The sequence below is a fragment of the Aulonocara stuartgranti genome (assembly GCF_965226115.1).
Source record: "Aulonocara stuartgranti genome assembly, chromosome: 3".
NCBI lineage: Eukaryota > Metazoa > Chordata > Actinopteri > Cichliformes > Cichlidae > Aulonocara > Aulonocara stuartgranti.
This window is the reverse complement of record NC_138941.1, coordinates 46,461,244-46,605,422: the sequence shown is the minus strand read 5'-3', so window position 1 is coordinate 46,605,422 and position 144,179 is coordinate 46,461,244. Positions and strand designations below refer to the sequence as shown.

General features: G+C 42.1%; 5 protein-coding genes and 2 long non-coding RNA genes across 9 annotated transcripts; 3 read left to right on the top strand and 4 right to left on the bottom strand.

Moving 5' to 3' along the window:
- Positions 1 to 17,586: 17,586 nt before the first annotated feature.
- On the top strand, positions 17,587 to 33,050 carry LOC309703094 (uncharacterized protein; the record flags this gene model as incomplete). Its single annotated transcript, XM_082527797.1, has 5 exons — positions 17,587 to 17,660; positions 17,874 to 18,010; positions 18,155 to 18,449; positions 32,516 to 32,667; positions 32,755 to 33,050. The coding sequence occupies 5 exons, from the start codon at positions 17,587 to 17,589 to the stop codon at positions 33,048 to 33,050; spliced, it is 954 nt and encodes a 317-aa protein (XP_082383923.1).
- Positions 33,051 to 56,201: 23,151 nt separating this feature from the next.
- LOC309704013 (ras-related protein Rab-38) lies at positions 56,202 to 72,147 on the bottom strand. The gene is made up of 4 exons (XM_082528964.1): positions 71,370 to 72,147; positions 66,474 to 66,604; positions 61,017 to 61,166; positions 56,202 to 57,881 (listed from the first exon to the last, which is right to left on the bottom strand). Exons 1-4 carry the CDS (start codon positions 71,560 to 71,562, stop codon positions 57,663 to 57,665), a joined length of 693 nt encoding a protein of 230 aa, XP_082385090.1. The 5' UTR covers positions 71,563 to 72,147; the 3' UTR covers positions 56,202 to 57,662.
- Positions 72,148 to 74,397: 2,250 nt separating this feature from the next.
- Positions 74,398 to 90,547, top strand: rab39bb (RAB39B, member RAS oncogene family b). Its single transcript, XM_082519928.1, has 4 exons — positions 74,398 to 74,879; positions 77,598 to 77,879; positions 84,241 to 84,421; positions 85,334 to 90,547. Exons 2-4 carry the CDS (start codon positions 77,665 to 77,667, stop codon positions 85,577 to 85,579), a joined length of 642 nt encoding a protein of 213 aa, XP_082376054.1. The 5' UTR covers positions 74,398 to 74,879; positions 77,598 to 77,664; the 3' UTR covers positions 85,580 to 90,547.
- A 10,240-nt stretch (positions 90,548 to 100,787) lies between these two features.
- On the top strand, positions 100,788 to 101,629 carry LOC309697426. Its single transcript, XR_014273825.1, has 3 exons — positions 100,788 to 100,950; positions 101,066 to 101,158; positions 101,333 to 101,629. It is a non-coding gene; the product is annotated as an uncharacterized lncRNA (long non-coding RNA).
- Positions 101,630 to 109,628: 7,999 nt separating this feature from the next.
- LOC309697794 (uncharacterized protein) lies at positions 109,629 to 125,289 on the bottom strand. Of its 3 annotated transcripts, XM_082519944.1 has the most exons (6): positions 125,219 to 125,289; positions 111,024 to 111,520; positions 110,601 to 110,809; positions 110,253 to 110,373; positions 109,929 to 110,112; positions 109,629 to 109,853 (listed from the first exon to the last, which is right to left on the bottom strand). In XM_082519944.1, the coding sequence occupies exons 3-6, from the start codon at positions 110,783 to 110,785 to the stop codon at positions 109,807 to 109,809; spliced, it is 537 nt and encodes a 178-aa protein (XP_082376070.1). In that variant the 5' UTR covers positions 110,786 to 110,809; positions 111,024 to 111,520; positions 125,219 to 125,289; the 3' UTR covers positions 109,629 to 109,806. The 3 variants fall into 3 exon arrangements, with proteins under 3 accessions (XP_082376070.1, XP_082376071.1, XP_082376072.1); XM_082519945.1 differs by lacking the exons at positions 111,024 to 111,520; positions 125,219 to 125,289 and adding an exon at positions 112,520 to 112,532 and having other exon boundaries at positions 110,601 to 110,645; XM_082519946.1 differs by lacking the exons at positions 111,024 to 111,520; positions 125,219 to 125,289 and adding an exon at positions 112,320 to 112,328 and having other exon boundaries at positions 110,601 to 110,645.
- A 205-nt stretch (positions 125,290 to 125,494) lies between these two features.
- Positions 125,495 to 127,162, bottom strand: LOC309703934. Its single transcript, XR_014276089.1, has 3 exons — positions 126,945 to 127,162; positions 126,079 to 126,243; positions 125,495 to 126,001 (listed from the first exon to the last, which is right to left on the bottom strand). It is a non-coding gene; the product is annotated as an uncharacterized lncRNA (long non-coding RNA).
- Positions 127,163 to 134,074: 6,912 nt separating this feature from the next.
- Positions 134,075 to 142,436, bottom strand: vbp1 (von Hippel-Lindau binding protein 1). Its single transcript, XM_082528970.1, has 6 exons — positions 142,311 to 142,436; positions 139,058 to 139,182; positions 138,733 to 138,799; positions 136,561 to 136,659; positions 136,275 to 136,413; positions 134,075 to 134,916 (listed from the first exon to the last, which is right to left on the bottom strand). Exons 1-6 carry the CDS (start codon positions 142,389 to 142,391, stop codon positions 134,840 to 134,842), a joined length of 588 nt encoding a protein of 195 aa, XP_082385096.1. The 5' UTR covers positions 142,392 to 142,436; the 3' UTR covers positions 134,075 to 134,839.
- Positions 142,437 to 144,179: the final 1,743 nt, after the last annotated feature.

The following is a 144,179-nucleotide window of genomic DNA, read 5'->3' as shown; positions in this document are numbered from 1 at the left end:
CATCTACTTCCCTTTGCAAAATGTATGACAAGTCTGATAGGCCGTGTCTTTTACCTGTAAATGTCCCGTGTGACTTGGTATCAGCCCAACTCAATCAGACAGGGGCTGATGACTTCACACCATCCCTGCCAGGGATTCTGACTCAACGCCGACTGCGATGGGCTGGCAGCAGCCGATGCAGACGTATCTGAGGATCCAGAGATAGACGCCGCCGAACACGACGACGGTCAGGCCCAGCAGCAGGAAGCTGATGTAGGATTGGGGACTGACGCTGAACAGCACAGGAGGGTGGGGGGTGTTGATGGAGTCATCAGTGATTTTCTGGGCTGGATAAACCCGCAGGAGAGATGAGAAAATAGAGAGAAACTAGTCACGGAAAAGATGATTTCTGTGGAGTGAAACAAGGAACAGTGTCTCACAATGATGCCAAAACAATGATGTCAACAGGACTAAGAGTCCACAGCAGGGCTGGTAATCTGAAAGACAACCAATCACCAATTAACCTACCCAACTTACTGCATGTCTCTGGGACTGTGGGAGGAAACCACAGCACCCAGAGAGAACAAACTGCAAACAAACTCCACACAGAGTGGAACCCAGGACCTTCTTGCTGTGAGCAAACAGTGGTAACCTCCCATGATTTTGCACTATACAAATAAAATTAAACTGAATGGGTCAGATGCTGATAGCCAGACTGATAAACCATGAGTTAGCTTAGAGTTGATAACCAGCTTTGTGTGACCGCTCATCCTTATTCCAGATGTTAGGCTAAGTGAGTCCTGACAACGGAAAGGTAACCTGGGTGTGTTGAAGTCATTTTGTGGGTCCTGAAAACGATGCCATGTGATCATGAAAGCTAATAAAATCATCCTGAGTGGAACATGAATGCTTTCATCAAAGCTCACGGCCACCTATAGAGACCAGCCATTGTAGCACTGACTGTCAGAGCTTCAGGAAGCAGTCGACACATCTATTAAAATCTTTCACCAATTTATCTTGTGTGAACTTTGATATTCAGGGGAAAACACACCTGGTGACAGAACATTATTACAGTGAATCCTGAGAAGGCTATGAGTATTCATTCACCATTTCCTCTATATATATAAAAAAAGAAACTGTCAGCCTCCTAATGCTGTTGAAGGCACTGGGTATTTAGAGGAATTTCATCCCTGTGGACCGTCATTTTAGAACCACTACGATCTCTCAAACCACACTGCTGCAGCATTTTACCGAGGAGTTGCAAGAAAGATGGCGAGGAGGAGGAAACAGAACAAAGGAAAACAGTGATGAGGGAAGAAAAATAGATTGTTTTTGTTATTGTTGTTGTTTTTCAATGCAGCAGTCTTGATGTATGCTTCTGTCTAATCAAGACTAATTAAAATTCCTGGTGTTCTAGCACGGAGTAACTCGATCACCGCACCTCAAGGGTAACTGAAGACGACAGGGTGCAGAGGGTTGGATTTTCCCCGACAGGTACTCTCCAGAAATTCAGCCTCCTTTAATTTGAAATTGAATCTATTTAGCTGGACGTCACAATTTAAAGGTTAAACCTGAAAACACCAAAACATTTGATGGATTTTTGCAATTTATACATGTACATATATATAAATCATATATAGATCTCAACATAAATATTAATTCTTGATTAGGAGTAGAAAAGTAATTGTAATGTGATAAGAAGCATTTTGTATTTGATTCCTTAGAATGTCGTTTAAATTTGACTTAATTTTTATGGAGTTCTGTATCTTTTTTTGTTGTAGGAACTACTCGCAGTCGGTCCCACTCTAGCTCTTTGTCAGAAAGAAATCTGCTGGGCAAATCTTACTCACCAAGCCTTGTGGATTTTTGTGTCACAAGGAGAATTAATGCACTTTTTGCTCAAAGGCTTTTCACTCATGTGGCACCTGCAAAGTGTTGTTAAGCATATGAGCCTCTCAAAAGCACACACACAGAAATAAAAACTATTCAGAGCTCATGATTATCAGCAGGGCTTTCAGATCACCTGATGGGCAACTGTCTAGACAATAAACCGCTCACTCACCTCTGCTGAAGTGTGTGATTAGCAGCAGACTAAAGAAGCTCCTAACGCCAGCATTCATTTCGACAGTGCAGCAGATTTACTGTGAAGACAAGAAACACTTGGCATTTTTGCATCCACACATCTACATGTGGTCTTAGAGGAGCTCACGCAGCAGGAATCGCCACAGAGGTGGACTTCAAAGCCAGAGGAAATGAAATTCATACTGTAAGCACACATTTTCCTGCACATTGAGTTTAGCTGAACACAGAAAAACTGACATACAGTGTAATCTAAACATAGAGCACTGACACAGGGAAGAGATTCAACACAGATGTACTTTCGATTGGATTTTTGGAGCAGACAGGTGGCTTATTTATAATTCACAAGAAGCTTTTACATGAGAAAAGCAGAGTTATGAATAAATTTAAGCAAACAAGGCCAGACTCTCAGGTACTAACCTGGAAAACATCTTGCTTACTTTTCATGTGGAAGGGAAACAGCTGCATCAGGGATGTGATTAGAACTAAAAGCCAGAAATGTGCAAATGAGGGGGAGGAAATACATTTTTTAAGGGAAGAAAAAGCCTACCTTTTGTTCCAAATATTTTACATAACAGAGAACACTCCATATGGAGGGCTACAAATGGACTAAAGATGCCAAAAGCCTGTGTGACAGGGGCATATAGCAGAATGGGGTCATAAGCCCTCGGACCCTTTCTTGTGACTTCTTTCATTCAGTTTCTAACACATCAGATTCATTTCAATTCAATTCAATTTTATTTATATAGCGCCGAATCACAACAAAAGTTGCCTCAAGGCGCTTCATAGATACAGAGAAAAACCCAACAATCAAATGACCCCCTATGAGCAAGCACTTTGGCGACAGTGGGAAGGAAAAACTCCCTTTTAACAGGAAGAAACCTCCGGCAGAACCAGGCTCAGGGAGGGGCGGCCATCTGCTGCGACCGGTTGGGGTGAGAGAAGGAAGACAGGATAAAAGACATGCTGTGGAAGAGAGACAGAGGTTAATAACAGATATGATTCAATGCAGAGAGGTCTGTTAATACACAGTGAGTGAGAAAGGTGACTGGAAAGGAAAAACTCAATGCATCATGGGAATCCCCCGGCAGCCTACGTCTATTGCAGCATAACTAAGGGAGGATTCAGGGTCACCTGGTCCAACCCTAACTATATGCTTTAGCAAAAAGGAAAGTTTTAAGCCTAATCTTGAAAGTAGAGATAGTGTCTGTCTCCTGAATCCAAACTGGAAGCTGGTTCCACAGAAGAGGGGCCTGAAAACTGAAGGCTCTGCCTCCCATTCTACTTTTAAATACTCTAGGAACAACAAGTAGGCCTGCAGAGCGAGAGCGAAGTGCTCTAATAGGGTGATATTAGAGCACTAACTAGATTAGATCCTAACTATAAACCTGTAAAGTTTGTGTCTGTGTCTTGGCTCAGTTTTAACACAGTTGTGTTGACAAAATCTTCCCACAAAGAGCCCAGCCATGCAAACACCTGCCGAAGAGCTCACAGCAGCTGTCTGCAGGGGCGCTCTGTGCCACAATGACTCACACACAGAAACAATAATCTCGCTTGTAAACAATAATGCATTCCTGCTCTGCAAGGAGTGAAGGAAAAACAACTTCGATTCAGCCAATGAGATTTTCCCGCCCCCACACGCTCAGGCAAATAAGCCGATACCTCTGTTACTGATGCGGCGCGGAGATCTGAGGAGACCCCTGCCTCGCCTCCGTCACTCACCGTTGATGCTTCCTTGCTTCTTCCTTGCACCAATTCTGGATGGTTTTGCTTTGCAGCAGAGTGAGAATGTGAATCAATAACAGTGACAAAGCAGCAAGAGAGCGACAGCAAGTGAGAGGAGAGGACATAGATCCAAATATAGAAGCCAGTGGGGCAATTATCGAGAAAGGAACAGATTCCCCTCCTACGCCGGCAGGAGGTGGGGACTGAGAGAACAGACAGTCCTGGAGAATGAACAAAAAATTATAGCAAAAATGGAAATTATTCTGTACAAACAACACAATAAAATAACTGAAAAAAATAGAACAGCTTGCTGCCCCCTAGTGGCACTTTTAAGGCACAGCAATCTACCTCAATAACATGCACATGATTTCATGTACAACCCCTTTCATTAAGGTTTAATGAAAATAATTAAAATTGAAATCTGGTCATTAAAACGAGATAAATAAAACCTGAGATGAACACACGACATATTTCACACAGTCATTATTTATTTAATAATTTAATACACACACACACACACACACACACACACACACACACACACACACACACACACACAGATATATACAAAGAATTTCACATGAAGGTTTTTAATTTAAATCTATGAGTATAAGTGTAAGGGAAGCCCATCTCTCCCTCTCCATTTCCCCGCAGATGCAGCAAAGCTCCTTCCTCAGGCATGTCCAACCCTGCTGCTCGTAACAGTTGATATTATTGTAATACAGTGCATCACCACATGGTGGCGCCTACAACAGCTCTCATTTTTGTGTTTCAACCTCAGTGATAGTGGCGTGGAGCGGTGTCTTACAGAGGTCGACTCACATGATCAGCAGAGGGCCAACAATCCCTGTGACCACCTTCAAGAGACAACCCTCACTAAGAGGTGACCCTTGTGGTGTCCTCGGGATTCCCATATACTTGTTTGCCATTCACCTATAGGGACCATTTTTGAGCCGAGGACGACACAATTTCTTTGGATGGTGAAATGTCATTACAAACCTAAAGAACACCAGTTTCTTCCTTTTCAATCAATCGAGACAGTGACTCAGTGTGGAAGTATCGCTCAGGCCTCTTACTTATTGGATAATTCTCACCTGCCTACTTACCTCACCTGTCATCCATCACAGTGATCCCTTCACAGTGCGCCTGCCTCTCCCACTGTCATCCCGCTGAAAGAAACTCACCTGTCTCAAAGCTTGTGGAAGCTGGAATCAGACCAGACCCTGAACTAAATCCTTTGAACATTATGTGAATTTAATTTCTGATCTGACTGCAAATACTAAGCAGCTGTAATGAGTCGCTAATTAAAAATGTGGAACTTTCTCTAGCAGCCTCCCGCCGTTCAGTCTTTTGACATGAACAATAACAGATTGGATTCAACGAACAAACTGGTAGATGATGTCACATGCCCATCTTTTCTATAAAGTCTGTGGGATGGACTGTAGTACTGGAGCGATGTGGTTAAAAACTTCAATTAATGGGATATTGGTGGCATTTGTTCAACAGTCTCTACCATTTGACCTTAGAACTGAAGAAGCTTCTCGGATGAGAGGTGAAACGTCTTCAAGCAACTTAAAGAAGTCCAGACGCTTTTCTTTCCACGCTCCTTAGGCTACGAGGACCTGGATGACTGAGAACCTTCACAGACATATTCAACAGTCTTTGTTGCTTCTACCAGCTGAAAACTATACATCTAATGACCCAGCATGAGGATGAAATAAAACACTATTTTCCAGAAGGAGATTTAAAAAACAAAGCAACCAAAACCAATTACAAATGTTGGCCATTAGTGTAAAATCAGGGCAGAATTTAGTTAAATTATCTGAAGATAATTTGAATGTTTTCAGTGCCACAGCAGGAGATCAAACATCAAGTGATCTCCTGCTGTGACGTTGAAGAGAGGACACAATAGCACAGCAATAAACAAGTCATTCATTTGTGTTTTGCAAAGCGTTTTCTCCACTCTTAAAGGGAAGCTGTTGGTTTAACTGTGAATGCATACTGCTGAATGAACATAACAGGGCAGAAAAAAAAAACATTTTCCCCACAGGCTATCATACACAATCTGGCACAATGAACGGTAACAATCACATGGGTGAGCACAACAATATATTGCATTACCTGTCAGGCAGAACAACGGGGAGACTAGCAGAGCTGAACAAAACACACACACACACACACTGCATTTGTGGCAATCTCTCTGTAGAGCTGATTGTCAAGCTTTTACAGCAAAAGAAAGAGAAAGTGAAGCAAAAATGGTGAAAACAAATATGAATTCATGCTATTACATTGTACTCTGAAAAGAGACAAATGCAGTGATGTTTAACTGTGTGCAACTTCTGTAATTACCATCAAAATATTTATTATTAGACATGTTTTTAGAAGCATTCCTGTAAAAGTAGCAACAAAACACTATGAACATGCCTCGGAGCACAGAGGATGCAGTCTCCATCGCACTGCACTCTGTCCTCTCACACCTGGACAACAACAACACCTACGCCAGAATGCTGTTTATAGACTTCAGTTCAGCATTCAATACAATCCACCCCTCACAACTCATCAGGAAACTGACAGACCTGGGCATCAGTTCCCTCATCTGCAAATGGTTACTGGACTTCCTGACCAACCGCCCCCAACATGTCCGGCTGGATAACCACTGCTCATCTACCATCACAATGAACACCGGTGTACCACAAGGCTGTGTGATGAGCCCTTTCCTCTACTCCCTCTTCACCCACGACTGCAGACCTGCTGATGATTCCAACACCATCATTAAGTTTGCAGATGACACCACGGTGATTGGCCTCATCAGTGACAACGATGAGGCCGCCTACAGGGAGGAGGTGGATCGTCTGGCTGAGTGGTGCGACAGAAACAACCTGCTGCTTAACACCGAGAAGACCAAGGAGCTCATCGTGGACTACAGGAGGAATGCTGACCCACATCCACCCATCCACATTAAGGGGACGGCTGTGGAGCGTGTGAGCAGCTTCAAGTTCCTGGGAGTCCACATCTCCGAGGATCTCACCTGGACGACCAACTGCTCCAAGCTGGTCAAGAAGGCTCACCAGCGCCTCTTCTTCTTGAGGACTCTGAGGAAGAACCACCTGTCCTCAGACATCCTGGTGAACTTCTATCGTTGCACCATCGAGAGCATCCTGACCAACTGTATAACAGTCTGGTACGGGAACTGCTCTGCCTCGGACCGGAAGGCGTTGCAGAGGGTCGTGAAAACTGCCCAGCGCATCGCCGGAGCACCACTTCCTGCCATAAAAGACATCTACAGGAAGCGGTGTCTGAAAAGGGCTGGGAAAATCATCAAAGACCCCAGTCACCCATCACATGGACTCTTCACCCTCCTGCCCTCTGGGAGGCGCCACAGGAGCCTCCGGACTAAGACCACCAGGTACCGGAACAGCTTCTTCCCCACAGCTGTCAGACTCCTGAACTCTGCCTCCTGACATCTGACCCACGTTAAACTCATGGACTGAACATACACACACCCACAATGGACAACTGTACCCTCAAACACAATAATAACATGGACTGAACCACCACTCACAACCACTAGCACTTTATATAGCCTCTGTAGAAACTATCTACACCCTCACTTATCTTAACTGCACTACTGTATAGCTCTGTGTAAATAATCATTCTGTACATTCAATAATCTTTAATCCTACAACTGTTTACAACTTGCATAGTTCCCATTTCTGTATAGCTGTATATCCCAGATTCTGTAAAGTTATTTATTTCATATTCTGTATAGTTTTTCATATTTATATCCTGTTCATATCCTGTACATAGCTTGTACTCACTACAGCCTGTACATACTTATAGTTATAGAATATTCACAACATACTTCATACCGTGTACATTATAACATACCATAATAGACCCATTTCTGTAATATACTTTCATATCTATACTATTGCTAATATATATTGTAATATACCTATATCACTAAAGCACTTCTGGATGGATGCAAACTGCATTTCGTTGCCCTGTACCTGTGCAATGACAATAAAGTTGAATTCTATTCTATTCTATTCTATTCTATTCTATTCTATTCTATACTCATTAAAGTGCTTTATGCAAAATGACCAGACTGTACATAAAGTATTCAAAGCAAAAGTAATGTTCCCCATTGGTGCATGGATCAACGCCACTATCTAATCTATCAAATCATCTGTTTGTGAGTAATGAGCTCAGAAACATGAGTACACATGTTCATTTTAAATTCTGTGTCAGAACAACCGACTCAGCCGTGGGCAAAGATGATAACCAATACAATTCTAAGAGATTATTTATTAGTACAATGATAAAACAAACAAACAAAGGGATAAGACAGTCCAGTGTCCCACTTACAAAAGGGATCAAACACACAATCCAAGGTCAGAGCCGACCACGCCACAAGTCATTTACACTTTACATGTTGACCACTTTAACAGGGATCAGCAGTTGTCCTCCAACACCCACCATCCTGTAAGTGGAAGGCCGGTGATCACGCCGGCCTCAGCAACTCTGCCTTTAGGCTGCAGCATGTAGTAAGCATCTTCGCTCTAAAAAGAACACGGGAGCACAGCTTCAGTTTCTAAAGCCCCAATGACTTGTTGGATATTCCAGTGGCTCATCATCATCTGATGGTTCATCCTCATTCAGTGGCTTAAGAGAGTATGCAAAATAACCATTGTCATTGGGGCTTTGGAAACAATGTCATTTGGAAAGACCAGAACAAAGTGGAGATATCTGGCTGTAATGCACAGTGTAAAACTGGGAGGAACGGTGGTGGAAGGGTGATGGATTGAGCTTGTTTAGGCTGAAAAAGGTCACAAAAGTCTATTTTATGATGTCCAATGAAAGCAAAGTTTTAAAAGTGCGTGCAAGGCTTTGTGTGTTTTCCTAAGGGGTTCCAATCCTTATACAAATACAAAGCAATTTGAATAGAAAATCTTATGCAAACATTAATGCTTGAATAAATGTACAGTCTCGGTCGTTGTGTCCTTGGGCAAGACACTTCACCCGTTGCCTACTGGTGGTGGTCAGAGGGCCCGGTGGCGCCAGTGTCCGGCAGCCTCGCCTCTGTCAGTGTGCCCCAGGGTGGCTGTGGCTACAATGTAGCTTGCCATCACCAGTGTGTGAATGTGTGTGTGAATGGGTGGATGACTGGATATGTAAAGCGCTTTGGGGTCCTTAGGGACTAGTAAAAGCGCTATATAAATACAGGCCATTTACCATTTACCATTTACATATTTCAACCAAAAGATTTAAGATACAGCGTCCTTAATTTAACCTACAGTGGGGCAAAAAAGTATTTAGTCAGCCACCGATTGTGCAAGTTCCCCCACTTAAAATGATGACAGAGGTCAGTAATTTGCACCAGAGGTACACTTCAACTGTGAGAGACAGAATGTGAAAAAAAAAATCCATGAATCCACATGGTAGGATTTGTAAAGAATTTATTCGTAAATCAGGGTGGAAAATAAGTATTTGGTCACCTCAAACAAGGAAAATCTCTGGCTCTCACAGACCTGTAACGTCTTCTGTAAGAAGCTTTTCTGTCCCCCACTCGTTACCTGTATGAATGGCACCTGTTTGAACTCATCATCTGTATAAAAGACACCTGTCCACAGCCTCAAACAGTCAGACTCCAAACTCCGCCATGGCCAAGACCAAAGAGCTTTGGAAGGACACCAGGAAAAGTATTGTAGACCTGCACCAGACTGGGAAGAGTGAATCTACAATAGGCAGGCAGCTTGGTGTGAAAAAATCAACTGTGGGAGCAATCATCAGAAAATGGAAGACATACAAGACCACTGTTAATCTCCCTCGATCTGGGGCTCCACGCAAGATCTCATCCCGTGGGGTCAAAATGATCATGAGAACGGTGAGCAAAGATCCCAGAACCACACGGGGGGACCTGGTGAATGACCTGCAGAGAGCTGGGACCAAAGTAACAAAGGTCACCATCATCATCATCACCATGTAAGTGCGCATGCGCCAACCAGCGTGCAGCCTGTTACAGTCGCTCCTGCTTTTCTCTTAGTTTAGCTCTTTTTTCTTACGTATTCTTTTTTTTTCTGACTTGTATTTTCCTCCGTTTTCTATCTCTTACTCAATCATGTGGATTGAGAGAGTTTTTGTTCTTCTGGTGGCCGTGGAACTGTTACTTTTATCATGGAACGGGACCGCGGCACATCTCCTACACGCACGGACTGTTTACTCCAGAGATCAGCTGATCGCCCTGATGCCGGCCGGCTCGCTGGCCAGGCCCGCAGAAGTGCCCGCAGAAGTACCAGCTGAAATATGGAGGAAAACACATCGGGGATGCAGAGGTCAAGGACAGAAGAGAAGAAAAAAGGTGACGGTGAGACAGCGGAGGCTCGAAGCGAGGAGGAGGTTTAAACCGTGTCTGCCGTCTATCGTGATGGGAAATGTGCGATCGTTGGCAAGTAAAATCGACGAGCTCTCAGCACTGGTACGGAGTCAGAGGGAATACCGAGAGTGTAGCCTGATGTGTTTCACCGAATCATGGCTGCACCAGGTCATTCCCGATGAGAATGCTTCCGTGGAAGGCTTCCACACTGTTCGGGCGGACAGGGACAGCATCGCTAGCGGTAAGCGTAAAGGAGGTGGGCTTGCTGTTTTAGTTAACAACCGGTGGTGTAACCCTGCCAACATAACAATCAAAGAAAGGATTTGTTGCCCGGACACTGAACTGTGTGCTGTTGGACTCAGGCCGTATTATTTACCCAGGGAATTCTCTCACGTCATCTTGGTGGCTGTTTATGTTCCCCCCTCTGCTAACCCCACAGCTGCATGTGACACTATCCACTCTGCCATAGCTCGGCTACAGACTCAGCACCCGAGTGCCTTTATTGTGATCTCGGGTGACTTCAACCATGTATCACTGGACAATACACTACCAACATTCAAACAATATGTGGACTGTCCCACCAGGGGAGAGAAAACTTTAGATTTACTGTATGCTAACGTCAAGGATGCATACAGCTCCTCCTCCCTCCCCCCACTTGGTAGGTCAGATCATAACCTGATTCACCTCACCCCCCGCTATGTGCCAATTGTGAGGAGGGAACCTGTGACCACCAGGACTGTTAGGAGGTGGTCAGAGGAGGCAATAGCGGAACTACAGGGCTGTTTCGAGGTGACCGACTGGGAAACACTCTGTGAGCCTCACGCCGAGGACATCAATGGGCTTACTGAGTCTATCACAGACTACATAACTTTCTGCACCGACTCCATTGTTCCAGCTCAGACTGTTCATTGTTACCCAAATAACAAGCCGTGGGTGACTAAGGACATCAAAGCCCTCCTCAACAACAAGAAGAGGGCTTTCAGAGGGGGCAACAAAGAGGAGGTGAGGAAGGTCCAGGTGTTACTAAAGGACAAGATCAGAGAGGCTAAGGACAATTACAGGAGGAAGCTGGAGTGGAAACTCCAGCAGAACAGCATGAGAGAGGTGTGGAGGGGCATGGAGGTCAGTGGTGTTGTTGTAGGTGGCAGCCTGCTTAAACATGTTCCAGTCTGTGGTGTTAAAGCAGTCCTGTAAAGCCTCTGAAGACCCCTCTGGCCACACTTGTATCTGCTTACGAACCGGTTTGGTGGCTTTAACGAGCGGTCTGTAAGCAGGCATTAGCATGACAGTGATGTGGTCTGAGGCGCCGAGGTGGGGGAGGGGAAAAGCTTTGTAAGCTCCTCTCTGGGTGGTGTAAACAAAGTCCAGTGTGTTATTTCCCCTTGTTGGAAAGTCTATGTGTTGTTGTATTTTTGGAAAAACGCACTTTAAGTCTGCATGATTGAAATCCCCAGCCAGGATGAGAAAAGCATCAGGATGGGCTGTCTGCTGCTCACTGACAACTCACAACTGAGTTATTTTTACACATCTGCCAGCATCTGGCCAATCCACCACCTTTCATTGTTTATACCGTTACAAAAAAATAAAAGATAAAAAATAAAAATCATCGGGCATACCGAGCAAATGCCTGGTGGTAGCTCTGTTTTGGAAGTTCAAAGCTAGAAATGTGTTTTGGAATTTGTACGTGCTTTGTCTCTAGGGGCCACCGCATATATTTATATATAAACATATATAAATAAAACCACTTTTTTTTACATCAGTAATTCCTTTTGTGCATAATTTATTATTGTTAATAATAAATTAATTAAAGCAACAAAACAACCTGAAGAGCCGGTTCGGAGCTGAAAGAGATGGCTCTTTTTAGTGAGCCGAGCCTAAAGAGCCTAAAAAGAGCCGGAAATCTCATCACTAGAATAAAACAAACAATGTGGGCTTCATAGATAATTGGCAAACCTTCTGGAGGAAACCTGGTCTTGTTAGGAGAGACGGCATCCATCCCAATTTGGATGGAGCAGCTCTCATTTCTAGGAATTGCTGTCAGTCATTTCCAGTCACGGTCATGGCTCCTGGTGTCTGTGCTGTTTACGGAGTCATAATTCCATCACTGATCTCTCTGCGCGCTGTCAGTTTTAGCTGGGCATGCTCTCTTCATCCCTCAGTTTTCGTTTCAATGCAGCTGTAGGTTTAAAGGGCAGAGCATGTTGTACACCCCTGCAGTCTTCCTCAACGTCACCGTAGGGTCACTTTCCACCTTTTTGGATTTCACTGTTGTTCAAACTCTCCTCATGACGATTTCTAGGAAGCCAAGTTTTACAACCATCTGCTTTAACTCCTCTCAGGGTTGTCAGCTGTGCTGGAAATGGTCCCTGCTTCTCGCTGGTCCTCTTGAAGCCCTCTCTCCCACTCTCAGTCTGCATCTTATGCATGATCTCCTTCCGCCACACTCCACCTGTAATTTAAAAAATGAAAGCTCCCCCGGAAAACCGTTTTTTTGCCGCATGGTCCTTGCCATGTGTCAACTCAGAGAAGCACAAGAAAAATGTACATTGTCTCTTAACAAAATTCCAGGGCTTCTCCCCTGGAGTAGCTCCACTCCAGGCCTGTAACCGTGTGTAAAGGGGGGGAAAAAACACAAGCCAGTGGTGTGTTCTGCTGTAAACGATTAAATCACATGATTGACTCTCTGCTGCGGAAATAGTGATGTAGATGTTAGCACAGTGCATTTGTATGCATACTTTCTCACAGCAACCTTTGCATTGTAAGCAATACAAGGTCATGAATAACACACCGCTGGTAAATTCACACAGACACAGAAAGTGTCAATTAAAAGGTGAAGTTGGCATGGCCCAAAAGCTCTTGCAAACCTAGGATTTTGCTGTCACCTTTCTGCTCCTGCAAAAAAAGCATACATACATACATCCACCCTTTTGTCACGTCTGGGTGGAGGTAGGTGCAATCTTGCGTATTGGTATCAAGTCAGTCAAGCCAGTCAAGCTTTTGTCAGTTCCCCATTTTTTTTATTGCTGATAGTGGAATCTCTCCTGTCGCATTGAGTTTCTACTGCCAGCAATTTGACGTAATTTCAAAAAAGAAAAAGAAGAATTTAGACTGGATTACTTTGCTGAATCCTTTAAAACACTCACTATCTGATTACGTTCCAAATAAGTGGCTTTCTCCAGAGCCCACTGTACTGTGGAGAAGTTTAGTTTACGATCGTTCCCGACAAAATGTTTTGTAGCGCTTTCAGTTCCAATCGTGGAGGCCTGCTCAGAGAAGAGAGATTACCAAACAAGACTCTCAGTGCACTGTGAAAGTGAAAAATAAAAAGGTCGAGGGAAGTCATGAAGCGTGCTCTTCATCTTAGGTGGGTAAATCAAAACTAATTGTTAGGTTCACCTTGGTATCAGGAGAAAATGCATCAGCCAGATTAATCTCAAAAACATTAATCCGTCAGCCACACACACACCACACAAGCCTAATGTCCTATTAGATATTGAGTTTCTTCCCATGTAACCAGGTGCTAATCCACTAGTTTACATATCACTTCTCATTCCACTAAGTGAACTGGACAAGATAGTAAAACAGAATCACATGCTTAAGATGCTGTCTGGTCTTCATGAGCTTTATTGCGTGTGCGCGTGTGTGTGTGTCTGCTAGTAGGATTAATGCATTTTCTTGTTTGTGTGTGTGATTTTGTGTACCTGTCCTATTTTGTGGTGTTCCACTTAAACAATCAGTTTTCCTCCCCAGGTTCCTTATCCCATTTTGATTTCCCACACTAAACAACAGCGTCCCTGCATGTGTCGCCCTCCTCCTTTCCCTGTGGTCTCCTCTCCCCTTTGCAGCAGTTAGTTGCAGTAAGTTCTCTTCAGCTTTGTGTTGTGTATTACCACTGTCTCTTCCCATTGCCATTTCACCCCAAACGTGGCAAATGTCAAACTCAGACAGTCTTCTCAAAGGTCCGGTCACATTCAGTGAAGTTGCAGCTTGTTGGAAATGCATCTCCATCAATCCAGCCATGATGATGGTGTTTTCTCCTTGCTGATGCCGTTTGCACATGCTGCTGCTGGACCTATCACTGCTCAGGACACTGCTGTTGTCTCTTGACCTGCCATGTTGTTGCTTTTGGAACTGTGTTTCTTGTCTTCAGGGAGAGGTTAATGTCCTTGGAGCTTGCTTTTCAGGATGAGGAACACATGGAAGTGAAGCTGCAAGACAATTCAGCCAAAACTCGGCCTGGGTGTTTCTAATAATGTTAACCTATAATTTTCTTCTGAGTGCTGCCAGTGGAGATTGATCCAGGTCTGTTTCCCCACCTGCAACTGACAGACTGAGACATTTTGATCATTCTCATCGTTGCTTAAACAACACATCATCCCTCTCTGGTTTTGAATTATCCTTTCTTAAAAACCCAGAAAGTGAGATTGTAGTTGTTCTAGGCTGAGAAACACAAAAACCTCTTACTATTACTATTATATTTTCATCAACAACACTCCTATTCTCTTTTAACCTGCAATACCACCTTCTCCCACTAGTTGGAGACAATTCTTGTCACGCACATTTCTACGCTCCACTCTTTCTTTCTTTTCTTTTGTTTTTGTTCCCCGCCCCCCCCCCCCCCATTGTTTTTACAGTTTAACACCCACAAACTAACCTAGTAACTCACTTGTTCAACATTTCTGTTCATTTCCCTCCAGCTGCTCTTCTAACTTTCAACTGGCTCATGCTGAGTGAACTCTTTGTCACACAGCCATTCTACCTTCTCTGCCATCTCGCACTACCCATCTCACTTTTACCCATAGTTCTTACCATACAGTCACATATTGAGTTCTGTCCCTGGCCGCCCGATGGCTTTACTGGATCCAGCTTCCCTTTACATTCAGAGCGTCCTCTGCAATGGCCTTCTTCCCTTCTTGGCAGAAAAGTGCTAAAGCACCGTCAATCTGGTATTTATTATTTATTTATGGTGCTTTACGCTGCACCATAAATAAATAAGCATATTGCAACCCTGTCTGTGTTGATCCTTGGGTCCTGTGCTACATCTGCGCTATCTACTCCATGTCATGTCACAGTTATCCCCTTGAACCTTCCCACATTTTGTCACATTACAGCCACAAACATGAATCAATTTTATTGGAATTCCACGTGAAAGACCAACACAAAGTGGTGTACACGTGATACATGATTCCACACATTTTTTTTTACAAATAAATAACTGCAAAGTGGGGATATTTGCAGTTCTGAACCGTAGTAAAGGGACCTCTGGCTAATACGTCGGGTTCCGTGTCGGGCTCGTAGTCGAAAACTAGCATTACTTTGTTGTCTGGGTCAACTTTGCTAGGGAGAGACAGAGAGAGGCGTTGAAAGGCTGCTCCAATGAAATCATTGTTTTGGAGAAAAACCTTTTCACTCTAACATATGAAACAGGAAAAGACTGTCGTGTAATCCCTTTATTTCAACAAAGTAACTGTATTCTGAACACCACCTTTTAAAACGGTAACTGTAACGGAATACAGTTACTCATATTTTGTATCTTAAATACGTAACGGCGGTACATGTATTCCGTTACTCCCCAACACTGTCCATAATTAACCTAATTAACCTGACTGAAACTGCTTCAGGTAATATTTAAGTTATGACATGATCAGATGAGTGTGAAACACAGAGAGACAACACAAAAGATAGGTGAACTGTACATAAATGACTGAGCGAACAGGGCACACAAACATGAGGACGAGACGATGATGTGACCAGAAGCAGAAACAAACTGAGGGCTTAAATAGACAGGATAATGGAAGAAAAGGAAACAAACCTAACTAATGAAGCAGAGGAAGTAAAACTGAACATAATGCACACAGGACAAAAAAGACTATCACAATAAAACAGGAAAAGACACAGAAAAACAAAACAATGACAAAAAGTCTAAAGTCAGAACACTGGGTCAACAATCCAGGTACCATGACAAATTGATTCAACAGTCATTAAAGTTCTTGTACTTAATGACACTTGTCATCTTGGCTAATACTGAAAACACATAAGGGGTGTTACCATGCAAAATGTTTTTTTTTAGAAAAGTGCAAAGTAATTTCTTTGGAAAATGCAAATATCCACTTGGATGTCTTGTCATTTATGCAAACCCTCACTAGTGCTGCGGGAATGTTCAGACTAAACGAACTAGTACAGTGTGATATTAGAAGTACTCTGAAGAAACTACAGAGGAAGTAAGCCGATCTACAAGTCAGCAGGGATATACCAGTAACTAGCGTAATTTCTTTAATGTGGTAATGATGTGAGAATTTTTTACTAGACAATAGTGGAATGGATTATATTTGGATCTTCACTGGTAAGCCAAATTGTCTTCAACTAAATGTATTACTTATAAATAATCAGTTCCAGATATTTTGTACTTTTTCATCTTTAAAACAAAACCCAGACCAAATACCAAAGCTATGTTGTGAAAACACACAATTAACAGACTTCCTCCTCCTTTAATCATATCCTGGCTTACACAGAGAAAACGAGGAAACACACATTGGACCTTGTATTAAATGTATTAGAAGCAGTGATGGGGAAGAGCTGACTCATGCTCATGCAGATCAGTCAGTCAACAAAAATAACAGTGAGATAAATAATGCTAAAAGACTCGCTCAGCAGAGATAATTAAGGAATATTTACTTCTTTAAATAATAGTTGATGTTCATTTCACCGTCTATATGATTTTTAGAATCACTGCATATGTTTACAGGAACTTTCTTCATGATGACAACTGCAGCATTTCCAGGTAAAGATTTTTTTCTCCTCTTTTGAAAACAATCTTTTTTTTTTAAATAATAGTTACTCAATTTTATTATTACAAAACCTCCATTACTTAGCGCTGAATCAAAACACTATCCCGTCTTCAGTCAGTGTCAATTTGTGATTTGTGGAAAGGCAAAAGTAATTTGACTGCTTGCTTTAAATACCCAAAACAGGATGTATCCCTGGGTGTGTAACATACTGGAATTCTTCCTGACCTTTACGCTTAACATGCTCTGTTCCATGCTGCTCATTTACCATGTTACAATCCAACTGCTGGAATGTAGACCTAGAAATAGTGGATTGGTGCTCCAGTGATAACCAGTAGAGTGGAATTGAAAAATGTATGGTGCTGAAATCTGGATCAGAAATGTAAAAAAAAAAAAGTGACCCTGATATAGATCCATATAATATAATCAATAATAATGGTATCGGGTCATCTTGCACATTTGCGGTGCGCAAATAAATGAATGAATCTTGAGTAACCCCAAGCCCCCAGTGCAATCTATGAATTTTGACTAATTATGTCTGTTTTTCCCATTGAGGTCATCTTCTTCATAACCTGGCACTAAAGAAGACAGCTGTGCAGTCTTCAAACGGAGACAACATCGGACTTGCTTTCAAGGCCGTCGATGGCAATAGAGATGAGAACTATCAGAAATCGTCCTGCACACTTACTTTACCACAGTCTGATCCGTGGTGGAGGGTAGACCTGGGAAGAGTGTATACAATTGGTGCTGTTGCGATAACCAATATAGCAGGATTTGAAAACAGGTTGAATGGTGCAGAAATCTGGATTGGAAACTCGACAAACTTCAGTGACCCTGAGCGTGTGAGGTGAAACAGCGTGATACAGACTAACATTATAAATTTGCAGTCAGTTATAGTTCCATCAATTTCTTTTCTTGTTCATACACAGGTGTGCGGTCATCTCTCACATTCCCAGCGGACAGACGTTTTACTTTCCATGTAGCTCTATTGAGGGACGCTATATCACTGTGTTCCTCCCAGGAAGCGGGAAGGTCCTAAATCTCTGCGAGGTTGAAGTGTACTACGGTAATCACATTTTTATTCTGAAGCTGATACAGAAGCCTGGTAGTTCACAGACTCCCCGGCTATGTTGACAGCCAAATGCGATCTTTAAAATCACCACACAGGGCACCTTCTAGAGAAACTGACTAATACTGGTTTTCCTCCAAGGATACCCATTACCCAATGTGGCACTCAAAGGAGAAGCTGCCCAGTCATCTACACTCTCCTTTGCCACTGCGTCCAAAGCCATCGATGGCAGACGGAACTCGTTCTATAGCAATGGGTTCTGTAGCCACACGGCTGAAGACGAGACCAACCCCTGGTGGAGGGTGGACCTGCAGCGAAGCTTTACAATCACTGCTGTAAAAGTCACCAACAGAGGAGACTGCTGTGCTGAAAGACTGGATGGAGCTGAGATCAGAATAGGAAACTCACTGGAGAACAATGGAAACAATAATCCCAGGTAATGATTAGAAGTTAGTTAATTTTAGAATAATAGAACAGCAATATGTTAAAGTTTACAAGATATATACTATGTGCAGCATGACAACTAACATACTGAGGGCTAATTTTAAACCCCTGCTAAAATTAACAGTCTCCAGTTTATGGTAGTTTCATTTTAATGACAGTGGACAAAATATCCATAAAAAACCTATTATATAAAAGTTACAAATTGTTTTGGTATTTGATCCCCTACAAACCAGTCAGATTTCTGGCTTTCATAGATTGACTCAGTTCCTATTAGGCACTAATCAGTTACAGATAAAACTGATCTTAGTTAAGTATAAAGCACACCTGTCCAGAAAATCAATTTCGTCCAGTCCAACCTTTCCACCACAATGGGCAAGAGCAAAGAGCTTTTAAAGGGACAAGACTGCAAAAGGCTGGAAAGAGCTACAGGAGCATCAGCAATAATCTTGTCGAGAACACCAGACATACGGCCAAATCAACAAACTAGTAATTGTCCGAGCCAGTCTCCAGATAGAAAATCTGTGGAAGGAGCTGAGGCTTTGAGTTGATGTAAAACTAAACCTAAGAAACCTAAAAATCAACTCCTGACATGCTAACGTTCCTCCTTAGCAGGAACTTGAGGAAAATTGAAAACACCCTGTTGTTTACGCTTCACTGCTGATCGCTTGTAGATGGCACAGTCTCGCTCTGCAAACCACCTAGTTGGGCTGGAGCTTGGCACTCTCATTGAAGCTCTCATTGAAGGAGGACAGTTTTTCACCTTTCACTCTTACTTTGTGTTCCAACATAGTTGTAGGTGATAAGGACAGCACATCCTACACCCTTGTTGTCTTCCTCAGTGTTAGTGTGGAGATCTTTTTACTTATTTGGGTAATCACTGTGATTCTGGAAATAACCCAAAGAACACATGTCAGGGAATGGAATGTCGCCATGGCAACAGATGAAGATACTGGATATCCTAAAGGCTGCTGGTACCAGCCTTGATGTGGGTTTGGAGGGTTTTGCTTGTTCACCTGGAGGTTTCTCAGACAGTTGTCACTCACTGCAGCAGCAGAGGATTTTAGTGTTTTAACGTCTGTTTCAGCTGATCTAAGCAGTTATCAGTATCATCACTGCCATTCGGGACCCCCTCGGTGCAGCAGATCTTGCTTTTGCAGTCTGTGTCAGCCACTTCCTCCTTCAATACCTTGCCTGAATTGATTCCCTAGATGTGCTCCTGTGTAACAGAATCCCAGCTGCTGCTGCTCTCCTCTCTCTGTGCAGTTAGTCTGTGTGGTGAGGGATGGGTCCATGCTCTCCTGGTTCTGTGGAGAATGCAGGGTCCTTCTTTTGCCTTATCCTCAAACTGAGGTGCTCACATTTCTCCTGAGAGGGTTTGCATCCGTCATGCGATGGAGCCACTGCAGCGGGGCATGATCCGAACAGAGGGTGATAACGAAGGGAGTGGATCACCTGCTGTATCGCGAGACACTCTTTCTCTTTTTCTGGCACAACTGGGCCGCTGGCCCAACTTATCTGCTGGGTCAAAACTGCCCCCAGCCCACTATTCCAGGTGCTGGTGTGCACAAAAGGGAGGGAAAAATTAGGCATTATTTTTTAATTAATTAATTAATTAGGCAAAATTAGCATTATACAGCAGTTGTTTTGTTTGCTCTCAATTTTGACAGCCCTATTAAAGATTAATATCAGTCTGTACATTCTCCAGATAGCTTTTCTTCGAATTCTTTAATCCTCACTCACTTTTGCAACTTTGTACTTTTGTGTTACTCGCAGCAACAACTCCACCTCATTGTTAGTTCCTTTAAAAAACTCAGTGCTTTTCCTCAACATTTTGTCCATAATTAACCTGCATTACTGTAATCCAATTGTTTTTTTTTTTTTTTTAAAGTAAGGAGTAAAGTAAGGGATTACTATTGCAAAAAAGGTAATTAGATTACTGTTGCTTTCCTGTAAGCACGCTGCGTTACTGCATTACTGCATTACTAAACCGTGATTTTGTTAGTGAGAGTGTCTCACAACAATGATGTAAGCGCGTGTGATGTCCCTGGTATCAGCCTGCAGATCAACAATGGATGACATGGAGTGCAGGAGGGAGTACAACCATGTAGCATTTAAAGTGTAGAAGTACTGACCTTACTTTGAGTTCTAAACTGGTGAAAATAAAGTGACAGGACGTGTTGATTTTATTTATTTTCTGCTGTTATTTTACTTGCATTTATTTGAAAGAGTGAGTGTACACACTGTTATAGACAGTGTTGTTGTTAATGTATGTTTGGGGGCGTTGCACCCCTGAACCTTCAGAGGTTTTTCAGGGTTTTCCCTGCCGGAATGTTATGTGAGAAACAGTTTCCTGTATGTGTTGCGACTAGCTGTGGTTGTTTCTGAAAGCGATCAGTAAACGTCCTAAAATTGGCACTTGAGTTTCTGAACATTTTTATCCTGAGGTTATAACACACACTAAAAAATATTTTATATGCTAGAATATGCAGAAAATAGGTTTAGAGGTTAAACAAATTTCTTCAAGTCAAAGACAGTTGCATATAGTTGATTTTTTTCTTGATGGAATGTGCATAAAATCAAAAGATTAAAACTAACAAAACAAGTTTTTAAAAGAGACTTTTCATTTGATTCAATTTTATATGATGTATTATGCAGAAAAATAGAATTGGGCTGAAAGGTCTATTGCTTCATTATGTATTCAGGTTGTGCATCATGTTTTTAAAAAGTAACTAAGCAACTAAGTAATAAATAATAATAACTACGGGGCGATCGTGGCTCAAGAGTTGGCAGTTCGTCTTGTGATTGGAAGGTTGCCGATTCGAGCCCCGGCTCAGACAGTCTCGGTCGTTGTGTCCTTGGGCAAGACACTTCACCCACAGCCTACTGGTGTTGGCCAGAGGGGCCGATGGTGTGATATGGCAGCCTCGCTTCTGTCAGTCTCCTCCAGGGCAGCTGTGGCTACAACTGTAGCTGCCTCCACCAGTGTGTGAATGTGAGAGTGACTGAATAGTGGAATTGTAAAGTGCTTTGAGGGTCTCGAAAAGCGCTATATAAATGCAATCCATTATTGCACAGCTGATTTAAATGGCTGAATTACCTCCTCAGCATGTCTGGAATTTCACCAGAGGCCTGGTAATGAACTAATCATTTGATTCAGGTGTGTTGACCCAGGGTTATAGCTAGATCCTGCAAGACACCGGCCCTCGAGGCCTGAAGTTGTCCACCCCTGCAGCAGAGCCTGTCTTTCATCAATATGAACTGCGGGTAGGTCCATGAAACTTAAGGGTGCACCAAGTGACAATCGGTTTCTTTCACTTGGTCAAAGGCTGAGCATAGGGTGTCATCACGAGACTGCTCTAATGGAAAATCTACTGACCAAATCACCGGAGCCAGCGGTCCTCATACACTGCCCTGTCAGGTGTCCTGGTTGCCTGCACTCCTGCTTCAGTGTTTGTGCAGCCCTCTGTGGGTCGGGTGCCGCCTTTAGGACCCGGGGAGGCAGATCAGAAAAAAAAGGTTAGTGGGCAACAGCTGCAACTGGAAAGCCTTCAAGAACACCTCGGTTTAGAGTTAGGGTTAGGGGATTGTCACTGATAACAGAGGAGGGGCAGAGCCACAGTGACCCTGAACAGCCTCTCCAACACCTGCGTCTGGTGTTTGGCCTGGTCCTGTAGTCTGTTTAATTGCTGTCTCTGTGCCAATGCCTGTTCCCTGTGCATAGCTGCCATCCCTGCTAGCATCTCCTGCCATCTCTGTTAGCATCTGCACGGGCAATTGCACCGGCTAGGGAGGTAGCGCAGGTTGCAGGTCCGACATGATGACACTGGTTTCTGCACGACTTTGTTATCGCAGTCACGACTCTGGACACTTTGGTGTGATTTTTAATGGTCTTTACAAAGAACAGAGAATTTGTCTTGCGCCATTGTACAGTCTATGGCTGGAAAGCTTACCAGCTTACCTCTCTTCAGGTCCCGGCATCACTGAAAAGAGTGAGAGAATCATCACAAACTGAGGTGCAGCTGCCCTGCCAAGCTCTCTGGCACTACACCTCAAGCCTGCTACTCCTCCTGTGTAATGGAGCCACAGACCACACCTCTGCCACAACAGCATTTAATCTATTATTAGACTCAATTGCCTTCTTTCAAACTGTAAAAGAGCACTAGCCAGCACTTTAATCATGGTTTCCAGCATAGAGCATAGAAACTGAACATTTAACAGTATTTCCTGAAATTCTTTTGGGGCTGATCAATTCCTAACAACGTTTAAATTTTCAGCAATTGATTACACAACAGTGGTCAGTAGATTTCATCACAGTAGATGTCTTTCTGAAACTGAAAGTGCTGTAACTAAATGTAAGTATATTTGACTCACTATTGTCTTATTTGACACCTTGTGCCAACACAGAGCAGCACTTATGCTACTTCAACAGAGGCCGATTATCTTGTTAATAACTTTACTTTTTCCACTCTGTGTGACCTTGGATACTGTAGCTCCTCTGAAAAAGAGAGCCTCAAATCACAGGGACTTGAACCCTGGTATAATTCTCAAATTGCGCACCTTAAAGAAGATAACTCGTAAGCTGGACAGGAGGCATTTACACACACACACACACACACACACACACACACACACACACACGCGCACACAAACACAAACAAACTAAGAAGATTGTTGATTTATGTATCTGTGTTTTTCCAATTTTTGTGTTCTAGGTGCTGAATGTTTGTTTTGGGATTTTTTTGTGTCTCACAGGTGAAGGAAATTGCCGTCCCGGGTTTCCTCCGTGGCGTGAGCGATAAGCAGAGTTCTGTCCTTTCCTTCTAAGATTCCTAATTATTTAAAGTAACACTCAGGTATGCCATTCAGCGTGTTAGTACGAGCTCGGGAGCAGCTTGGGAGAACAAGAAAACAGAGACTGCTTTAGGTTGCCTTCCCAATCGACTCAAAGGTTTATTTGATACACAGCAGTTTATATAGAGGAAAAAAGGTTCGTGTGTCAGCTTTCCCAGTTCAAACCGGTACAGACTAAATAAGGAAACGTCTTCCTGCCTTCTGAGCAAAGTATCCCTTGTGTAGTTTATCAGTTCAGCTGTAATTTATGATCATCCCAGCAAAATACACTCCTAGACATAAAATACAGAGTTCTTTCATTAGTGAATTCTGAAACGAACCACCTAGCCTTTAACGAGCCTTTTCCAGGAGATAAAGAAAAGGGAGGATGGGAGTAAAGAAGTGGTCTCATCTCTGTGGTGTTTTCGACCTTCTGGTACCAGCTTGTGAGTCCTACACATTAATTCTTGGGTCATAGAGAAAGAGAAAAACAACTAGTATATGGGCCTTATTGAGTAACAGTTTTCCTGTATAAAACAATATCCTGTAAATGCTACTATGGTATCAAAATATCATAACAGTTCTCCCCTTTTATCATGAAATGATAACATAATATAAAGACAAATCATAAATGTGAAACAAATCATAAATGTAACTAGTCCTTTGAGGAAGCTTAATATCAAAATTTTAAAAAGAAGAAAAGAAAGAGAAGAAAACGTCATTCTTTTCTTAGACAATCGAGTAATTTACAATCTAATGCTCAATACATACATCAGGATCATCATCGATGACATCTGACACATAATCTGGGTCAATTTGTGCCAATTGCAAATACATTGAAGTAGCTGTACTAGTAGCTATACGGGTTATCATTGAACGTACACAGGGTACCACACAACAGACAATAATCATCAAAAACATGCTGCAACGGTTACAAAGGCTACAATTAGTTCCTTCCATCTTCCAAACGTGTCCTGTAGCCACTTATGTAGCCACTGACCGTGACCTGTATTGGCAATTAGTTCTATCTGCAATGCTTCAAGTCTATTCATAGCTTGTGTGAATGGACCGTTAGGGGCGGTGTTATTGGGAATGAAAGTACAGCATACATCAACGGTCACTAGACCACAGGTACCGGTCCAATTAACAGGTAAAGCTAATCTAAGAGTATTATTGCACATCCAATAAGCGTGTGGGATTGGTCTGGTCAGGCGCGTGACCATGTGTGATTTAACTAACTCCCCCCAGTCAGTATCATTTAAGACACCCTCTGGGGGAACAATGATCGATTCTCTGCTCGAACTTGAACTGTGTGTGTGTTCCTCCAGATATGATACAACTTCAGCCACAGAGACAGCTAGCCATGTCTCATTACAGCGTGCACCTGGGGAGTCAGAGAAGAATGTATAGTTATCCTTTGTATAATCTATGTGTGTGTCTGGGCCAGTTAACTTTAGTCTGCGCAGACATATCATACTAGTATTAAAATGGAGAGGGATCTGTCTTAATGGCAGTGAGGGTTTTAACCTATTCTTAGGGCGTTTCATTGGGGCGCAGGTCCCTGCGGTGTCATCAGATAACTTCAATAATTCGCCTAATGGAGTCTCAGGGTTAGTTGGTGTGTGTGTGTGTCTAAGTAGTCAGTCGAGAGGGCTCAGAGTCAACTGTAAAGCGTCTTTAAAGAGAGCATTATCTCCGCTGATTTTCTCTAGTCCCTCAGTCAGGGGGAAACCGGATATGGGGTATCCTATATCCTACTATTACCTGTTCTGGATTAGCCTTTGAACAGACATAACAGTTACTGTTTCCTAAATCACGAGCGGCTGTTCTGGCATTTTCATACCAGGCGTTAGCTCCTGTTCTAGAGGGTGCATAAAATGGTTTATTAGTGGCGTCTATGTTGCTATTTACTGATTTTAGGGAACGTAATGAGTGCATTAAGTAGGTGTCTTGCAAAATAGAGCATGAGGTATCGTCAGCAAAATACGACCTGCAGAAATGTGAACATGGTTGCAGTCTACAATACAAAATAGCAAAGAGAAATCCTAAGGTTAATGCGATAGATATGATAAATAACCTAAATATATAAGACAATATATAAGAAAAACAGTTCTTCAGTTGTCTCCTGGCCTGGTCCCAGGTTCGAGAGACACAGAATAAGCGTCGTATGATGACAATGGGCATTTCATTTTTTCCATTATCAGGATGAAATGAGTCTGGCTTTATCAGGTTAGACATCATGTGGTACTTTTGGCTTTCTGTTCCTGCTGGATGTTTGAGTACCTTGTTGTTGTTCTTTCAGACGTTGTGTGTTAATCAGTGATTGTGTGTGTGTATGTACATTGGATCCTGGCGCTGGCTCGCCTGAGATGTCATCTACCCGTGTGTTTATTTGCTCTGGATCCGGGCGCTGGCTCGCCGGAGATGTCGTCTGCTTGATCCGACGCCTGAGATGGTCCGATTGGGCTGGTCTTAACCCTGCTGGCATGAATCCACTGAGGTTGTCCATCTGTGAGGATGCTGGTTCTTCGTCACTGCCAGTAAAGCCTGGGGGCTGGAACACGCGCGGCCTCCCAGAGTGTCCTTGGGTTTAGTGACTTCTCCAACATGCATCTCCTTGTCTCCACTGGTGGAACTGTGGAGGGGAAAGGCTGAGAGAGACAAACTTTCTGATAGTTATTATTCAGTTTTTCTACCAGGTTGTGAACATCAGTGGACAATGCAATATACATCACCTTCTACTAGCGGTGCCCCTCTGGAAGCTGACCATGGTGTTGGAAATAATCTTATTTCAAATGGAGATAATTTGGTTACTGCAGATGGAGTCATTCCAATCTCACAGAGGACTTGAGGAAGTAATTTGACCCAGGTCATTAAAGTTTTAGCACACTTTTGAATTACTTCTAATGTGAATGAAGATCCTCTATCACTGTTAATCTGGTGAGGTATTCCGAATCTGGGTATTATTTCATTGCTCAACTTTTGACAGACTACTTCTGCAGTTTCTTTTGAGGTTGGATAAGCTTCTACTCATTTACTAAATTGATCCACTATTACCAGTAAGTACTTGATGCTTCCTTGTACTGGCATGTGTGTAAAATCAATTTGTAATGTATGAAATGGAAAATCTGGTTGTGGTAAATGCTGATGTTTTGCTTTTGAGCTACCTACATTAGTTCGTGCACATGTTAGACAGGTTGCTAATATGCTTTTTACTGCATGCAATGTTTTCTCAATTACAAATCTTGATTTTATTGCCCCTATTACCCCTCTTTGTCCGACATGACTCACACCGTGAAAATGTCGGACAAGGACTGGCATCAGGGAATATGGGAGGGCAATCAAACGCTTAAGATTTTGTATAAGCCATCTCTGTCATCTAAGGTACAGTCATTATTCTCCCAATAGGTGTAATCAGATGCAGAGGCTTGCTCTTGTATGAATTTTAAATCAACATTTGTTTCTAAACAGTCTGGGAGTGTAACAAGTGGCAGCTGTAGGGGCACAGATAATACTTCCTGCGGAGGTGGGAGCTGTGATGCAGCTGCAGCCTTGGCTGTCACGTCTGCTAAGGCATTACCTGTTGCTTCGTCTGTGTCAGCTGTACTGTGTCCCTTCGTTTTTACAACTGCAATGGCCGATGGCAGCTGTATAGCCTGAAAAAGTCTTTGAACAAAATCAGAATTTAGCAATTTATTTTCCATCAGCAGATCTAAATCCTCTCTGTCTCCACAATGTGCCAAAGTCATGCACAACGCCAAATGCATAGCGGCTGTCTGTGTAAATCGTCACATGCTTATCCAAATGTAGCTCACAGGCGCGTATTAAAGCCATGAGCTCTGCTTTTTGTGCTGAGTGAAATGGTAATGAGTGAGCCTCTAGTATGATGTCAGGCAATGTCACCACTGAATAGCCACAAAGAAATGAGTTGTCATTCGGCCTTGAACAGGACCCGTCCACATAAACCGTGGCTGAGTCTGAGATAGGTGTTTGCTCTAAATCTGGACGTGGTGCTGTGGATTCCTGTATACGTGTCATGCAGTCATGATCGTCAAGCCTGTCTGAGCCATCCTGTCGGTCAGAAGAACACAGCATAGGATCAATAAATGTGCTGGCGAATTGGGTGTGCTGCTCGCTTTTATAGTGAGATTTGCATATGTTGTGTAGTTATGTTTGCTAGAATGGTCGTGACCTGGTGATTGGTGTGTAGAATAGTGTCATGTGAGAGTGTGAGCTTCTCGCAGTCCCTTATCATGATAGAGCAAGCTGCTACTGCCCTCAGGCAGGCCGGCATTCCTGAACAATTCAGGCAGCACCTTTGAGTGGCGGAGGTCAGCACTCCCTGTAATGCATTGAAAGAGGCAGTCATTTCTGTGGACCACAGTATTCGAGGAGGCTTGTCTTTTTTACAACAGTCACGCAGAATGTGGTCATGAAAAGAACAGTCTGGTATCCACTGTCTGCAATAGTTCACCATGCCCAGGAAGGACAACATTTCCTTCTGTGTAGTGGGCCGAGGGACGGAGGTCACAGCTTTGACCCTGTCTGCAGTCATGGAACGTTTTCCGTGAGACAGTGTGAATCCCAAATATTGAACAGAAGTCTGACAATACTGCATTTTCTTTGCTGATGCTTTGTGGCCAGTCTTTTGGAGGTGCTGGAGAAGCATGTGTGTAGCAGTTTGACATAGTTTTTCACTTTCAGCACAGAGGAGGAGGTCATCCACATGTGGATCAGGGTGCAGCCCTGGAGGAGTGAAGCACCATTGAGAAAGCAGCAGAGCTGTCTATCATGCCTTGGGGCAAACGAGTCCAAGTGTACTGCTTATTTCTATGTGTGAATGCAAATAACGGCTGTGTGTCTTCATGCACAGGTACTGAAATCCACCACGGTAAAGTGTGTATGCAATGCATGTCAATATGCTGTGAACATCTGAAACGAGAGGTGGCAGAGGAATGTTGACTGCATTAATTTGCCTTAAGTCTTGTATGAAACGCCATACGCCAGGTTTGTTAGGCTTTGGCACAGGATTGACAGGAGTGTGGGCTTTATTGCTCCTGTAGTCAATAAATCTCCTATCATGACATCTAGGGCTGCGGCTTTTTCGGCAGAAATGGGATGTTGCTTGACATATACTGGCTTGTTGTGTTTTAATAGGTGTACGTGATAAAGTGTACAGTCAATAAATCCTATATCATTCTCACTTTTAGACCACAATGTCATATTCTGGTATTCAGCTGGCAATGTAACTGCAGAAATAGTACAGTGGATAGGGTAGGTTAGATGTATGTGACGACATGGTGTAGTTATGTCATAAACTATGTCTGAGTTATGTGACAAAATCACTGTTTGACCTTCACTTGTGTGAGCAGTTATCATGTTGTTGAACAGTGTGAGAGAAACAAAAGTGTGGCTCCCAGTCATGGGATTACCTGTTAGTGGCGTCTGTACACGTTTTTTTTGGCACAGTGTGTGACATAGAGTACCGGACAAAAAGGATGTTGAGTTCATTCTCTGCTGAGGGTCCAGCTGACACAGAGGATGTTCCTTCTCCATCATGTCGGTACATAGGGCAGAGAAAACATAAGCTGTTATCAGTGTCAGCAAACATTTCACCCTTTATGTTAAATGAAATACACAAATTCATTTTTGCTCTGGGTGTCTGCGGCTGCTGGAAAACTGAGCTAAATTTGCACCTCTAGCTTGTCCAACAGTGCATAAAGCGTTTTATGAATACTAGGATAGATTCATCAGGCTTCTGTTTACACATAGTTACTGCATTTAAGTCAATTTTGTCTCTGGACATTGTTAGCAGGAATTTCTTTAGATTCTTAAAGAAATTGGTGATTTTGTCATTATTTACCCACAAAAACTCTGCAGTTGTGGATGCTTTATCATGCTTTGGGTCTGTTTGTTTACTACCGCGAGTGTTGGCGTGAGGACCTTTGTCATTCCGGCTTTGTTTTTCCTTTTTTCCTTTTAGATAAGTCTTTATTAAAGTTCGGGTAACAGGTATTTCTTTAGCTACCTCTAAACCTCTAGCTACGATATCGTGGCGTTTCATGTGGGTGTCTATTGTGGACACTGCCTGATGCAAAAGTTTTTCTTCATAGTCGTCTAAATTGTTTTTCATAAGTTCCTCACATTCTTCTTTCAAAAGTTTTTCTCCTTTTTTATGTTCTGCTAATTCTTCCTTGCGGCGTATATATTGTTTTTCCTGATCCTGTTTAAAGAGATGGCTAAGATCCGTTGCATGTGATTCAGATTTTTCGTCGCTTTCTTTTGAGCTGGTTGGATCAGAATGCTGACATTGTTTGCGTGCAGCTGCGGCAGCAACTATTAATTCGGTCTCATCTTCGTAAGGCGGCGGGGCTGTAGGCTGAATGGCTGAGCATGCAAGACTAGCTTTTCCCGCAGTAGATTTATTTTCTTTGCTAGAGCCTGCACTAGTTTTATTTGATGTTAAAGCATCTACACCTGGTTCCGGTCCCTTTTTCCATAGTGGTAACATTTGATGTATCACGTCGCGGCATTCTGTCATATATTTTCTACAGGACTTTTTAAGCAGACTACTTTTCTTATCACAAATGATATTCAACATTTCTACTGACCTGTTTTCTGGCGATAATCGTTCGGGATAAGGCTCCGGAAATAAATTAGAATGCATTGAACTTCTTAAGTTGTAAACAAAGTCAGTCACATAAGCACTCCCGCATGTTCTGGATACGTGATCATGGACGTCTTCACCGATTCGCGGACGTAGGTTACACGTAACCGGAAATGGGAGTTGTACTGAGCCGTTATTTGAGACTTTATTTTGTATTTTATTAATTTTTTGGTTTTACAGGTACTTTAGATTTTTTATCGGACCTGTCTGTGGTCTTTGAATAATTCTGACCCATGTTCAGTGATTTCCAGAGGGGTTTACACGCTAGGAGGATTTAGGTTAGTATTTTCGCTGCGGCACAGCTGAGGTCACTTTAAATTTATTGCTAGCAATTTTTTGTTTGTGTGAGCAACTCTCACTTAGCGAGCAACTTCCCGCTTAACGAGCAACTTCTCGTAAAACAACAGGCAACTTCCTGTGTCTTTCTGCTTTTAATTTACTGCTTTTAACCCTTGTATGGTAATCGGGTCTGTGAGACCCGTTTTCAGTTTTCTTTCGTTTTTTTTTTTTTTTTTTTTTTAACAAAATTAAATTAAATTATTTACTAGCTTTCTCTGAGGGGAAAACTTCTCACTTTTTAACGTGCGTTTCAAGACAACAGGCAACTTCCTGTGTCACTCTTTGGTGAGCAACTTCTCACTTAACGAGAAGTATTTAAGACAACAGGCAACTTCCTGTGTCACTCTTTCTGAGCAACTTCTCACTTAACGAGAAGTATTTAAGACAACAGGCAACTTCCTGTGTCACTCTTTTTGAGTGAGCAACTTCTCACTTTTTAACGTACGTTTAATTAAACAATTAATTATTATTATTATTATTTTTTTTTAAACAAAATTAAAATATTCAAGACAACAGGCAACTTCCTGTGTCCACCAACACCACACAAGGGTTAATTTACTTTATTCGGGGACTGAGGAAGTCGTCAGTGTATCTCTCTGGATCACTAAGTGAAACTTCGTCAGCATATCCCGTTTTTTTATGGATCGATCACTGAGAGAGGTATAATAGGTCTTTATATAAATATGAAAGACGCATATTTACCTTCTGTCAGTCATCCCACTTCTGACACCAAAATTGAAGGAAATTGCCGTCCCGGGTTTCCTCCGTGGCGTGAGCGATAAGCAGAGTTCTGTCCTTTCCTTCTAAGATTCCTAATTATTTAAAGTAACACTCAGGTATGCCATTCAGCGTGTTAGTACGAGCTCGGGAGCAGCTTGGGAGAACAAGAAAACAGAGACTGCTTTAGGTTGCCTTCCCAATCGACTCAAAGGTTTATTTGATACACAGCAGTTTATATAGATGAAAAAAAAAGGTTCGTGTGTCAGCTTTCCCAGTTCAAACCGGTACAGACTAAATAAGGAAACGTCTTCCTGCCTTCTGAGCAAAGTATCCCTTGTGTAGTTTATCAGTTCAGCTGTAATTTATGATCATCCCAGCAAAATACACTCCTAGACATAAAATACAGAGTTCTTTCATTAGTGAATTCTGAAACGAACCACCTAGCCTTTAACGAGCCTTTTCCAGGAGATAAAGAAAAGGGAGGATGGGAGTAAAGAAGTGGTCTCATCTCTGTGGTGTTTTCGACCTTCTGGTACCAGCTTGTGAGTCCTACACATTAATTCTTGGGTCATAGAGAAAGAGAAAAACAACTAGTATATGGGCCTTATTGAGTAACAGTTTTCCTGTATAAAACAATATCCTGTAAATGCTACTATGGTATCAAAATATCATAACAACAGGTGCAACAGTTGGCAATACATAATGCATTTCTATTTGTTTCTATCCCCCAGCTCTATTTCTATCCTCTTTTTTCTCAAATTGCCTGTCTTGCCTTAGACATTGTCATACTGGTCTACAAATAATGTAATATCTGAAATAATACAAAAAGAAACAAATACATAAACAGATGTAAGATTCTCATGAACAAGAGGAACACATAGAAAATAGCATTACATTAGAATATTCAGTTACGTATAAATATGCTTCACTTTGGTGTTTTATTCAGTTTATCTTTCTTCTATTAGATTTTATTATTCTCACCTTTAAATTTAATCCAGTTATATAGACATACTTCTGTTTCCTTTTTTGCTGTAAAATTCTGTTTTTGTCCATCACAGTTTTCTCAATACAGCTTCTTTGACTGAATCGTACATCATAAAGAGTAAGAGAAAAGAATAAAAATGATTCACTATTTACCAATATAAAATATAAATATATATAAAGCTCTGTTATAGCACCCTGTGTCATTTTAAACATAAAATGCTGGGTTTAATAGCTGGGGGGACTTCAATGTCTTTCAATCCCACCTTTTTCAACAGTTAAATAAAAAACAAAGAAACTTTTCTGTGGAGGGAGCTGAAGCTTTGAGTTGCCCAGCAGAAGCTAAGAAACTGCAAGGAGGGGTTTGAAAACCTATAAGAACTTATAAGAACCCAGTGTGTTCATTTTGGCCATCAAGAATGAAGAGAGAAGAAGAAGATTTTCTAGTCCTTGAGTCATGTTATTTCAACATGAGGCCCATAATACTAACATAATGCTGCCCCCACACTCTCTGCTGTCAGGTGTGCTTCCATCTCACATATCAATGCTGGTAAAACCTACACATACCGGTGTGATGGAGGCAGCATGGAGGGTCGCTTTGTGAACGTGTTTCTTCCTGGACAGCAGAAGACTCTCACCCTGTGTGAAGTGGAGGTGTATGCTGCCCCAGCAGGTAGAGCTTTAAGTGACTGGATCTGATCTACTGAAACACATCTGCCTGATACTGATTCGTACTTGTTTGTTCTTTTTAACACTTTAGTGGAGCCGCTTTCAAACGTGGCCTTAAGCAAGCCAACAGTACAGTCATCGACTTCGTCACCATATCTGTCTTCCAAAGCTGTTGATGGGTACAAAAATGGAAACATCTACGGTGCAGGCTTTACCCACACTTTAGAAGAAACAAATCCCTGGTGGAGAGTAGACTTGTTAGCCGTGTATAAAGTCAGTGCTGTCACCATCATCAACAGAGAGGACTGTTGTTCTCAAAGGATTCTTGGGGCAGAGATTCGGATCGGGGACTCACTGGATCAAAATGGAAATCAAAACCCGAGGTGAGACATGATTTCTGACAGGAATATTTATTATTATTATTATTCATTTTTTCTCCCATTTAAACAACACATTGTTTGAATAGATATTAGCTTTTTTCCCTTTAGTAAGTAAAACTGACACATTTCTCTTTGATGTTTCTACAACTCCATCAGGTGTGGCATTATTGAATCATTGGCTGGTACACCAACATACACATTCCATTGTCATGAAATGGAAGGTCGCTACATCAATGTGATCATACCAGCACTTCTGAGAGTTCTGACGCTGTGTGAAGTGCAAGTGTTTGCTTCTCTGCCTGGTATAGCCCTTGTTTTCTAGTGGTATATGTGGAAGCTGCTTGTTTCTTTTTCTTTTTTATATGATTTCTCATATTTATTATTGTACAGTCAAGAAATTGAACTGACTTTCTAGCTTTCAATGTTCGTGTTTTTTTTTTTTGGGGGGGGGGATTCAGAGCTGATTGCAACATTACAATTTAACCTGTTAAACTAAAATAAAAACAAACAGTCATGGATGAAACAAACAGAAACCTAACAAACTTCTCTCCAGCACCAGAAGCTGTTACTCCTTCACCCACTCCTCCCACCCCTCCTCCGCCTGTGAGCCTGCAGTTTGGTGGCAGGAACGTGACGGCGGTGGGAGAGAGGCTCTGCTGGTCCGATGCTCTGATGTACTGTAGACGTTATTACTGGGACCTGCTCAGCCTTCACAGCCAACAGGAGCAAAGCGAGTTGGAGCAGCTGCTGGGCCTCGTTCCTTTCTCTCTCACAGACCACGTCTGGCTGGGACTGCGCAGGTACTGATACAGAAGATACTTCTAACAACTCAGTGAATGAACAGGGAGGACACAGAGTCATCCAGTATTCAAAAGGTCATAGTTCAAGTTTTCTTGTGCAAGTTAAGAACGTGTGTGTGCGTGTTAATGAGATCAGAATAACATTTAGACAGGAGAAGTGGAGTCGAATGGTAACAAAGAGAGTGACGATTGTCAGTACTGAGTAGGACTGGGTGATATGACCCAAAATTCATATCTCGATATTTTTTTTAGCTGGATGGCGATATAAGATATATATGTCGATATTTTTTTAGCTGGATGGCGATATAAGATATATATGTCGATATTTTTTAAAGCCATAAAGTAAGAACAAGAAGAGTTCTTAGTCAAAGCTGTGTCCCAGATGTCACACAGGCACTTTTATTAACATACAGCATATATGGAAATGAAAAAAACTACTCAAAAGTAAATTATGAGCATTTATTAAATAATAATGCTCCATAAATAAAAGAAAACAATGTTGTTTTTGTGCATAACAAAAAGCTCACAATTGTGCAGTCAAAATGTAAACTAAAAGACGATGAGCATAATAACAAAGACAGATTTCACAGCTGCTCTGTTCCCAACTTGTACTGCGTGACTGACAGCCTGGAGTTTGAAATCCGCTTCGTAACCATGTCTCTTAACAGCTGCCATTTATGGTCCTTTTACACACACAATACGGTAATATTACGTTGAAGCACAGTACGTATCACTCCGCGAGGCTCCTCGGTAGCCGTAATGCTCCGACAATCCATCAAGCAGTGCAGCTCCGTAGCTTACCAAAGTCATACCAAAACATTTTTTGACAGATTGCTGAGCGCTGTGTTCCACATAAAACCAGTTCGCAGTCATCAAGCACAACCAGAATTCATACATAAGGCGCACTGTCAACTTTTGACATAATGAACGGATTTTAGGCTGTGCAGCCCCTGTGGACTGCATGGTGTTAGCGTGGTTAGCTTTTTAACACGTTGATGCTGTCCAGCCCCACATACGGGGTAATGCGCAGTAACTCGTTAACGGAAATTTGCCGTGTCCATCTTGTCGCTGCCTGCAGGTGAAGCGATGGGGAAGGAGGGGGAGTTGTCTTCAGTGAAGGAGAGGCGAGGTCAAGTAACGTTGCGTAAAGACAAAAGTGGACGAAAGAGAGGCAAACTTGTGGCTCCACAACTATAACTATAACGTAACATAGACTATATCGATATAAAGGATATTGTCACATCTTATATCTCGTATAAAAATATATCGATATTTAAAAAAAAAACAACTTTATATATCGCCCAGCACTAGTACTGAGGTATAATACAAACAGAAGGCAACTTTACATCAAGGATAGTTGCAAGCACCAAGGAATCCACTGGTAAATGGAAGTATGAAGAGGCCGCTAGGACAGCTGCAACCATGCAAAACATTCAGACAGTAAGGTAAGTCATGAGAAGTCTGCTGAATGGGAAGATCAAGATTCAGGCAATCAACTCGTGTGCTTTGAGGGTCTTCAAATACCCTGCTGGGATAATAAGCAGGCCAAAAGAAGAGGTAAAACCTACTTACATCAAGACAAAGAGCTCTTTACCAGGCATTAAGTGTTCATCTTAGTCCAGCACCCTGAGACGCCGAGGACTAGTGAGTGTCAGAACCACTGTCCAGGATGAGACAACAAACATCCATGAGTAAATCAGGAAGATGTCCACAACTGATCATGTAAGGCAGGGGTCCCCAATCCCAGTCCATGAGGGCCGGTGTCCCTGCAGGTTTCAGATCTCACCCAGGGTCAACACACCTGAATCACATGATTAGTTCATTACCAGGTGTTATATTTCCACTGTAGTGTCAGTACACTATTAGAGCTTATGCCGAGTCAGACTGCACACACAATAGTTTGTTTACAAGTTGACTTCTTCTTTATTGGGATTGGCGATGGCTTGCATAGCACACAATAATTCTTGGTTCATACATAACATCTCCTCCCCACTAAGCTATGCGACCGTGGCACCACCCGCAGAAACATTTCCCATAACCAAAGTAGTACCCTTTTTTTTATTATTACCACATTCATGAAAACTGGAACTAATGTTGCTTTCTGTATGAATTTCCTTTTAGTTGAGAATAATGTCTCTGAACGCCAACATTCTCACTGAACTACTTAATACGCTCACCCATCACGATAACGAGCGGGTGGCTTAGTGACTCTCACTGGGTAACGTCTTACAGACTCTGTAACCTGTGTACAGTCAGTCGGTGATGATTTAAGAGACTGGGGTGTTTCTGGAGGTACGGTGGTCCCCATAACTTGTTCAACAGTCTCTTCCTGCAGAGTTGTACAAGGGTGAAGCATGGTGTCACTACCACTCTGGGCTGGTGACATCTGAGAGCTTGTCGGAGGATCCACTGTGACCTGCTGAGATACTGACTCAGGTCGTGTCAGCATTTGATCCACATGACGTTTCCACACTCCTTGGGCTCCAACATTCACCTTGTATGACACTGGCCCAGTCTTCTCCAGTACGACACCGTGCGTCCACTTGTCCTCTCCCTTCCTATAATCGCGCACCAAGACAGGCTCGCCAACAGTGAACCGTCTGTCCCTGGAGTGTTGCTGTCGGCATTGTTGTTGCGCATCTTGTGACCGACGCACGGCTCCGGCCACACTGGGCTTCAAACAATCCAGTCGAGAGCGCAGCTTGCGTCCAATGAACAATATAGCTGGCGTTTCTCTAGTTGTTGCATGGGGAGTGTTGCGATATGTCAAGAGGAACGTGTCAAGGCGTTGTTGCACAGGTGCTGTACCCCTGGAAGCTTTCAGTGCATGTTTGAATGTCTGCACAAAACGCTCAGCCAAACCATTAGTGGCAGGATGGTACGGCGCGGAGCGGATGTGTTTGACTCCATTAGCTTTCAGGAACACCCTGAATTCCTCAGAACAGAACTGCGGTCCGTTATCACTCACCAGGACGTGGGGAATGCCGTGGCGACTAAAGAGACCCCGTAGCACTTGTATGGTTTTACCAGCTGTGGTGCTATCCATAATATGCACTTCAGGCCACTTGGAATGTGCATCTACCACCACCAGGTACATGTGACTTTCAAATGGACCCGCAAAATCCACATGGATCCGTTCCCACGGACAGGAAGGCCACAGCCAAGGGTGTAAAGGTGCTAACCCAGGCTCTTTTTGCACACGCTGACAAGAGTGGCAGGCTTTAGCTTGAAGCTCAATTTGAGAATCAATGCCAGGCCACCAAACATAGCTGCGAGCTAAGCTCTTCATCCTCACCATCCCTGGATGTGGAGTGTGGAGCTCTTTCAGGACATGAGAGCGCAGCTTAGGTGGCACAACCACCCTCACGCCCCACATAAGGCATCCCTGCTGTATTGTGAGTTCATGTCTGCGCAGCAGATAGGGTGACAGCTCTTGATCTGTGTCCTTTGGTGCTGGAAAACATCCAGTTGTTACCATTTCCAGCACACGAGACAAAGTGACATCAGACAAAGTGTCACGTCTGATCTCGGCGACACTGACTGGTAATGTGTCCAGCTGAGATGCGTAGAATACCTCAACCACTCCCTGTTTCTCTTTCTGTGCAAGGGGCAGAGGTAAACGTGACAGACCGTCAGCATTGGCGTGATGTGCCCCCTTCCGATACTGTAAGGTGTAATTATGTGCTGACAGAAGGAGCGCCCAACGCTGCATTCGCGCAGCTGCCATTGATGGTGTACCTTTTACTGGACTCAGAATTGAGGTCAGTGGGCGATGATCAGTGAGCAAGGTGAACTTGTTACCATGGAGATACTGGTGAAACTTGCGCACTCCAAAAACAATTGCCAACGCCTCCCTCTCGATCTGAGCATAGTTTCGTTCTGCTTTGCTGAGGGTTCGTGAAGCATGAGCAATTGGCCGTTCTTGGCCATCAGGCATGACATGTGAGAGCACGGCTCCAACGCCATATGGTGAAGCGTCACATGCCAAACGGAGAGGCAGTTCAGGATTGTAGTGGGTGAGTATTTTTGGTGAGGCCAGACGTTCTTTAGCTTTCTGGAAAGCTGACTCGCAGGCTGATGTCCACTGCCATTTCTTCTCTTTAATGAGTAGCTCATTCAGCGGCTTCAGGACTGTAGCTAAATCAGGTATGAAACGTCCATAATAGTTGAGCATTCCCAGAAAAGAACGTAACTGGCTGACATCAGCTGGTGCTGGAGCTTCCATAACGGCACGCACCTTTTCTGGTGATTTGTGTAACCCTGCCGCATCAATTATGTGGCCCAGGTATTCCACTGATTCTTGGAAAAACAGGCACTTCTCCTGTTTGAGACGCAGGCCATAGTCCTCCAGCCTGCCCAAAACTGCCTTAAGGGTTCTCAGGTGTGTCTGTTTATCTGGACCACTGACGAGGATGTCATCCAGATAACAATGGGTGTATGGTAGGCCGAGAAGCACTTGATCCATAGCCTTCTGAAACAATGCAGGTGAGGACGCCACTCCAAAAGGCAAGCAATTGAAACGGAGCAGCCCTTTTTGTGTCGAAATAGTCAGCAGCTTCTTAGACTCCTCTTCTACCTCCATCTGTAGGTAAGCATTTGCTAAGTCTAGCTTACTGAAATGCTGACCTCCTGCTAGAGAGCAAACAGATCCTCAATGCGTGGAAGTGGGTACTTATCCACACAGAGCTGCGAATTGAGAGTGACCTTGAAATCATCACAGAGTCTCACTGAGCCATCCTTCTTGTTGACAGGGACCACGGGCGTAGCCCAATCACTATGCTCCACTGGTGTGATCACCCCAAGCTCAGTCAGGCGTTTCAGTTCTGCCTCCACCCCAGGGCGGAGAGCATAAGGCACGTTACGTGATGGACAGAATTTGGGGACACTATCAGGCCTAAAAGTCAATCTGGCTTTAATTCCTTTCATTGTGCCCAGCTCCTTAGAGAAAACGGCAGAGTGTTTCTTTAGCACAGCCTCCAGATTGTCATTTCCGCTTTGCTCTCTGGCATGGACCATCTTTAAGTCTTTCCAGTTCAGCTTAATCACTCTCAGCCACTCCCTACCAAACAGTGGTGGAGCATCCACCTTTACCACGTACAAGGGTAGAGTTGCACGCTGCTTATTCAGTTCAACTTGCACCTTGATGACCCCTTCTGGTGCCAGCGGCTCCCCAGTGTACGTTTTCAGCATGATGTCAGTGGGTTGCAGCGGCAACTGACTCAGCATACTTTTATATTGTTCCCATGGAATCAAAGACACAGCAGCCCCTGTATCCATCTCCATCTCCATTTTCTTCCCGTTAACTACAGGCATTAGGGAGATACGTGAATATTTCTCTTTTTGTGACAAAGAATACAGCTCCAACTCACTATCAGTGTCGGGTCTGGTTCCTTCACTTTCTCTCTCCTCTGCAGCAACATGATGAATTCTCCTCTTTTTGTCCTTTGCTCTGTTTTTAACTGCATTGCCTTTCAGCTCAGGTTTCCCCTCTTTCTCTTTCCTATTCCAATCTTGGCTGCTTCTGGCTCTACCTTTACACATGCGTTTCGTGTGGCCCTTCCTTCCACACTGGTGACAGTCACGGTCTTTGTACCAGCAGTCATCATCAGTATGATTAATTTTCCTGCAGCGGCGGCATTTATCACCTTTTTGTGACAGCACCGCATTCAGTTTAAGGGAACCACTCAACTGCTGCACTTCACGTGTTGCTGTCTCTGCCGACACAGCATAATCAACTGCTTTGCGAAACGTGAGATCCTTTTCAGTCAAAAGACGCTTCTGCACAGTTTCACACTTTAATCCACACACAAATCTGTCTCGTAGAGCATCTTCCAGATACGCACCAAACTCGCAATGTTCTGACAGTCTTTTCAGCACCGCCACATACTGTGCGACCGTTTCTTCTTCCCCCTGATTCCTCTTGTGGAACCGGAACCTTTCAGCTATTACCAGCGGTTTGGGAGCAAAATGAGCTTGCAAAACACCCACAATATTGTTATACTGCATTGTCCCAGGCTTGCTTGGAGCTACTAGATTACGCAGCAGACCGTACGTCTTGGGACCCATCACACTCAACAGCACCGGGACCCGTTTCTCAGGCTGAATGTCATTAGCAAGGATGTAATGCTCAAAACGTTCAATATACGTCGCCCATTGCTCACCAGCATCATCAAAGGGGTCCATCTGTCCAATCATTCCAGCCATGATGTATCCGCTGTCCACAGCCAACACTGTCGTTTCTGACTCGTCGGCGAAAAAGCAGCTAGCAGCTAGCTCCGATGCTAATTCACCACGCGATCGTCCGTTTTCCGTCCAAACTCGGCCATGCAGTCAGTTCATGCTCAGTAGACGGCCAAGTCTTCCAGACGTCAAAACTCGTCGCCAATTTATGTTATATTTCCACTGTAGTGTCAGTATGTAGCCGCTAAGACTGGTGGACCTAAATCTTCACCACCACGTCTGTATACATACAAGCAGAAAGGGGAGCGAGCGGGTCAGCGCTCAGGGCACAGAAACTAAGCTGGCTTCAAACACCATTTATTTCCATAAAAAAAACACAGCCAGAGTCACAAATACAAGATAAAATTCCCCGTATACAATAAAAATAGTGTTGCAACCCGCTAAAAACCCTGCCGGCAGAAATAACTATACACTATTAAAACAAGGCTAAAACATGTTTTCCATATGCTAAAATTACCCTCCCATAGTCCCATAATCCCACAGTCCAGCCACACATGGGCGAATGGTCCTTATATGAAAGAGACAGGAGAGGAACTTCTCTTCCGGTATGGTAAAACTCGTCAGCAGCAGACCAGGGAGGAGACTCCTATCGCAGACCTGTCTCCTCCTGACAGCGCGTCGCCGCACAGTCCCGCCCCGCTCCACACCTGAACACGGCCTCCCTCGTCTCACCGTCAGATGCAGGCAGAAGGGCATCCCTGCCCTGTTGTGCATTGCAGCCATCGCCACCCACTGTTGCTGTTCCTGCGTTGGGAGTGGATTGCCGAACGACTCGCGGCACCCCACAGTCAGGCAGCAGTTCCTTCCACACACGTGCGGGCTTGCACGCGTTCCTTTTTCTCCTGCTCACCTTTCGTGCGACACTCCTCTTTTTGTCTCTGCGCTCACTATCCCCTTTAACAGGTCAACCTGGCGGCTGATAGGCCACCTTGGGGAACGCCCCCACCTCACAGGTGCCTACAATTGTCTGTTTAGTCCACAGTGGATTAAAGGAACATGGTACAACATTAACACACATAATATAAATATGAGGATAAAACCATGCCGTATAAATATCAATAAACAAACATGCAATATAAATATCACAATAAAATCATGCAAATAAAATCAACACTATGTACCAATACACAGATTGATAAAACATAAAAACACAAATTTCCACTGTGTGACAAGTACACTATTAGTGTCATGGTTGCAGTGTTGGGAAGGTTACTTTTAAAATGTATTCCATTACAGAATAAAGAATACATGCCCCAAAATGTATTCTGTAACGTATTCCGTTACGTTACTCAATGACAGTAACGTATTCTGAATACTTTGGAATACTTAATATATTGTGGCGAGTTCAGACAAGGAGGAGACGGAGGTATCGTTTGGTCTTGCTTCCCGTGAGCTAGCCAGGGAGCACAGCCGTTTATTACATTTGCAGAAGAACACACTGCCGCTAGCTAACTGCTCAGCGCGGCAACCACAACACACATAGGGCGCCCTCTGACCCCGGAAGGACACACCGTCGCAGCGAGAGGGCGTCACCCGTCACCATGGTAACATACACAAAACATAACTGTACAAACAGAACCCCGAACAGCCCTGACCCGCTACAATATTATCATGCTTTTTATAACAACGTGAATGTACTATTGCTGTGTGATTTATTACTATTACTGAAGGTCCGCGACTCCGAACTGTAGTAAAGGGACCTCTGACTAATACGGCGGGGTCCCTGTCGGCTGGTAGCCGAAAAATAGCTCTACTTTGTTGTGTGGGTCAACTTTTCTTGCGAGAGACAGAGAGAGGCGTTGAAAGACTGCTCCAACGGAACTTAATGTTTTCGGAGGAAAACACGAACACAGCGTACAGTCGAGTCTTAATAGCGTACTTACAACTGGGCTCATCAGGCTCTCTTCTTGGCTGCAGTGGTTATTATTATATTTACATGCTTCCAGCTCCCGTTTTTGCTCGATGACTGCTCCTACCTTTCCACTCCCCTTTTTCTCCCTCCTCGCGCTCACAGACACATAATGTGTATGGCAGTCCATTCTCCCTGCAACACGGACTACACTGCCCATGAGGCTACATTCTTTAGAGCTATGCTTGTAGCATTCTGCCTGTTAGCTTAGCACAACAACAACAACAACGAAAAGGCGCTCTCTCACCCAGGAAACACACAGTCGCAGAGAGAGAGAGAGAGCGTCGCCCTGTAACCATGGCAACCGTAATGCTGCCGCCTGGAACAAAAGAACGTAGCTGTCAAACAAAACCCAAACAGTCCTGACCCGCGACAATATGAAACAGGAAAGTACCCCAGTGTAATCCATTTATTTCAACAAAGTAACTGTATTCTGAATACCACCTTTTTAAACGGTAACTGTAACGGAATACAGTTACTCATATTTTGTATTTTAAATACGTAACGGCGGTACATGTATTCCGTTACTCCCCAACACTGCATGGTTGGCTGTGTGGCAGGCAAGCAGAAGTGGTGGACCCAAAATTGCAGGACTCTTGGAGATGGGAATAAACTGAAAACGCAGCTTTATTGCTGGAAGAATGACTCACGAAATACAACTTACAAAAACAAAACTCTAAACCGAGGTGCTGGAGGACAGGACATTACAAACACACAGCAAGTTGAGGGTACGAAGCGACACTGACACAGAGAAACACAGGGCTTAAATACACAGATGGCAGTAATCAAGGGATGAGAGACAGGAGGGGAACACACCTGGCAGAAATCACAGCTGACGAGACAGGGGAAACGTAAACTGAGCACACTCACATACGACACAGACCTTCACAATAAAACAGGAAACTCAGACACATGGAACCAGACAAGACATTGAACTAAACAGACAGATTCACAAACAGACGGGGTGACACCATAGACAGACAGATACAGACGCAGACTCAGAGGCAGACCGAATATAACACGTAGAACTCAAACAATAATAATAATCATGATAATAAATTGGAAAATGATAATAATAAACTTAAAGCGCTGGGTCACCGACCCAGGACCATGACAGTACCCCCCCCTCAAGGGCTGGCCCCCGACAGCCCCAAAAGACAAACAGACCACCAAGCCAGGGTGGGCGGCGGGAGGCACAGGACGGAAGGCCCAGAACAGAACAAAAGAAGAGCCCCCCCAGAAAACCAAAAAAAAATGTCCAAAGACCACACAGGGGATCAGAGTACAAAACGTAGGTCAGGAGGTCGGCCTGGGGACTGATAGGTCAGAAGGCCAGCACAGTTCATTTCGGGAGGCCGACCGTGCGAAAGGCAGCAGCAGCGGGGCAGGTTCGGAGGCCGGCCGTGCGGACGGCAACGGCGGTGACGGGCAAACAGTTCTGGGGGCCGACCGTGCGGACGGCAACGGCGGAGGCGTAGAAACAGTTCTCGGGGCCGACCGTGCGCATGGCAGCGGTGGCAACAGAGCAAGTCTGGAGGCCGACCGTGCGCATGGCAGCGGTGGCAACAGAGCAAGTCCGGGGGCCGGCCACGCGGAGGGCAGTGGCGGCGTTCAGGAGGTCGTCCACAGCAGCGACAATGCCCAACTAGAGGCCAGGAAAGCGGCCGGCAGAGATGAGGTGGAACAGGACGAGCTGGAACTGATGATGGTGTGACAACCGCAGGACCAGACGAGGCAGGACCAGACGAGGCAGGACCAGACACTGAACCCGGACCTGGCGTGGAAGAAGCCACTGCGGCTGGACCAGGCGAGGCTGAAACCGGAGCTGGACCAGGCGAGGGTGAAACCGGAGCTGGACCAGGTGAGGGTGAAGCAGAAGCTGGACCAGGCGACGGCGTGGGTGAAGCAGAAGCTGGACCAAGCGACGGCGTGGGTGGTGAAGCTGAAGCTGGACCAGGTGACGGCGTGGGTGAAGCTGAAGCTGGACCAGGCGACGGCGTGGGTGAAGACACAGAGGCTGCAGCTGGCGAGGATGAAGACACAGAGGCTTCAGCTGGTGAGGATGTAGACACAGAGGCTGCAGCTGGCGGCGGCGTGGAAGCCGGAGACGGAGGCGCTGCAGCAGGCGGCAGCGTGGACGAAACTGTGGATCCAGCTGCTGCTGCAGGTGTGGATGAGGCTGCTGGTGGAGCAGCTGGTGGCTGGACGGGCTCCTCAGGCCCCCCAGCTGACGAGGAAGGTTGCTGGACGGGCTCCTCGGGCCCCCCAGCTGGCGAAGCAGGAGGCTGGACGGGCTCCTCGGGCCCTCCAGCTGGCGAAGCAGGAGGCTGGACGGGCTCCTCGGGCCCTCCAGCGAAAACAGTCTCAGGACCAGTGGGCACAGGGGCCCCTGGAACACACAGGACAAAACCAGCAGGCGCAGGGACCTCTGGCAGGGACAGAACAGAACCAGCAGGCACACGGGCCTCTGGCAGGGACAGATCGGAACCAGCAGGTACACGGGCCTCTGGCAGGCACAGAACGGAACCAGCAGGCACACGGGCCTCTGGCAGGCACAGAACACGGGCCTCTGGCAGGCACAGAACGGAACCAGCAGGCGCACGGGCCTCTGGCAGGGACAGATCGGAACCAGCAGGCGCACGGGCCTCTGGCAGAGACAGATCAGAACCAGTAGGTGCACGGGCCTCTGGCAGTAACAGAACAGGACCAGCAGGCCCACGGGCCTCTAGCAGGAGCAAAACAGAACCAGCAGGCACGCGGGCCTCTGGCAGGGACGAAACAGGTTGCGCTGGCTTCTTTATGTCCAGGGGTCCAGAGTTAACTGAATGCTGATATTTAACCTCTGGGGAGGCCCCGGAGAGAGTAAAAGTCTCAAATTTAGCCAGGTCTTGAGGAGCAACGAAAGTCTGTGTGGGGGCATCCTCCTCCTGAAAACGAGTGGGTGGAGATGGTGGCTGAATAGACGGTGGAGCTGGCGGCTGAGGTGCAGGCCGTGCTAAAGGCTGAGGCGCTGGAAATACAAGAGAGTGCACTGAGGTCGACTGAGCTGCGAGTGACTGGAGAACCGGAGGAGACTGAGCTGCAGAGGACTGAACTGGGGACCGCTGGGCAGCTAAGTGAGCTTCTGGCTGGGCAGCTAAGCAAACTGAGGGCTGCTGGACTGCGAATTGTGATGACTGCTGGGCAGCTGACTGCACTACCTCAGTGGAGTTTTTAAAAGACTCGGGAAATGCTGGCTCTTCAGCCTCTAGCGGTCCAGAGTCTGCTGAGGGAGGACACGCAGACTCTGGGGAGGCCCTGGAGATTGTGTCAATATCTACAACATTACCACTTGAAGTCTTTAAATGAGTGTCAGTAGCCCAAGAAACGAAACATTCGGGCGCACACTGAACAGTCTCTTGAGGTGGCAGTTCAGAGAATAAAACAGTCTTAATGTTCTCAGAGCTGAGGTTAATTGTCTCCGGGGTGGAAGCCGCAGCTTTAGCTGATACGGGGTTAACAGGGTCAGATGGAGCAGAAGAAACATAATCCTTTTTATTGACATTCCCAGAAGGAGTGCGGGAAAAACTGTCGTGGTTACTCACAGCTGCTGCTTGCTCTGGGAAGGGGCTGGAGTGCGGCTGTAGCGAGGACTGGTAATGGCGCCGGTGCCGTTTCCTCCTGGAAGTGGGAGTGGAAACTGCAGAGGAGAATGGCGATGGCGGAGAGGCCGACTCCTCATCCTGCGCCCACATGGCCGCAAGGAAAGAGGCTGGCGAGCGACAGTCGGAGCAGACCGGAGTCGGTAGTTCGCTCGGTGGCAGCGGCAAGGGGTTGATATCCTGCCGCGGCGATCGCTGTGGTGTCGCAGAAGGCTCCGTGTTCGGCCGCTGCTGTGTTGCAGGGAGCTTACGCTGCTTCGCAGTGCGCTCCGTCAGTTGCTGCTGTTGCTGCGGAGGCCTCGGAGTGGAGTACTGCGAACGAGCAAAGGCCGCTAGCTCCTGAGCCTGAAGAACCTCCTGGGCTTCGTGCATCTCGTCAATTAAGCTCATGAATCCCTTGAGTTGGCAGAGATGTGGATTCCCCTCGAGGATTGTTCCAATAGCGTTTAATCCGATCGCCATCGCCTTAGTATCCTTTGTGTGGGAAATCCGCTCCATTAGGGCCATGACGTGGGCGAGATCGCGCTCCCGGGATGAGTCCGCTGGGTCCATGTACTGGTCGCGTCGTTCTGTCATGGTTGGCTGTGTGGACAGACCACTGTACAGTATGCATATAGTATGTTGTGATAGAAGTAGCTATACCTAGTGATACCAGGAAGAAGGATCATGGGAAGCTTGAGAAGTACCAAGGACTGAGAGTGAAGCTAGAGAAGATTTGAAGGGTAAAGACAACAGTGGTCCTCATGGTAACTCAGTTCTTGATGTACCAGCATTGGGGTCGTAGTGAATAGTGATGATGCTGAACTGGGTAAGAGGAAGAAAATGAATGAAGGCTTGGAGTGATTTGGGGTTTTTGTTTATCCCATCATAAAGACCACATAGCTTGAAAATGTGAAAAAGCAGTTAAAATCCATAGGCTACATAAATGGCAGTATTTTGATTCACTATGTCCAACAGATCCTTGAATAGAGATGACTGGTTCTGGATGTCCGGACACTCCATGAATTTCTTCAACTGGCCACAAGATTTTGTCCCTTACTATTACTCCAGCATGTGTGGAGCCATGAGCAATGGAGAGCACTTCATGTGGCAGGACCTGCACTGTGGGGAACACGTCAACTTCATCTGCCAATCAGGTCGGGCTGAGATGACGCTAATGCATGTGTGCACTGTTGTTCCTCAGAAAGTTTTGTGCTTCTGAGGACTGATTACTCTACCTTCTGTTCATTTAGGTGCTGGGGACAATGTGCAAAGAGTGGATTTCTACAGCACCAAGAATGTCACAACTGTAAAGTAAAGTTCCCTGGGTGGGACGCCAGGTGGGCATATATACAGTGGGGCAAAAAAGTATTTAGTCAGCCACCGATTGTGCAAGTTCCCCCACTTAAAATGATGACAGAGGTCAGTAATTTGCACCAGAGGTACACTTCAACTGTGAGAGACAGAATGTGAAAAAAAAATCCATGAATTCACATGGTAGGATTTGTAAAGAATTTATTCGTAAATCAGGGTGGAAAATAAGTATTTGGTCACCTCAAACAAGGAAAATCTCTGGCTCTCACAGACCTGCAACGTCTTCTGTAAGACGCTTTTCTGTCCCCCACTCGTTACCTGTATGAATGGCACCTGTTTGAACTCATCATCTGTATAAAAGACACCTGTCCACAGCCTCAAACAGTCAGACTCCAAACTCCGCCATGGCCAAAACCAAAGAGCTTTCGAAGGACACCAGGAAAAGTATTGTAGACCTGCACCAGACTGGGAAGAGTGAATCTACAATAGGCAAGCAGCTTGGTGTGAAAAAATCAACTGTGGGAGCAATCATCAGAAAATGGAAGACATACAAGACCACTGATAATCCCCCTCGATCTGGGGCTCCACGCAAGATCTCATCCCGTGGGGTCAAAATGAGAGCGGTGAGCAAAGATCCCAGAACCACACGGGGGGACCTGGTGAATGACCTGCAGAGAGCTGGGACCAAAGTAACAAAGGTCACCATCAGTAACACACTACAACGGCAGGGAATCAAATCCCGCAGTGCCAGACGTGTTCCGCTGCTGAAGCCAGTGCATGTCCAGGCCCGTCTGAAGTTTGCCAGAGAGCACATGGATGATACAGCAGAGGATTGGGAGAATGTCATGTGGTCAGATGAAACCAAAGTAGAACTTTTTGCTATAAACTCAACTCGTCGTGTTTGGAGGACGAAGAATACTGAGTTGCATCCCAAGAACACTATACCTACTGTGAAGCATGGGGGTGGAAACATCATGCTATGGGGCTGTTTTTCTGCCAAGGGGACAGGACGACTGATCCATGTTAAGGACAGAATGAATGGGGCCATGTATCGTGAGATTTTGAGCCAAAACCTCCTTCCATCAGTGAGAACTTTGAAGATGAAACGAGGCTGGGTCTTCCAACATGACAATGATCCAAAACACACCGCCCGGGCAACAAAGGAGTGGCTCCGTAAGAAGCATTTGAAAGTCCTGGAGTGGCCTAGCCAGTCTCCAGACCTCAACCCCATAGAAAATCTGTGGCGGGAGTTGAAAGTCCGTGTTGCTCGGCGACAGCCCCAAAACATCACTGCTCTCGAGAAGATCTGCATGGAGGAATGGGCCAAAATACCAGCTACTGTGTGTGCAAACCTGGTAAAGACCTATAGTAAACGTTTGACCTCTGTTATTGCCAACAAAGGTTATGTTACAAAGTATTGAGTTGTATTTTTGTTATTGACCAAATACTTATTTGCCACCCTGATTTACGAATAAATTCTTTACAAATCCTACCATGTGGATTCATGGATTTTTTTTTTCACATTCTGTCTCTCACAGTTGAAGTGTACCTCTGGTGCAAATTACTGACCTCTGTCATCATTTTATGTGGGGGAACTTGCACAATCGGTGGCTGACTAAATACTTTTTTGCCCCACTGTATATATATAAGGGGTGCAACGATACTCGTATCAATATCGAACCGTTCGATACAGTGCTTTTGGTTCAGTACTCATATGTATCGAACAATACAAAATGTTTTATTTATTTTATCAACTTTTCTTCTGACGATGCTGTCTGTGTTGAGCGCTCAGTGGATCTGTGTTCAACTACTCCACTGAGCGTAGCGCAAGCTAGCAAGACAGAAGCTAAGCTCGTTGCAACATGGCAACTGCCTCAACGCTCCCCGAAATTGAACCTCCCCCACCCTCATTCAGATCTGGCGTTTGGAAATATCTTGGTTTTCATGTGACGTATGACCCTGATGGTAAGCGCGTCATGGACAAAAGTAAAACAGTATGTCGGATGTGCCACGCAATGCTCAATTACATTGGTGGGAACTAGTGCGTTAGCGCAGTTAGCTTGTTAACGTGTTGACGCCTCCAGGCCCACACATGGGGAGATCCGCGGTAACGGAGATTTGCTGCATTATGGCGTTAATGTCATTTTAACGAGATTAACGCTGACAGCACTAGTGGCAACACAACGAATATGACTGCACATTTACTCCGACATCATCCTAGTGCAAAGACAAGTGGAAACAGACAAAAACAACAAGCACGCATGCTACAAACTTTACCCGAGTCATTTAGACAGCCGTTAGCACATGATTCTCCTTATGGGGACCTGACATGTTTAATATGCTGCTGAGAATATAGCCCAGAAGAAGCGGATAGTATAGCTTTTATTTTGGAAAGAGACATTTCTCTGTAATAAACTCTCTTTTCCAAAGATGAGTGATTTCTCGATCAGATAGATTTATTTTCTTATTACTTTGTTGTTTCAGCAACATTAAATTTAAAAACTGTACTTTTGAGTTAAAATATATATTTATAATTTTAATAAATGCCAAATTAAAAAGGCATGACACCAAAGTATCGAACTGAATCGTTGCACCCCTAATGTGTGTGTGTGTATGTATGTATGTATGTATGTGTGTGTATATATATATATATATATATATATATATATATATATATGTGTATATGTGTATAGCATCAAATGGAGCGTCATAGTCTACAACTAAATTGCAATATCTGAATTGCTTGTCACTATATATTGTTTTGCAGCGTCCTATATAGTATATACTATACCATACTATAATGATCATAGCATATGTACCCATGTTTCCTGTTTGCTAGCTTAATAGAAACAGTAATTAATATTCATGAACCTCATTCAATTAAAACATGTAACTCTGAAGATGGTTCTGGATTATATGAAAAACGTTAGCAATTAAATGTAGATTACAATAAAAAAAACAAACACAGAACTAAACTCAAAATTCACCAAGTGAATTGAATTTGCATTAAAAAAAAACTATACAAGTAGGGCCCTGTGGTGCTTTTAGGCTCCTACATTCACTTGTAGGTTTGTGTGGCTTGTAGTGAAGCAGCTTATTTAGAGTAATAGTTGCATCTTGGTTAATATATGCTACCAGTCTATGCCTCTCTCTTTCTTTTGCTCTCTTTCAAGTCATTTGGGTTTATTTGTTGTTTGCTTGCTTTATCTGTTGATTTACTTACAATTTATGACATGTTCAACTTTTGGGTTTTAATAAATTTGCCTCTCATACAAGTTATGTCATTTTACCAAATGAACAAACACAAACACTACAGGGAGTGCAGAATTATTAGGCAAATGAGTATTTTGTCCACTTCATCGTCTTCATGCATGTTGTCTTACTCCAAGCTGTATAGGCTCGAAAGCCTACTACCAATTAAGCATATTAGGTGATGTGCATCTCTGTAATGAGAAGGGGTGTGGTCTAATGACATCAACACCCTATATCAGGTGTGCATAATTATTAGGCAACGTCCTTTCCTTTGGCAAAATGGGTCAAAAGAAGGACTTGACAGGCTCAGAAAAGTCAAAAATAGTGAGATATCTTGCAGAGGGATGCAGCAGTCTCAAAATTGCAAAGCTTCTGAAGCGTGATCATCGAACAATCAAGCGTTTCATTCAAAATAGTCAACAGGGTCGCAAGTAGCATGTGGAAAAGCCAAGGCGCAAAATAACTGCCCATGACCTGAGAAAAGTCAAGCGTGCAGCTGCCAAGATGCCACTTGCCACCAGTTTGGCCATATTTCAGAGCTGCAACATCACTGGAGTGCCCAAAAGCACAAGGTGTGCAATACTTAGAGACATGGCCAAGGTAAGAAAGGCTGAAAGACGACCACCACTGAACAAGACACACACGCTGAAACGTCAAGACTGGGCCAAGAAATATCTCAAGACTGGTTTTTCTAAGGTTTTATGGACTGATGAAATGAGAGTGAGTCTTGATGGGCCAGATGGATGGGCCCGTGGCTGGATTGGTAAAGGGCAGAGAGCTCCAGTCCGACTCAGACGCCAGCAAGGTGGAGGTGGAGTACTGGTTTGGGCTGGTATCATCAAAGATGAGCTTGTGGGGCCTTTTCGGGTTGAGGATGGAGTCAAGCTCAACTCCCAGTCCTACTGCCAGTTCCTGGAAGACACCTTCTTCAAGCAGTGGTACAGGAAGAAGTCTGCATCCTTCAAGAAAAACATGATTTTCATGCAGGACAATGCTCCATCACACGCGTCCAAGTACTCCACAGTGTGGCTGGCAAGAAAGGGTATAAAAGAAGAAAAACTAATGACATGGCCTCCTTGTTCACCTGATCTGAACCCCATTGAGAACCTGTGGTCCATCATCAAATGTGAGATTTACAAGGAGGGAAAACAGTACACCTCTCTGAACAGTGTCTGGGAGGCTGTGGTTGCTGCTGCACGCAATGTTGATGGTGAACAGATCAAAACACTGACAGAATCCATGGATGGCAGGCTTTTGAGTGTCCTTGCAAAGAAAGGTGGCTATATTGGTCGCTGATTTGTTTTTGTTTTGTTTTTGAATGTCAGAAATGTATATTTGTGAATGTGGAGATGTTATATTGGTTTCACTGGTAAAAATAAATAATTGAAATGGGTATATATTTGTTTTTTGTTAAGTTGCCTAATAATTATGCACAGTAATAGTCACCTGCACACACAGATATCCCCCTAAAATAGCTAAAACTAAAAACAAACTAAAAACTACTTCCACAAACATTCAGCTTTGATATTAATGAGTTTTTTGGGTTCATTGAGAACATGGTTGTTGTTCAATAATAAAATTATTCCTCAAAAATACAACTTGCCTAATAATTCTGCACTCCCTGTACATTTCTTTCCTCTATAATGCCACTTTTGATTTAGCTACATGACAAAACTCTTTCAGTATGTAAAAGTTTCATCTTATTTGTTATTTTTAGTTAATTATAATGATCCTGATAGTGACAAGTCTAAACTTTGTTCTTTTTCACTCATTTTTTAGTTTCTAACATTGCAATACAGCAGCTACCCATATTAAATTTTCAGGGTCGAAAAAGACTCATACACCCAAGTTTTGTCTTTATTTAAATTTTGATCTAGAATAATAAGAATAATGTCTGAAAATGTATAATAATAAATAACAATCAAACATAATCTGTGAGATTAAAATGTGTTTTATGGCTGGCTTTAAAGATTAAAGGGACAGAACCAATATTGTGAATTTCAATTTAGTTTTATTTATAGTGTCAAATCACAACAACGGTCAGCTCAAGGTGCTTTATATTGTAAGGCAGACCCTACAATAATACATACAGAGAAAAACCCAACAATCATATGACCCCTATGAGCAAACACTTTGGCGACAGTGGGAAGGTAAAACAGGAAGAAACCTTCGGCAGAACCAGGTTAAGAGCGGGATGGAAGATGTGGAAGAGAGACAGAGATAAATAACAGGTATGATTCAATGCAGAGAGGTTTATTAACACATAGTGAGTGAGAAAGGTGACTGGAAAGGAAAAACTCAATGCATCATGGGAATCCCCCATTGCAGCATAAGTAAGGGAGGATTCAGGGTCACCTGATCCAGCCCTAACTATATGCTTTAGCAGAAAGGAAATGTGGTGTGGGAAAGAGTAAAATAGGAGGATGATCTCAGAGTACAGAAAGGAGTGGAGATGTGCAGAATATTAGAGAGATTATGGAGACTTGAAAATACGAAGCAGAATCTTAAAATCATTGCCGTATTTTAGCTGCTGAAGGAAGGGGGTCCTATGAAAGCTGTTCTAATAAAAACACAACAGCTGCATTTTGAATCTGCTGAAATCTGTGTGGTAAGGCAGGAAGGATAGAATTACTTGATTGATATGAGATCAAACCAGAGCCTGTACTAGTATAGCATTACTGTTAGCTGTGAGGGAAGGGCATAGCCTATAGCCAGCTTTGTGCTTCAGTGTCACTGGCCATATAGTTTCAGCAGTAAACATGCAGCACTGTTATGTCTGTGCGGACATGTAGAGTAACAGGAACTCTGATGGTTTCTATGTAATTTCACAAGTATTCGTCTGGAAAGACATAAAAGTAAAGAATGGAAAAGAAATAAAAGTAAAAACTGCAAAAATGTTCAAGCTGTTCTATTTTTAACTGACACAATTATTATTTACAAGATTATATCAAGGAGAAAAAAGCAGCTGATGCTGATTAAATGGTACACTGTACCATGTACACAGTGCTCCTTGTTATTGTTTCCTGCTCCATAATTGTAACATCACAAGTTAAACACCAGGGGGCGCCATTGGGGTGTTTAAGGCTAGACTATCATAGGTAGCGCTCACTTTAGTTAAGTGGGCTGAAACAGTAAAACTTGCCTCTCTGCCAGCGTCAAGAAGTTTAACTGCACGTTTGAACTCTGAGATATCTTAATATGAGAAAAAGAAGCACAATTTCAACAGTGCGCCTCGTTTTTTCTACATGGTAAAGAAATGCTGCCGTAGTAAAAGAGAAATCTGTCAGCATGACTCTAACTTTAAGAAATTAATGTGTAAAATTACAGAAAACGTTCTGGTCATTACTGATAATGTCCTTAAATTATAAAACAGAAACTTCCCATTTTATTTTATTACTATTGTATTTTCTTTTTTTAAAAATGATTATGTTACACGTTGTAAAAAAACCTCAAACTTTAACCATAAAAACAATAGAAGAAATTGCAGTTAGAAGTCCAAAATGTTTGCCCTCATTCACATTGTCCAAAGCTGTCCAGTGGGCCAGATTGGAGTCATTGTGGGTCTGACTCTGGCCCCTGTGCCTTATATTTGACACCCTTGGTTTAAGACCAATAGTGAGGCCACTCCTTAATGCAACCCCTGACGGTTAAATTTAACATCAATAAATGAACCATAGTGTAAATCAAATTTGCTTATAATGGCTCTAGAATTGAGTAAAGAGTGGTTGTGATTCATGTAACATCAAGCACCGACTCAAAACCATCTTCAATCTGACTTTAATTTAGCTGCTCCGTGATTTAAATTTTACATCAATAATTCAGTTATCATTGAAAATTCACCAGGATCAGGATGTGAGAGATATATCTGGCCTTTCAGCTGATCACTGAAGCCTCATCAATGGTCAGTGAAAGGGTGGCTGTCAAGAAATTATTTTAAAGGTAGAGAAAAGGCTGAGGTATGGAAATTACTGGGAAAAAAAACCCTGTTGTCTGATGAGCTGATTAATAAAAATTTGACATTTTTGTCAAAGTCTGGAGGAGGCCAGGAGAGAAGTACGATTATACAAACTCTGGTTTGCGCTTTATATACTACACTTTTCCAACTAAATATACAGAAATGAGTTGTGGCCAAAGATGTTTAGACAGTACCAGGATCTATTGCACATTGCCCATTTTGTGCACATTAATAGCGGTGCAATTGTTTTAAATAAACTATAATTCCCAACAAACAGGAACAGTTCCTGCTGAAGATTAAAGCGTATACCTGTATACACTGGTTGCTTTGTGCACCACCTGCCATGTCCATTTTTGCTTGTTGTTACAGTGCTGGTAATTGCTGCAGTTTTCTCCTGAACGAGTAATAAAAACAAAAACAAATGCACGGTTATTACGTGTACCATAAAAGCACTATTCAGTTAATTATCTTAAAACAATACAAATCTTTACATCATCAAGGCTGGAGATCAAACATTAAGCGATCTCCTGCTGTGGTGCTGAGAAGAGCGCCAATAAACAGTCAGACTGTGTGCACACATTAATATGACAGGCTGGTTGCAGAAAGAAACGTTTTCTTCGCAGACTCATATATAATCTGACACAATCACCACTGTTCAAAGCATGCACATTGAAAAAGCATGACTATTGTGCTTCTACTGAAGCACTGTAGTGTGATGAGATTGCTTAAAGTTTTAAGTTTTGACATGTGTTAAATAACACAAATGTAAAAAAAACGTTTATTGTTAGTAAAGAAGAAACAGAAGAAGAAACAGGGACAGTTGACAGCAACGGCGGTGGTTCTCCTTTGTTTACATACCAATGCTCACTATCCGTTTACAGTGTCATGTAGCACAATTACATTTTAATTCGGTGGAAAATTAAAAACGGCTCATCAAATATGAACATTTGGTTGGATTGCCTTTGGTTTATAGTATTTTAGGGAAAATGGTGAGACCCCAGAGACAATGGAGATTAAATAGGGTGACCAACCGTCCTCTTTTTTTTGTGCACTTGTTGACTTGTAAAACCTATATGACAGTTTTTATTTTACCGTTCATTAACCACACAGAGAAGGCATAGTTTAAATATGTTAAAGTTTTCTTTAAGTAAACAGTATTATTAAAGTTCTTTATGACTGGCACAAGTGTCCTCTTTTTTTGGAAATCAAAATATGGCCACCCTAGGTTAAATAACCCAACTTTGCTTAAATTAAACCAAAGAAAATAAATAAAAATGTGGCGACCATGGCAGTGATGCAGTAGTTTGTGGTGACTTTAGCAGACAGACGAGCAGAGACGCCGACACCTGAAGAAATCACTTGGATGAGCGACGTTTCTCACACTGAAAATGCTACGAATCAACTTTGTGGACTTTCCTTAATTGGATAATTGAGCGCTCACAAGACCTGCTGCAAGAGCCGATGTCTCCCCTGCACCAGCAAGGCTTTCTTTGCTTATGTACTAAAGGAGATATTGAAAATGTTTCCACACTGCATGATGTTTAGCAAGAGGAAACTTATCTGTTACGAGGATGAATCCCAGAGGGCTTGATTACTCGCCAGTGCTCTGCCTCCACACAAAGCGCAGATGGTAACTGATCTCAGAGCAGTGGAACCTGAGCCAGCCAGCAGCAGCTTGTCTGATTTATCAACAATACACAACCAGAAACATTTGTCGGTTTCTCAGCTTGCCAACCCACATCCCCATGAAATTAACGGGTGCTACATATTTCAGTGGGGTTCAAGTCAAGCAGAGTCCAGCGTGCTTCTGCAGAGAACAGCCACTGAAGCCACAAGATAGCAGTAATTTAAAGGATGGATGCAAACAAGGGAAAATCTTTAGAATGGAACAGTGTTAGGGATTAAAACCTTGGTAAGACTTGTACCTTTTGCCTTAGACAAACACAACCGTGTTGCAGGGACACGATACTTTCTTGTGTATGATGTATAAAACAGTGCAGTTTATTTCTCATCAAACAAATTCAAACCTGCATAGATCATTAGTATTAAAGTGAAGTGGACACCAAACTCAAAAACTGCCAGTCTATTTCAGTTTTTGGGCTCCAGGTTTGCATTCATGTTGCACATATATAAACATTATGCTTCCTTGCTGGTCTCAGACGAGCTGGGGAGGTCTGACAACTCAAAGATTCAAAATTCACACCATCAATAATAATTATCAACAGTCTGGTGTTTGACATGGAAAATGCTATTTTGTTGCAGTATTGTGGACGATCATGGCAGAAAAATTGTCAGTACAGATGAACCCTATTCCACTCTTAATATGTCTGTGGCTCCTTAAGCTCCATAAAAAGTCACAGTTTGGTATATTTCTTGGCTAATAATATGCTATACATTACAGCTTACATGAAAAGCACACTTCAAATAACCCTCCTCAATCTCAGACAGACAGGATCTTGAGATATAAAAAGAAAGAAAACCACTGATCTATAGCACCACTAGTGGTCAAAAGCATATACAACGGCCTTTAAACTCCTCTCCTTTAGCTGAACACAACTTCCCCCTATAAACATTAAGAAATACTCCATCTTATACATAAAGTTGTTTTTTTAACAAATAAAGATCAAATACAGAACAACAAATCTTTTTAATTAAATATTAAAAATGAACAATAAGGAGCTACTTGGCACTGCTCTAAGGCAGCGGTCCCCAACCTTTTTTGCACCACGGACCGGTTTATGCCCGACAATATTTTCACGGACCGGCCTTTAAGGTGTCGCGGATAAATACAACGAAATAAAACTAGTACCGGTACCGAAAAAAAGAAGATTTATTCATAACATACCTGAAAAGACCCAGGAAAACCGAGTTAACGATAAAAATGATAACAAAATAACGCTGAAAACCGATAAAAACCCTGAAAACCATACATTTCACACCTGAGCCTCAACTCTCGCAGCCCGGTACCAAACAACTCACGTGTCCGAGGCCCGGGGGTTGGGGACCGCTGCTCTAAGGCAAACAGTAGTAACTTACAAAGCAGTCATAACTCAAAGCAATTTAAAGACTAAAAACTAAAAAACACTTGTTGGACAAAGTTGCAAATTTCACACACCTACTGTCTCTGCTACAATAGAAGCATCAATGCAAAAAAGAACAAAAAAAAAACAAAACTTAAAAATAGCAGACAAGATAAATACAAATTTTGGGAAAACATTATTTTGACAAATTTCCTTTAAAAGCCATAAAAAGTGCTATTGGTCACATTCTCCAAATAAGAGATTGCTGCAATGACTGAACTCATTTTGAATCAGAGTCCGATATAAAAACACAACAACTTAATTATTTGGTTAAAAATATTAGATGGATTTTTTTTCCTGAAAAATCTAAAAAAAAAACCCCAAAAACCCAGAAACATCAATTCTATTAAATTCTCTCAGGAAAGGTCAGTGAGGAGAAAGTGATGGAGAGTAGAGTCATCCACACCATCCTCTGCATGTTCCTGCAGTCTTTTGGTTCAGACAGTCCTTCAGTCCTGGTCTTGTTTTGGTTTAATTGACAGGCACCCCGAACATCCACCGAGTCCCTTCTCCTTTGTGTTGTAGTCAAAGCGAGGCAGAACAAGAACGCTGCCATCTGGATCGCCCTTACAGGCGCCACTGGTGGCTTCAGCCAGCGCTCTCTCCTCTTCCACAGACATGATGCTTTTCACCAAGCATGTGATGGCAGCGTCGATGTTGGTGTTGTCCTGGGGAGAGAAAGAGAGAGAGATAGGATGAAGCTGAAGGGTTGAAGAAGGTCGATGGAGGTAGAAATAGTGAAATGTCTTAACAGTAAAATCCACCATATTGTCCATTTAAGTATTTAAGGGTTGTCTTTAGGTGCTTAATCACTCAGGAAAAACTTGGACGAATGACTAAAACTCGTCTTGTTTGGATTTAAAAGAGCTCTGGGTAATGACCCAAAGAAAGAGATAATGGACACAAGCAGCAGGAACAAGCTTTCTCTGAAGGGTGGCTGGGCTCAGCTTATTGATAGAGTTAGGAACTTGGTCATTTCATTTTGGTCAAAGGGAGCCAGCTAAGTGAGCCACTTCCTGTATGTCCCGGGGTAGACCTAGGACACACTGGTGTCCTAGGTCTACCCCAGGACCGGCTTGGGAATGTCTCAGTGCTTTGTCTCTAAGAGCTGGAGGAGGTGGCTGAGGACAGGGAGGTTTGGGCATCTCTGCGCACATGTCTGCAGAGTCCAGAACAGCTGGAAAAGGGTGCATTTTCAATAGAATGGTGACCTACTGGGAACCACAGCTTCAACTTCATTTTGTCCTAAATTTGCTTTGCATGATTTACAGTTGCCTTGGTGCAGCAAAGATTATCTAACAAGGAAGAGACACATTAGCAGTCACAAAGAAAACACAGATATACTTCCTGCAGACCCGAACAACAACAACAACAAACAATGCAAAGATGTGCAATAGAGAACGTGTTCATTTAAGCCATCACCACGTGGCTTCTTTTTTTAAAACGCAGCTTTCTTGAGTTCGAGAGATACCGCTTACCCAGTATGTTCTCTGTTCACAACTTTCCCTCTAACAGTACAAAATCCTAACACTATTGTGGGTTAAATCAGTCTACACAAAATCATGTGATTGCTTTAACAAGTTGCCACACTGTTCCTCTTATGCCAACTCATTTTGTTATTATTTATTACCAATTTGCTTTTTTTGAGTTTGTATTGCAGCCCTTTAGCAGCAATTCCTATTTTCTTGTGCGTGTTGTGAACTGTAGGGGGATGAAATATTTCTGTATGCTCGTTCATTTAATGGCAATAAAGATCTTCTCGTTCTAATCATTTAACTCCTTTCTCTTTCAGGCCACCGTCTCTTTAAGGCAACTTTTTTCTGATTGGGTGCCCACTGGAAACAAAGGGTTTGAACAGCAGGGGGTGGAGCTTATGTGTGCCTGTGATGACCGTATTAGGGATTTCAGCTATTGCTGATGTTGAGTAAAAGAGTAAACAAACATTAAAATGGAGCATTCACGGTTGTCTGAATCCTGAGCTTTTGGCACGTACACTGAAACTTCATTACCTGAAACTCTGATAATCTTTAATGGGAGCAGCTACAGCTGAACATCTATATTAATCATTTTTCCATCGTAAAGGTGAAATATTTCAAATATTAACGTCTTTAAATAACTGATCAAATATTCTTTTTGTCTACAACATCTACTAAAAAAGGAAACTCACTAAAGTCTACTAGAGCGCTCCTCATTTCCTGAGGTGGTGTGTGTGTGTGTGTGTCTCAACTTGTTTCTGTTATGTAACGGGTAAAAAGAGGACATGAGGCTTTGAAGGTTCTGTAAGGTGAAGAATGAAAAGCTGTGCTTCCAGCCTTCCACCTTTAATTTAAATAAATTGGATCAACAGATGAGCCACAGTAAGCGCCGTGTTCTCACTTTTTTTTCCTTTTAAGATTTAACTGAATTCCAAGTTTTTCTGTTGGTACTTTTAGCCGATACGAACTAATTGAATTCTGCGAGTTGGCAGCTACGAGAGCCAGCTGTGACTGAATCATGAAAACTTATATAACTGGATATTATGTGAACATGGCATTCACTATAACCTGATGTACCTAACTTCTTTTCTTCTAACAGCCTAGAAGAAGACATGCTTTATATTTGTAAGGGGCCAGTATGTAAATGAGACGGTGCTGACAACACTGTTTTCAACCCTGTACCCTCTGGGTGTCATCACCCCAGGTCAGACTGTGGGCTTTTGAAGCTTTGGGGTTGAATTGTTTCTTTGGTTGATAGATAATTTTTTAATCCCAATTGTTCAATTGTTACAGCAGCACATGCGTATTAAGCTTAATATTTTCTAGAGTATTTTAGTATTTTGTTTTTTCTTAATTAATTAAATATATTCCTCAGTTTTATTCATTCTGAATGTTTCCTGGATAACACAGCGAAGTTCTTCTAATTGTCGGTGGTTCTCCATTTAGTTACAGTTCTCACTTCTTGTTTTATATTAATAGTTGTCTTGTCTCTAGAGTGTGTTTAGTTTTACTTCCCCTTCTGTCTCATTGTCTTAGATTACTGTCACCTGCCTCTTGTCACCCTTGCGAATACATAACAGTCTTCCTCTTAGTCTTTGTTAGCTTCCTCTATGCGCATTTTCCACTAAGTTTTGGATCGTGTTTGTGTTTCTGGTGGACTTTTCTGGTGGAAATTCAACAATACAAAATAAAGCTTTACCTAAAACCAACCTCCATTTGGGTTCCAAACACTCATTTGATTCATGACACCAGGGCTAAGAAAAAATGAAGCCATCGCAGGCGTGCTATATGCTGCAGTTCCTGTAGTGGCCACTTGAGGCTGCCTCTAAAAGCGAGTCGGTCCCCATTGACTCCCATGGTAAAATGCACATGCGTGCAGCAGAAATAAACATTTTTACAGCCTTACATTACTAGCTGCCTACAACATTTTTTAAATTTCTCATTCAGTATTTATTGGTCAAAAAACAAAATTTTCCCCTGGATACAAACTTTGGTGACCGTTAAGTTACAAATGGGGACATACGCTGATCGTGGAAATCTGAAGAATTGGGATATAAGAAAACATTTTTTTCCTTTCTTTTTAAAAAAAACTTGATCATAATCATCAGAATGATAATGAGAATAATAACTGTATATGTGATGATAATCATACAAAGTTTTGTTAAGATTGGCACACCAGTTGTGGAAGCGATACACACAGACATATATACACATGCTAAACTATAAGCTTTACAGTAAGACAGGGGGTGTGGCTTGTTTATTGTGACCAAATCTAACACCCATTAAATGCTGACAGGAAGACAGAAACAGAAAATAATCTCATCTTGCCTTGGCAGAGGTTTCATACCAGTCGACAAATCCGTACTCTTTGGAGAAGTTCTCCAGTTTGGGCAGCTTGGGGCACAAACCATGACGCCGCTGGTCACATTTGTTGGCCAACAGAACAGCTGGAACTGGCCTCCCATTGCTGAGGGCAACCTAATGAATCCCAGAGGAAGATGGAAAAAGAAATGCAATGAAAATTTACGAAAATAATTCATGATGAAGCAACAAAGACCTGTCGAAGCTTCCAGTAGATGAGCCTCAATTTGAAGTGCTTCACTGTAATCTGCAGTTTGTGAAGGGATACAGCAGCATCAAGTGATGGCATCTGTCTGTTATGTTATGCCTATTTATTTATCTATATTGATATCAGAGAGGCATCAGGCTTGTAATACAGTGATAAAAAAAATAAATACTGATTTGGCTATCTATTACATAGTTGATAGGCAGAGGGCACTGAGAGTAAGATGACAATATAAAACGGATTGCTTGCAGGGATGGGCCTCTGTCTGCAGCCCCTGCTGAGCATTACAGTTTCAGCTCAATGTTTCAATGTTAAGCTGTAATGTATGCAAATGTGCTTTTCGTCAATCTTACAGCCCTCAAAGCATAATTTGTATTTGTTAAGAAGAAGCTCTAAGCCTCACCGAAGATCTTTGAACATAGTTAGCATCAAGCTGGAAAAACACTGTCGGTAATAAAGGAGACATTTCTCACAAGGAAACACACATATGCACACACTATATATAGCCTTGACTTGTGGTCTTTGTTTTATACTTGTTTTTCTTCTCCTTAATGTCTTTATTGAGGTCTCTTCTTTTTCAGTGAAAAGTATTTTAAAAATAAGATTAAAAAAAGAAATACACCTCCAAATATAACTCTTTAACTGCTGGATGTGTAAAAGAAAACAAAACAACTTCACTTTTGTGTAAAGTACTTCTACTGCTTTGAAGTGGCAAATGAAATCAGTCAGTCAGTCAGCTGTCTGTCATTTGATACTAAGCTGACAGTAAGCTGGTCATTTGAGGACTGCTTCCTCATGACCAAACTGGAAAATAGCCCAGATTAGCAAACGGGGATTCTGGGGATTAGAGGAAATCAAGAAAAAACTAAATAAAAAATGAACACACAAAAATGTACAAAAGTTTATTTCCCATTATTTTTAGATCTTGAATACATATATTATCAAAACATATATATCGTAACAAAATGATATGTGTAGAATACAACTGTCTTTATCCCACCTGCTGCGTTCTCCCTGACATTGCTGAGTCACAAACTAGGCTAGCTATCCTGAATACAGTACTTCCAAAATGAATTAAACAAGGAAAAGTGAGGTAAAAAACAAAACAAAAAAAACCTCCACCACCAACAACAGGAAAACAGAAAAGGGGATGCACAACTATTGAGAAACCACTTTTTTTTTTTTTTTTTGGCTAAATCAGGATGAAAACACAACATTTAACTTTAAGCAGTGGCTTTCCACCAACACAAACAAGGCAGGCAATTGTTCAGTAAAATATAAAAATAGACATCAATTAAAGCCAAAGTAAAGTGACCACTCTTCTATCTCAGACAGTGCTCTGTCATAAAGCTTCTCCTGTCGCTTGTTTGCATCTATCGTTTAAATTGTTGACATCTTGTTGGCACAGTTGACCACAGTCTCTGGAAGCAGGCTCAACTCTGCTTGGCTTAGGTTCCACTGAAATATGAAATATGCAGTGCATCAGTTTTACAGGCATAGGTATCCTGCCAACAATGGCTAGAGGTTTTCAAGCTGCGAGACAAAGCACATGCATACTGTGGAGAAATGTTGGTCTTTCACTTTGACCTGATATGCTGCCTCTAACTCTGCTTTCACTGATCTAAGATCAGTTACAATCTGCAAAGTGAAATAGAACCAAGACTAGCAAGTAAACAAGCTTCTGTGATTTATCATCTTAAGTTAAAAGAAAAACATGAAAAAATTTTTTTTCTTATTTATTTTTCATATAATATAAGCTTCTAGTGAAAGCTATAAGGTGCCTTTTTTTAAGTAAGGTCTCTCCAGTGTGCATGATTGTGCGCATTCCAGTATCACATGTTTAATTATTAGAGAAAGAGGAAACAAAGCCTAGTGACTTGATCTGGGCTTGTCCGTTTAACCTGTTGAGCATGAGCCCCCAAACAAACCATTAGTTATGCTAGACTCTGGTTAATAAACTACATTAAGATTATGTACAACCCAAATTCCAAAAAGTAGGGATGCTGTGTAAAAAGATTTGCTTATTGTGAATCCGGTGGCAGCAACATGTCTCGAAAAAGTTGGGATGTGTGCAGCAAAAGACTAGAAAGGAAGAGCTGAAGGAATATTTTGCAGCTAATTAGGTTTGCTGCCAACAGGTTGGTCACATGATTGAGTAGAAAAAAGAGGCAGAGTTTTTCAGAAGTAAATATGAGCAGAGGTTCATGGGTTTTTCTTTGTTTTGCTGTTGTTTTTATTAACATTTTAAAATGTTCCAACTTTTTCAGAAAGTCTGATTTACTTCAATCCTACAACAATATTAGATTTTTCACCCTGATTCATGCAAATTTATTTGCCTCAGCCCCAAGTTTGTAGATTTTTATTCAGAGCAAAGAAATACATTTCTTAAAACTTTTTAAACTGCACTCATTTCCTCCTTCACAAAATCCTTGTGGTGGGGCGTGGCTTGCTGTGCCATGCAGGGAGGGCGGACGCACCTGCGTGGCATCCGCAAACATGCCCGCTGACTACAACAAGTGCGAGTGGTGGTGTATTGTGGTGTGATGCATCTGCGGCTGACAGCTGAGAGCTGCAGCCGCGGTCAATAAAGATGGCTCAAAACTATGACCTGTGGACTCAACGTGCCTTATTCCCACTAGGGCTGCCACGATTAGTCGATTAGTCACGATTACGACTAATTTAATAGTCGACACGTCGTTTGAAGCTTTGTAAGATCCCAAAAGATGCAGGGATAAGTAGTAGGATTTAAGAATGTAATAATGGACTGAAAAAGAAGATGGCAGCACTGCATGTCCAGGGATGCCCGCTGCCATTAAACCCCAAAGAAGAAGAAGCAGTGTCCGGTTTCATAGCTGTGTCCAAATTTAGCGGCCGCATCCTTCGGAGGCCGCATTTGTAGGCCAATTACGTTACAGCGACACGGCGAAGCATGCCCAAATTCGAAGACTCCTCCAAACACGGCCCAAAAATGCGTCCTTCATTTCTCCAGTTATGAAGGATGGGTCGGGTGTATGCTTCGTGGCCCAAACAATCCCAGAATTCATAGCGCGGCCCAGCCAATTCCAGTTTTCAACAATGGCGGCAGCTAGTTAGTTTTAATATATTTTTTTTTCTCTTTTTTTTTTTTAAATGTTAAACTTTATTAAGAAACCGTATACAGAACATGTATACAATCAGAACAAAATTAACATATGCCAGGGGGTGTAATACAAAGAATTACATACATTCAAATAATTTGTAATTACTACAAATAGTAATAGTTTTCATAGCCTTTTTGTTAAGTGATCCACTAATCAATTTTATGTAACATAAAACATCATTATAGTAATGTTTAAAATTAGGTTTTTTGTTACTGTATTTGCATTTGTGAAAATAAAATTTAGCTAAGATAACTAACAAGTTTAGTTAGTTTTAATATTACTCTTATAGGGCTTTGGAGCGTGATGTCACGGGGGTGGGCGTGGAAAGGATTTTGGCCTGATGCGCCATTTTCCCGGTCCAAACAAAGCGCAAGCGACAAAGGAGCGAAAGCACACACAACAGCCATGGTTCGTACTTGCTGCGTGGTCAGCTGCAATGTTCGATCGCACAACCGGCAAGAGAATAAGCTTAAAAAGGGTTTGTCTTTTTATTCTTTCCCAACCTGGAAGCAACATAAGGCAGCTCATATAGCGGACCTTACCAAACGAAGGCATCTAGCCTGGATAGCAGCCGTGAGACGAGCTGGTATCCAGTTCGCTTCCATGTCCAGATATCACTTAACTTACCGGACAATTTCATTCCGGTAAGTTCTATATATGTTCATATCACTCTTTATAGCTTAATAATATGATCGTTGGTGGTCTCGGAGGTTATAGAAATTGCGAACAAACATCGAATGGAGTGACTTTGCAGACATACGTGCTATGTAACGATTTGCTAATTCTTTCTCACAACTTTTGGGAAGCCTGCCTATGAAATGGCTGTAATATCTTGCCCGATTATCAATGTGGTAGTTTGCATCAACTTTACAATTGTGGGCACATAATATGACAACGAGATTTTAGCAGTTCATTGATAAATGTATAACATCAACTGTGGTAGGGGGTGAACCATGGCCATTACACTCGATGCACTCCAGCGATTTGTAATTACAAAACTGGTTCGCAGTGTAAGCGCTTACTCCACAAACAAGATATGTGAAGATATCGGGGTAGGACAGTGGCGGTAAGTCGTCTGGGTCTTTATTCCACTGCCATATTTCATATGGGTCCACATTTGCGATGCACTCTGGACGTAATAGGTCTCTATACCATCCGTTTTCTTTTGAGCTGCTTTTAAGCATGTTTCTTGTCGTCGTTGTTCCAACACACTGTGTTTGTTTTGATTTATGGACCCGGAAAATGGCACCGCGCTCCCACAATACATTGCGACGTGACGTCAACTCCTAAGCCCTATTATTCTTTCTGCTTCACAAAATAAACTTTTAACATATTTTCAGGCGAGAATGTAGCTGTGCAAACTTCAAATATCTGCTCGGTTTATCAAGACACCACATATCTGCAAAAGCGCTCCGACGTTTTCAGAGACGTCTGTTACCCACCAGCTCGACAGCTAGAGGGTTCAAGGGTCACTAGAGCCGGTGAGAACACCGGACTCCCAGCACATCATTTTCAACCCCCCCGCGGTGTTTCGCTACTCAGGTTGAACATGATATGCACTCAGATAATTTAAAAATGTTATTGTTTGGCTTTTTTCAGTGTTTTATTTGTTCCTCAGTAAATCGGTTTGGCTGAGATTAAAGTTATAGTTTTACACAGCTGAATAAACGTCAAACAGAGAACTGATTAAACAGAAGTGTGAGATGGGAGAGAATTTACTCCAGTGTCCTGTTATACTTTACATGGAAAGAACAGACGGCCGAGTTTATTAAACTCCACCGAGACAATCTGCAAATTTCGTTAAACTTTAATAAACTATCATCTTGTCTTTATTTTTAGTTAGCACATACTGTACCTTAAACACTTAAAGCTGTAAGCTAATGATAGTTATCTAAGAGCAGATGCTGCTGGTGCAATAAGCTGTAGTTTTACGTCCAATAGACGCATGATCTGATTAGTCGACTAATCGCAAAAATAATCGGTGACTAGTCGACTATCAAAATAATCGTTTGTGGCAGCCCTAATTCCCACCACACTCCTCTTCTCAATTCTCCACCTCCTTCATCTCTGATTTTTTACCTTTGAGTCCAGGTCTCCTTTCCATTTAAGGATGGCCTGAAACGTGGACAGCCGGGTCATGTCGAAGACGACGAGCGCACCCACGGCCTCTCTGTAGTACACACGGGTCATGTTGCCATATCGTTCCTGCCCTTTTTAAAGAAAACAGAAGACAAACCCAGGCCAATGTTAATTTACAGAAGAGACTTTTTAAAAAAAAAATTTAAAGCAGAAAAATAGAAAAAAAAGGAGAGAAGAACGGGAGCAACGGTGAACAGACAACGCTGCTTCTGTAAGAAAGCACACAGCGCCAAAAAAGACAAAGCAGAGGGAGGTACATAAACAAATATACAATTTTGCTATGTGTTCGCAGCATATGATAGGATATGAGTGACTGTGTGTTTGACACAGACCATACTTGAAAAATGAGTTTGAGAGATCGCAATGTTACAGACCCGCACCTAGCAGAGAGGTAGAAAGTGAGTAAAACTAGAGGGGAGAAATGTGACATGAGCCAGAGACCGTGCTTATCAATGCTTATCCCTAAAAGCCTTGGTCTCTAAGTTTTACGTAAAATTGAAAGGCAGTCTGCGCTGCCACGCAGCCCCGCCTACCTACCTCTGGGTAGTGCTCCTGCCTCCAAAGATCCTACATGTACGGTGATGTGTGGTGAGATGTGACTATGGTGTCATTAAAAAGGGAGAAACAGATGACCGCACACCACACCCAGCAAAGCCACTTGAATGGTCCAACCCGTCCTATTTGTGTGAGTGATGTGTTGTCAGAGGAAGCGGGGGAAGGAGAGGACTAGGCCTGGAGGAGAGAGCCAGCAAAGCACCCCCCATTTCGAGGAGGCGAGGAACAGCAGATCCGGGACTCATGTTGACTGGAACCCCACACAGCAGCCCCCACTGCAAAGAGTAGTCCAGCTGGATTTCTCAAAGCCCAGCACGAGCACCTCACTCAACCAACAATGAAGACAAAAAAGCACAACAGACCAGCCAGAGTCTGACATACGCCACAGCACCAAGCCATCTAAAGTGATGATAGCTTGGGTGATCACATCAGTTTCTGAGGGTCACACCATTAATACCAAAACTGGTCACTTTTCATAATAATAACTAACATCTTTGCCAGTATCAAACATTTAGCCCTAGTTTCCCAGCACAATAAGACACTTTTTTTTTTTGTATACAGGAACTGCATATGTTCTTCTCACTGCTGACAGACACACACACTTGTTAAAAAAATGTTGCAAATGAGAGAAGCATGTGTGTGAACATTTCAGTCTCTATCCTGGAAACTAACTTGCTCCACATGATCCCAATATACCGGTGAATCAGCAGTGGAGCATCTGACACACACAGACACACAACCCTGCGCATGCGCCCAAACACCGAGCACACAAACTGTCTCCTAAAAGCAGATGGTACCTTTCCCTTTTTTTCTGCACACCATCTGATCAGTACTAATAGTATGAGGTCAAAGGTCAACACCACCAATGACCAATGTTTTCAGAATTTAAAATAAGCAAGTCCGGCAATCTAAAAACCAGGAGACCGTGTTCACTCAAAGGTAAATGTACACATGATCATTATTTTTTGTATATAACAGTTTATGTAAATAGACCAGAACATGTGTAATATCCTTTTATTTTTTGTTGTTGTGCTCCTACGAGACTGACATCGCTCTTGCATCCTATGTGTATAATGCGACAGGCAGAGTCAACACCACGTGAGAGCTCCACCCAACAGGCAGCTCATACACCCCTCTGCATTTAATCAGCGTTATCATTAATATCTAAATCTCTTCCACAGCGTGTCTTTTCCCCGCCTTCCCCCTCACCCCCAGCAGATGGCCGCCGGTCCCTGAGTCTCGTTCTGCTGGACATTTCTTCTTGTTAAAAGGGAGTTTTTCTTTCCTTCTGTTGCCAAAATGCTAGATCATGGGGGTGTCATCTGATTGTTGGCTCCTATGGATTGGAACCAGCATGGAAAGCAAACATGACAACTAAAAACAAAACAAAGACAACAACAATAATAACATCTGTCTATCACACACAACGCCTACTATGTTAAAGTAATAAACACCATGTTTTTTTGTGGGTGAGGGAAGTCGTGATGTCACCATATCAGAAACGAAAACACAAAAAGAAGACATTATAACTTATAAAAAAATGACTATACAGAGAGAACATCTATGTAAAAGCACTCTGTGAAGGCTGACCTAAAAAGAACGTACACCAACTCACATTTTTTTATCTTGACATTTGTAACTATAAAACATTCAAATGGGAAAATGCAAAAACTTTGTGACTTGAAAACGCTCCTCGTGACCCTGAACAACCGGCTTCCCTATATTAAGAAAAGCCAGCACAGAACAGCTGTACGGTCACCACATCCACACCGTGAGGACAACATGCCGGCTGTTTGTGTGACCGCAGCAGCTTCATTGTCGTTTAGCAGCAAGTCGTGACCTGCCTCGCTGCTAAAGTCCGCCTAGAAAACAGCCTCAGCCGGACCTTTTCATTTAAATGATAACTCTTATCAGCTGGCACGTCACTCAGCACACACAGTGTGTGTGTCTTTGTGTGTCTGTGTGTGTGAGAGGGAGACAGCAGTGAGACCGGAAAGAAAGGAGTTCCCAAAAAATCTAATTACATGCAATTAAAGAGACACATGGGAGGGTTTTATAAGCTGAATACAGAGAGCTTGTTATGTGCCTCTGCAGGAATGATGGCTGACCACATTTTTTTTTTCAAGGCCACTTCTCAAATTGTGCAACATAATTGTTAGATGCATCAGCAAAAAGCAGCTGAAGAGTGTGAAAATGCAGATTACTGCACGTTTGTTCTGGGGTTTACTGCTTACTTGCATTGAGCACAGTACAGATGCATTTGCTTAACTTTGAGCGAGTTTGTTTATATGTATAGTGGTACTTTACTTTTACAAAGTACTTTCTAACAGATGCCTGACGCTGTCACATGTTGGCTTACTCTTGCAGCATCGGCATACGCCACAGCTCCAGGAGCAGCATACCACTGACCACTCTGTGATCTCCGAGCTTCTGGGAATTTACTCAACTTGACTTTAAGATTCTGTTACTTTTATGCTGCGTTATGCTTCTGATGTCAGAGGAAAGTGTCTCTAAATTCACAAGGGAAGTAAACACAGTTATCTCCCCCTCAGCCATCTACAACATGACATGTTGCAGAACCAGAAGTGAAACATGTAATTCACCTAATAAATGTGTTTGAGGGACTCGTTGAAGATATCTGTACTTATTATGAATGGAAGACGTCTGCTTATAAAGAGTGCATCTTTGTACGGGAGTACGTTTTGACATTTGTGCCATTTTAAAAGAAAGAGTCTGACTGCGTGATAATCATGCAGGACAAAAAAAATGCACACTGCAAGTTCGGAAATATTCTAAGATTATTGATTAAGTAACAAAACCCATCTTCTTCTTCTGTTGTTACAATAGATAATCTGCATCCTCATCTATTACAATGATCCTCCTTCATCACATCCATGAAACTCCTCTGTGGCCCTCCTGCTTTGTCCAGTATATCCAGTGTCCCTCTCCTGCACATGTCCAAACCATCTCGGTCTTGTCTCTCTAACTGTGTCTCTGTCTTATACACATTGTTTACAGTCTTGAACTTTCCTAAAGATGTTTTTTTCCCTAGAATTTACCCAGAACAGGTGCACGTATCCAGTGCAGTTCTATTAGACATCTTTAACCTGCCAAATTCCTCACATCCACACGAGGATGAGGAACAGGAAGAGGTGAGCAAGCTGGCAGGTTGAAGAATCTGTGTACCAGACTCTTCTTGGGTGCGACGGCAGCAACTAATGTCTTGTGTGTCCTGCCGTGTGCTGTGTTCAAGACACTCTACTGTAAGTAATCCTGACCCGACTGTCCCAAAATGACCCCCAAGCTTATGGATGAAGACGACTGTACGTGACTATGACCCTCACACTGCTCTCTCTATCTCTATGTCATGTTTAGTCAGTGGTGGATGACGTGACGTGGTCAGTCCCTTTGCTTTCACTGCAGCAGTACGCCTTCAGATTCGTGGGCTCGTATTATTGGGTTACAAGTACTGATGCAGTTCTGAGTAAACATCAGTCTGCTGTTGCAGCTGGTGAAAGGGGAACTCGGCCAAGGTCATGTTTTCAGTGCTATTTGTCTGCATGCCTGTGGAGCAACAGGTTCTTCGGAGGATTTGTAAAGGAAGTTCTTATGAAATGCGGGTCCTGTATACGTTGCACATTACTGGTTACATCTTTCTATAGTCGCTGTAGGTCGAGCAACGCTATATTACAGATAATGCATGCAGCCCAACTCTCCTGGTTTATTACCTCCTTACTTGTTGTCCATACTTGCACTGGTCTCTATTTCTTGTTCTAACTGCACTTTGTGTGCACCACGGACCCTGAGCTTCATATTTTCGTCTCTCTGTGTACTTGTATGTGGCTGAGATGACAGGAGAGTTCACTTGGCATTACTGAGATACAGCTTTGACCTTTGAGCCTCGATGGACGTTTGAAGCTTGCATAATTCTGAGGGACACAGAGTCCCCCCCCCTTTTTTTTTTTAAAACACAACGCCACAAGGTGGAGTTAACTTTTTATTGGTTTGCTGAGGTCATTAGGAGCCGATTTTCATGCAACTTTGTAGCAACATGGTGCATGCGCAAAGGAACAGCTCGATAAAATTTGGTGTGGATCTGACGTGTTTTGGAAAAATATCCAGATATTTACGTTGGGTTTGGTTGAGTGGAGAGTTGTCATCTGCATCTACTACTAAAAACCTTTCGTGATAGTGTTTCTTGAGTGGGTGAGTGAGTGAGCATTAACCTGTACAGCGGTGTGTCATTCCACCCACAAAACAATAACAGTATGGTTCACGTACCGGCGATGTCCCACAGCTGCAGCCTCACCACTGTTTTGTGGTCCCAGTTGAGCACTTTGAGTGCGAAGTCCACTCCGATGGTGGCCCGGTAATGCTGGGAGAACACCTGGTGGACGTAGCGCTTTATGATGGACGTTTTGCCAACTCCCAGGTCGCCGATCACCAAAACTTTGAGCAGGCGTTCGCGCTGCATGATTACTGAAGACCCCGGTTACGAATTCCGCGTGAACGAGACGTGCAAAAACTGCGAAGAGTGTCACGCTTTTAAATAGTGGATTCTCGCATAAAAACAAACACCATCGAGAACTCCCCGAGAGCAACTTTGAAGCGCAATAAGGTTTTTAAAACAGGTTTTCGCAAATAAATAAAACAGAACGCGCTATTAAAGTAGATCAGGCGCAAATGACAACAAGTGCGCATATCTTAATGTTCATGTTAAAAGTTATAAATGAAAGCGAGTGTGCCCGAGAGCCGCAGATGCACAAGGGGAGGCGGCACAGGAGTGATCTCATGTAACAGTCCACAGCTGATGACTGCTGACCTCGATGACGTCCCGGGACGCTGGTGCTCACATCTCCGTGGCCGCTCTATGTCCCGGCCAAACACCCACGAGCTGTTTCACAATTTAAACAGTGAAATGGAAAAGAAGAAGATCACGCTTTACGTAAAACTCTGATGAGATAAGGACGAGAAAAAACGAGGCGCTGTTATCTGATGAGTCTGCGGTCTGTGCGCGCTTCTGCAGCAGTTTGCTCTACTGCCACGACTTCAGAGAACAAACTGCGTTTCTGACAGCAGCTCACTGTCTTATAAAGTCACGCCCACATACTGTGTGTGTGTGTGTGTGTGTGTGCTTTTCAAACGCACAGCGCGCATATTAAACGCTGTGATGTGCAGAGGATGGACACACAAACAGGAACAGTTCTGAGGCACTCTGACACCTTCTTCGGTCTAAGTTTAGTTTCCTCTGCTGTCATTGTACTCGCCCTATCTGTTGGTCTTTGCTCAGGGGAACTCAGTGGTTTTACATGAAGTGCTATTTACTTAAAATGACTCAGTAAACCAGCAGAAAATACAGCGAACAAGTTCAGAAGGTGCAGGCAGTGTGTTAAAAGCTTGGTGGATGGGACAGTGCAAAAGTATGAGACGAGGAGTGAGCAGAGGGAACTTTCAGATCCAGGGCTGAGGGTTTTCATCAGCTTGACTTTGTTTTCTATGAGTAGGTTTGGCTTTAAGTCAGCAGAGTCCGGGGTTACAGGTGCATCGTTCTCCTGTGTTAGTGTCGCTTCAGGCTGAATTCTTTTTGTGCTTGCAGATCACTTAGATCCTTTTTTGCACGGAAACATGTTTGAAATAAATTATAAATCCTCCGAGCCAAACACAAACCAGTGCGTTACTTAACATGCTGTGCTCCCTCTGCTGACTGGAGTCTACCATGGGACAGCAGCTCTGGGTTTCTGGGGGCTGATTGGGTGACTGGGCTGATTTGTCACACAGGTTTGGGAAACACTTGTAGTATTTTCTGTGTTTAGCAGGTAGTTAGTTTAAGGATCCCAGATAACTGGAGGCTCAGCCTGTCTCAGTTTATTCTGCTTGATCACCGGTCAGCTGTGCCTCGGGTGGAAGAGCCGATCATCTAACAAGCAGAAGGTCAGCGGATCCCTGATGACTGATGGTCACATTGAAGAATTCTTGGGAAAGATACTGAACCCCGAGTTTCCCCTGAAGCATCAATCAGAGTTTGAGTGTGTGTGTGAATGTTGGATAAAGCCATGGATTAAAAACACTGTATGAATGGGACTTGCAGTAGAAATCACTTTGCACCCAACTGAGTAGAAAGGCAGTGTGTGAGTAACTATCCAGTCAAGCTGCGTCTCTCTACAGTCAGCAGGTGAGCTGTTGTTTACATCTCCTAGCCACGAGGACTCCCGTCTTCACTATCCCACATCAGCTCTGTGACATTTCAGTCAGACCTCTATCACATTTTCCCTTTTGTTTTCTGTGCCCACATTTAAAAAGCACCTGACCCACGCAGCACAATCACTCTTTAAATCAGCTGCTGTGGCTCAGCAGGTCGCCTGCTAACTCGAAGCTCCATGGTTTGAGCCTCAACTCCTCTAGTCTACACGCCGAAGTATCGTTGGACAAAATACTGAATGTCCATTGGAGTGTAAGTGTGTGAGGGTTAGGTGAAAGTGCTTAAGCACAGATTTAAAAAAGTAATACAGAGAACATTTCATGTGAATGAGTTACATTGTGGATTCTCTGAGTGATATCTGACTTTATAACAGGTTTATTTTTATTGTTTGTTTATTATTTATTTATGTCCCCACAGCAGAAGCATGAGTAACACACACACACACACACACACACACACACACACACACACACACACACACACACACACACACACACACCGAGAGAGAGGGCGTTCTATTTGTTATTGCTTAAAACTACAACTCCCAGGTGCTGGAGCTTCTCACAGGCTGTTCCGTGACTGCGCAGTGGCACATAGACAGCGCAGTGAGTGTGCAGCTTCCATCTGGTGGCAATATTCTTCAATAAACAAATAAATTATTAATAATAATAATGAAAATACTCACAGTATTGTTTGTTTTTCCTCATCCATAAGTCATATTTTCAGTTAGTTTCCTCACAATTACGATCTAACAACCAAACATTTTGACTTTTTGGTCAAAATGTTGTTAGAGAAACTAACTTCTGTAAGTTTTTTCAATATTCAGGGTTTTTTTTTTTTTTTTTTGGTCTTTAAACTGTGCAAATAAAATTAGTCTTTGTGTGTTTTATTATCCGTTACTTTGATGACGTCAGCAGACTGTTACAGTACATAAATCCAGTTTTCCCTACATATAAGTAGGATGCTCTCTTACAGAGGCATAATGCAGCTTCTGGGCGTTAATATTATGATACATGGAGGTTTACTGTTATGTGCCCTCCCCTCTAAAAGCCGTGCCGCCTCCCGGTGTTGCGCCTCTGCACGCTCCTTTACGGTAGTGGTACTGATGCGGGATGAGTCAGGCTATATGATGCTGCTGCCATTTCATCAGCAGCGAAAGCCTCCAAACCCCGAGCAAACACAGAAACGATACCGCGGGATTTCCCTCTCACAGCCTCGTAGACATCCTCTCAGCTCGGAGGCTCGAAACAGAGTACAGAGGCCTGCTCGCAGTTTATTCGCGGCTCCGAGCGAAAGCGCAAGATCCCTTTTTTCTGGTCGCACCTGCACTTGGATGCGTTTTTCTCCTTTCAGCACTCAATCGGGCCTGACATTAAGGAGGAAGTCAGCCCTGAGTCCTCAGGGGCCTGCCGCTCACCAGCCTCTGTGATCCAGCTTCCACACAAACATCGAGGTTTCGCCGCTTTTGGGTTGTTTTTGCGGCTCCCTGAGCATCGATCCCCCGGACTAGCCTGTATCATGGAGCCCTCAGCAGCCTGAACAGCGTGACAAGAGCGACCATTCTGTCCCGAAGCACTCCACTGCTGCTCCAAGTAGGCTGTTTTCCTCTACTGTTTTATCTCCGTGTCTTTGTGGTGTCGCGATAAAAGCGATGGCTGATTAAACCGAAATGACTATTTCCAGGCCTTTAGATTGCTTTGCATGGATGTGATTGAAATTCATAATAGCAAGAAAAGTCGCCTTTGGAAGAAACATCGTTGTCTGTTGTTTGATAAACAACATCAAATCGATGATAAGTCGTGATTTTGCGCACAAACTCACCTCAAACACGGATAAATTTACGCAAATAAATAAATGAAGCAATGGGATCAATAACAACCCCCACCCCCCTACGCATGTAATCATGTCAGTCTGAACCGCAGCCATCTGTAAATGCCGGTTATGTGAAACCCTGCGTGTCGTGTCGAACCCACGAGCTGCCCATCCCGGCGCGAGAGCCCATCAGGCTGCTATTCAGCAGGGATTCAGCCTCTAATGTTTGCATACCTCCCGAGCTACGCAACCTGACTCCACAGAGACGCGCATGGGGTGATGGGAGGCCGCGTGCTCGCCTGATGGCCTGGTCGGGAACAGCTGTATTGTGAGGATCTGTAGGGGACAGGGCTGCTGTACAGAGAGCAGCATAGCTTATGTTATCAAATCCCTTAAGTCACATATTTCAGGAGACGTTTTGCCTCTTAAAAGAGAAAACAGAGCTGAATGGACTAAATAAACATAGTTCAGGATTGAATTACTATTTCAGTTTACATTTTTCTGCAAACCCTTAATGATCTGATATATTTAATGTCGTATACCATGTGCAGAATATGCATGAGTAAATATATACCTGTTCAACTGGCACATTAACAAGAATATCTAACCAGCAGCAGCTCAGTGCATTCAAGCATGTAGACGTGGTCAAGACAACCGGCCGAAGGTCAGACTGAGCATCAGAAAGAGAAAGAAAGGGGATTTAAGCGACTTTGAACATGGTGGTGTTGCTCGTGCCTGATGTTTGAGTATTTCAGAAACTGCTGGGATTTTCCCACACAGCCATCTTTAGGGTTTACAGAGCAGCGGCAGTTGTCTGCGTGAAAATGCCTTGTTGGTCAGAGGAGAATGATCAGAATGCTCAAATAACCACACGTTGCGAGCAGAAAAGCTTCTCTGAATGGTCTACAGCAGCAGAAGACCACATTGGATGTCACTCCTTACAGCTAAGAGCAGAAAACTGAGGCTGAAATCCACACAGTCACACAAACAACAGAAGACAGGGACAATAGAAGATTGAAAAGATGTTCTCTGCTTTGTGTCTTCATTTTTATGCTTTGACATTCAAATAATAAGGTCAGAATTTGGTGCAGACAACATGAAAGTATGGATCCATCACAGCTTGGATCACCAGTTTTGGATGATGGTGATGTAATGGTGTGCTGGATGTTTTCTTGACACCCTTTGGTCCCTTTAGTAGTCAGATTGTTACATTAATATATTTATTATATTATTTTAAGACATGCTTTAACATGTCACCACCTGTTTAGAGTGGTATTTGTTATTGTGTAGCAATCAGAATCGAATTTGGATCGAAGAATTATTTTGTATGAGAAGTGGCATGGAGCAAAGAGCAGATAATTACATTTGAAAGGTAGAGGAGTCAAAATAAAGTCACACGAACTATTGGAAACATTGGGCACATTTCAAAACCCCATCTATAACTGAAGAACTTAAATGTAGTTAGTTACCTGTGACTGGTTTAATTATAGCTGCAAGAAAAATCAGTCCAATCAAAGCAGTTGGTTATATTTGTAATTATATCCCCCCCCCCCCCCCCCCCTCTGAAAAAAGCAGGCTTTGATTAAATCAACAGTTGATGCCATCAAGTGACTAAAGAAGCGTAAGAGGATTCCTCCTTATACCCTGTGGTGTTAATCATATCACACAGGCATGTGAGCAAATTACCAGTCGAAGGTAGCGACAATAGCTAACAATATCAACAGTATTGATATTGTTAGCTTATGTTTCTATTTGTTTATTCCTGCTCTGTCCACTCTGCTGTTTCTCATCTAATCTTATCTTATGTGCTCATTGCCTCTCACTCAGTGCTGCAGAAATGAGCCCTAAAGCCCAGAAACATGTTTCTGGGCCTGCAATCTTAAAACAGATGTTTACAATCCTCTTGAGTTTGTTCATATTAACCGTGGAAAGTGAAAAATACCAGGTTATAATATAAAAAGTCTACAAATGAACAATTAAAAAAAACACCACTGGACGTCCATTTACATCATATGTGGCCACAGAAGTAAAAGTAAAAGTCATCTTACTTCCTGCGCTTGGATTAAGGCTTCAAAAATTATAGCTGTGTGAGTTTGTGAAGATAATCCTGCAGAATGAGACTTGTAAATATCGCAACCTTTTATTAATTTTAGTGATTATTTCTTGTGATTATCCCCAAAAATCCCATCGACTTTTCATCAAGGGAGCCCGGGTATTTCTAAGTATCCAGGCTGGTCTGCAAAAACCCTCCAAAACTCATTATTTTGTCACCCTGTGGGAGCTTGGACATTGCAGCTCAAAGAACAGGAAGTGAAGGGTCAGATGGTAGCATTTGGTTTGCAAAGAAACAACCACGCTTAAACCAAGAAGAACAGTAAGATGTGCACTTAAACAAACAATCTAATGTTGTTTGTTGATTCCTCTCTTCCCTCGCCTCCTCCCTCCCTCCCTCTCTCTCTCCCTCCCTCTGTCTCTCTCTCATGTTTGTGCACCAACAGCTCGTACCACAGCAAGTAGACCAACACTTACAAGCGCACCGGGGAGAGCTGCAGACCAAGCTAAGTCATGGAGGCAATATGGCTCTATCAGTTCCGGCTGATCGTCATCGGGGACTCCACGGTGGGAAAGTCATGTCTGATCCGGCGGTTCACGGAGGGTCGCTTCGCCCAAGTGTCCGACCCGACCGTCGGGGTGGACTTCTTCTCCCGCCTGGTGGAGATCGAGCCGGGCAAGAGGATCAAGCTGCAGATCTGGGACACCGCTGGTCAGGAGCGCTTCAGGTAAGTGTGTGTCTGGAGCTTTACAACGAGTCTGCGTTTAATGTGGTGTTATTTCCTTTACATCTTTATGGAAATATTATTTAAATTTACTGGAGGTGACGCATGGTAATTTAAGAATATTTGTTTAGCAGGAGAGGATGCGTTTATATGCAGCAGAAATAGTGACATGTGTGCAGGGTGTGTCAGGAGCTATCAGTGTTGTGGTTTGTGTCGTTTTGGGTAATTAAGAACCATGTAAGCGCTCAGAACTAGACAAACACAGCCTGGATGTCTCAGAACGTGAACCAGCAATAATTTGCACAGGGAAAGCTGGCATTCAAATGAGCTCCAGGGTCATGTGCTCAGAGAAAACAACCAGAGCGTTTGTTTCTAAAAAGAAAACAGTTGCAGGTGTTGCTAAAACCTGATAGTCGTCATTTTGGTGCTCCAGGCGACTCTGAAGTGAAGTGAACTGCCTTTACAGAGAAAAAAAGCTCTCAGTTTTTTTTCAGATGGTGTGTTTACATGGTCATAGTCAGATTACACAAACCTATGGTGTGTAATATGGTGTAATAAAGGTGTAATAAAGGAGAAAGAACAAAGAGTAGTTTAGTAGTTAACACAGGTCCCACAGTGCTGCAAACTACTTCCAGAGGTGCAATCACATACAGAAATGCAAATAGTGGCTGTTGTTGTCGTGTCCCAGTATCCCCTCCTTAGTTCCCAATCCCTGTTGTGGTCATTTTTTTCCAGAAAAACACATTTGTCGATTTCTTTTTTACATTCCCGCACGTCCAATAGTTTCGACAATCCCCTTCCAGGAAATTGCTGACAACAGCGAGGCTGCTGTTGTTATTCTTTCACTGATAAGTTCAAAAACTGTGATGAGAAAATACCCAGAAATGCACAGGAGGAATCAACAGGACTGAACAGGTCAATCACAGTAGTTGCAGACTGCATAACTGTACTTTGCTGCGTATTTTCAGAGAGCATGCCAGTGTAGGGGTTTGCAGTTATGACCTGGATTTAACACCAAAGTATTAAACCTCTCTCAGACTGATTGAGATAGGGAAATTATTTTTAACTAATGAAAGAGTTAAACACACATTTTATTAAATGGGAGTCTTTGAAATGCCAAGTATGTCATGTAAAATGTACATGTAAAAATATGTAACTGACTAGGAAGCCAGCGTTTAATATGCATCCTGCGATTAAAGCTGAGATTTTCATGCTGAATGTCCTGACACAAGCCCAAAGTGAACCAGGGAGCTTTGGGTTATTAAGTCAATTTGTAAACAAGTATGCACTTATTTATTTTATTTAAGGAATCAAGCGATCAGCAAGTCTGTTGTAGCTGAAATGCGATGACCAATTTAAATTTTTATTTCAATCATTTCAATTTACTCATTTTATTAAAATCTTTATATTTTTAAGTGTTTTTATTTCTCATGCACACTCTGAAGTTTTCTAGTGTTCATTTGAACTGTCACATCATCTTTCAAATGTCTGTGTGCCAAGCTAATTGATCAAAATGTTGATTTAATATGTTAGATTAAAGATGTTTCTCCATCAGAACAGAACCTAGAGTACATGAAGGGTAAAAAAGGGTAACGCATAGCTATAATAATGTATGCCTCATAGCGGGAAAGCACTTTCACACATGCACGCACACACACAGCACAGCTCATCATCCTAACAGAAGAGGACCGGTCTCACCTGTCACCATGATGAAAATCTCTATAGCAACCGCAGCAAGTCCCTCCGAGAACGAAGGATGTCTCAGACCTTTTTCAGCCCGAACACCACGAGGCCTTTTCCTAGAAATAAATCTGTGATACAGTGACTTTTCTTAGAAGCACTTCACACAGATAAGTAGCACTTCACTTCTCAGATGATTTCCTTTGAATTTATGTATCATGAAATCAGTTTTTAGTTTCGTATGCTAGCAATCAGATTTTCTCTAATATAATATAATATAATATAATATAATATAATATAATATAATATAATATAATATAATATAATATAATATAATATAATAAAAAACAGTAAGCCATTCTCTGACAGGTTTATGAAAGTGTGTTTGGTGAGAAAAAAGAACAGCATTTGAGAATATGGACAATTTTGACTTTGTGTTATTGGTTTTTGGATGAGAGCTGTGATGTCCGTGACACAACCTAGTTGATTATCTTTCAACTTAGGATATTGAAAAACTTTAAAGTCGTGGAGGAGCTGGCAGCAGTGCACTCAGTGAAAGAGACAACAACAGGAAGTGATTTGTTAATGGGGCTAAGTCCAGGCTTAGATAGGCTTGGGCCGCAATAGGATAACTGGCAGGTGTTATGATCAATATGTCTATAAATCTGGGAAAAATGTCCGACAATTTGAGTTGCGTGCAAGATAAAGTGACTAACAACTGAATACGGCACTGAATAAAAGATAGTTTGTTACACTTTTGATGGGGGAGGAGACTGAACATGGTGACATAGGCTGCCACACAGCTGTCAGGTGGCTCAGCCTGAGCAAAGAGTGTGGAAACTGAGAGCAGAATTTCAAGAGTTTGTTGAGAAGAAGAAAGTCAAAGACATCCTAGAGCTCAAATGCAGAATGGAAAGACTAAAGACCTAAAAACCATATTTGCATTTGAAATGCTCATGACGAGGTTGTAGCTTCTTCAAAGCTAGTTGGAGAACAGCATTTTTATTCACATGCCAACAGTGAAGATGCTTCATGTTCTCCTTGAAGAAGTTTTATAAATCGAGATATAGATCCTCTCTCAGTGATGTTTTCCCACAAGGATCCAACTCAGATATTGAACCTGACTTTAATGCACTTGTTGAAGCCTGTCAATTGGTAGACCCACAAAACCCCTATACAGGAAGTTGATTTCGGCGCTCTGATAAAGAAAAGTCTTGATCCCGGATCCTGTGAGTCTTTCCCAGTAGATAATGCAGGGTTCTTCAGCTGATGTGGATGAAGGGACTCGTCCAGCCTGACTGCCTTGAACAAGCAGGTGTCTTCCCTGCTTGTCCTGGTATGAAAAAACTCAAGTAGCCTTGCAGGTCAAATTTATCAGGAATTTCCTTTGAGTCTTGGCAAAGGATAAGCACACAAAAAAGAGAATAATCAGATTACATGAATTCTACTTATTGAAGTAACTCACTCTAAGCTAATGTTCATGTTGTTCCTATCTTTGGAACAGAGGTTGGTGGTGAGATGGACACTTCCAGCACTGAAGATGTGCTTAGTGCTCTGTTAATGGTAATAATCAGGAATGCAGGATTCCTTGATAAGTCCCACATCTTCACAGAGGAAACCTTGAAAGTCTTGAGAATCTGCAATCCACTTGGAAAATGATTAAAGTCCAAATCCTTCACAGAATTATAATCCAACATGGCAAAGATGATGATGAGCAGAAATAAAGCCAAATCCAAGTCCGATCTGTAAGTCCAGTCCACCATAGCGCTTCTGCTGGAATTTCCAACGGTGAACTTCTGGAACTGCTCATCTCGCAGGGCGCCAGAGACGGACCCAGAACGCCTCCTGGCATCCCAGTTTATTCTTTGTCAAGTGCCCACTCACTCCACTTCTCTCTATAATAACTAGTCAACCAATCAGGTGTTTACATAAGATTCACTGATCTTCAGCCCCACCTTATCACTCACTCTTTATCTCTCTCTTTAAGTATGGAAAATGTCATTACATTGGAACAAGTCACCCACATGAGCCCACATGCATACTGTACTTACTAAAGGTGTATTAATCAGCTGGTAATATTAATTTTATAGCACTGTGTATCTGCCAACATTTATAAAATCAGTAGGTACAAAGAGGCTTGAGGCTGAAAACTATGAACAGAGGAGATGGACAGATGAACTGTTTCCTTTGTTTTTCCCCTATAATTGTTGGTAATAACAGAAATAGAGGACATTATCAGCCTAATAATTTATCTACATGCAGCAAACAAGAATTTAATCATAAATTTATTCATTTGTCACTTGTTTGTCTGGTTATCAGTGGCACAGACTGCACCCAGATAATCCTTCAGTTATTACACTATGGTTGACTAAAGTAGCTGTTTTAGGAAAATATTTAAAAGCCACTATTTTGGGAACTTGTGACGCAGCAGTCCTTGCTTGTTTTAATCCACCACACAGTCCTCTGTTCACTTCTTCTCCACCAGCGATGCAGATCTCTTAGTCATTGTTGTTTCATCTGCGTGGTTCTTGCTTCTAAAAATACATATAAACTATGTGTGTGTCCGATCAAATGAATCACTCTCCGGCTCAGGTTTTTCTGCTATCCACTCCTCCTCTCTTACTGTCTCCTCTCTGTCAGCAACTCCTCCCTTCTTCCTCTTTCAAAACACGTCTCTCTTTCCGTCTCCAGCTTAAGCCTCTAATTGTCCTTCCAGTTATATTTATATTCGCATGCAGTCTGTGAGGAAGAGAGAGAGACGTCATGAGGCAGTCGATGTGTCCCTGCGTGCATGCAGGTTGTCGCATCTCGTCAAAATCTAGCAGCACTTTTCCTCCCTGTCAGATTGCGTAGAGGAGTTACAGTTATATAAACCACAAATCCAGTTTCCACTTGGTATTAAAATGATACCCTAATGACACCTCCATCTTCCTCTGCGTTCACACCTCCTTTCGTTAGGTTTATCTGTTTTATTACTAATATGGCTTATTTTTCTATTCATCCTGAACATATAATGGGTATGTTTATTTTTAAAATCAAGAGAAAAATGTATAAAGTGCAGGGTGTTTGTGATCTACAAGCTGCGTGTCTGGCTAACCAGCTTAACTGCTGCATCAAAGACTTTTAATGTTTTTTGAGGTAGACGAAAAATCGCTGCAGGAATAATTTGTAATTAATGTATTTCACACAGTAGTTCTGGATTTTTAGCAGTTCACTACAAATGTTTATACAATCCAAACTAAGGACAGTGTTACCCAAGATGAGTTATCCAATATGTCCTGTCTGTTCTTAGTTTTTTTCTGTTGAAACTTTTTAATAAAAATAGTTTAAGAATATATTAATAGTTGCTTACACAGACCCAGAGATTCCCCGACCGGCTGTGAGTAGTTGTTGGAGGTTGTTTTGCAGGTACAGTAGTGCAAAATTGGTATGTAGTGCTGCACCGAAATCCTCCTTGCAGCTGCTTTGGTCACCACCTGATTGCTGTGGTTGCCTGTAGTTTGCATGGAAGACTCTACTCACCATGCAGGGGAAACTGTGAAAAGTGTGCTGCAGTAAATTTGAAGGAAAAACTTTTATTTGAATGATGAATTTCTAAGTTTCACTACAGCTTGGGGAGTAAATGACGAGCGTCTGCAAACAAATTGGTACCTTTGAGCAAAACTACAGGCAACCATGTTAGCTAACAGGCGAGCCAGGATACAGCAGTCTTCTGTACCTACAAAGCTGTTTTAAAATAAATCTGCTGAAAACATTAAAATGTAATTTAGTGTTAAATAAATCCACGGAGCTAAAAGGTGCTTAAATAACTAACTTGCTACAGTTTCTAAATTTAGCCTCATTTATTAAAATTACAATCAGTGTTTAAAACAATTTGCTGAAACAGTGATGTTACACCCTCGGTCACAACTGGTGTTGAAGTGATTTCTGTACACAACAATGATCCTGACTCACAGTCTATTAAAAAATTACATATATTTTTTGCACTAAGAAAGTTAAATGCTGTTGAAACCAGATTTGATGTCTCCTCTCCATCATCAAGGCTTTGTGAATGTAATAAATGTAGTTATTAAGACTATTTCTCATTTTACTCTTAACTCATCTGCATCACACATGTGATCAAAATGGTTAGCAAGAGAAAACTTATCTGTTAAAGTGATTATAAATGGCTTGTTTGCATGCTAATGCTAGCTCTGTTTCCATGCAAAGCAGATTGTAACTGCTCTAAGAACTCCTGTCACTTTCCTGTCGAAGACCAGAGGTTTATCCACAATATGCAACTGTAAGCTGCTACTGACTACAATAGCTTGACTGCAAGCAGAGTTAATCCTGCTTCCAGAGATGATTACCAGCTTCGACCACAAGATCGCAGTGATTTTAGGATTGGATACAGTTGAATACAAGACTTATGAGAAAACACAGAGATGAAAATAGATTTTTACATTTTTATTTATTTGTAAATTTTGCTGGACAAGCAGAACTTGCTTTGCTTGACCAACAGAACTCGATTTATTTTCTTTGTGAACTTCATACATGTTCTTTGCAAACAGAAAGTATATCCACTGGCCACTGCTTTATCTGTTTAACTTCATATAATCAAATTCTTGTGCGTTTATTATAGTTGGTGAAATAACTGCATGTAGGATTATGTTAAATGCTTCCCTCTATTTTATGTCCTTTCCAGGTCTATTACCAGGGCTTACTACCGTAACTCTGTGGGTGGGCTTCTCCTCTTTGACATCACCAATCGCCGATCTTTCCAGAATGTCCATGACTGGCTGGAGGAGGCTCGTAGTCATGTCCAGCCACATAGCATCGTATTTCTATTGGTGGGCCACAAGTGTGATCTGGAGGCACAGCGGCAGGTGTGTACACTGTAAAGTAGATTAAAACTGGATCAAAACAAGCACTTTCCCCTGTTGTGAAAGGTTACGCACTATGCAATACAACAAAGTCACAGTTTTGAAAATAACTTTTTTGTTCACATTTATTTATTTGTTTTTGTTTGCACTTATTTTGTTCAGAGGCACAGTTTATTGTCTTGGGTCAGTAGGCAGACAGAAATAAAAATATATCCCCTCTGAAAATTAGACAGCATAACACCACATCTACATTAATATCCCACCATCGTGAGAGCAGGAATAAAATGAAATGAACGAGGAAATTATGCAACATTTCCCATATTAGCCACTTACCCCTATCTTGATCTGCCCACTTTCATAACTTTGTGTTAGAGGGCTCGTTTACCAGTTTTTCAGTTGCCATCATAAATTGGTCAATAATGCTTCAGCTTTATTTTGTAACAGGACTGAACAGTCATTATCTGTGAGTGTGGAATCAGGCCTATCAGCAGAATAACACACTTCAGAGTAACTGGAGACTCTGTGACCTTTGGAATGAAATAGATGATACATGTAAAATTAAAAATTTAAACTGTTCTGTGCAATATGCAATATCAGTGCGCTCAAGTTCAAGGAGTGTTTTAGCCTCTTATTGGTTTGGGATTTTTAGTTGTGCTGGGTTAGCTTAGGGCATGTCACAATATGATGCATAATAATGTCTTGATGTGGAAATATGCAGCTGAAGTAGTCACTCAAATTTGACTTTGTGTGCGAATGGCAGTCCAATCCAATAAAAACCTACAGCTTGTCTTCTTAGTCCTTGCACTTCCTGATAAGACCATTTGTTGTTGAATTGCTGTCGTGGCACTCAAATGTGTTTTACAGCCACTACAGGAGATAGCGTCATTAACTCACTTAGCTCATTTGATCTTGTAGGTGACCCGCCAAGAAGCAGAGAAACTGGCTGGGGCGTATGGGATGCGCTATGTTGAGACGTCAGCCCGTGACGCCATCAATGTGGAACACGCCTTCACTGAGCTGACCAGAGACATCTTCGCCCTGGTTCGGTCTGGTGACATCACCATCCAGGAGGGCTGGGAGGGTGTGAAGAGTGGGTTTGTGCCCAATGTGGTTCACTCATCCGAGGAAGTGACCAAGAGTGACCGCCGCTGTCTCTGTTGATCTGGGAAGACTGAAGATAGGGGAGTGAAGTGGATCAGAGAGGGGTAGCTGACGGACTGAGGTGTCAGCCCTCTGACTGAAAACTGGTGGTAACCCTCGTTGTTCTTTCTTAGAAAAGACACAGAAAGGGATGTTTGGCATATTTTAACAAAAAGGCTGGTAGATCATGGAGAAGAACACCTTGAATGTGGGTGTAAGACTAAAAATGGTTGCGCCCATTAAAGATGCTCATTTGAGGGCTCCCTTTTCTTTTGTTTTGGGCTTCTTTCCTGAATAAACCTCCCTTGCAAAAGCCTTAGAAAGATGATCCATTTCATGTTTCTTCCTCCGTTTAAGTCTTCGGTCACCTCTCTGCTCCCTAGCCTTCTCCTCTCAATATGCAATTACACGATCGCACTGAAAGCTATCACTCCTACGTTAGTGTCCAACATCTTTTTCAGCATTTTCAGTGTAGTGTACTTAGATTCAACCTCATTGATTATTTGATTAGCATCTACAGTACTGTGCCAAAATCTTGAGTCAGCCTAATGTTTTAAATATTGTGTTTGGAAAATAGGAAATAGTTGCAATAATGTCCTAAAATGTGCAAATACACAATCCCAAGACTATCCCACTCTGCTTCAGTTATGTTAAGATCCGTGCACTGGGGAGGCCAGTCCATGACTGATATTGCTCCACTGTGTACTTTTCTATCCGGGTATATTTGTACTGCATAGGAAGTGCTTTTGGGATCATTGTCATGCTGAAAATGCAGATGCTTTCCAGATGATATTGAGTGGTGGATCATAGCATTTATTTTGAAAAAATCTCCAACACCACTGGCTGAACTGCAGCCCCAAACCATGGCAGAGCCTCCATCATGTTTTACTGATGGCTCTTGGCACTCACTGTTGTACTTCTCTACTGATGTCCTTTGCACATGTGAGAATTTGAACCAAAAATGTGAAATTTGGATTCAATGGTCAATAGTTCAGTGGCTTAACAACAACCCCCCCACCCCTGAAAGACCTTCAGAAAGGCTGGACAACTATTGCTCGAGACCACATAAAAAAATGACAAGAAAATCTGGCTCCATGAAAGCAAAACATAGAGAAATGAGAGGCTACTCAAGATTTCTGCACATTACTCTATCTCCACTTTCAACCATCAAAGCTCAATGGAGACGTCCTGGAGGTCCTAAATATATAAAACGTGATTTTGTTGCTATTTTATTTGACTTTGAAGCAGTTTAGGCCTCCTGTAAGCTCAGTGACATTGACTACATGGTTACATCCACTATCATTTTGCTAAACACCATACTGCACATCCAGTTTCTAATGGACTCCTCAAGCAAGAAAAGTCAACGTGTACAGCTGTGTAACCCAGGTGGATTCTTGTAAAAATTTTGTGCTGGTTTACCTTTCAATGAGACACTTTTTAATGGTGGATTAACAGGAGTGAAATGGAGCCAAACAGCACCTTAGTAACCAAGTTCGTCTTAAATGTGGTACCATTTGGGGCATTTGAAGAAGGAAAACAAGCGACCTAGGCAAAAGAAACAGATACATTGGAAAGAGATGCATTGAAGGGAAATGGACTCCACAAAAGAACCACATTACCCACAATGCAAGACGAGACAGACAGAACTGAAGCTTCTAATACAGGGGATACTATTTTTTTTTCTGAGCAAGTAGTATACAATTTTTTTAATGTGTGTGGGTAAGTGTATCATATCTAACTTTTGTTTTTAATTTAACACAAAGCTTCAAGTGGATGTCACTGCCATGATTACTTGAGTTATACTATTTATAAGATGGCCATGAGGGTAGATTTAAAACAAAGGGGAACATTTGAGATCTCAAATGACTATATTTCAAACATTCTGAATTTGAATGTGGATATATAATCATTCAAATGTTGTTAAAATATGTTTATGTGTGACCTAGAGGTTTAAGAACGTGAAGTTTTAGCCACATTTAGCCCAATTTTACTATAATTTTAATCTTGATGCAAAATTCAGTATTTGTGGGTTACTTGAATGATTAAATCACAGCTGTCTGCTTTATGTTATATTTATTTTTGAGGGATACCTTTAGTAAATTTCTTTAAAAGGCTTAAATAATAAATAATTACATCATCATTAAGACCAGAGGTACAGCTACTTTGCCATGAATGGAAATACTGACCTAACTACAATAACAAATTTTTATTTCTGCACATTTTTGTACAACTTAAGCGCGAAATAAGATGTTAACGTTTTGCACAGAGACTAGCTTTCACCCTATTTTGACTGCTAAGCTAAGCTAACAGCTGCTAGCCTCATCGGTCCTTTGACTGAACATATTCTGCAAAAAAACCGATTGCTTTTAAAGTAATTTTACTCTTAAATTAATATTATTATTTTACACTATTAGTTTTTTTTTAAAATACCAGACAACAAACAAAACAGTGAGTAGAGAAAATCAGCAGGTAACCTTTTTGCCATTTATATGACATGTTCTGCAGAAATCAGCACTGGACTAAATATAATACTCTGCTTACCCTGACCTACATACCCACACCAGTCACTTTGTTAGGTACACTTGTTCAGATACCCGTTAATGAAAATATTTAACCAGCCAATTGTGTTGCAAAAATGCAATGCATTTTAGGTGTGTAGACACGGTCAAGACAACCTGCTAAAGTATAAACTGAGTGTGTTAATAAAATAAAGATATCTGATCCCAACATAGGGTTGGAGTTACATGTTAGACTGCCTTTAGTGTGCACTATGAGAATGGGAGAGAAAGTTAATTTGACTTTGAACATGGCATAGTTGTTGCTGCCATGTAGACCATCTGATTATTTCTGTTGCTCTACTGAGTTTATAGAGATTGATGAGTGTGGCGGGGCGTGGCCTGCGGTGCCGTGCAGAGGAGGCGGACGCACCGCCACAATGAGAAAAAGAGAAAATATCCAGTGAGCTTGAGTGAAAATGCCTTGTTGAAGTCAGAGCTCAGAGGAAAATGGACAGACTGCTTCGAGCTCACAGGAATTCAACAGTAAACCACCCGGTACAACCAAAGGATGCAGAAGACCATCTCTAAATGATCAGTGTGGAGTACAGCAGCAGAAGACCACACTGGCTGCCATTTTTGTAGACTAAGAACAGTAAGATAAGGTTACAATCCACACAGGCAAAGTTAGATGATAGAAAATTCGAAAACTGCTACCTGGTCTGATGAGTCTTTATATCTTTTGTGAGATCCGTATGGTAGGGTCCCAATTTGCCATAAATGACAGGAAAGCATGGATCCACCCTGCCTTGTTTTAACGGTTCAGACTGGTCGTCGTGTAATGGTGTGGGGGATATTTTCTTAGAGTTGTACAATGAGATACAGAGCATCTCCTACTCATGCTGGGGGGGGGGGGGCGACACAGTTCTGCAGCGCTATATACATATGGATAGTATTAACAGAGGGAAGTAGTAGTAGGGGGGATGGAACACCACGGCCCACCTGAATACTGTTACTGACCACGACCATCTCTTTATGTCCCATCTTCTGATGGCTGCTTCCAACAGGATAACACACCATGTCACAAAGATCAGATCATCTCAAACTGGTTTCTTGAACATTTCAATGAGTTCACTGCACTCAAATGGCCTCCATAGTCTCCAGATTTCAGCCCAACAGAGCTCCTTTGGGATGTGGTGGAACGGGAGATTCTCATTATGGATTTGCAGACGACAAATCTGCAGCAACTGTGTGATGCTGTCATGTTAATATGAACCAAAATCTCTGAGTACTGTTTCCAGCACCTTGTTGAATCTATGCCACGAAGAATTAAAACTAGGAAGGTGTACCCAATAAAGTGGCTGGTGAGTGTATATGAGTGTAATTAAAGCCATTTTAAACACGGAGAAGGAACATATTGACGGTTATAGGGTTCTTAGCAATTAAATGTACCTTAAAATACTCATCTAAAGAACCTGGATTGTTTGGTGTACATGTAGATATCTATATATCATTTTGAAAAATTTCCATTTTTTTCCCCTCTCTGTCTCTTCTGTGTAACTAGGATGCTGCTGTAGATGTAGGAAACTTATGGTTTGATTAAATGTTTTACTCTGGTTGTCTGTTAACCAGATATACATTCCTGCTATGATCACAGCACTGATTATTCTTTTTCTTTTGTTTTTTAAATGAATGAGCATTACAGTCCTCTGTCGGCCAGTGAGGATAAGTATATGTCTTCATTTTCTCACATTGTATGCCTTCTTTTTAAGTGTTTCCAAAGAGTTTTGTGTCTGTCATTTTATTTTTACATGAATGTATCGTTAAGGGGGATTTTACACTGAGTTGTCCTATTAGAGTAATAATTTCGAGTCAAAGCAAAACACTCCTCTGAAAGCTTTGAAAAGTGATGTACATGTTTTGAGAGTTTATGAGAAACTATTCTAATTATAATAACCCATTTCCACAGCTATACACACTGCATTATTCCTCATTGAAGTGAGTGAAAAGCTGTCGCCAGACGGAAAAGATCGATCTTCAGAAAAGTCCTTACAGGAATAATAAAAAACGCCTGAGCGCTCTCTCCCTGATGTCCTCCTGTTTTTGAAATGTTTCATCTCACAACCGCTTTAAGAAGTGTTTCCTTCCTCTGCCTTGCTGAATCATTAGGGACTGGAATTGAGAACCGGTTCTTGTAGAAAACTGGTTCCCAGTAGTCCAAGTCTGCCTTTCTATCGTTCCCACATATTGGTTCTTGCACTCTTGCCATGATCAGCTGATTCCTGTTCGCAGATCTTTTCTCTTCTACTAAGAGAAAGATCTTAGAGATGTGTGTCCTCATTAGGGATTTGTGTTGGTATGTGGGGTCTACTCTTATGTTATTACATCATCATTAAGACCTTTACTCTTTACAGAGTAAAGGCCCTTTCACATCGGACACGCATGCACTGCGCCAAAATTAGCGTGGCACTGGCCGCTGTGCTTTGCTTGTATGTATTTTTTTGTGGAGGCTCTGCGTGTACTAGATGCGCCCGCTACTTGTCATTTCAAAACATGTATCGCTCTGCCTTTGTATCCTCTACGAGAGTTTGTGTTGTATTATGCTCAAAGTTCCCAAGAGGATTTCATTGAGTCGACAGTTTAGAAGGTTTTCGTGGGTTTTAGTCTCCTGTGTGTGCTGCTCCTCCTCATGGGTGCCGAAAGCTTCGTCAGCAGATGCTTTCTAGCTTTTAGACCGGCATGACTGGAGAGACAGAGTACAGGTTTTCATCTACTTCCACATGAAGAAGAGCATAAAGTCTGCAGGTTACAGCTCCAGCACAGTTTGTCTTATACTCTCACGATGATCTTCATGAAGATGAAACATGTCAATTAAATCAATTATATATAATACAAATGTTGCTGGGCTTTACTGAATAATGTCTGATAGCCTGGGAGCCAAAAAGAGCCCAAGCTTTGTGAAAATTTCCAAAGAAAGAAAGAAAAAAGAGAGAGAGCATACATTTTGGACTTTTAGCTGTATTTTCCTCAGTTTTGCAGTTCTTATTGAAGAAAAAACACTATTCTGTTATATAACAAAAAACATCCAGTTTTTTCACTATATACTATTGAATTTTATTACGGTTTTCTGTAGATTCACAGCACAAGTTATTTTGCAAAATAAAATAAATCTTATATTTTGTAATTATAGGACAAAGTCTGGATAAGAGCTGCCTGCACTTTTTCTACAATTAAGCCAAAAGAGTGACACTGACTTTTACTACAGCAGCATTATAGCTTTAACGTGTGGAACAACTGTGATGCACTTTTGAAGCTGTGCACATTTTTCTTAAGAAGCTTCATGCTGTTCACAATCAGTTTTTAAATAGGTGGTTTATTATATTTAATGTACAGCTGAACTTCTTCCCAGTAAAGTTATTAGACATAGTTTTAGCTGTCTGGGCCTCTTAAGATTAAATTTGGCCTGACTTTGATACGCCTGTCTTACAGCATTAAAACACTTTGGGAGGTGTGCATATTTTCTCCTAAGCTGAGAGTTTAAAGAGAAGCTAGATGAAACCACTGCCAGCTAGATGAAACCACTGCCAGCTGTCTGTTGGTTGAGCCAGAATAAATTTTGGAAGCAAGGACTTGGTGACAAAACACACCCTCTTCTTACCAACTCAGCCCATCCTGTTTCCAGTCTTTATGGGGAAACCCTTTAAGATCATCCTCACTGTCCAATTTAATCAATATGTCTTCAAAAATACAACCAAACCCTCCTGGGTGGACAAATTTTTCTCACTTCCTATGCTGGACAAAACCTTATGCTGGACAAAAGGTTATTGTAGGCTTACAGCTGAAAAGAGCATCCATGCTCTTTACCTCTAAAACTGTTTCTTTTCAATAGAAGGACAAAAAAGTGTAATAATGACCAAAAAGGCACGTTCAATTTTAGTTATTACTCCCAAAGAGAAGTCATTTTCCAGTAAAACATACGCTAGTGTGTGAAATAAGCAGTAACACAGGCTTTATGTTAGTAGCCTCTTCTTTCCTAGAAGTCCACAAGGCTCTTGTGGTCTGGAAGTGTTTTTTAATGTTTCAGTGCTAGTTTGACCTGCAGCCTGTGAGTGAAGTAATTTACTTTCCTTTTCTGGCTCCGACACACACGCCACAGAAAGTCACATGAACTTGCTGATCTCGAAAGATATACTCTGTCAACTGGTCCTTTCCCCCTTTACAGAAAAACCTCCTCGGACTTGAAAGGCTCTGAATCTTGACTCGGCAAGAAACAAAAAGAAACATTCAAGGGTGCCGACAAAGTCACCTCAGGACCTGTGAAGTGATTTTGTGAGATGTCTTTCATATGATGGAAAGTAGGTTCATGCTGACAGCAAAGCAATCTCCTTTAGGTCTCTTATCCAAGAGGAAACACTGCACCGTTTTCTGCCAGGATCCTTGGCTTTGGTTTCACTGAGGCTGCTTTCACACTGAATATAAAGCACTGATGTCACCACAGCTGTAGCCTTACAGGGGCTGAAAGCTTTTTATCTCCACTGTCATTTTGTTGCAACCTTGTTGTTTTCAACCTTGTATTTCAACAAAAGCAAGGACAGAACATGTGTTGTACACAGACAATATATCGATGCATAAAAGAGGTGAAAAGTGAAGCCAGTGCAGGAGGGCAATAGCAAAGAAAAGCAACAAGAAATTCATTGCTACGCATGATACACAAATCTGAATTTTTTAACAGGGTTTATTTTACAGGGTTTGAACAGTTACACTTAAAAGTCAGATCTTTCTACAATGTTTTCTTTTATTACTACAAGGATGAGGATGGTAACTGATTTCTCTCAGCTACATATAATCAATGGCGATGATGTCAATACAAATCACTGTTTGATCAACTGGTTTAACCCCTTCAGTGGATCTGTGCACTTATGAAACTACAGTCTTAAAAACAAAACACACCATCTGTTAATTCTAAAAATTAATATATCAGGACATTAAAAAACATTGAGGTCTTAAGATTAACACGACATATTACACTGTATGATCGTTTATTTCACAAAACCTAATCTGTGTGATATACTAAATAAACCCTTTGATACAGTAGTAAAACCACCTTTGGCAGCAGTAACTTGAAGTATGACTTTTAGTGATGGGATTTCCGGCTCTTTTTAGAGAACTGGCTCTTTCGGCTCGGCTCACTAAAAAGAGCCGGCTCTTTCGACCCCCAACCAGCTCCCAACCGGCTCTTCAGGTTGTTTTGTTGCTTTAATTAATTTATTATTAACAACAATATAAAATTATGCATCACTCTGATCTCACACATGCACTGACGACACCATTACACCCTCCCAATCCAAAGACCCATCACCACTGTGCAATAACCCAAACTGTAAATACAAAACTCTATTTATTTATTTTTCTTGACTGGATTTGTATATTTGTACATTAGGTATTTTGACTACTGTTCATGTGTATATAGTGCTGCAGAACTGCACCTCACCCACCTTTCTTTTCCCACATGTTTGCACTGAGGAGGAGATGCTGGTGACAATAAAAAAACATTCTATTCTATTCTAATCTAAAGAACATAGATGAGCCTGGGGGGTGAAGACTGAGGCTGCCACTTCACTGCTGGGAGTTTTCAAACTCCATTGAATCCTCCTCTGCCTTTGTCAGTGGATCGTTGTTTGGTTGTTCAGCTGAAATAGAGAGGAGAAGACTTAGAGTCATCTTTCTAGGCTCAGGCTGACCCTTCTGGTCTCCTTATTTTCGATTCCCACAGTGTGTTTCCTGCTGCTCGTGGGATCATCGCAGTTTAGATATGATGGCATTTGGACCTTAAACTTTCCCATTACTCTCCTGCCTGTGGGCTCCTCCATGAAACCTGCTCAGGTGAAAATACTGCAGTTATTGAGCTCTGTTGCTGTAAATAAACACTTTGAATTGTTCCTGTGTTGTAGGTTTGTGCTTCTGAAATTTTAAGAATCCTTCAGCCCGAGGAGCAGTGCAAAATGCTTATGGTGACCAGAGGTGATTGATTGATTGATTGATTGATTGAGATGATGATAGCCGTGAGCTTCTCCAAGATCTTTCTTGCATTCTAACAGTCTAAGTACTCACAGCTCGTCCCAGCCCTTCGATCATAGCAGCTAGCCTTGTGGGGTTTTGAACACCTGTCACCGCTTTCTTCTTTTACCAATAAGCCAGGGCCGAGCCAGCTCTGATCAGCAGGAACCCCATTATATATCGATGTCCTCGATAGACAGTCCCACCAGACACACGATGCGCCACTTCTGCCACCCGTCCATCGTGTGTCCGGCAGGGAACGTCCCTCCAGGACACTCAGGCTCTCCCAAACCCAGGAGAGAGTGTCAATTGCATTACGTTACCAGTTGATCAAATCCATAATTCTTTAGGAGTTAGAGAACAAGACCGAGACACAGAGGCTCTCTGAGGGTTAGGGTTAGACAAGACTAGACGAGGACATAGAAGCGAAGCAGGAAAGATAAGGGAGGGAGAGGGAGAGATGCGTCCGCCTCCTCCAAGAGCCAGAAGAGATGCTCAGATGCTCAGAGCCCCAACTCTACAAGTTTTGATCAGCTCGTGGTTATAGGTTTGCAGACACCTTCAAGAGGAAGCCTGTGAATGAAACTATAATTCAACCTGTCGAATTCAATCTACTCGCCTCCAATAACACTTGTTCTTCTGTCCACCACCTCTGTCACGTCTACTGTAGGTCCTTGTAATGACCAGCTGGAGGAGTGACAGAGCATCCTTCCAGTACAGTGTTGCTATTATAGTAAGACTGGCAAACTGAAAGGAAACTGTTGATGAGCACCAAGACAACTCTCTACTGCAAATAACTGCTGTGAAGTCTTCCTGTGTCTGGCTCTGTGCTTGGATCCTTATGTTTGTCTGAAAGCAAAGCAAATGTTGCCCCATGATCTTGGGTTTTTGCCCTCTGAGGTCTAAGTCATCACAGGTGGCAAGTACAAAGGTCCATCTTTGTGAAAAAAATGTCATTATTAAAGTTAGGGTCAGATAATTCATCACTACATTTAAGTTATGTTTTAAGCAAGCAGCAATCTCTGGAGCTGAAATATGGAGCCAGCAGTCATTTATCAAAACCTGTACTTGTCCTAATGTCCACCTAAAGCTGACTCCACCCACACTGGCAGAAGAAATGTGAGTTTTAATTGCAGATTATATTACCTGTGAAATCCCAGATCGAAGGCTCCCTCTTCAGCGGGGTGGATTTGGGCCACAAATGTCTCACCACATTTTTAGCATCCTCAAAACGATCAAAGCTGAATTTAAGAGGGATTTTCACATTGTCCTGATCACAGAATGTGAGGTTTGCACTCAGTCGATCAACATCAAACTTCAGCATCTTAAAAAGGAAAAGACAAAAACATGAAAGACATGTAGTAATCTGTTGTTGCAAATATATAAACTATTACTTCATTTAGAGAAACTGTTTTTATTACTTATCATGTATGTTCATCAAAAGAGGCCAGACGTTATGTTTTCAGTTTGTGCTATTTTCCTACAAATTGAAATGTTAAATAGCAGATTCTCAAAAAGTTGATTCTGTTCATCTGGACATTTTCAGTGGGAGAAACGTTTTGTCATCACCAGGTGACTCACAGTGTGCTGGGAGATCAGTTTATGTTCATTAATATGCAAATTACCACTGATCAACACTCCCACAGAGCTTAAATCTGGGACTCTCCACCATTTGACCCTAGAACTAAAGAAGCTTCTCAGATGAAACGTCTTCTTAAAGAAGTCCAGACGCTTTTCTTTCCAAGCTCCGTCTCCATCAGTTCCTCTCCAGTCCGTCAGCTACCCTATGGTGGTTACCAGGACTCGAAAAAGAACCTTTGCCTTATGACTCTGTTGCGTACTTACCTTTCTTTGTTGTTGTTTAGTAGAAATGAGCCGATCACATTCTCTCTGGAATCACTGGAACTCAGGACCTCTCCCCCACCTCATTCACTCACTCGGCCCTTCACCCCCTCCCCCAGAGTCTCTCGCCTCTGCCTACAAGTAAGACTTAACCAGTCAGTTGTAGTTTTCCCTCCCTCATATCTGTCTTTACTCTACTCAGTCTCTTTCTCTATTACAGTACCTTCACCCCTGTGATTCCTTCGTCCTCAGAATCTTTCTCGTTGTAGGTGATTGCTGGTTTTTCATGGAACATGTATTTTTGTGTTATTGAATAAACACACTGGTGCCTAAAGAAACCCTAGTAAGCGCTGCATCTGGGTCCATTTTCATGTACTGACCTCCTGGCCTTTATGACAGATGATGAGAGTCAAACCTTAAATACTGATCCGTATGCGTAGGTTTACGGTACACGTCAGCTTTTAGATGTCCCCCATTACTGATGGAAATCTCACAGTCTAAGAAGGCTAACCTGTCACTTTTCATATCCTCCCTGGTGAATTTGATGTGTCGGTTCATCGAGTTAATGTGATCCGTGAAATGTGGTACGTCCTGAGATTTTATTTTCACCCAGGTGTCATCCACATACCTGAACCAATGGCTTGGTGGTGTGCCAGGGTAGGACAGCAAAGCCCTCTTTTCCACTCCTTCCATGTACAAATTGACCACGATGGATGAAACTGGGGAGCCCATGGCACACCCATGTTTCTGCCTGTAGTACTGACCCTTGTTTGAGAAACAGGTGGAATGAAGACATAGTTCAAACACACCTGGTCGATGCTGAGAGTGGTCCTGTTGCTGTTGGTTTAATCTGCCTCCATAATGACATCTCTCACCTTCTCTGGATGTGGTGTTCAGAGCTGCCCACCAGCGGGTTGAGGATCGAAGCCAGAAACTTAGAGGTGTTATAGGTGACCAAGCTGATCATACAGACAATCAGTCTTAAAGGTGCACCCTGTTTATGTATTTTCGGTAAACCATACAGACTTGGTGTAGATTCCTCTGGGTACAGCCTGTGGTATGAGGTCCAGTCAATAGCCTTGTCGTGTTCTAACTGCTTCAGACAGTCTATCACCCTCTTCCTGTAACCACTTCATGGCTCTCATTTCAGGGGCTCATAAGTATTTTCGTCACTGAGCAGTGACAAAATTTTCTCATGATAGTCTTTCTGGTTTAGCAGTACTGTGCACCTACCCTTGTCTGCCGGAAGGATGATAATATTGTTGTTATTACGTAGTGATGTGAGTGCCTTCCTCTCCTCCATGGTGGTGTTGGATGCTGGGGGCTTTGCATTGCTGAGACAGGCCGAAACATTCGTCCGTAGTTGCTCTGCTTCCACTTCTGCAATATTGTTGTTATGAATTGCTGTTTCTGTGGCTGTGATCAGCTCCACTAGCAGGATTTGTCTCAGTGTGACAGCAAAATTCAACCCTTTATCAAGGATATTTTTCTCTGTTTGGGTGAGCTGTGTGTCAGACAAATTCTTCACCCACTTGTCCACATCCTCGGTGTCGCATCCTTCTCTCTTCTGCAACCAGTGCACTCTACACCTGGGACTACATTTATTTATCTGCATCTGCTTAAAATATTACAGGGAGTGCAGAAATATTAGGCAAGTTGTATTTTTGAGGAATAATTTTATTATTGAACAACAACCATGTTCTCAATGAACCCAAAAAACTCATTAATATCAAAGCTGAATGTTTTTGGAAGTAGTTTTTAGTTTGTTTTTAGTTTTAGCTATTTTAGGGGGATATCTGTGTGTGCAGGTGACTATTACTGTGCATAATTATTAGGCAACTTAACAAAAAACAAATATATACCCATTTCAATTATTTATTTTTACCAGTGAAACCAATATAACATCTCCACATTCACAAATATACATTTCTGACATTCAAAAACAAAACAAAAACAAATCAGCGACCAATATAGCCACCTTTCTTTGCAAGGACACTCAAAAGCCTGCCATCCATGGATTCTGTCAGTGTTTTGATCTGTTCACCATCAACATTGCGTGCAGCAGCAACCACAGCCTCCCAGACACTGTTCAGAGAGCTGTACTGTTTTCCCTCCTTGTAAATCTCACATTTGATGATGGACCACAGGTTCTCAATGGGGTTCAGATCAGGTGAACAAGGTGGCCATGTCATTAGTTTTTCTTCTTTTATACCCTTTCTTGCCAGCCACGCTGTGGAGTACTTGGACGCGTGTGATGGAGCATTGTCCTGCATGAAAATCATGTTTTTCTTGAAGGATGCAGACTTCTTCCTGTACCACTGCTTGAAGAAGGTGTCTTCCAGGAACTGGCAGTAGGACTGGGAGTTGAGCTTGACTCCATCCTCAACCCGAAAAGGCCCCACAAGCTCATCTTTCATGATACCAGCCCAAACCAGTACTCCACCTCCACCTTGCTGGCGTCTGAGTCGGACTGGAGCTCTCTGCCCTTTACCAATCCAGCCATGGGCCCATCCATCTGGCCCATCAAGACTCACTCTCATTTCATCAGTCCATAAAACCTTAGAAAAACCAGTCTTGAGATATTTCTTGGCCCAGTCTTGACGTTTCAGCTTGTGTGTCTTGTTCAGTGGTGGTTGTCTTTCAGCCTTTCTTACCTTGGCCATGTCTCTGAGTATTGCACACCTTGTGCTTTTGGGCACTCCAGTGATGTTGCAGCTCTGAAATATGGCCAAACTGGTGGCAAGTGGCATCTTGGCAGCTGCACGCTTGACTTTTCTCAGTTCATGGGCAGTTATTTGGCGCCTTGGTTTTTCCACACGCTTCTTGCGACCCTGTTGACTATTTTGAACGAAACGCTTGATTGTTCGATGATCACGCTTCAGAAGCTTTGCAATTTTGAGACTGCTGCATCCCTCTGCAAGATATCTCACTATTTTTGACTTTTCTGAGCCTGTCAAGTCCTTCTTTTGACCCATTTTGCCAAAGGAAAGGACGTTGCCTAATAATTATGCACACCTGATATAGGGTGTTGATGTCATTAGACCACACCCCTTCTCATTACAGAGATGCACATCACCTAATATGCTTAATTGGTAGTAGGCTTTCGAGCCTATACAGCTTGGAGTAAGACAACATGCATGAAGAGGATGAAGTGGACAAAATACTCATTTGCCTAATAATTCTGCACTCCCTGTAAAGGTAATCCCAAAGAACTTCTGTTATCAACACTCTAAAAAGTAATTCATCAGGCCTTTTACCACCACTTGATTAAATCCATGGCTGCAACATAAAAATTCTAATTTATTGATTAAGATAGACCTTCTAAGTTGCAAACTTTATTTTTTTGGGTTGTGTTGAATTAATAATGTTGGTAATTACATTAAATTAATTTTATTTGAAATTTGAAATTAAATCCCAATGTTAGTGGGTTCAAAATAAAATTCAAGTTGTAATTACTTAAAGAAATTTAATAGATAACTTATTTTTTTCCACTGTAACTTCTGATTTCAAATTCCCTCCCCTACTGACTTAACTAGCCCCGGCAAATTCACACATGTTGCATTGCATGGTGCAAGCTTTTGTAAAAGACATTTCAAGGTAAGTAACATTTCATTTACAAATAACAGTTCTACCAAAGCAAAGCATTTGAGTTGGGCGTTCGCCTTGTAATCGGAAGGTTGCCGGTTCGAGCCCCGGCTTGGACAGTCTCGGTCGTTGTGTCCTTGGGCAAGACACTTCATCCGTTGCCTACTGGTGGTGGTCAGAGGGCCCGGTGGCGCCAGTGTCCGGCAGCCTCGCCTCTGTCAGTGCGCCCCAGGGTGGCTGTGGCTACAATGTAGCTTGCCATTGTAGCTCACCAGTGTGTGAATGTGTGTGTGAATGGGTGGATGACTGGATATGTAAAGCGCTTTGGGGTCATTAGGGACGAGTAAAGCACTATATAAATACAGGCCATTTACCATTTGTGCTAGTCACCTGTAGTGGATTTGTGTATGATGTGATGCTCATACAGATAAGGAAATACTTTGCACTACCACATGTAGCTAATGCTAGCCATTCTAAACTTTAGCACAGGAGAGGATAAGACTTAAAAAGTTTCATTTGACAAAAGTCTTCAGCTAGAGAGTGCAACTGTGGCTAGGAAAAGCATGGTTAAAGTCTTGCTACACAGTGCAATCTAATTTCGATCATAGGCTGATTTTGTTTTTCTTTTTACCAAAATTAGAAGCCTTTAAACTGTGAATAGTTTTGTCAGAGGGATAACCTAGAGGCTTCTTTTTTCCGTCTGGCTCACCTATTTTATATCTTTATAAAACTTGCATGACCTATACGTAATATTACATTGATTTTGGTTAGTATTGTGATACAGCTTAAAGTAAGTATTGTTCTTGATCTTAAGAGCTGTAGCTATCTTTGTTTTTTTTGTTTGTTTGTTTTTTTAAATCAGACTGTGTGAAATATTGTTAATGTCATTCCAATAGCATTATTCTGGCATAGGCTATGTGAATCTACTTAACATTAAGACTTTATGTAAGCAGTTAGTATAGTGTGATAATCTAGGGTCATTAGTGCTTTGTTAAGTTGGGACACATTTTTTACAAAATGGGCTGGGAGTGAACAATGTGTAAATTCGAAGCCTCTGCAAAAACAGGGTTGCTAAAACATTAGAGATTACACCACGGTTATGGTGCGGAAGTCTCTTTTGTCTTCACCACGATTGTTTTGGTTCCCTCAAAACTTGGGGTAGCCTTAGATCACATCTATTCTCTTTAAATAATGTATTAGAGCATTCATTAATGCAGTATAGCTAAGAGTCTGCAAGGTTTAATTCTTCTGTTTGCGTGTTCTACAGATAAAGGAGGAGTTCAAGAGAATAACCACTGTAAGCCTTGAATGGCTACACTTGACCATTGCACCCCAAAACTGATGGATGTCATTTTATCAAGGGGAGGAGCTAAGGGAGTGAGAATCAGGCAGATCAAGGACATGCTTCTTGAGGTAGGACAACTATTTAGACTTTGGGTAGCTTTGAAATGCACTTTGTTGGCAGTCCTGGTGTTCCATAGGAGTCACCCATGTATTTTATACTCATATTTTATTTTTTCTTAAATAGCACAATACAATTGAAACACGCAGAGAAGTAGCCATCTGCTGCCTTATCACTTTCCTTGGAGAGAAGGAAGAGGTCCTTTTCATGGAGTTTGGTGTAAGTCATTCAGCATTGTGTGTGTGTGTGTGTGTGTGTGTGTGTGTGTGTGTGTGTGTGTGTGTGTGTGTGTGTGTGTGTGTGTGTGTGTTCCATTGATCATCTGAATTCATTAAGCTTCAATAAGTATAAAAGTCTAATCTATAATTCACTAACCTATTTTTTTTTAAATAGGTTAGTGAATTAACCTATTAATTCCTTAACTTAAGGTTGGCCTTAAGTTAACACCGAAGAACTTAAGGTCAACCTTGAAAGGCAGGTGATGAAAACTGCCAGCATCAGTGACCGGTACACCCCTGGATCTAACCATAAGACTGCAACCATTGTGGTGGAGGAAACAAAAATCATGGAGGGCCAGAATTTCCCAAGGTGCTGTGTTTTGCTCATGGGCATAATATATGCTCTCAATCTGAGCTAATGCAAGGATCTGAAATATACTTTTGAAGTTGTTCAGAAGCTGTTCCTTGACCTTGATGGAATCATCATTATGTTAAAGATGTTCACTCTGTTTCAAAAATTGTTAACTGTTTGGAATCTTATATGTGTAACATTGATCTTAAAGGTGTTTGCTGCATTGTGTAATAGAAAGATGCAAGATCTTGTAAAGTTTGGTAGGCATTGAAAGTTAACATTTACTGAACACTTGCATGGAAGTATTACTGTAACAAAATGTTTTCTAAGTAGATTTTTTACCAATTGAACACATTTGTTTCTGTGGTGTTAAATACATAAAGGCATATTCTATAACTTGGCTGTGATGGTATAAATCTAAATTTCTGGTTTATTTCCACTTTTTAAATACAAAGTGTTGAAATGCCTACAGTTAAAAAATAAAAAAGTTTTTTGATAAAAAAAAAATGTTGAATGAATTCCTTTCTTAAAAGCTATTACAATAAAATAAAAAAAAAATAAATAAGAGAAAGCTAAAATGATGATAATAATGATGAAAATCAGCAACTTAATATTTTAAATAATGAACTTTAAAAAATTGTTTTTGTAATTGCTGTAATTAATTACATAACACTTAAAAATCATTTTAAATAATGTGGAAAAAGTAATTGGAGGAACATAATTTTTATGAGTAAACAACTTAAAAATATGTTTTTAAGCTACCAAATATTACGTAAATGGTAATTAAAATCACCTTTGATTATGGAGGAAAAGTTAATTCCCCTAACTCAATATAGTTTGTTGGTTCAATCTAATTTCAACATAAGTTATCGTAATCAAAAAGAGTAATGGAAACTCTTGCGTTAATTTTTTTTGTTGAGCTTAAACAATAGTTTTTAGAGTGCAGACAAGCTTCAGATTCTCTTGATGGGGTGATAATGCATCTCAGTGGGGAGCTGACAGCAGTTATAGGATATGAAACAAGCAAAATAAAACTCAGTTCCTCTTCTAAAATGTTTCAGGTGTCTCTGAAGAGTGAGGAAGAAGAGGAGGGTACCTGTCCGTTTTCCACATGCAGAGCAAGTGCGACATGATCCCAAACATAAAATGGAGGCCAACTACCCCAGGGCCAAACGGTCATCTGGTTTTCATCAGGTCTTTGGATCAACGCATAACTGAGAGGAAGGTCAGAGAGAGACAGTCATTCAGTTTATTAAAGCCTGCAACACTAAAACCGTCACGAGCAACAACAGCAGTCACGGAAAATTAACAATTTGTTAATGAAGTCGTTCATTTTCATCAGATTTTTCTAATTTGTCAAAACAAGTATTTAAATGAATGTTTTAAGAGGTTATTAGTTTTATCATTCGTTTTTAATACTGCTTTACATATCCACCCATGCTCTGTCCACTTATCCTCATCAGGGTCGCTGGAGCCTATCCCAGCTGTCATACGGCGAGAGGTGGGGTTATACTACTATTGCATAGAGATATCCGTCCACAAAATCCCACACTGCTTTAAACATTAAATCTTTGCTCTAATCAAGCAGTGAATTTAGGCCAGATAATGACAAATGAATGACCTGGTACCAGGCACGTGCAGAGGGGGGGGGGGGGGGGGGGGGCTGGAGGGGCTTGAGCACCCGCCCCTTTCCTGATGGGTGCCCTTTTGTTGAGGCAACTTTAAAAAAGAAATGTATTTATTTATTTATTTTTTATGTGTGTAGGCGTGCGGATTCCTGTCTGTGCCCCTCAACAATAATATATACTATTAATCACAGTTTTGCTAAATAAAAGGATCTGGCTTGATCGCTCTTGACGGCAGAACGCGCTGGTTACGAGCCGGGAACGAGCTCACAAAGAGCACGCGCATTTTTTGCAGTCTGGAGCTGTAGGAGAAACACAAGTTAACTCAGAGACACAGACTGATGCGACAAAACCAGTAAGTAGGTGTACAGCGTACACTGTAGTGTATAGCACACAGGAGTGTTAGCTTATTACGTACACGTTGGTAAACTGTCTTGTTGCAACTGACGAACTGAAACAAACGAGCGTGCTGTGTGTGCAACAGCGCGACAAACATTACCTGTCCTTGTATTAACTGCACAAGTAGTGCTGGTCACAGCTGCTGGCTACCTGTGTAAGGCTGTCATGGGTCTGTAGCTCTGTCACCGTTTTAGGGAACATATTTAGTTTTAAAGTATTTAGAAACATATTTAGTTTTAAAGTAAGTTTCCGGGCTTTTCCTGCCTTTCTGGAGGGATTATATTTCACTAAAAACGATCTAATATGCATGTCCATATAATTATGCATTATTATAATATTTAAAAAAACACACGCTGTATTTTAAAGAACATACATTAAGAAGCAGATTATATTAGATTTATATTTTAAATAAGACAAAATTTGGATTTTACAGCAGTAAAATTATTGTATCTCTACAGTTTAAAAATGTAATAAACTTTGCCCTGCACAGAGTGGATAGTGAAATAAATGGAATCATCATAAATACATTATTTCATATTTATTACTTCCCCCTCCTCATTGCTTTATTATTGTAGCTCTAGTAATAAATAATAATGTAAGGATTCTGGATCAGCACCGTGATGCCCACAGTATATACAGTATTCTGAAGAAGGTCTAAAATGTCACTGTGTGTGCGTGCATGTGTGTGTTTTATGTACAAATTTCAGCACTTGTCCCAAAATTCCATCTTGAGAATTGATGACAGTGTCATAAATTGTAGGGACAAGGTAAAAAACTTGGGCGTGTGGTTTGACGTGGTGCTCTCTTTCGAGTCTCATGTAAAAGAGATAACAAAGACCGCCTTTTATCATTTGAGGAACATCGCCAGAATCAGACAAGTTTTGTCAAGCGACACTGCAGAGGTTCTTGTCCATGCATTTGTGTCCTCACGTATTGATTATTGTGATGCTCTTCTTTCTGGGCTACCAAAGAAAAGTTTTAGAGGTCTACAGATGGTGCAAAATGCAGCTGCTCGCATTTTAACAAGAACTGGGAAATTTGAGCACATTAGCCCTGTACTGAACTCTCTTCATTGGCTACCTTGTCAGGTTCGAGCAGATTTTAAGGTCCTGCTGCTCACCTACAAGGCTTTAAACGGACTGGCACCTTCATACCTCTCCGACCTTTTACATCTTTACGTTCCATCCCGTGCTCTCCGATCTCAGGACTCTGGCCTTCTAAAGGTTCCTAGAGCCAGAAAAAAGACAATTGGAGAGCGTGCTTTTTCTTTTCGTGCCCCGTTTCTGTGGAACAACCTCCCTCAAGATGTTAGGCAGGCATGCTCTGTGGAGGTTTTTAAAACTAAGCTGAAGACACATTTGTTCACCTTATCTTACAAGTCTTAATTCTATGGCTTTTAGTTTTTAAATTTTTACTGTTTTTAACTTGTATTGTGTCTTTTACCTGTATTGCTATGTATCGCTTTTATTTTATTTTTTTATCTTTTTAGTTTTAAATAGTTGTACAGCACTTTGTTTGAAAGCGCTTTATAAATAAAGTTATTATTATTATTATTATTATATGGATTTTTAAAAAATTATTACTCATGATATAACATTGTCCAGACATGGCTGGTAAGGACATGAGGAGGAAACAGCAGGAGCTGTGTGAGGCTACTAAAGGCAGTGCTATAACATTTTTCTGTCATCATTTTATTATAGATTAAGTGCAAGAGTTGTTAGGTGTGGATAATTAGATTATAGTTTATTGCAATAGCAAGTTGTGCCTTGTTCTCAGATAGACAGCAAGTGGAGAGTGATATATGAAATGATGGGATGGAAGGAAGAAGAGAAGCAAAGAGTGATTCACAGGCAGAGCCTAAATTATTTCTCACAGTTGTTTGTTGCCTTATGGTTCCAAGCGCTGTCACCAATCTTTGCATTTTGTTATTATCTCATGACACTTGTTTAATCAGCTACCATCTCTCCTATGGACTTTTTAATGTCTACAGTCTCAGATCAGCACAGTGCTGCACTATCAGCAGCACTATCCACAGCAACCCCTCAACAGCAACATTGTACCCATCAGGTAAAACATCGGCTACGTTTGCTTTGCCTTGTCGCCACCTCAGAACAGTGATATAGTATGATGCGATCCCATATTAGATTCTTGATGAATGTGTGTTGTTGTTATTCAGCCTGGTTCAATGTGCCCCTTTTTAACTTTGAGCACCCGCCCCTTTAAACTAGTGATGGTAAATTTGATTCTTTTTACTGAATCGAGTGTTAATGAGTCACTCACCAAAGTGAATCAGGTTTTTTGAGTCATTTGATTCACTGAGTCAGTTGACCAGAGAGTGCCAAAATTTTACATTTTCACTCAAACTTAATTTGTTTCCCTTTTCATGTAAATCCCACTGCTAAGATGAATGATTAAAAAAACAAAAAAAACAAAACTATTTTATAGAGAAAAAAGAGCAAAAACATTTCTAAAATTAAGCAATTTCCTATCAAAATTGCTTAATAAACATTTATTTTGTTTATTTGTATTTTATTAGTATTTTCCTTAAGTGTGTCAAATATATATTTTCTCATCTAAATGTCCACTGCGCTGTGAGCCAGGGGGCGGTAATGCGCCTTAACATTGGTTACCAACCAAGAAGAAGAAGAAGCTGTGACCCAGGAGGGAGGGGGTGAGTGAGTGATTCGTTCGCTCGCTCTATGATTCAGCACAGGAGGGAGGGGGTGAGTGAGTCCTGAGTGATTCGTTCGCTCTTTGATTCAGCACAGGAGGGAGGGGGTTAGTGAGTCCTGAGTGATTCGTTCGCTCTTTGATTCAGCACAGGAGGGAGGAGGTTAGTGAGTCCTGAGTGATTCATTCGCTCTTTGATTCAGCACAGGAGGGAGGGGGTGAGCGAGTCCTGAGTGATTCGCTTATGCTTACGATTCAGCACAGGAAGCGAGGGGGTGAGTAGCTCAAATGTGTTGTTAGCATGTTAGCAGCGCGATGCTACTCTGAACCGAGGAGCTATTTTCTTGATGTGAGCTTCTACTCAGGGTTTTTTCTTCCAGTTCAGAGCAGAAATGCTTTTGTTACGAAACTGGCTGTTGTCCCCCCCCCCCCCACAATTTTAATTATAAGCTAGATATATTTCTACTAATGGAATTAGTTTGCTAACAGCAACAGGGATGAGTCAGTGAGTCAGTTGGGCTTGTGAATCATGATTCACGAGTCAGTAAAGTGATTCTCGAGTATTGAACGATTCGTTCACGAATCGAACATCACTACTTTAAACCTCTCTGCATGGCCCTGCCTGGTACCAGTTTGAATTCAGCTTTTATTTAAATAAATAAACTGTACATACTTGTGAGTCACTTCAAACTATTTTCTGTTATTACTGCGGGGCACCAGGGGGCCCAGCTCACACTGCTTCAACCTTTCCTGATCAGCCAGCTATTCCATATGTTGAGCCTCAAGGTTTACCCAGGATGCACTTTATGACATCACACATCAGACGCCGAGCTCTGCTCCTCTACGTCACAGACAATAAACTACTGAGGATTATTCAGACAGTGATGTGTCATCGTACTGATGCTCACAGCTGGTTAGATTTAAATATGTTTTTCAGCTGTGAAATCTTCATGTGGACATCTGCTGGACTTATGAAGTTTGAGACCAAAAATGCTGACAAAATAAAACAATAACAACAAAAAATCAAATGTATGGCCTGTCCCCATTACTGGTAAAGGTCAGCTGATTCTGAGGTGCACAGCTGTGAACATACTTCATGAGAGTCCATTAACATTTTTACCTGTGTGATTCTTACCGGTGTGTCTCACACATGGCCTCTGGTCTCCAGACGAAATGTCCGTCTCTGTAAGTGCAGACTGCGTTCGGGTCATCATACAGAAACAAAGGATACTCTGAGAAGAGCTCCTGATTGGCTGGGCTGTGGACCAGCACAGCGTACTCCACTTCCTGTTTGAACAGCTTTGTCTTGAACACCCTCATGATGGGCGGATCTCCGGAGCAAAACTGGACATGAAAAAGTGGAAGCATCACCCCGTTTTATTGCTTTAATTAATTTATTATCAACAACAATATAAAATTATGGACAAAATTAATTACTGATGTGCTTTTATTTATTCACTCCACATAAAATGTAAAAAATAAATTATAAAATCAAAAACCAACTATTTACATTTCAACATTTAACGATTTTAATTTTCAGCTTTTTCCTTTTAAACAAATTTAAATTGAAACAAAACCAAACATTGCAAACCACAACACAATAAAATATAAATTAAAATATGCAAAACAAAAAGAAGATGCACATTCTCTGTCATATAGGCCTGGATGATTTTTTGGGAGTGTTTTCCTGTTTGGAATTACATAATATTCAGTGCATGAATAAACTTTCTGAATCCTTTATCGTCCGCAACTGAAAATAATTGGAAATCAAGTGCAGTCATGTTTGCCATGTCTTTATCAGCTGAGTTATGTCTTGCTGGGTCACAGACTTCTGCAAACTGTCTCATAGAGCTCTGGGTTGGTTTAGGTGGCTGTGGTGGTATACTACATTAGGCTACGTTCACACTGCAGGTGTTAATGCTCAATTCCGATTTTTTGATCGAATCAAATTTTTTTGTCTGCTCGTTCACACTACAAATAAAATGCGACTGCAAACGCGCTCTACTGTGAACGCTCAAAGCGGCCCGCATGCACAAAAGAAGATGTCACACACAACGCGCTGTTTAAACCCAGAGCAAACAATATTGTTTGACTGATGGCCCTTAATAATAAAGACTTCGGACTACGTTTCCCCATTTTTGTGCTTTAAGTTATTTTGTTATTTACATAACAATGTAGATAACCTAATAATTATCATTATTGCTGTTTTAGAGGAGCGGTGCGTCAAAGGATAGTTGTAAACATTAAGTGTTAGTCATTACCTGCTTGCTGTAGGCGGTCAGCACCTCCTCCACGGGGAAGGTGAAGCGGTATGAGCCATACCTGGACTTCTCACTAAAGGCTGGAGAGGAGGCGAACTTCCACAGGAAGTTCTCCTGCTTCGCGGCCTGCTCCTCCGTCCGCTTTGGGTAGGTCTCATCCAGGAGCCTCGTCTCAGCCGACTGGATCTCCTCGGGCCTCACGGCCAGACTCCACCACACCAGGGAGTGTTGAGTTGAGCTACTTTGAGGAGCCTTGAAGCCTTCGTCAGCCCTGATCCCGCGTAAACCATCTGGGTTTGTGTCGTGTTTCAGACAAGACACATGAAGCGCCGGTCGGGGATATGCAGGGATGTCTTCTTTGTGCAGATATTTCTTGTACAAATAGGAATCCTGGGCTTCCTGTTTCAGGTCATTCAGCCTCAAATGCTTACTTTTTATAGTTTTTACTTCATATTCTATTTGTGTCTGCATGATCAGACAGAGGACGATTTAGTTCAACAATGAAGAAAAAAGAAAATTGTCCTTGTCAGACGTTGAGTTCACTCTCAGCATTAGTGATTTCTCCTCTCTGACAGCTCAGACTCTATTCAGACCCCACCTAGAATAATGGATTTATTAAGGAAACTTACTGTGTCAGCTCCGCCTGTGGGCGTGGCCAAACACGCCTGCGATATGAACTCTTTATAGTCTGTAAACAGGACGATAACAGCCGATGGAAACATGCTGTCATGGGACGATTCACCACGAACAGTATGTAAACAAGCCTGTGTGAAGCGCCCCCTTGATACATGCCCCCCCCACACACACACACACACACACACACACACACACACACACACTCTGCTGGCTCGTGGAGACGTCACGGTCACACAGAGGCTTCTTTATACAAGCCAAATGTTTCTGTTTTCTTCTTTTCTTTTTCTTCACAAACTGAAAATCTGAGACTTTTAGTTTCAGATTAAAAAACTCATCCAATCATTTTCAGCTCTGCAAACTTTTAGTAACTTTTCTCAATAAATCAACAATCCTGATCGATGGTGAACGTGTGTTTCAGAGGAAAGTCAAACGCTGTGCTCCTGACTCTACAACCATGTGTACCACTATAACACCACGATTACACGGTCAGTGGATGCAGCTGGTGTTACACACAGACACACAGATTCATTCAGATTCAAAACAACTTTATTCTCCATCTTCCACGTTAACACAGACAGCGTGCATTTAAACCCTGCCCCCCTCGCTAACAGCATGGGGGCACATCAGATTCAGAGCTGCAGGCTGAGAGCACGCGAATATGAAGCTCCGTGTTTGGTTTTCATAAAAGTAAACCACAGGAGTCGTCTCACTGCTGGGAGTCCTCATCCTCCATTGGTTCCGCCTTTGGTTCTTCTGTTGAAGAGAAACAGAGAGGTGGTCAGATGGGCCAGAGCAGGCTCACAAATAAGAGATGTATTGATTTATTACCTTTGAAATCCTGCTTGAGTGAAAGCTCCTCCTCCAGCTGGAACCATGAGTTAGGCCACAAATCTTCCACCAAGGCTTTAGCACCTTTAAAGTCATCAAATTGGATTTCAAATGGGACATTCCCATCGGTTTTTCTGCAGAACGTGAGGTTCTCTCTCAGAAGGTCACAGTCAAAGTTCAGCACCTGACAGAGAGCAGAGAAGACGAGCGACGTTTATGAGGAGAAACTACAAAACTTTGTTATGAACAAACGCTCAGAAATACACACTACACTTTAGCACACAAAGACACCTGCTGTACAGAGTGAGGAGGAGGTGACAGTACCTGTCCGTGCTCCACGTACAGGGCGATGGCGACATTATCCCAAACATAAAACTGACAATCAGACCCAAATAGACTCCGAGTGTACATCTGGTTTTCGTCAGGTTTTCGGATCAACTCATAGCTGAGAGGAAGGTCAGAGACACACACAGCATTTTAACCAATCAGCTGAAAGAGGACTTCAGCCTGCTGCAGTGTGACAGGTCCATCACACTGATGCTCACAGCCAGAGTGAAGCAAAGGAGCCAATCATTGGAGAGAGTGAAACTGATTTAGTTGCTTTTTCAATACATTTCAACCAACAGCCCTTCAGTGACCTTTGGTTAACATTTTTACCCGTGTGATTCTTACCTGTGTGTCTCGCACATGGCCTCCGGTCTCCAGATGAAGCATCCATCTTTGTAAGAGCAGACAGCGTTCGGGTCATTATGAGGGAGCAAAGGATACTCTGAGAAGAGCTCCTGATTGGCCGGGCTGTGGACCAGGACAACATGTACCACTTCCTGTTTGTACAGGGAGGTTTTGTACACCCTCATGATGGGCGGAGCTCCGGAGCAAAACTGGCAACAATAATAGAGACACACCTGTTACACTGGTGTACTGACACACACACACGGCAGATCCTGTTCGTGGCCACAGGATGTTCTTCTTTGTCTCTGTGGTCGTTTACTCTCTCAGCCTGATGTTACTTTCAGTCTGAGATGATGGATAAATGAATTGTAAGAAACCCTCCCACCCTCTACACACATTACTCTAAAAGTATGCAGTCAGTACCTGCTTGCAGTAGGCCTCCAGCACCTCCTGCACTGTGAAGGTGAAGCGGTACGATCCAAAGATGGACTTCTCACTGAAGGCTGGAGAGGTGGCAAACTTCCACAGGAAGCTCTTCTGCTTCGCTGTCTGCTCCTCCGTCCAGTCTGGGTAGGTCCTCTTCAGGAGCCTCGCCTCAGCCTCCTGGATCTCCTCAGTTCCCACAGCCAGACTCCACCACACCAGGGAGTGTTTTTGAGGATCAGAGGAACCTCCACGAGGATCCTTGAAGCCTTCGTCCTTCCAGATCCGAAGTAGTGCCCGTCGCTGTGTGTCATGTTTCAGTTGAGCCACATGAAACTCAGGTTGAGGGTAATCAGGGATGTTTTCTTTGGAGAGGTATTTAGAGTATAAATGAGTACTGTTAAGTCTAATTGTTGAATGTTGCCATTGTGTTTCTTAAATTTGTACAGTCTTAGTTTAAGCAGTAGGATCAAAGCCATTCCTTTGATCCTGACCACCTTTCCAGCCACTCTGTGCTGGGGGAGGTTTTATTGTAGATACATCCTATCTGAAAGATCTGTTTCTTTTGATGTAAACTTCCTGGGTTTATGACCCTTTGGTCAGCAGGAGGTAACACACACACACACACACACACACACACACACACACACACACACTTACATACAGTGCCTTGTCTATGTAACCAAAGGGGGGTTGCAAGGGGAGGTGCTTTGTAAACTATTGTTTGAGGATTGTCAATAAAAGGCAGCGAGAGGAGGCCACCATTGGGGTCATTGTCGTGCTGGACACAGACGAGGCCTCCCTTGCGCAAGTAATGGATCGATCGACTGTCTTGTTTTCTTCATGATGAATAAGTCTCTAGAATTAGCGGGGTTTGTGGAAACACAGACCCAACAAGTACGTTGAGCTACTTCTTTTAAATGACTCAGCTTTGCATGCTCTCTTATTAAATAATCTTCAGGAATTCCACGGCTGTTTCTTGTTCTCTGCATGATCAGATGTAAATCAAAAACCTAAATTAATGGTCTGTACTGTGTAGAGGGCGAGCGCACCGTCAGCTGGTGTGAAGAGAAGTAAGGTCTTCTCTGTGACAGCCAACCGTTTTTTCCATACCACACCCAGTGACTAATGACGCGCTTACTAGGAAATGAAACTTACTCTTTGAACACGCACGCACGCGCACACACACACACACACACACACACACACACACACACACACACACACAGTTGTGATGAACTATTTCATGGTGTAGTGTCTCTTTGACAGTTCAACCCGAATAGTTACTTCTTGGAAAACTGAGTCCCGTCACACCCAGTGACTAATGACGCGCTTACTAGGAAATGAAACTTACTCTTTGAACACACACACACACACACACACACACACACACACACACACACACACACACACACACACACACACACAGTTGTGATGATCTATTTCATGGTGTAGTGTCTCTTTGACAGTTCAACCCGAATAGTTACTTCTTGGAAAACTGAGTCCCGTCTCCTTACCTGTCCACATGTGAGTCATCTTCCTCCCTCCACACAGACAGTCAGAGGGTCAGACCTCAGATATGTACATGTTACTGATTGTTAACATTCTCCATCACATGCTATAATGGGCTGATTAGACTGTTCCTGGTATATTTTTACATAATATATTTCTAAATTATGATCTTTTTAAACTGCGTCTTTTAACATCTTCCTCGTTCTCAGCAGAATTAGTCAACCTATCATGAGCAGCCTAAGGAGCTTGGAAAGAAAAGCGTCTGGACTTCTTTAAGTTGCTTGAAGATGTTTCACCTCTCATCCGAGAAGCTTCTTCAGTCCTATGGTCAAATGGTGGAGAGTCCCGGTTTTAGTCAGTCTGTCAGTTTCCTGATGAGTTGTGAGGGGTGGATTGAATGCTGAACTGAAGTCTATAAACAGCATTCTGGCGTAGGTGTTGTTGTTGTCCAGGTGTGAGAGGACAGAGTGCAGTGCGATGGAGACTGCATCCTCTGTGCTCCTGTTCTGGCGGTATGCGAATTGGTGGGGGTCCAGGGTGGGGGGAGACAGGATTTGAAGTGTGCTAGGACCAGCTGCTCTAAGCACTTAGTGATGATGGGGGTGAGTGCTACTGGGCGGTAGTCATTGAGGCAAGATGGGTTGGAGTTTTTGGGTATCGGGACGATGGAGGTGGATTTGAAGCAGGCCGGTACCACAGCGTGGGCCAAGGACAGATTGAATATGTCTGTGAGCACTCCTGCAAGCTCCCCAGAACACGCTCTGAGAACACGCCCGGGGATGCCATCAGGACCTGCAGCCTTGTGGACATTGATCCTGCTCAGTACCGCTCCTACATCGGTGGGGGAGAGAGTCAGAGGTTGGTGGTCTGGGGTCACGTCTGCTTTGGTTGTGGTTGTGGGGTTCCCTCGCTCAAAACGAGCATAAAAGTTGTTGAACTCGTTGAGGAAGGAGACATCAGAGGATGCAGGGGAGGGTTTGGTGGTCCTGTAGTCTGTGATGGTCTGGAGTCCTTGCCACATGCGTCGGGGGTTGGAGTTGGAGAAGTGTTCTTCTACCTTCTTTTTGTAATGGTGTTTGGCTTTTTTGATGCCCTTCTTTAGATTAGCCCTGGCTGTACTGTAGGCGTGTGCATCTCCTGACCTAAAGGCAGTGTTGCGGGCCTTCAGGAGGAGGCGAACATCGCGGTTCATCCAAGGCTTCTGGTAGGGGTACATGGTGATCCGTTTCTGGGTGGTGACACAATCTGTGGTTTCAGAGATGTAATCCAGTACAGATGAGACGTACTGGTCCAGGTCTGTGTGGGTGAACATATTCCAGTCTGTGTTTTTAACACATTTGAAGGAGGCTCTTTAAAAGAAGCAGTTAGGTGAGACGAAAAAAAAAAGAAAAACAAGAGAAAAAAAAAGATAAACAACCAGAAAAAAAACCCCAAAAAAACCCCCCAGAACTTAACTGCCAGTTTAGTAAAACCAGAAGACAAGACACTGTGCAGTTCTCGCAATCCTTTTATTAATCCACCACTTGTTCCTGCAGCCGCAGCACCACCCATTATACACTCACCCATATCAGGAAGAACATATCCCTCATCAAGTGAAAACTAGAGATCAAAGTAGTTTAAAGTAGTTTAAAAAGGGTTGGAAACAGACCCGACTGAATAGATATAAATACAAGAAGAACAAAATAAAATGAACAAAAGGCTAAATTAAATTAGAGCTTATCTTTAATGTATTCAAACTAATAATAGCAAGGATAACAACCTGTAAACTGATATTAACAGTGAAACATAGTTGGCATGACGACCGTGCCCAGAATGAATAGAATAAATGAAAGCAGGTAATTCACACGAAGACATATTAAATAGAGAGATGCATAAGGTATACCCTCGTGCTACCCTAGCAAAAAACGGGACCATTTTGGGTACTTTTGGATTTTCGATTTTAAATATATCAGTCATTTTAAAGACCAGTTGCATGATACTTGCACAGGATGTGAATTTTAGGATTATTTTTAAAATTCAATGATCCCCTCTATGGTGTGGTGTATAGTAAAGGAGATTCACATATTTACCCCCTCCCTTTGCCCTTGTACCATTTTGGGCCCCATTGACTCCCATTATAATCACATATTTTCGATATACTGTAATCCTGACATGTGATAATTTTTTTCTCGTGAATACCTAATGGATCTAAGCCTCTGCCTTCAAAATAAAGGAAAAATATGTTTTGGATCCAATGAGCACAATATTAGGCACAGCACCACCATGGACATTTTCAGTGGTTTTGAATGCAGGACATGGTTATCTTACCTTGCAAAATGCATGGCAATAAAACAGCTGACCACCATAAAATAGTCTTTATGTAGTGGAACTGATATAAGAGAGTGGTGTGAATGTGATTGAGAATATATATATACTGTGTGTGTGTGTGTGTGTGTGTGTGTGTGTGTGTGTCGGCCGCAAACAAAACAGCCCGTAGAGCCGCCTCCTTGAAGTGAACAACGGCAGCCTGCTCCGTTTTTTTTCTCTTTTCTTTGAACCTCTGTCAATGTTATTTTTCCTCACTTGGCTGAGGGCAAAAACAAGGCTCGTGTGCAGAGAAGGGAGGGGTGTAAAAGCAGCCACCTGTTTGCTGAGCAGAGGGGGGAGGGGCAGTCGTTACTCTCCCAGTGGCAAGTCAGCAGAGCTGGTCGGAGAGACAGAGAGAGATCCTTTTCTATCTTCTTGGATTCAAGTGCACATTTGAAGTCTGTGTGAATAGTTTGCAGCCTTGTCTTACTAGTCATTTCTGCACAGACGCCACGAAATGCACAGATGCGCGCACGCACAACACGAAGCGCACGGTCAATTTAGGGGAGCTTGGAAGCAGTGATCATCCTGCAAACAGCGCATTATTATCGTAACAGCTGCAAAAGTTAGGATATGTCCTGTCTGCAACATCCATCCATCTAGAGGTTCGTGCTATAAAATGTAAATTACATCTTTGTTCAGTTTGTTGTTGAGTTTGTTAAGGTCAGTTCAGTTTCCCAGTGGCACAGGAATGGAACAGGAGGGAGAGACAGAAAAAGATCATCGTCTATCCAATAAGATAGAGGATGATCATTTTTTAATTCAGGTGCACCTTTGAAGTCTGTGAGAATAGTTTGCAGCCTGGTCTTACTAGTCATTTCTGCACAGATGCCACGAAATGAACAGATGCGCGCATGCACAACACAAAGCGCACGGTCAATTTAGGGGAGGCTTTTGCTGAGAAAGCGCAGCGTTCCAAAAAGCGGAAGCAGTGCTCATTGTGCAAACAGCACATTATTATCGTAACTGCTGCAAAGATATATATAAGATATGTCCTGTCTGCAAAATCTAACCATCTTATGGTTCATGCTATGTATGATAATGTAAATTACATCTTTGTTTAGTTTGTTGTTGAGTTTGTTCAGGTCAGTTCAGTTTGTTTTTTTGCAATAAAGTGTTATTGTTCCAAAAATAATAATGCATCCAAATCAATGTTGTTATGAATTATTTGCCTATTTAAGGCTGTAATAACTTCATGCCAAATACTTCCATTTGCAAGTCATTTTTTGAAAATATTGCATATTGTGGGTTTTTCACCCCCAAAAAACAGGGTTTTTTATGACAATAAAGCCATAAAAACCTAAAAAATATTTAAAAAATAATGAAAAACTTTATATCTGTGGTTAGGTCTGAAGTTGTTTAAAAGATCTGATGTGAAAAAAATCAGAAAAAAATTCATATATGATATTGCTATATCACCTTTTGTCAGGGGACCATTTTGGGTACGAAGGGCAAAGGATGGGTATAAATTTTAAGGGATGGTCAAGAGTTAAGGTTGTGTTAACTGTTTAGCCAAGGAAAGTGTGTGAAAAGGTAAATGTCTCCAGCTTGGGAAAGGGTGAAACTGCAGATCACCCGAAGCCCTTGATGGATACAAAATAAAAATAAATAAAATATTATAATAAACTGCCTGGTTCGCCATGCAACAGAGAGAACGAATGTGACCGAAGGTTGGATCTGATATGAGGCAAACAGAAGACCGGTCTAAAAAGGTAGGCACAAACCTGTTCAGAGAAAAAGCAAATCTGTGCAGATTGGATGAATTCTAAATTATCTGTTCGCTGACTATGATCCTAACTATTAAATTGGCTCAGTAGTAGTGTATTGTAATAAACTAATAAAATGTTGTAATATACTATTGCTGTTAGTTATATATATATATATATATATATATATATATATATATATATATATATATATAAGATAATGTTAATATGAAGAGGCACCTTGGTCAGTTATGATGTGAGGTGGATAACTGTTAGAAGTAGTCTGCATCAAGCTTAAGGTTTGCTCAAACTCAGTACAACGACATATGAGATGAAGAAAATATCTAAACTAATTAAGTGCATAGAGGCACTTGACCTGCTTGAAAACCTGTCATCCTAGATGAGACTTTGCTGAGATATAGAGCACACCTATAATAACAACCAAATAAGCTAAACCCTGTATTAGTGATGGTAAATTTGATTCTTTTTACTGAATCGAGTTTTAATGAGTCACTCACCAAAGTGAATCAGGTTTTTTGAGTCATTTGATTCACTGAGTCAGTTGACCAGAGAATGCAAAAAATTTACATTTTCACTCAAACTTAATTTGTTTCTCTTTTCATGTAAATCCCACTGCTAAGATGATTCTAAAAAAAACAAACAACTATTTTATAGAGCAAAAACATTTCTAAAATTAAGCAATTTCCTATCAAAATTGCTCAATAAACATTTATTTTGTTTATTTTTATTTTATTAGTATTTTCCTTAAATGTGTCAAATATATATTTTCTCATCTAAATGTCCACTGAGCTGCGAGCCAGGTGGCGGTAATGCGCCTTAACATTGGTTACCAACCAAGAAGAAGAAGCTGTGAGCCAGGAGGGAGGGGGTGAGCGAGTCCTGAGTGATTCGCTTATGCTTACGATTCAGCACAGGAAGGGAGGGGGTGAGTAGCTCAAATGTGCTGTTAGCATGTTAGCAGAGTGATGCTACTGTGAACCGAGGAGCTATTTTCTTGATGTGAGCTTCTACTCAGGGTTTTTCTTCCAGTTCAGAGCAGAAATTTTTTTGTTAAGATACTGGATGTTGTGTTTTTCTCCACAATTTTAATTATAAGCTAGATATATTGCTGCTAACAGCAACAGGGATGAGTCAGTGAGTCAGTTGTGCTTGTGAATCATGATTCATAAGTCAGTAAAGTGATTCTCGAGTATTGAACGATTCGTTCATGACTCGCGCATCACTACCCTGTATACAACAGCTAAAGCTACAGGATTGAGAAGTTGAATTAAATATGTGGACACTACCAAGTTAATGAGCAAGTTAGACATTTTTTTTTTTTTTTTTTTTTTAAAGAGCAGAAGCTGCATGATATTAAAAGCTCACACATGCAGCTGTCTGTGAACTGTTTTTTCCTCACACTTCTGCTTTGTTTCTGGCAGCATCTTTTCTTTTTCTTTTTGTGTCTAGACTCGTGTGTAAAGCGTTCATGCCATCAGTAATTTGTTTTTTGTTTTTGTTTGATTATTTTGTTGGTTTGGAAACAAATTTGTGACCATACTTGTGGATCACAGTGACACATAGTGATTAGGCATATGATTTACAAATGCCTAGTTTTAGAGCTGTGAGCAATGCAAAGTTTCTTTTAAAAGACGTCCAGCCGGTGGCCTGGAAAGTGGCCAGCGAAGGCCCAGTCGCGGACGTAGCTTGGCAGGTGCTGGCGGTGAGGCAGGGCCAGGCGACAACATGGAAGCTGCCGGTGGGGGCGCTGGTGGCGGCACTGCAGCGGCAGGACCAGGCGAGGCAGGACCGGGTGAAGCAGAAGCTGAGGCCGAGGCAGGACCAGGCGACCGTGAGGCGGCCGCAGGTGGTGGCTGGACAGGCTCCTCGGGCCCCCCAGCTGACGTGGCATGAGGCTGGATGGGCTCCTCGGGCCCCCCAGCTGACGTGGCATGAGGCTGGATGGGCTCCTCGGGCCCTCCAGCTGACGAAGAGAGATGCTTGCGGCGTTCACATGACATCTTACAGTTATCAGTCCAGAAGCAAACAGGTGTTAGATGTCCTGAGGCAGAGACCAGCTCATTCACTTCAAGACTCATGTTGGCTGTCATAATAGGCTCTAAAACAGAAAGCCCTGTTTCTATATTCCTCCTTTCAGTCTCAATCAATGACATATCTGTATGGCCCAGATAAGCTGGGTCAGCCACAGGGAAAACAAGGATTACAATATTACCCACAAAAACATGACTTAAACCTTCATGGATAAGCTCCTGGGCAAACATGAAATATTCAGGTATGAATCTGGTCGATGAGAACTGACCAGCATGATAGCGGTAAGTGGTACATTGACTTGGAACCACGCTTGAGGTGGACTATAACTCAAGGGTGTTATGTAGAGTGTATGGTGAAATGGGTACGGATAATGCTGTGCTAGCACCCACAGCTGAGACAGGTGACATTTCAGGCTGTGTGTTGGTGGTAACATTATCCTTGGAACTCAAAACCTTGTCTAATAATGTGCTCACAGAAACACAGGAGAATTGTGTCAAGTTAACTCCGTGAGGGGACACCACATGTTCATTAACAGTAGAATTGTATCCCCTGGTCTCAGCCTCAATCTTCTGATTGGAGGTGGCAGTGCTGGAAGTAAACAGTCCAAAAACACCCTGCTCACGATTGTGAGGAAAACAGAATTCGGGTTGGGACATTTCACAGTTCATGTTACCCTGATTTGAATCCATGTTGTCATCTTTAAGTTCCAACGTGAGTTCATGATCAGCATTCTCAGTTTTAAGTTCATTGAAAATAGGAGCAGCAGGCAAAACATGATCACACATCATCTCACACTCAGTCCTTTTATACTTTACGTCATGACCCTCTAAAAAATCCTTACTTGCTATGAAAGCACAGGGACCTACTTTAAGTACCTCGTTGGTGAGCAGAGCAGACTCAGGAAGGGAGGCGTTAGCCACAGGTAACTCAGTTTTTGATGGGACCCCAGGCACATTAAAGGACACAGGAGAAAACACCTCCACCCCTCTCCCCACACAATTAGCATTTAGGTCTGTGGAGGTCTCTTTTAATCTAAGTGTAGCGTCAGAGGTCCCTGCAAGATTAGTAGGTTTGTCCATGGTTGTCTTTGGGACAAAATCTCTAGGCTGTGGCTCGGTTAGCACTGCATTACTCAGCCTACAGTTAGCACTGGCTAACAGTGTCTTTATTTTCGCTATAACAAAAACACAAAACAGGGGATACCCCGGTCGGCTCAGAGGCTGCACAGTCAAACTCCTGTTCGGGTGGCGGTGACAAGTACACAGGCTGAACCTCTCCGGTGCTGGAATTTACAGTCTGTGTGGGTCTTACTCCTTGTTCGTGGAAGCCCGAAGAACAGACTACACCATTCACAGTACTAGAGTCAGCCATCCTCACACTATAGGGAGTGCAGAATTATTAGGCAAGTTATATTTTTGAGGAATAATTTTATTATTGAACAACAACCATGTTCTCAATGAACCCAAAAAACTCATTAATATCAAAGCTGAATGGTTTTGGAAGTAGTTTTTAGTTTTAGCTATTTTAGGGGGATATCTGTGTGTGCAGGTGACTATTACTGTGCATAATTATTAGGCAACTAAACCAAAAACAAATATATACCCATTTCAATTATTTATTTGTACCAGTGAAACCAATATAACATCTCCACATTTACAAATATACATTTCTGACATTCAAAAACTAAACAAAAACAAATCAGCGACCAATATAGCCACCTTTCTCTGCAAGGACACTCAAAAGCCTGCCATCCATGGATTCTGTCAGTGTTTTGATCTGTTCACCATCAACATTGCGTGCAGCAGCAACCACAGCCTCCCAGACACTGTTCAGAGAGGTGTACTGTGGACCACAGGTTCTCAATGGGGTTCAGATCAGGTGAACAAGGTGGCCATGTCATTAGTTTTTCTTCTTTTATACCCTTTCTTGCCAGCCACGCTGTGGAGTACTTGGACGCGTGTGATGGAGCATTGTCCTGCATGAAAATCATGTTTTTCTTGAAGGATGCAGACTTCTTCCTGTACCACTGCTTGAAGAAGGTGTCTTCCAGAAACTGGCAGTAGGACTGGGAGTTGAGCTTGACTCCATCCTCAACCCGAAAAGGCCTAACAAGCTCATCTTTGATGATACCAGCCCAAACCAGTACTCCACCTCCACCTTGCTGGCGTCTGAGTCTGACTGGAGCTCTCTGCCCTTTACCAATCCAGCCACGGGCCCATCCATCTGGCCCATCAAGACTCACTCTCATTTCATCAGTCCATAAAACCTTAGAAAAATCAGTCTTGAGATATTTCTTGGCTTCAGCTTGTGTGTCTTGTTCAGTGGTGGTCGTCTTTCAGCCTTTCTTACCTTGGCCATGTCTCTGAGTATTGCACACCTTGTGCTTTTGGGCACTCCAGTGATGTTGCAGCTCTGAAATATGGCCAAACTGGTGGCAAGTGGCATCTTGGCAGCTGCACGCTTGACTTTTCTCAGTTCATGGGCAGTTATTTGGCGCCTTGGTTTTTCCACACGCTTCTTGCGACCCTGTTGACTATTTTGAACGAAACGCTTGATTGTTCGATGATCACGCTTCAGAAGCTTTGCAATTTTGAGACTGCTGCATCCCTCTGCAAGATATCTCACTATTTTTGACTTTTCTGAGCCTGTCAAGTCCTTCTTTTGACCCATTTTGCCAAAGGAAAGGACGTTGCCTAATAATTATGCACACCTGATATAGGGTGTTGATGTCATTAGACCACACCCCTTCTCATTACAGAGATGCACATCACCTAATATGCTTAATTGGTAGTAGGCTTTCGAGCCTATACAGCTTGGAGTAAGACAACATGCATGAAGAGGATGATGTGGACAAAATACTCATTTGCCTAATAATTCTGCACTCCCTGTATGTGTCTCTTTTAACTTTGACCCTTGAATCTATAATTCTGAATCTAGTTCATCTTCTAAGGTTTCAATGGAGGCTGGTGATGAAAGACTGCATTCACTCACCTCCGGTCGTTGCGCAGCGCGACGGGGACGCGAACGCCGTTTCTTCTTGATTTTAGTTTCCGATGAACCAGACAGCGGCGCCTCGTGCGCGCCGGGCGGCGTCGCAGAGGCTGGGGAACTGGGTGCTGATGGAGCGGTAGGTGAGAGTTCCTGGAAGCTCAGGGGACCCCCGAGAGCCAGGCGAGTTCCCCGGAAGATCTCTTCATAGTTAGGAGCGAGCCACGGCTTCCACCGGAGCTCTTCCTCCAGTTGAGCGCATGCAGCGCGCTGCCGCTCCTCGAGGTCGAAATCCATGATCTCCACAGCATCCTCGTGTTGCTCAGTGGAGGGCGAGGCATGCCGTAGCAATGAGCGACGGCGACGTGAACGCCGCTTCCTTTTTGAAGTGGTCGTGGACGAAACTTTCATTTCTTTGGCGACCGGCTCCTCGTCTTCCGACCACATCCGTGCCAGATAAGAAGCGGGAGACGGGTAGGTCGATCGAGGCGGCGAGGGTGAACGACTGAGCTGAGATAGTGAAGTGGAAACCGGCGAGCTGAGGGGTGGCGCCGGCGCAGAAGAGTGTGGCGCCGTGGCGAACTTCAGCGTGCCGACTCGCACGCTTACAGCAGGCGGAGGGGAGGCTGCGCGGCCGCGGGGCTGTGGTGATGCAGCCCGCACACCGGGCCGCTGATGCTGCCGTGGACGGGGTTGGAAGATGGTGCGGAGGTAGTCTGAGATCAGAGGGGGTAGCGCTTCCCATAACCAGGGAAAAACCTTGACGCTCACCCGCAACGAATGAAGTAACTCCTCCCTCTCCTCCTCTCTAGAGCTTTGCCTCCACTGGCAGCATAACGACTCCACTGCCTGGATTACGTCTCTACTATGTGTCGCTGGGTCCGACATGGTCAGGTCGTATTGTCACAGTCCGGCGAGGGCAAACTGTATGTGTTGACAAAAGGACCCAAAACGCAGACTCCAAAAACTGAACATGGCGTGGATTTAACAAAAACAAGCCATTTATTAAGGCTAGCAAAAAGGGTACAAACAAAAGGGCATTGGTGAAACTAAACAATAACCTAAACTGGGTGAACTAAAACTAAACATGAAAAAAGGTTTGCACACACAGTAGCTGGTATTTTGGCCCATTCCTCCATGCAGATCTTCTCGAGAGCAGTGATGTTTTGGGGCTGTCGCCGAGCAACACGGACTTTCAACTCCCGCCACAGATTTTCTATGGGGTTGAGGTCTGGCGACTGGCTAGGCCACTCCAGGACTTTCAAATGCTTCTTACGGAGCCACTCCTTTGTTGCCCGGGCGGTGTGTTTTGGATCATTGTCATGTTGGAAGACCCAGCCTCGTTTCATCTTCAAAGTTCTCACTGATGGAAGGAGGTTTTGGCTCAAAATCTCACGATACATGGCCCCATTCATTCTGTCCTTAACACGGATCAGTCGTCCTGTCCCCTTGGCAGAAAAACAGCCCCATAGCATGATGTTTCCACCCCCATGCTTCACAGTAGGTATGGTGTTCTTGGGATGCAACTCAGTATTCTCCTTCCTCCAAACACGACGAGTTGAGTTTATACCAAAAAGTTCTACTTTGGTTTCATCTGACCACATGACATTCTCCCAATCCTCTGCTGTGTCATCCATGTGCTCTCTGGCAAACTTCAGACGGGCCTGGATATGCACTGGCTTCAGCAGCGGAACACGTCTGGCACTGCGGGATTTGATTCCCTGCTAACAGCAACAGGGATGAGTCAGTGAGTCAGTTGTGCTTGTGAATCATGATTCATGAGTCAGTAAAGTGATTCTCGAGTATTGAACGATTCGTTCATGATTCGCGCATCACTACCCTGTATACAACAGCTAAAGCTACAGGATTGAGAAGTTGAATTAAATATGTGGACACTACCAAGTTAATGAGCAAGTTACACTTTTTTTTTTTTTTTTTTTTTTTTTAGAGCAAAGCTGCATGATATTAAAAGCTCACACATGCAGCTGTCTGTGAACTGTTTTTTCCTCACACTTCTGCTTTGTTTCTGGCTGTTGGGTTTAGATTTTATTATTGTCATTTGTATTATGAAATATTTAACCATAGATGCTTAGAGGTGTATAATTAATTGTGTAGTGATAAGTTGTGTGATCTTTAACAGGCTACAGAGGCTTGGTGTGTATTCCACACTAGAATGCACACCTACATCCTGGGAGCATGGGAAGAAGTCGCATCTTGTCTTAATTGTTTTATGGTAGGATTAACGTAGCTACGTCTGTTCTAGTCTAAGTGCTTTTTTGTTTAGATGAACTGCTGGACTTCCTTACCGTGTTATCTAGGGTGAACCATCTAGGGTGAGGGGGGGTCTACCCTCTTCCTGACCAAGGATGTTATATGACCCTTTGATCAGCAGTACCACACACACACACACACGCACACAGTATTCTTTGTTCACATGTATACCTATGTAAGATGTTATATGTTAATGACCCTATGCATATTCATGTAACCACAATAAAAGGAGTGCTGTGGGGAAACCTGGCTGAGAGTCTGACAGAGGTCAAGTGGTGGAACGACGCTTGGCTCCAGCCAGGTCTCCCTCATGCATGAGTAACCAGAGAACTTTGGTGCCTTGAGTCTTGCTTTTTGCTGTGTAGCAGATTGTCCTTAACGTTCCAGCAAATAGGTTTATGCTACAAACCTATCACTGGCAGCATCTTTTCTTTTTCTTTTTGTGTCTAGACTCGTGTGTAAAGCATTCATGCCATCAGCAATTTGTTTTTTGTTTTTGTTTGATTATTTTGTTGGTGTGGAAACAAATTTGTGACCATACTTGTGGATCACAGTGACACATAGTGATTAGGCATATGATTTACAAATGCCTAGTTTTAGAGCTGTGAGCAATGCAAAGTTTTTTTTAAAAGACGTCCAGCCGGTGGCCCGGAAAGTGGCCAGCGAAGGCCCAGTCGCGGACGTAGCTTGGCAGGCGCTGGTGGTGAGGCAGGGCCAGGCGACAACATGGAAGCTGCCGGTGGGGGCGCTGGTGGTGGCACTGCAGTGGCAGGACCAGGCGAGGCAGGACCAGGCGAGGCAGAAGCTGAGGGCGAGGCTGGACCGGGCGAAGCAGAACCAGGCGAAGCAGAAGCTGAGGGCGAGGCTGGACCGGGCGACCGTGAGGCGGCCACAGGTGGTGGCTGGACGGGCTCCTCGGGCCCTCCAGCTGACGTGGCATGAGGCTGGACGGGCTCCTCAGGCCCTCCTTTTAATTATAAGCTAGATACATTGCTGCTAACAGCAACAGGGATGAGTCAGTGAGTCAGTTGTACTTGTGAATCATGATTTATGAGTCAGTAAAGTGATTCTCGAATACTGAACGATTCGTTCATGATTCGCGCATCACTACTTTGTACACAGAGTTCACGGTTGAGTCACATGTAGCTGTGCTTTAAAGCCAGACATCTCCACCATGGGCTCATCTGTCCACTGTCCTAGAAGCTGTGCTGCTTCTTTTCAGAGAGAAGAGGATTTTTCCTGGTAACCCTTCCAAAAAAGCCATTCTCTGTCAGTCTTTTTCTAATTGTGCTGTCTTGAAATTTAGAGACTGAGATGTACACTCAGAAAAATAAAGGTGCCAACTGGAACCAAAAGTGGTTCTTTAGACTGATGCCATAGAAGAACCTTTTTTGAGTGGTTCTTTAAAAAACCATTTTAAATCTTTCAAAATAAAATGCATCATAAATTGAATTTGAGTAGGGTAAAATAAATACGAGCACAGCATAGACATATATTAATGGTTTATTGTCATTTTGTAGTATACCAAAAGACAAAAAGGCATTTTAACCCTCAGCACAACATCACTACTAATAAATGTCACATATTAGTGTTTTAAACAGTAATAATTAAATATATTTGCTATACTATAAATAAATATATATAAATACTATAGCTACAGATAACACAACAAATAATACATGTATTGTTTAATTAATAAAACATCAGAAAGTGATAAAACACATTAGAAATAGCAATAGCTTCATAACAGACCAATAAATCAACACATTTTCATCAGCAGATGTTTGCATGTTCAGTAAAAACATTTCAACAAAAAGTTTATGATTAAAATGATCAATGAACTTCAGCCTTACGCTATGTAATGTACGTTTCATGTTGTACTCATGGTCCTTTGTTAGTCCAGTTTAGGATAATGTCGCTGACGTATGTTTCATATCAAATATATGTCATATCAAAACAAGCCCACACCTGCAGTTGTTTCAGTTTTTCACTGGTGTTTCCTGTCAGCTGGTCAACCTCACTCAGGCGGACATCCATATCAGCCAACCAAACGACAAGTTCCTCCCTTTGTGCTTCAAACCCCTCCCACTCTGAGACAAGGAGCTGAAAGAGAGAGAAAAGAGTCAATTATAAAGAAGAGAGAAAAGTGAAACCCTCCTCAGAAGGTCTGACTCGCATACCTGCAGTTGACCTGTGATGGACTCCAGTTTGGCGTTCACGTCATCCCTCGTCGATGCCAACAGCCGAGTCTGCAGGGTGCCCTGGAAGAGCTGAGTTAATGTTCGACTCCTCCTGGTCAGGCTCTCCAGCTGGATGAGCTGAGGTCTCCCCTCTCACCGCTGCCTCTGAACACAGAAACACAAATTGCATCTGAAGCAGGAGGTGCAGATTTTTTTTGCTATTCTTTTCTAAATCCAGGCTAGATCACATGGAGGTATTTGGAAAACTTTTTTGGCCAGTGGACGACTGTTGTCTTGCAGAAAGTCAAATCAAACATATGCGATACACAATCAATTCACAAGAACACATTATAAAAAATAAGTCCAGTTCTTGCCTGATTTCAAGTGAAATCTGCATCAAAACAGGGTGACAGAAGTAAAACGAGAGCACAAAGCTTCACTTTGTACAAGCCTGCTATTAAAGTTCTCCTCTATGCAGAGGACTTTCCTGTTTTCAAGGCACAACTTGGATCTGCTGTACGAACCTTATGGATACACACTAAATGAAACAATAGTGTGCATGACTCCAGATTCTGATCCCTCATCCTAATATGGTCCCAACATAGCAACAGCAATAATGCAAATGCTGAGGCTTCAAAATACAAAGTCCATAAATCAATGGCTGACGTGGGTTTTATCATAAGGGTGATAAATATACAGATTTCAGTCTGTCTTAGAGATTTGATGTTCATTTACCTGCAGATGCACTATACGTACCTGCTCCATGGTTTTTCACAACATTTTGCACATCACTATTTAATACAGGAAGTAGGTGAACTAAAACAAGTCATCGTTCTTTGTGAGAGGACCATATTAATGAAACAAACCTCAATGACATCATAGGGATCCCTAAAGATGCTCCTGCTGCTTCTCTTCCTCCTCATCCTAAGCTTCCTTCTCCTTGTCCTCGCCTTCCATCCAATTGTAATTCAACCTAATTGTGTTTCTCCCCCTCCTCTTCCTCATTTTGTTGGAGCTGTGAACACAATTAATGTGAATCTGGATTAATTTGTGCAAACAAGAAAAATCTACAGCTTTTTGGTCAGAGGTGATTTAAGCCGGGTAGAGTAGATTTATGTGTTGATGCTACCTGCTTCAGCTCTGGCTGCTGAGTGATATTTACACCCTGGCTGGATTACAAACTTTAACCATGTGCTGAACTTTGGCCCAGCGTTGATACCTCTTGTTAGTATAACGACCTCTTCTTAGCTTGTATGTATGATGGTGGATAAATGAAATATACAAAGAAAATTTAACTATATTACAAAAGAGCATCTATCTTGGAAACATCAAATGACTGGAGCATAACTTGTCAACTAGTCCTAAAATAAGTTATGCAGGGACAGTCAAAGACACACCTCATGTCACATTTCTATTCATTTCTATATAATTAGACTAGACAATAAAGAGTTATCTAATCTAATTATTCATTCAAAACACTTATGCATAGCTGTATTTTATACAGCTCATACAGAATTCAAAGTACAGGTTCATGTGAGTATTTAATGTACGGCTCAGATCTACAGAGTTTCAGAGTTTCTAGAGCAGACACAGACCTCACGCCACAACAGGCTTCAGGCGCCATTTTAGTGACTTTAACAATATATTAAATTTTAATTTCGGTCTAGCTGACATTAGGTTATGTACGCAGCACGCAATTGAACCACATATTTTAGAAGCCAAGGGTTCAAATTAGCTGGGAGCAGCTTCACTTAATTATAACAGTGGTTTTGTTAGGAAAACAGTTGGATACTAAATTGCGCTGACATCAACGGCTAACGTATCTAGCTAATCGCTACTGTTAGCACAACATTAACAGCAAGCTACAATGACGACTAACAAAAACAAAACAGTAATAAGGTTTTAATGAAAATGTTTTACCTTTTCCAACATTCCCAGAATCCAGAGCTTCAAAGTCCAGCAGGTACTGAAGACTGTTATCCGTTTCGCTGTCACCGTCAGTGAGAAAGTTTTTCTCCCCGAAAGGTCAAGGCCCGCCGCTCGCGCACTCTGTCTGCGCATGCGCATCCCAACGACTGACCCCCTCCGTCCGCTCCCGGGAGGTTATAGTATGACGTGTTCTGACGTCACTCCCTCTCTCCCTGTCATTTATTTGGCTCGAAACACATATTAACAAATTGCTCAGTGATGAACAACTACTCAGATCATTTACCGAAGCAGTGTGCTTTGTCAAAACGAAGTGTGTGTTCATTACACTGACATTCTGTTCTGCAATTGTTATTTACTTGTATTTTATAATTTGACTTTACATACTGCTGGGTGGTTTGTAAAGTTTACAATAACTAGTATTATCATTATGCTATATTTTCAAAAATATATAATAATCTCAAAAGTAATGCCTTGGAGTAGAAAATAGTAATGCTTTATTAAAATTTAAAACTAAAGTACAGTATTTGAATGTGTGTATTGTGTCTACTGTTTGCAAATATTTCTAACTTTTATTTGAATATTCAGTTTCCTACCATCTTCTCTTAAAAGGTAATTGCAAGGTATCCCGCCCTCCCCCTTCGCACACACATGCACACAAAGAAAACACACAGTATAATTCACAGCCTCGTTATAGTGAATAAATATTTATGCCATTTACACCATCAAACTTAGATTGCTAAGGATGAAGAACCTTTTGTTCTTTAAAGAACCATTTGTAATAGCTGAAGAACCATCCACAAAACAAAAAGGTTCTTTGACGTATGATGGTTCTTTAAAGAACCATGAAGACATCTGAAGAACCATTTAAGAACCATAATTTTTCTGAGTGTAGGGCTGGTGTTTTCTGCAGTTTCTCTGAGCATTGCACGGTTGTCCACTCCTGAATGATTGTGGGAACTCTTTAATGTTTTGCATTTGTGAATAACATTTCTCACTGCAGAATGATGAACTTCAAACAGTTTGGAAGTGGCCCTAAAAGCTTCCCCAGACTGATGGGCAGCAACATTTGCTTTTTTAAAAGATCATTATTGACGCGTTTCATTGTCAGGAATAATGCTCCAGACCAGCAAACTGCTGAAACATCTGCGTTTTTAAAGTGTATTTAATTTAGCAGCACTTACCCTCTCAACTCCTATAGAGGGAGTGAAGAGTTGTTAAATACTTTAATAATACTATTTGTGATTACACCATGTAATGTGTCATCTGTTTTCATTCATCTTTTGGAACTTGGAAAGCCTTACCTGCCTTGTCTTGTGGATGAGGCAGGTAAGGCTTTATGTCACGACACACAAAACCTTAGAACTGAAAGAGGCAGCATTGTAGGCACTGGTAAATGATATTACACAGCAGTGTAAGCTACTGGTTTATATACAGACAGAAAACAAAGACTCCCTCATATATTTAATTGCGGTTTCGTCCACCATCTACTGCTCTCAGTCCTGTACTTTGAGAAGTGTAAACAATTTATGTGAGAACTTATTTATTCCAACTAAACAGTGACGTGAAATATTTTTATTGTTGTAAGCAGACTGCATGTTATCAGCTCTGTTTCTTTTCCATTAAATCTTAAGTGCTTCAGTGCAGATAGGGGCGGATCTAGAGATATTAGGGTGGCATGAGGGTGGCAAAGAAATCAAATGGGGTGGCAAAATCGAAGCCTTTTTTTTCATACACATATGCAGGTGGTTATATATGGTTAAAATAATTCAAATGCAGTAAGCATACACGTTTTTCATGTAAATAAAGTCTATAACTTAATTATGGTCTGTAGCCCACATAATTAAACACTTCAGTTACATAAAACATGTGAGTTTTGATGCTATGTACTGTATAGCCTGTATGATAAATAAATATGTAGCCCAATAAGTATAAAATCCAGAAAGCTACACAACATGGGGCGGTTCATTTACAAACGCAAGTCTAACTTAAGTTTTACACTGTTTTTTGCTAGAAAACAATCACATTGTTACATGCTTAAAGTACACAAAATGTCAGAAAGCTGCACTGTCATGAACAAAAATTTAAACCTAATTTTTCCACGATTTGTTGAATTAACTCAGTGGTTCCCAAACTTTTTTTGCTTGGCCCCCTTTGTTTTACAAGAAAAATGTTCGCACCCCCCCTCGCGCGCGCACGCACAAACACATCCTCCAACCACACACACCCATATTTTGCTCCATTGCGGTTTATTTCACACCTCAATCATTTAGTAAACAATTAAGCAAATACAAGTAATCTGCAATAAATTACAGGTAGTAATAAAATAAACTACTAACTCTTTTATGCTACGTCCGCACCTACACGGGTATTTTTGTTTCGTCCACACATAGACGGCGTTTCGAATCACCGAAAACTGAGATTTTTAAAACTCCTTTTTTGCGTTTACTGTGGACGAGGAGGTATGTCCCTTTTTTCACGTCATGCTGTGCGCCACGTTATTGTTTAGATGAGATGAATTGCAGAATGGCAGATAGAGACAAAATACTGTTAATCTGACTATCTTCAGGTTTTACATGCTTACATATAAACACGCAGTTACTGTCCCTTCATTTACAAAGGCAGAGGCATCACGGTGTGATTATTTTACATGTAGTTGTTTTTTTTCCTGCGTAATAATATTCAACATTGCTATCAATACATGTTTCAAACCCTCTGCAAAATGGGTTCAAAAACATAAACAGCTGTGGGATACTGTTTGTCTGTGATTTGAACCGGGGGACAAATCGTGGCAGGATCAGCCTGTTGTTATTTGTATCCCACTGTAACTTTACTGTATAAAGAGCTAAAATCTCCAAAATGTCAGGAGTAGTTAGTTATTATAACAAGTGTTTGTGAACTAAAAATCAAGAATGTGGGATACTGTTTGTCCGTGATTTGAAGAACCCAGCCCGTGCTCCCGACGAAGGGAAAACCAATTCTGCAGGGGAGACCTACCTCGGCACCTGTCCAGGCAAAACCAAAGGGAAGATATGCTTCACCATATTTTCTATTCTTTGTCTTAGAATGAAGTTGGTTTGGAAACATATTCAGCGATGCTTCATTTCCTGCTTTGCGTTTGTGGAGGCGCCCCGTGCTAGCAGTGTCCAAGCGTTGTTGTTTTTGTTTTGTTTTTTCCTTTTCATACCGCACCCCCCTGCAATGGCTCAGCCCCCCCCTAGGGGGCTGGCCCCACACTTTGGGAAGGTCTGGATTAGGGGTGGGTTTTGATAATCGATTTATCGATTAAAATAGATTCTGGCTTGGATAACGTGATATCGACTCATTAAAATCCTGAATCGATTTTTTAATATAAATCTATTTTGCCCGAAACGCCAGAATCTCAGGTTAAACCTCACAAAATTTTGACCACCGCCAAACAGCTAAAACAGTAAATGAGAGCAGGTACACAGATTCTGCACAAACATGTAAACACAAAGCGCGGACCCGCGGATCAGAATCAGTGAGATGTCGCCTTTCTCTCCCAACGGCACGGACACGGTCGGGGCTGAAAGCCAACAGCTCGCTGATTCTGATGTTTCGGCGGGTCCGTGCTTTGTGTTTACGCCCTTCTTGCGCTGATTCTAAAGATGTTAGTTTCTCTCTCCAAACATTATTGACTGAACCAGCAGCAAAAGAAGATCCAAACTACGCTTCACAAAAACATCATCATGAATTCCCTCTGACTTTTGCTGTTTTGCTTCCACCACACTTCATGCACAGCTCTCTCTCTCGCTTTCTCTGTGTACTTCAAGAACAGTTTCCCGTCTAAAAATCAGTTTTCTGCGTTATTCGCTTGCAAGTCTATCGTTGTTTGCAGCGCTGTCGGCCGCTGTTTTTTTCTTTTTACTTACTTCCGAAAAGAAAGCCTCATTTCTGCTGTTCAATAGGCTTCTGAACAAATTTAAACTTTTTAAAATTATGCAAAATTGCAAAATGCTTAGCTGTGTCTCTAATAAAACCTCTGTAACGTTGCTCTGCTTCACTTCAGCAGCATCAGGTAACGTTCATATGTTGATTAATGGGTTGGTTTCGTTTTTGATGTACTGCAGAATAGTTTTATAAAATCCCAGACCAGGAAAATCTCCTTCATGTTTTTCTGTTTTGTCCTCAGTTACTTTGACACAAAGGCATCTGCTGTGATGCTCACACCTTTGATAAAGTCTCGCAAGTGTCAGCTTTCTTTTTATAGATACAAAAATATGTAAATGTACTGATCTGAATTATAATATTACTGACTGTCTGAGGCAAAAATTTCCCAGATTCAAACAGAATCGAATCGTGGATCGAATCGATTCGGGACCTTGTGAATCGGATTCGAATCGATTCTAAAAATCAATAACGATACCCAGCCCTGGATTAACCCACTGAGGTCTGAAATTTTGACTCCTTTTGAGTTTACGTTTGTATTTCACCCTCAGATTGTTTAATTTTATTTTTTTCCCCTTGCCTTGTTTGGTATCTTTTCAGCTCAACTGAATTTAGTTGTTTTCACTGACATACTGCATTAGTATTACTATCTGAAATCACACAAAGAACTTAAAAATCCTAGTAGTATTTTTTTACTGTAAAAAGAAAAAAAAACAGACATGTTGAGTAAATTTTTATAACTTGAAATGCAAATATAAAATGTACATTTTGTAAACATATACAACTATTTATCTAAAAATGCAGCCAATACACCTGCTTTTTCATTTTGTACAACCATTTAAAAATATTACTAAAACTAAAATGAGAGAACAATCAGGTGTCACAATAAGATGCCCCGCAAACGATGTGTGCCAGTAAAAAAAAACGTTTTTCCACCAAAAGACAGAGGAGAGCAGCACAGGGATAAACCTGCAGGCCTGACAACAGGAGGTGTATCACTCTGCTGGTTTTCTACTTAGTGACAGTGTTTACGTTGCAAATGTGGCTCTGTGACATTCATTAGTGCCCTCACTGACACACAAAACAAAACAACGACTACACAACACACTAAGTATACACTCCACACTAAACGTTACAAATCTCTCTCTGTCTTGCTGCCGTTACCGTCACCCCCAAAACTCTCCCTCTTTCTAAACAACCAAATCCCACATGTTGACTTTTTTAAAAATTGGTCGACATGGTACATTTTTCCACCGATAGGAAAGAAGTGTCTTTTTTCCTTTCTTTACTGTTTTCACGCTGTCTTTACAAAACGCTTAAAACACACACACACAAAAATGTGATGACAGTATTTAGAAAAAAGCGTGGCTTATATATATTATCATAACTCTGGCTTTACTGGCCTGTAATTAAAATTTAAAAACTTTGAAGTCCGAACTTTCAATGTGGGCCGAAACAGAGACTCAGCGTGGCTGCAGCTTGTTGCTATGTCAGCTTAAAATAGTCATGTGATTCGGAGGTGCAGCCTGTCGGTGGACCACAGAGGGTTAATAACACTCACCTTCCTTCTATTTCCAGAGTTTAACATCCAACCACCTGTGTAAAAAGCGAAATTCCCATGGTGTTGTTCAAAATGTGCTCTGGCACAATCATAAACATCGGTTGCTACTGAAAACAAGAAAAAAGCCGGTCCTACCTGAACCATTTGTAAATGGTGGAGGGGGGGAACACTATGTAATATATTCAGTTTTAGTGTGGCAAGTGATCATTTTAGGGTGGCACTTGCCACCCCATGGCACCCTTCTAGATCCACCCCTGAGTGCAGATGCTACATTATTTTGGGGGAGGGGCTACTAATGCTGGTATATCAATGCAGGAAGTGTGAACACACTGAAAATCCATAAAACTCAATTTTCAACTAGTTTTTGTTCGAGTTCTTTCTTATAGGTTTATCGCATATTCAACATGCGCCCCATTTAAAAAGAGCTCTACTATTTGAGCAGCTATTTTGTACCTGAAGCTTCTTTTAACAGAAGCAGCTCACTATAATAGACTCACTCATTTGTTTCCCTGCATCGCTTCCTGTTGGCCTCCGTACATGTTTCACTGCACTTATTTACACACTTTCTTTCTCTGCTGAAAAAATACACACAGCACCAGGTCAAGGTCTCATCTCTTTGCCCAAGTGTTCTCCTTTTACTTCATTCATCGTTTAATGAATACAGTGAGAGACAAATAAATACAGACAGAACAGTGGTAAAAAGGAGGAGGAGGAGGAGGAGGAGATGGGTGAGTGTGGAAGGTCAAAGGACGGAGGAGGAGCAGTGGTGGGTGTGAAGCAGGACTACAGTCCAAACTAGTTTTATTGTGTTGTTCGTCTCCTGTGGAGATGATGGTTTTCCTACGAGCTTTATTCTACGCACAGCATGGTTTTAGAAACTTAAAGTCCTGCATGTGGATGTTGCTGAAGGAGGAACAAAAAAGAATAACTAAAAAAACAGGAGAGTCCGGTCAGTAAGGAGGGAAAATGCAAAGAGAAGATGATGTGAGAGAGCCCTCGCTCACAATCTGCCAAAAACAATCGAATAAAATGACAGGAACATACTCAAATCTTTAAAAAGAATACAAAAATTGCCTCGTTGCTTTTGTTAGTTTTTACTTGAAAAAATACTTTAAAAAGTAACAAATCAACAGAAAACAGTACTGGTGGAAGTTGGAGGCTGGCTGCATAGAGGGCACAGAAATCAACTCAAAGCCGCAGCTCGAGGAAAGATTTCCAACACGCCCTCTACGCGCCGAGCTCCGGGGTGAACATACATGTGAGTCTGGGGGACGGGGTTTGTTTTTTTTTAAAGTTTTTTTCTTTTTAGTACTGACTAAGGAGAGATATTTAGCAGAAGGTGGTGTGGACGCCGTCCCGTCGATATTAAGACTTGTCTGCTGATTTGAGGAGGTTTTCTTTGCTCCTTCTCTTCACGTCCCAGTTGTAGACTCGCGCCATATCTGGAGGGAGCAGCGAGTTAAGGCGCAACAGAGGGCTCGTCTGGATTGATGTTTTGATCTGGAGTCGTGAAATAGTTAACCAACATTACAAAACATTGTCACCCTTACCTGCTGTGTCAGGTCGACTGTAAACTGAGGAGATGAGAGGTACATCTTGCCCTCATTCGACTTCATGTAATTATTACCGCTTGGTTGGTTGCTCATTTTGAACAATATTATTTTGTAATATTTATCGCAGGCGTCCTCTATAACGGCGTTTAACTTCCACTCTATGAACTGTGGCTGATTGCCTTTGGCGAAGTCTGCAGAGATGCAGATCTAAACGTCTGTCGGCCGTGCACTTTACAGTGCAACATCAGGAACGTCCAGACGCACAGACTCACTATGATTGTGTCTCAGAGGCTGTGACTCTGGGACTGGCCCAGCACCAAACAGGGTTTTCCATCACTACAAGTAGCAGTAAACAGTCGTGTTGTACACTTCTGTTAGACCTCGAATAACCGGATACATTTTTTGGTCTGACTCACACAGCTGGAGCTTCCAGTCACACTCATGAGCTGATGATCTTCCTTCAAGTGTACTGAAGGTCATAACCAGAGACCCAGCTCTCATTATCCTCTCATTAAAGTTTGATAGAGAAATCAGTGAACCCAGTGAAGTGATGCTGGTGACCAGCAGGGACTTCCAGGGAGCGATTCATATGGGTTTACTCCCTTAAAGGATCATCTTGAAGGTTATTTTCAGTTTTTAATGGGCAAAACTGCAGTTTATCATCTATCATGGTCCACTTCATGCTGTGTTTCTTATCAACCAATATTTATTTTCCTTTTTTAAATCATTGGTTTATCACTCAAACAAGTTACTCAATGAATCGTCTGGTCTAAAAAACACCGGAGAGCAGTGCCTCATGCCTGAGCAGCCTAAGCTGTTTATTCAATTATCTTTGCAGCTCTGGTGTAACAAACAAATAAACCTCTGGGTTGATTTGTTTGTTACACTCCGTCTTAAGTCTGGACATTATTTTTTAAGTGAAAGCTGACAGAGGCAACTTACTTTCACTTTATGGTGAATGCACCTCAAGAATCGATGCTTTTTCTTCTAAACAGTGAATCATTTATACTCATTAGGTCATTTCCAAATAACAACTGAAATCCTGTGTGTAATAAGCTGCACTGAAACAACACCAGCAGTACAGTGTGAGGTCATGCCCTCCACTCACACAAATGGAAAACCAGTAGTTTGGCCACTAGATGTCGCTGTTTTTCACTGAAAAGTGAACCATATTTGCTTCAGAGAGCTTTGTCAGTGCCATCAGTGGTGTAACCTCCGCCTGGGCGGGCTACGCTGCGGAAGGATACTGACTTCAGTGGTGGTGAACTGGTCTCGCAGGAAGTCCAGATCCTCCTCGAGCGTCTCCAGGTTGCGAGACGCCGTGGAGAGGTTCTTCTCTAGCAGAGCCTGAGCTTCATCGATGTCGTACTCTAACATGACGTTTGCCTGTGAGGAGAAAACGTCAGGGTGGGAAGAAAACGCTAAGCTTCATCTAATTAACTCTTCTATGAATAAGGTCCACAAGACAGCCCTTTTTGATTCATTACTTTTTGGCTTTATCCTTGAAATAAAATGCTCACTGAGAATACTTACCCCTAACCATAGGCAGACTTTGTCAGTGGGTGGCACTGACGCCTTGCAGTAAACATTGTCAGCCAACAGGAAGTGTGTCTCCATTGGCTCTGTGGTTTCCTGAAGGAAAGCAAACCTGGTTAAAGGTGCTTCACTATCAATTTCTCTGCCACACACTTTAACTTTGGCCGACCTTCAAGCATCACCACCGCTTTGAACTCGACAATCTCACAGTTAAATGAAGAAGTCTCTGTGGTTTAGTCAGACAAACACTAAAAGATTTAGTTATTTCTGTGTTAAGTGGCCTGATTGATAATGTGATAAAATATTAAGTTATTGGCTCATTATTTAACCAAGTGTAATAAAATATGTGCAGATTGGTCCTTTAAAAAAAAAAAACAGTATTATTTTTTTAACAAGATACATTTTTATACACTGAATTACATAATTTTTGAACTGATGAAGTCATGTTTTAAACAGCTAAGATTTTGGCTTTGAAATTTACATAATCAATACCACGTTGGATCATTTGTAAACAGTAGAGCTGATGTGTGATGTAAGGATGTAAAGTGCAGTATGATTGCTTCAATCTTTAGTTTAACAATAATTAAAGTAACTTAGCCGTGTAATATTTCCAGCAGCTGCACAACATTGTCACACAGTAAAGCTAAAAATACTTTCTACATGGGACTTTTTGACTTGGATCAAGCGTTTTCACCAGCTGCTTAAAGCTCTGCTTTTCCACAAAGTTACAACATCAGTCATTTCCAGCCACTGCTTCCTCTGCCTTTTTCATATGGAGAGCAGTTAGCAACACTTGGTTGAGCCATTTGTTTATATATAGTATCTCCTTCTTTGTAACATGTCTGTACTCAATAGTATGATTTTGCATGAAGTGATGAAACATGTTTGTGGTTTCCACCTTCAGCAGCGACAGTTTTCTTGCGTACTCTGCACAGTATTGTGCTTTGTTTGAGGTTTCCACAGTTTTGTTGTACACATACAATAAAGGGCTATTCTATTTTATTCTATTGTTGAAGTAGATCTTTTTAAAATTTATATATGCTGACACTCAGTTCTCGTTTTCACTAGGGGACTTAAAAGCATTGCGTTGCTATAGCAACGATATCCTAGGATAATATTTTTGTATTGCATAAAAATCTATACTGTTGTTATCATGGACGATATGATGCGTCTCTGTAGATGATGGCATTTCTTCTGTCACGGCTTGAATTGTGTGTTGGTATTAAACGTACAGCCCTTAAATGGATACAGTCACATCTGCAACACGGGAGTTTCCTCTGTGTCCACACTTAGTTGTCGGGTACCTCAGGGTTCTGTGCTGGGGCCCACTATCTTCTTTCATTTCCACATCTCTATTCATTGCTTTGCAGATAACCTACAGCTATGTAGGTCATCGCCTATACAAACCAGCAGCTACGCTTCTATTCAGGCACTGGTGAACTGTCTCAGCTATACAATCATGGTTGGAGATAAACTTCATTAATCTGAACAAAAGCGAAACAGAAATTATTTTAATTGGACAGTCCAACCTGTAAGATGGGTATGACAGTGCCATTGGTCTCTTAACCTCTAACCTGTAAGGAACCTTGGTGTGATATTTGACATTTCTATTACCTCTCGTCTAGACTGTTGTAACTCTTATATGTTAGCTCTGATCAAACAAGCTGTACAAAATGCAGCAGCTCACTTTGATCGATCACATTACACCTGTACTAGCCGCCTTAAACCGGCTTCCAGTCGATTTCAGTATCCAGTTGCTTTAAGAGTCTCAGTGGATACAGAACTTTTAGCTGCCCATCATTTTTAAAAACCCATTTGTTCTCACTTGCTTTTGAGTCTAGTTGAGCAGAGTACTCCGTCTTTAATCATGCAAACGCAGTCTAATTTACTTGTTTTAGATTTTTTCTGTGTATACTTATTGTTGATTTTGCGACTGTTGTATACAGTGTACATTTTATATAAATTGTACAGCACTTTGGTCAACTGAGGTTGTTTAAAATGTGCTACAGAAATAACCTTTGACCTGACAGGCATCCCTATAAATGAATTCAAACCATTATTTGTTTGATTCACTTAACATCAAGTCAAATTACAACAGGCTCAACACATAATTACACTGGTGTCACACAATGGTAACATTTTAAAGTTGTTCACAACAACCGTACGCACCTTCTTCTTCTGCATGTGTCGTAGGATTTCTAGCGTTTGTCTGATTTGAGGGATCTGGTTTTTCAACCTGCGAGCAAAGAGATGTGATTTGGATGTTATTATGAAGCATGCGTGGAGTGTGTCCTTATTCTTCTAAATTCTGCTGATGCTCTCCTTTAAATAGCTCACTAAATGTCTTTAATATCTGTCCAAATCTTTGATTATCACTCAGAAATTATGTCCACCAGCTGATGATGTCCCATATTAACACCAAACTCTAATGACCTCTGTCAAACTCTGTATAAGCCAATAACAACAAGGTTAAGTGTTCCTTCACTGGTGTCACCTGAGTTTCTTCTGAGACAGGTTGAGCTCCATGTATTTATATTTCTGGTACTGTTCGTCCAGCCTCCTCAGCACCGCGTCCGCCGTCTCATTGCCGGGTTGCTTCATAAAAGAGTCGACATCCTCCTGAAAATCCAGGCAAGAGAGAAAGAAAGCATTAAGCAAGATTAACTAACAATGAACTAAACTATAACAATAAACCAGAAAGCAAATAGTTGAGCTGGTTTAGGCATCAGATTGGGATGCCTCATTAGCGAGGTGATTTGGGCACCAGCACACGCTGGAGAGATTATGTACTACCTCAATTCCAAAACAGTTGGGATGAGGGCAACAATAGTGGTACTAGAAAGTAGGGCTGGGCCATATTATACCGTTCACAGTAATACCGGTATAATGTTAGGCAACGATAGGAAAATGAAATATCGCGATAGAATGGGAGTAAAACGCGCATGCGCGGTGCCTTTGTTTTCATATGCACATGGCCGATTGTTGAGTGAAACAGATGAACCAGAATTGGTTTGTAAAAATGGTGCAACTTCCGTGATGTGGAACTGGTTTGGTGTTTGTCCGTCAGATACACAACAAAGCACATTTTTTTGCAGAACATGCAAGCGGCCGTTGTTATTGTCGTATTTGTCGGACTAAGATGCTCTTAAATCTGGGAGTAATCTGGGTCCTAAACTCCGTATGCTTCAGGTCAAACAACACTGCAGCATCACTGAGAGTTAAAAACTGTCTAAATTCTTTCATCTTTAATAAAACGATCAGCATTGCTGCTTTACCAGGTGTAACTATAAAGTTTAACTTCCAGGCATCCATGAAAACAAAAGTTATTACATTTAACGGAGTTAGAAGTTAGCAGGAAGCTAGCGGAAGTTAGCTCGCTAGTTTCGCTAGTTACCTAAGCATGATATAGCATGTTCTGACTGAGAGATTTCTGAAAAAAATCAAACGTACAGCTCTGCTATCACTTCCAACATAAATGAAGACAGGAAACTAAACAGCAGTGACGTTTGTAGGGTTACTGAAGTTGGGCTAGCTGGTATATAATGATGTGCTACGTGATCGCTAGCGACACAGCTATGTTAGCATAACATAAACAGTGAAGCTGGAGGACGAACACTAACACTTTTCCACTTATAAAAGTTAACGTGAAGGTTCTTCATGGTTAGAGACAAATGCAATCGCATGGCAGGATGCTGTAAACGGACCAAACTTCAGTCAGGAGAACAACTGAGATAATCCATCCACAATACGAGGTTAGTCATTAATATACTGCAACAACATGGGAATAGAGCAGCTGCCAGAGAATTCAACATTAATGAATCAATGGTACAGAAGTGGAGGAAGCAAGAAGAATGAGTTTAATAAAGTTTGATTTATCTGACTGCTTTGTTTCGCTTAATGTGCCTTATAATCCCGTGCACCTTATGGTCCGAAAAATGCATACTGCACACTGCAGTTTAATGTTGCAAAGCACCTCTTTTTAACTTCAGTGGATATTATACATGGTTATGCTCAGGATATGTCAGCCCATTTCTACTGGAAATGCCTTTTGGTTAAACTTTCAGCAAGGAATTTGCATTTGCACTGTTAAATTTTTATAAAGCTTTAATGTATATAAAAACCAGCTTCTTGTTTATGTGAAAATAAATGGAAGGTTGTCTTTTTGCACTAGTAATGTTGTGGAGTTGTATTTTGTCTCGCATCAATTATATCGTCGGTTATATCGTTATCGCAAATTTTCAAATATATATCGTGATAAATATTTTTGGCCATATTGCCCTGCTCTACTAGAAAGAAAGTTTTCCAACTAATTAGGTTTACTGGCAACACGTCAGTCACAAGATTGGGTATAAAAGAAGCATTTTGGAGAGGCAGATTTCCTCAGGGTTAAATACAGGCAGAGGCTCAACAGTCTACAAATTGCAGAATCATTTCAGAATAAATTTTTCGAACGGCATCTTCGTGCCACGTTTTCAGTAAGTTAATGTTAAGAAACTTATGACGTCAACTCTTCTGTAACAAAAAACATTGTACGTTATGGGAATAGCTGGTGATTTGGACGTCAATGAGGACAAATAAAAGGCAACTCTACAGAAAGAACAACATTATAACTTTAGAAATTACTTTATTACACTGTCAAGATGTTTAATAATCGGGGCCCATGTATCTTAAAGATCTCATAGTACCATATCTTTCAAATTAAAGGCCTCTTAGACTCTTACTGGTCAGAAACACTTCATTTCTTGACGAGGCTTTTATTGTCAAAGATCTGTTGGGACTTGCAACAGCTCAAACTGTTTCTACCATAAAAATCTGAAACAAACACATTTTAAAATCACATTTATAATATCTGTGAATCTGATGTTCAGCTTTTGATTAGAAATGTACATGTGCTCCTTACAGGTGAGTGAGGGATAGAGGGAGCAGAAACAGAGAGATTACACATCCAGGAAGCAAAGCTGGACGTGGTGGCTGACAGGTGGCGATGGAGACTACATTAATCTGCACTGTGCTCTGACATGCACATGCATGTAGGTATATGTGTGACTCAACCTGTAAGCGACAGACCAACTCTAGTTTTAATTGTATGTATTTGCTCAGCAAAGGCCAAAGGACATACATGAGTGAAGATTAGCAGTGAAATAAGTGATGAATTACTGAAAACGAATCACCTAAGGTGCTTCTAAGTAAATGAAGATCAATATTTTCTAGTTTCGGTGGAGCTTTGAACTGCTGACCTCATGAAACAAACACGTTGAAGACACGGCAGTGGGCCCTGTGATATAATGCCCATCCTAAAGGAGAAAAATAACCTGCAGATCACGTGACGCTTAACTTTCTGCTGTATTTGCAACTGTCAGGAGACAGGACACCTGAGAGCAGTAGCTCATACATGTTCGGACGTATTCACTATACACCTTAAATCTAAATGTGCTCATCTTACTGCCTGATTATGCACGGATGAGGCTAATGTCACCAAAGCAGCCTCCAGTTAGACTGATGTGTGGCTGGATGAACGGACCTAAAGCCTAAAGAGGAAACGAGGCATAGTGACAATAATGCAGTGATGTCCATAGATGGAAACGAGCTGCCGCCCAGCCTGCACACACAGCAGGATTATCTGTTAGCTTAGCTGTTAGCCAGCATGCTGCACCCGCACACCGGAAGCTACAGCTACAAGTGTGTCTTCAGCGGAGTAATAACAAGTCAAACCAGCGACACAGCGAGAAATGTCCGGGTTTACCCACCACAAAAACCGCTTCTGGGATACCGAGGTGCTTTCTCTTTGTCGCCCCTACGGCATTGCTGTTGTCTATGATCGCTGCCATCTTGGAGAGAGGATACTCCTTCCTTCCTGACGTACGAGCATGCGTACAACCGTCTTAAGCGGGGAAACAAGACTGTTGCTTCTAGTGGTCGCAGGCTGCAACTGGAGTAACACAAAAGGCTCACCGAGTATTTTTGAATCAAGAACCCTTTATTATCACACATAATAATGATACATTATTGATGATTTATAATAGTGTTAGTAACATGGCTACAGCATTCAAGACACATATAAATTCAACCAACTAAACAAAACATAATTACAGTACTGTGAAAAAAGTGTAGTCATCCCTCATTTCTCTATATATTACTTCCAAGGAAACAGACTTTCTTCTAATTTTTAAAGTGCTCTTGAGCAACAGTTTTCAAGGCTTTCTGAGTTATTCTCTGGAAATTGGCTGCTTTTTCATTTATTTTCAATCCAGCCCTTCAACCAGACCATTTCCAGTGGAATGCTTTTGATTTTTTTATTTGATAAGCCACATAACACTGGTATGAATTATTCAAGCAAAAATACATCTATATATAGAGTTTTGCACGTTTTAATTAAATGATTCTATCTTCCATTTCTCACACAAAATTTAAAAAAGAAGGGATGGCCAAAGACTTTTGCGCAGTAATGCACATCTCAGAACACTCATGAAATAAAACCACGGAAAAGGGAAGAGTAGGTTAACTCAAGCAATCATGCAATGTAAATTCATTATGCAATAAAACCAAGAATTAAAAAGAAATGCTTTTTTCACTAACATAGACAAAAATATTTGAAGCTTCAGTTAATATGCAGGTTTGATGTGAAATGCGTCCTGGTAAAACACGGATGAAATTTATCAGTCACTTCAAAACATCTCAGATAAATTGGTTTGAATTTAACTTTGTGAGAGACAAAGAACAATTCATTATGGGCAAGGAAGGTTAAGGAAGATATATTTCCATATTCGTTTTTCATGATGCAAACCACAGGGAAATATAACTTCCTTACCTTGAAAATCACTTCACTTGACCTCAATTCAAAGCAAATGTTAAATTTCATATTTGACTGTAATATTTCTCTGAAGGCACCAACAGAGCTCGTCTTCTTTGGAAAATCATCAGAGAAATAAGTCATCAAACAAGAGAGATTATGAACCACAACAGAAAGCAAGCAGTCACACAGATATCATGTGAAAAGTAAAGATTAAATGAATCACATCAGTTTTACAGGCCGTAAGCCGCCTTTATCCAGCTATTGAAACAAACAGTGTGAACTATGGAGTACACGCCTCTTGTTTTTTGATATCTTTCTTTTCTGGACGTTTCCACCAGCTCACTTTTAGGTCGTCAGCCCTACCTCTCAACTCATTTTTGATCTGCACAACAGAAAAGAGAATTTACTATTTACACCACAAATTATAGTCTGTTATAGTTACATTTTAAATGAAATTTTACATGAAAGAGACACAGAAAAAAGCAAATAAAGCATTTTTTTCTGGGAATATTAATCATCTAAGACTGTCTTAAAAACATCTGGAAGGTTTTTTCCTTAAAAAACAGTATAGACACTTTACTAAGATTTCTTAACATAAGTTACCGAATTCATGATGGACTCCATCACAGCTGGGTCTTTCATGTCCACGGAGGAGTCGACAGCAGCCAGATTCACTTTCACCAAGACCTTCCTCCAACTTCCTACTTTCTCACTGGGTGTCACACCTTTGGAGAGGGCATCTGGCCTCAAACATGGGGACATCCAATCACACTGTTAACATCTAATCAGCCCATGCCCTCTCACACTTTATCCTCCTCTCTCT

Bases quoted from the DNA above. Each gene is read 5' to 3' on its own strand.
- rab39bb (XM_082519928.1), top strand. From the start codon at position 77,665: ATGGAGGCAATATGGCTCTATCAGTTCCGGCTGATCGTCATCGGGGAC. The intron at 77,880-84,240 runs GTAAGTGTGTGT...TGTCCTTTCCAG, and splicing joins GCTGGTCAGGAGCGCTTCAG to GTCTATTACCAGGGCTTACT. The intron at 84,422-85,333 runs GTGTGTACACTG...TTGATCTTGTAG, and splicing joins ATCTGGAGGCACAGCGGCAG to GTGACCCGCCAAGAAGCAGA.
- LOC309704013 (XM_082528964.1), bottom strand. From the start codon at position 71,562: ATGCAGCGCGAACGCCTGCTCAAAGTTTTGGTGATCGGCGACCTGGGA. The intron at 66,605-71,369 runs GTACGTGAACCA...TTCTTTAAAAAG, and splicing joins GCAGCTGTGGGACATCGCCG to GGCAGGAACGATATGGCAAC. The intron at 61,167-66,473 runs GTAAAAAATCAG...GGGATTCATTAG, and splicing joins AAGGAGACCTGGACTCAAAG to GTTGCCCTCAGCAATGGGAG.
- vbp1 (XM_082528970.1), bottom strand. From the start codon at position 142,391: ATGGCAGCGATCATAGACAACAGCAATGCCGTAGGGGCGACAAAGAGA. The intron at 136,660-138,732 runs GTGCGTACGGTT...GCTTTCCTTCAG, and splicing joins GACACATGCAGAAGAAGAAG to GAAACCACAGAGCCAATGGA. The intron at 134,917-136,274 runs GTATCCTTCCGC...TGCTCCCTCCAG, and splicing joins GTTCACCACCACTGAAGTCA to ATATGGCGCGAGTCTACAAC.
- LOC309697794 (XM_082519944.1), bottom strand. From the start codon at position 110,785: ATGAGGGTGTACAAAACCTCCCTGTACAAACAGGAAGTGGTACATGTT. The intron at 110,113-110,252 runs GTACTGTCACCT...GCTCTCTGTCAG, and splicing joins TGTACGTGGAGCACGGACAG to GTGCTGAACTTTGACTGTGA. The intron at 109,854-109,928 runs GTAATAAATCAA...TCTCTTCAACAG, and splicing joins ACTCAAGCAGGATTTCAAAG to AAGAACCAAAGGCGGAACCA.